The sequence below is a fragment of the Primulina tabacum genome, chromosome 16, assembly GCF_025594145.1.
Source record: "Primulina tabacum isolate GXHZ01 chromosome 16, ASM2559414v2, whole genome shotgun sequence".
Classification (NCBI taxonomy): domain Eukaryota; kingdom Viridiplantae; phylum Streptophyta; class Magnoliopsida; order Lamiales; family Gesneriaceae; genus Primulina; species Primulina tabacum.
Genome location: NC_134565.1, coordinates 33,088,506 through 33,216,207, shown reverse-complemented (window position 1 = coordinate 33,216,207; position 127,702 = coordinate 33,088,506). Strand labels below are relative to the sequence as shown.

At 33.7% G+C, this 127,702-nt stretch overlaps 14 protein-coding genes, 2 long non-coding RNA genes and 1 pseudogene across 29 annotated transcripts; 10 read left to right on the top strand and 7 right to left on the bottom strand.

Moving 5' to 3' along the window:
• The first annotated feature begins 1,404 nt into the window (after positions 1–1,404).
• LOC142529682 (putative glycosyltransferase At5g03795) lies at positions 1,405–4,727 on the top strand. Its single transcript, XM_075635290.1, has 4 exons — positions 1,405–2,122; positions 2,770–3,023; positions 3,418–3,766; positions 3,954–4,727. The coding sequence occupies exons 1-4, from the start codon at positions 1,775–1,777 to the stop codon at positions 4,674–4,676; spliced, it is 1,674 nt and encodes a 557-aa protein (XP_075491405.1). The 5' UTR covers positions 1,405–1,774; the 3' UTR covers positions 4,677–4,727.
• A 631-nt stretch (positions 4,728–5,358) lies between these two features.
• LOC142529683 (uncharacterized) lies at positions 5,359–6,714 on the top strand (annotated as a pseudogene).
• A 5,851-nt stretch (positions 6,715–12,565) lies between these two features.
• On the top strand, positions 12,566–16,142 carry LOC142529647 (sulfite exporter TauE/SafE family protein 4-like). Of its 5 annotated transcripts, none has more exons than XM_075635231.1 (13): positions 12,566–12,701; positions 12,744–12,930; positions 13,088–13,247; positions 13,422–13,622; positions 13,798–13,859; positions 13,956–14,001; positions 14,097–14,149; positions 14,239–14,325; positions 14,434–14,484; positions 14,572–14,811; positions 15,166–15,259; positions 15,368–15,508; positions 15,695–16,142. In XM_075635231.1, exons 2-13 carry the CDS (start codon positions 12,754–12,756, stop codon positions 15,775–15,777), a joined length of 1,395 nt encoding a protein of 464 aa, XP_075491346.1. In that variant the 5' UTR covers positions 12,566–12,701; positions 12,744–12,753; the 3' UTR covers positions 15,778–16,142. The 5 variants fall into 5 exon arrangements, with proteins under 5 accessions (XP_075491346.1, XP_075491345.1, XP_075491350.1 ...); XM_075635230.1 differs by having other exon boundaries at positions 12,618–12,695; positions 12,732–12,930; XM_075635235.1 differs by having other exon boundaries at positions 12,631–12,707; positions 12,751–12,930.
• A 2,854-nt stretch (positions 16,143–18,996) lies between these two features.
• On the bottom strand, positions 18,997–22,269 carry LOC142528905 (F-box protein PP2-A15-like). Its single transcript, XM_075634176.1, has 3 exons — positions 21,749–22,269; positions 21,062–21,180; positions 18,997–19,676 (listed from the first exon to the last, which is right to left on the bottom strand). The coding sequence occupies exons 1-3, from the start codon at positions 22,058–22,060 to the stop codon at positions 19,214–19,216; spliced, it is 894 nt and encodes a 297-aa protein (XP_075490291.1). The 5' UTR covers positions 22,061–22,269; the 3' UTR covers positions 18,997–19,213.
• A 5,841-nt stretch (positions 22,270–28,110) lies between these two features.
• LOC142529278 (uncharacterized) lies at positions 28,111–31,320 on the bottom strand. 6 transcript variants are annotated; one of them, XM_075634771.1, is made up of 3 exons: positions 31,101–31,320; positions 28,996–30,796; positions 28,111–28,884 (listed from the first exon to the last, which is right to left on the bottom strand). In XM_075634771.1, the coding sequence occupies exons 2-3, from the start codon at positions 29,657–29,659 to the stop codon at positions 28,373–28,375; spliced, it is 1,176 nt and encodes a 391-aa protein (XP_075490886.1). In that variant the 5' UTR covers positions 29,660–30,796; positions 31,101–31,320; the 3' UTR covers positions 28,111–28,372. The 6 variants fall into 6 exon arrangements, with proteins under 6 accessions (XP_075490886.1, XP_075490883.1, XP_075490882.1 ...); XM_075634768.1 differs by having other exon boundaries at positions 28,114–30,131; positions 30,220–30,796; positions 31,101–31,317; XM_075634767.1 differs by having other exon boundaries at positions 28,114–30,131; positions 30,320–30,796; positions 31,101–31,317.
• A 4,919-nt stretch (positions 31,321–36,239) lies between these two features.
• LOC142528882 (enolase-like) lies at positions 36,240–40,952 on the top strand. The gene is made up of 17 exons (XM_075634145.1): positions 36,240–36,397; positions 36,636–36,699; positions 37,307–37,371; positions 37,470–37,517; positions 37,611–37,697; positions 37,788–37,868; positions 37,977–38,078; positions 38,154–38,234; positions 38,843–38,917; positions 39,001–39,063; positions 39,146–39,223; positions 39,360–39,554; positions 39,681–39,731; positions 40,157–40,245; positions 40,331–40,382; positions 40,503–40,559; positions 40,685–40,952. Exons 1-17 carry the CDS (start codon positions 36,332–36,334, stop codon positions 40,763–40,765), a joined length of 1,335 nt encoding a protein of 444 aa, XP_075490260.1. The 5' UTR covers positions 36,240–36,331; the 3' UTR covers positions 40,766–40,952.
• Positions 40,953–42,180: 1,228 nt separating this feature from the next.
• On the bottom strand, positions 42,181–45,289 carry LOC142529586 (histone deacetylase HDT1-like). The gene is made up of 10 exons (XM_075635155.1): positions 45,156–45,289; positions 44,656–44,726; positions 44,355–44,575; positions 44,209–44,231; positions 44,047–44,094; positions 43,756–43,958; positions 42,993–43,046; positions 42,821–42,902; positions 42,523–42,658; positions 42,181–42,449 (listed from the first exon to the last, which is right to left on the bottom strand). The coding sequence occupies exons 1-10, from the start codon at positions 45,166–45,168 to the stop codon at positions 42,392–42,394; spliced, it is 909 nt and encodes a 302-aa protein (XP_075491270.1). The 5' UTR covers positions 45,169–45,289; the 3' UTR covers positions 42,181–42,391.
• An 8,176-nt stretch (positions 45,290–53,465) lies between these two features.
• On the bottom strand, positions 53,466–54,520 carry LOC142529097 (serine/threonine-protein phosphatase 7 long form homolog). Its single transcript, XM_075634490.1, has 3 exons — positions 54,433–54,520; positions 53,884–54,327; positions 53,466–53,793 (listed from the first exon to the last, which is right to left on the bottom strand). Exons 2-3 carry the CDS (start codon positions 54,304–54,306, stop codon positions 53,632–53,634), a joined length of 585 nt encoding a protein of 194 aa, XP_075490605.1. The 5' UTR covers positions 54,307–54,327; positions 54,433–54,520; the 3' UTR covers positions 53,466–53,631.
• Positions 54,521–65,182: 10,662 nt separating this feature from the next.
• LOC142528873 (DNA glycosylase/AP lyase ROS1-like) lies at positions 65,183–75,174 on the top strand. Of its 3 annotated transcripts, none has more exons than XM_075634133.1 (19): positions 65,183–65,942; positions 66,267–68,084; positions 68,166–68,558; positions 69,425–69,515; positions 69,614–70,715; positions 70,839–70,918; positions 70,995–71,079; positions 71,156–71,247; positions 71,321–71,389; positions 71,494–71,530; positions 71,628–71,710; positions 72,442–72,906; positions 73,051–73,087; positions 73,180–73,237; positions 73,401–73,540; positions 73,643–73,708; positions 73,794–73,908; positions 73,986–74,027; positions 74,800–75,174. In XM_075634133.1, the coding sequence occupies exons 1-19, from the start codon at positions 65,183–65,185 to the stop codon at positions 74,916–74,918; spliced, it is 5,652 nt and encodes a 1,883-aa protein (XP_075490248.1). In that variant the 3' UTR covers positions 74,919–75,174. The 3 variants fall into 3 exon arrangements, with proteins under 3 accessions (XP_075490248.1, XP_075490247.1, XP_075490246.1); XM_075634132.1 differs by having other exon boundaries at positions 66,264–68,084; positions 73,989–74,027; XM_075634131.1 differs by having other exon boundaries at positions 66,264–68,084.
• LOC142528875 (uncharacterized) lies at positions 74,034–76,274 on the bottom strand. 2 transcript variants are annotated; one of them, XR_012815780.1, is made up of 3 exons: positions 76,231–76,274; positions 75,861–75,942; positions 74,034–74,519 (listed from the first exon to the last, which is right to left on the bottom strand). It is a non-coding gene; the product is annotated as an uncharacterized LOC142528875 (long non-coding RNA). The 2 variants fall into 2 exon arrangements; XR_012815781.1 differs by having other exon boundaries at positions 76,219–76,273.
• A 767-nt stretch (positions 76,275–77,041) lies between these two features.
• On the top strand, positions 77,042–78,603 carry LOC142529704 (uncharacterized). Its single transcript, XM_075635314.1, has 3 exons — positions 77,042–77,620; positions 77,700–77,870; positions 77,951–78,603. The coding sequence occupies exons 1-3, from the start codon at positions 77,102–77,104 to the stop codon at positions 78,077–78,079; spliced, it is 819 nt and encodes a 272-aa protein (XP_075491429.1). The 5' UTR covers positions 77,042–77,101; the 3' UTR covers positions 78,080–78,603.
• A 3,042-nt stretch (positions 78,604–81,645) lies between these two features.
• LOC142528518 (uncharacterized) lies at positions 81,646–82,941 on the bottom strand. Its single transcript, XM_075633569.1, has one exon. The coding sequence runs from the start codon at positions 82,939–82,941 to the stop codon at positions 81,646–81,648; it is 1,296 nt and encodes a 431-aa protein (XP_075489684.1).
• Positions 82,942–86,433: 3,492 nt separating this feature from the next.
• LOC142530080 (polyadenylation and cleavage factor homolog 4-like) lies at positions 86,434–94,831 on the top strand. 2 transcript variants are annotated; one of them, XM_075635844.1, is made up of 7 exons: positions 86,434–87,180; positions 89,233–89,334; positions 89,601–89,858; positions 90,535–90,654; positions 91,965–93,689; positions 93,903–93,950; positions 94,250–94,831. In XM_075635844.1, exons 1-6 carry the CDS (start codon positions 86,791–86,793, stop codon positions 93,915–93,917), a joined length of 2,610 nt encoding a protein of 869 aa, XP_075491959.1. In that variant the 5' UTR covers positions 86,434–86,790; the 3' UTR covers positions 93,918–93,950; positions 94,250–94,831. The 2 variants fall into 2 exon arrangements, with proteins under 2 accessions (XP_075491959.1, XP_075491960.1); XM_075635845.1 differs by lacking the exon at positions 90,535–90,654.
• A 1,926-nt stretch (positions 94,832–96,757) lies between these two features.
• Positions 96,758–97,505, bottom strand: LOC142529139 (uncharacterized). Its single transcript, XR_012815841.1, has 3 exons — positions 97,324–97,505; positions 97,161–97,219; positions 96,758–97,059 (listed from the first exon to the last, which is right to left on the bottom strand). It is a non-coding gene; the product is annotated as an uncharacterized LOC142529139 (long non-coding RNA).
• A 13,072-nt stretch (positions 97,506–110,577) lies between these two features.
• LOC142529703 (PAN domain-containing protein At5g03700-like) lies at positions 110,578–112,406 on the top strand. The gene has a single exon (XM_075635313.1). The coding sequence runs from the start codon at positions 110,803–110,805 to the stop codon at positions 112,270–112,272; it is 1,470 nt and encodes a 489-aa protein (XP_075491428.1). The 5' UTR covers positions 110,578–110,802; the 3' UTR covers positions 112,273–112,406.
• A 3,968-nt stretch (positions 112,407–116,374) lies between these two features.
• Positions 116,375–117,025, top strand: LOC142528517 (uncharacterized). Its single transcript, XM_075633567.1, has one exon. The coding sequence runs from the start codon at positions 116,375–116,377 to the stop codon at positions 117,023–117,025; it is 651 nt and encodes a 216-aa protein (XP_075489682.1).
• Positions 117,026–124,123: 7,098 nt separating this feature from the next.
• On the top strand, positions 124,124–126,618 carry LOC142528811 (fructose-bisphosphate aldolase 6, cytosolic). The gene is made up of 3 exons (XM_075633997.1): positions 124,124–124,326; positions 125,240–125,467; positions 125,568–126,618. The coding sequence occupies exons 1-3, from the start codon at positions 124,299–124,301 to the stop codon at positions 126,386–126,388; spliced, it is 1,077 nt and encodes a 358-aa protein (XP_075490112.1). The 5' UTR covers positions 124,124–124,298; the 3' UTR covers positions 126,389–126,618.
• The last annotated feature ends 1,084 nt before the right edge of the window (positions 126,619–127,702 follow it).

Sequence of the window (127,702 nt, the reverse complement as noted above, 5' to 3'; positions counted from 1 at the left end):
TGTATTTAATTTAAAATCATAACAACTTCTATCTTTTGCTAATTAATAAACTGAATTTTTTGTACAGTTGTTTATGTCTTTTTCTAATTTATTTATCATGTGACGTAAAAAAATGAGGCTCTGTTATATCTGGCTTTTCCAATTGGTTTGATAATGTAGATTATTAAAACTGCAAAGTCACTAGATTAAATGACCAAAAATGTAAAAAAGAAAATTTAGAAAAATGCTTTCTAATAAGTTATTTTAAAATTGTATTAATGTCTAGAATTGATTTTTTATATGAAGTGCTACAAGATCTCGTGCATTGGAACCCATGGTTATGGATCTGAATTCGTTAGTATGGAACATTCTCTTTTCCAAGTTTAATCTCCTAGTATATGAAAGAGTGAAAAAGTGTTTTCGTTGTTGTGAAAAAAGAAACATTTGTATCTTAATGCACGTATTTATAAAAAGGTTATAGGTTAGTTAAGAAAAAATCGATTCATCCTAATTTATTGGTAAGATATTATTTGAATAATTTTTAAAAGCAAATCGAATATTTTTATTTATTATATAATTTTTATTTTTTGTGTGGATATTTAGATTAAATTACATCAGTTTATGTATAATTTTATCCCGTGTTAGATTTTTTTTAAATATGGTGATCAAAATATGATTCAAATTTTATCTAGGTTGATTAGTTAAAATGACGATGAAATCACCGTATTACCATTCGATATGTACAGAATTAACACAGTATTCATCAAACTATGCTAGTCAAGTAAAAATCTCGATGAACAAATTTCATGAAACAACTCATTAAAAAATGTTGATAAATAAATTAAACTCTCAATCATTAATCAAATATTCACTTACGTTGCCAACTTGTAGCAACCTCGATTCTGATTTTGATAATATAGCAGGCTGAAAAGATCACGGATTTTGAAATGGGCCATCAAAATTTTTCTGAAGTTGGGTAAAAAAAATAAACTTTGTCAAACAAATAGATAGTGTAGACAGATCAGCACATCATAATTAATTCATACTACTTATTGCGTGTGTGTGTGTGTGTATATATGTATGTATGTATGTATGTATTATTAAATAATTATCGCAAAAAAAGGTAAATTCCAAATTCAAGATGCTAATCACCATATTTATAGAATTCAATACCGATTCCATATAACCCGATCTCCGTACCACCCCACGCTCCTTCTCTAGTATACTCGCGACATGTGCTTGCCACGTGGCGAAACATTATCCTAGGATCCGCGATTGGAGTCAACTTCTCCTTCCGCGATTGGTGTCCAATTTAAGGAGAAAATCTTTATATAATTAAGTTTGGTCTACGGAGATTAATGAGGGGCAGAACGGGGAACAGAAAATTTAAAAAGTGCGTAATTTTGCATGAAGAACTCGAATACTGAGACAGAGACCATCCGACGCTTGGCGAATTAGCGTGTTCGGTGCTCTAACCATTTCTCGCCAATTGTGTTCATCACTTTTCCGAGAGAGAAAAAAAATAACGCCTAAAATTGCACGATAACACGCATGTACGTACAAATCGGGTTTTGTACGTATATGTAGCTCAAACGTCACAGGGGGAGGAAGAATTAAAGAGAGGATCATCATTGAAGAGGCTGAGGATTGTATAATTAGACAGAGAGAATTAATGTGCTGGATGCATGAAAAGTGATTCGGGAAATCAAGAAAATTGAATCGTGTGGGTTTATGAATTATGGAGATTTGATTTGGTTTCTAAGGAGGGTTCTTGGTGGGTTTTTGTTGATTCATAATGGAAGGAGCGTGTAAGAGGAGTGTGTGTTCATGGTGGAAAACATCGTCGTTTTCGACGAGGCTTCTGTGCTTTTTGCTTCCGTTAATGGTGGTTTTCGGGGTGGTGGGTTTGATGGGTTCGCAGTCTTCCATCTACAATCATCCTTGGGTGCGGAGTTCTCTTTTACCTCTTTATAGTGATCATGGAGCGGGGAGTGTTAAGCAGAGTACTCCCGGCGGCGCAGCTTTTGAGTTGTGGAGGACGGTGTCGGGTGGGGGAGAAAAAGAGAAGGCACTTTCGGCGGACTACAATCTCAACCGCTCCGCGGCACCGCCGCTTGCCGTTGTAGCTACAAGGATGCCACATGTGAGATCTTCTTTTATTATTATTTTCAAGAGAATTTGAATATAATATAATTTTTACTTGCATAACTATCTTAAAAATTAAATCCTTGATTCAAAAAATAATAGAGTGCGTAATTTAAATTTAATAATCATTTTTTTCTCAGGATCAGGATGAGTTTTGGTCCAAATCTGTGGAATTTTAGTATAAAGACATTTATGAAAAATAAATATATTATATATATACTTTATTTAATATTGATTTGATTAATATTTAATTTTGCGAATTAAAATTTTGAAAAAGAAGCCTATTTCCCTGTACTCTTATTTTTATTTTTTCAGAAAGTTTCTCCATACTCTATTTATCTGGCAAATAACATGATTCTGGAAAAACTCCATGTGATGATGTTAAACACATGGTAGCTTACCTCAACCATTTCAGACGCTGTTATTTTCTGGTCCCTAAATATAGTATTAATTGCTTTCTTTGAATTGTTGGTAATTATTTTCTACAACTTTATTCCGTTTGTTCAATTATTACATTTCTTGCACTTTTAAGAAAAGAATCTATTCATATTTGTTAAGAAATTTTGAAAAAAATTTAAATTTGACTTCAAATATTGATATTAATAAGTGATTTTTGGTCTTATATATATATTCTTGTGTGAACAGGTAGAGGAGGTGGTAGAGAGTTCAATAATCTCTAAAAATAGATCTAATTATGGTATTCCTTCATCAAATGAGACTCTATATATCCTTTCATCGAATCCCAGAATAGAAAGAAAGTTCAGCAGTTTAGAAACTCTTGAAGCTCGACTCCAACGAGCTCGAGCCTCAATTCGAAAGGCGAATAATGGGAATGGAACATATGACACAGACTATATCCCAAACGGTCCAATCTATTGGAATTCCTTGGCTTTTCACCGGTATGTTGCGATTGTTAGTTATGTTACATGGTGTTACCAAACCCCGTTCGCAATCGAATTGAAATTAAGGCATAGCAAATCATTAGATGTAACTTTGTAAATATATGCATGAAAGAATTAATACTTTATTCAATGGGTTCAACAATATGACTAATGATCTCAGAATCGACCTTAAATACTACCGTCACATGTGCTGTCGAGGAATTTATGAAACTTTGTTACTTTGAGTAACAAGGTTCAGTGTTTTCGAGTTCCTCTCGAGCATGGCATTCTGTGTGATATTTTGATCTTGTTTTACTTATTCCTTGTGCATATAGCGAGGTTCGACTAATCATGTTAATCGGTGGCCCGAAAAAATTCTTCATCCACGTGTAACCTTCATTTGGCACATTAGGAGCTATTTGGAGATGGAAAAGCAGTTCAAAGTGTATGTCTATGGAGAAGGAGAGCAACCTATTTTCCACAATGGTCCTTGTGGTAGCATTTATTCCATGGAGGGAAACTTCATATATAAGATGGAAACTACAAAATTTCGGACAAGGGAACCAGAAAAAGCGCATGTTTTCTTCCTCCCGTTCAGCGTGGCATCAATAGTCCACTTCATATATAATAAATCTCCAAAAGATCATTGGTTGCCAATGAAACAGACCGTGAAAGACTATGTCTATCTTGTCTCTAAGAAATATCCATATTGGAATCGAAGCCTTGGAGCCGATCATTTCATGCTGGCTTGCCACGATTGGGTAAATACATCTTCATTCTTATCTATTGTCCAGTTTTCTGCGTTTTCGCTTTCTTGCAATATCCATTTCCCTTGCTGTATCAAGTTCTTGATATTGTGATTTTTGTTGAAAGTATCAAACTATTGTTTAGGTTTCTGCATATGGGTTCGAGCAGGTTTTTTTGTTTATTGGTATGTTTTCATCGTAGGGGCTCGAGCTTTCTAAATCGGTTCCCTGGCTGTTTAACAACTCAATTAGAGCATTATGCAATGCAAACATGTCAGAAGGGTTTCAACCCTCGAAAGACGTCTCCATACCAGAGATAAATCTACCTGGTCGTCATACCAATGGCTTGATCGGTGGTCCATCCCCCTCGAAACGACCGATCCTTGTTTTCTTTGCCGGTGGACTTCATGGTCCCATTAGGCCGATTCTTCTCCAACATTGGGAAAACAAAGATCAAGACGTGCAAGTTCACAAGTACCTCCCGAAGGATGTCTCTTACTTAGCCATGATGAAGAAAAGCAGGTACTGCATTTGCCCGAGCGGGTATGAAGTCGCGAGCCCAAGAATGGTCGAAGCCCTTTACACCGGTTGCGTACCCGTGCTCATCAAGGATAACTACGTTCCCCCTTTTAGCGATGTCTTGAACTGGAAGTCGTTTTCTGTTCAAATTTCGGTTACAGAGATCCCTAATCTTAAACAAATTTTGACTGGGATCTCTACGAGGCAATACATCAGACTGCAGAGACGGGGTGTGCTGGCAAGACGACATTTTGAGGTGAATTTGCATCCGAAGAGGTACGATGTGTTCCATATGACACTTCATTCGATTTGGCTAAGAAGGCTTAATATTAGGCTCCATGGGATCCAGGAGTTTTATTTACCAATCCAAGAATCACAGCAGGCAGTGTCAAAAAAGTATGTTTGACTGAAAATATTTGTATGAATTTTTGATGGATTGATGCATCAAAATATGTGTAATATTGCTTAAATAATTTTTTTTAAAAATTAATATTATATTATTAGTAAAAATAATAATAATTTTTTAATTGTTTTTTAAAATGTTTAATCGATTTTACGATGAATTATTTTGAGTGTTTAATGTTTGGTTTGAAAACAAAATTTATTTAATTTTTTAGTATTCAGTATTTCAAAAATGGGATTCTGTTTGCCCCTCAATCGATAATAATCAATTATGTTCCAATCACCAATATAAGCAATTATTTCTGAGCGATAATTATATTATTCAAATTGTTTTATCAGTATAATTTATAAACTACAACTTCTCGTATGAGCTTCTTTTATTTTGAAAAAAAAATTGTGAAACTTATCATCTTTTGTTATGCTATAAGATCTTTCAAATTAAGAATTTATTAATATGAATTTCTTATTTCTATTCGATTTTAAAATGAGATAAATAAGCAAAATACTACTCATTTATATTAATTTTATGATTTAACAATCAAAATCTTTCAAAAAGATATTTATATCAGAATTAATAATTTCCCTAATTTTTAAAATAGGTATATATACGATATTTTTTAAAAATTATTTCCATTTTTTGTATGTTTGAATAAACGTGGATTAACTCGGCACTAGAGGTGGCAGTGTCAGAGGATAAAGTCCGCCAACGTATTACCGGTGCTCGAAACTTCTACATTTTATCCCGATCATCCTAGTCTCGCGACATAGTCACGCCACATGGCAGGGCGATGGAGTCCAACTATGCATGCAGTATTTCTACCTGTCAGTCTCTAAAAAATCTTAATTTTTCAGGAATTTTTATAGAAATTGGTTGGCCAGCATATATTCCTCCCGCTTTTTCGTTAAAACCCATTGACATTACGGAAGACTTCTAAGAGTACATCAATTTTCGATCGTTGCATCTGTTTCAAGTGTTTATTTATTTGACGGCTGATAGAATGGCATCGAGGCAAGAAGCCAGGGACGAGAGGGCCGAAGAAGCTGCGAAAACAGCGGCGGAGGAGTTGAGTGAAGCGAACAGGGAAGGAGAGAAACAGAAGCTAAAATTGTAGAAGAGCCGGGGCACATTGATCAAACAGGTGGGAAGCGAGAAGAGAGGTCCCCCGGGATTATCGGGAGCATGATCGGTACAGTACAGGAAACAATAGGATACGCGAAGGAAGCAGTGCTGGGTAAATCTCAAGAAGATGTCGAAAGTACCCGTGAAAGTGCGGCGGTGGCGGAAGAGAGGGGCAAGCAGACAAAAGATTCCGCCGCCCAGAAGGCGGAGGAGTATAAGAATCATACGGCGGAGAAAGCTAAAGATATTAAGGATTCCGCATCCCAAAAACCTGATGAGGCGGCGGAGAAGGCTAAAGAAACCAGGGATTCTGCTGCAGAGAAGGCCGAACAAACGAAAGATAGTGTGGCTAGGAAAATCGGCGAGTGCAAAGATTACACGGTTGAGAAAACGGAGGTTGCGGTTGATAGGGCCAGAGAGACCAGGGACTCGTCAGCTAAAAAAGCCAAGGGGACTAGGGACTCGACTATGCAACAGGCGGGGGAGTACAAATATTATGTTATTGAAAAAGCACAACAAGCGAAGGACACGACGATGCAGAAAGTCGGTGAAGCCAAGGATGCAACTATAGACAAGGCCGGCGAGTACAAGGACTACACTACTGGAAAGGCCAAAGAAGGGAAGGATACAACTGTGGGAAAGATCACCGAATTGAAGGACTCAGCTGCGAATGCTGCTTGGCGAGCTAGGGAGTACTTGATAGGGAAGAAAGAGGAGACGAAGCGAGCGCCGGAAGAAACTGAAGAAGCTGCTAAACAGAATGGGGTGGACAATACCGAAGCAACCAAGGTTAGCAGATTATGAGTCCAGTCTTGCAGAATACTGCTGGTTGTAATTCTTTGTACTATTTGTTCTATTTTTCTTCAATAATGAAAAGGAGCATCTGTAATGTTCTTAATACAAATTAAGATGAAAAAAGATTTGGTTTCCATCTCCATCCCAGAATTTTATCTCCACTTTCATGTCCGTCTCGATTTCTGCTTTTGGTTTTTTCGGGTTGGAGATACTCAAACTCGAAACTTCGAGGATGAACTTCTTTTCTTTGTCTTCGTCTTCGTTTCGAAAATATTAATATTACAAGATGATCACGGATTCGAATTTTTATCAAACCAAATTTTTTAATTGTATATTTTATTATTGATTGATAATATTTTAAAAATAATAATTTATTATTATATTATTGATGCTAATAATATTATTATTGATGATATTTTTGAGGTAGGTTCGGTGGTGGATATAATAATTTTATATCCGTTTCGAATTACACCAGGATTTAAAATAATCTTCGAACTCGAATCTGAAAAATTCAGTGGGATCCAAACCCACAAGGAAAGTGATGTAAACTTTCGTATGTTGTGCATATATAACACGAAGATGAAAAGCTGAATCTTAATGTTATATTGTGACACTGGACTTTTAAATCTTGTGCTCTTTTCTTTCTAATATTGTTTAATAATTCCATTACTTTCATGTTACGAATGGTAGGACACAAACATATATTAATAGTTATTTTATCAGACATTCTACTTTCTCTTGCCTCCTGTTCCATTGCTTGATTTCTCTCTTCCCTTCCACCAAAAATTTCAAACCTCTTTCGCTCCTTTTGACAGCCTCGTTCGTTGTTGTTGATTGTCGAAAAATTAAAATAAATATATGGTTGGAAATCTCGTTCGACGTAAGATTTCTATTGGTGTATCAATATTGCACCAAAAATCGCTACTTTTTCTAGTCACCATCTACCCCTGTTTCGCGTTGGAGCTCCAACGTTATTCCACCCTTGTTACCGTGGGATTTTCTCGTCGGAAACATTAAGTTGATGTCTTGAAGTTGGGCAGAAACTTTGAGCCATTTTTTTTGAATTTTTGTACAACTCTTGTCTTCTGTTGCCGTCCACCGCCTGTCAGTACCGAGATTGTACCCAGATTGTCTTGGCTTCGAGTTTCGTAAGTGCAAAAACTCGATTTACAGTCCTTATTGTCCAAGCAGCGGGCTACCTCGGTGAAGAGTTTCACTCATTCGAGTTTGATTAAATTTTAGCTCAAATGTTGCACCAATATTGATTAATTGTTGGGTTAATTTTGTAAGTTCTGATCGATTTGACGGTTTAGCCCGATGAGCTTATAATTTATCGTTGAATAATAATGTAATAATTTGATGATTTAATTATATATCGAGGATTATGAAATTTTTATTACAAATAATCTTGTGTACGATATATTTTGTTATTTGCTGATAGTACGATATTATATGTTGATTTATATTTTATCAGTGGTAATTCATGTGTAAAATAAAATAAAATATTTTTTTATCTGTAAACATTTTTATTTTACTTAGATACATCAATATCATTTAATATATCAGATTGAAGATGTCTGTTATTGAGATTCAGTTATATTTTGTTTGAGATCCATTATATATGATATGATATTGTGTCATGAAGATGTTAGACTATCTTGATTCGGTCCGGCTTAGATAGTTGCTCGCTACGATGTTGGGTCATATCCGACATCGTCCGGTGAGCTGTGGACCAGCTTGAGAATATTATAGATTGTTGATATCAATTATTCTACTCTTGATATCATGATATCTTGCACCTATTCATGCATTGCATTCATGCATGACTTCATTGTATTTCTATGTCATACATCGTGGCTTCTTGATGTCTTGTACTTGGGTTTTTGACCCTCCGAGAGGGGATTGTCATATCTTTTGTGTGTGGACATGACATATGGTACATGTGGTTCGATCTCAGGTGCTTGAGAGGAAGCATCAGGAAACACCATATCTCATTAAGAGTATGCTCATTTGTATTATTGAGTAGTGTTGTCATCTCCCAAATATAATATGTATATATTTGGAGAATTGTATTATATCATTATCGAACATTGTCTGCTATATAATATTTTTTATTTGTATATGTCATTATCGTGTCTAGCCGGAACTTGTTTATATTAGTTGTGTTTTGATGACATGTGTTGTTTATTTGGAGTGCTTGATTTTCTAATATGTCTTGTTTAAAGGAACGTCATATTAAAAAAATTTATAGGATAAGGCATATATTATTAATTCACTTTTTTACTGTTTATTGATTAATACGGACTGAATGCTAATTGATCATTATCAAGATAACGGCCCTCACAAAAAGTTTCGATTAGTCCAGTTTTTTCACATTATAAGTTGCTGTATAATTTTATCTTTGGGTGCATGCGCCTGCATGTAATGAAATAATTTCAGAAGTCTCGTGGATTTGGAGGAACAACCAAGGGACTTGAAAACAAATAATAATTAACAAAATATGTCAAAAAAAAATTTACATTGATCGAATTTCAAATCGATAAAATGAGAAGAGAGTACTGTAGTACCAATATGGAATATTTAGATTTTAAAAAAAAATCTCCATACAATTATTATTTAAAAAAAATCCATTCATTAAGGTTGCTCTTGGATTGAAGGTTTGATGCTTTGGGTTTTAAATATAAATTTGATTGCTTAGATGAATTTTAAATACGCCTTTTTATTAACTTATGTAGATGCAAATATAATTATTATGTTGAATTTAAAATGCATTCAAGACGTGTATCATTTTAAATATGAATAGGTCTTTCGTGAGGCAGTCTCACGAATCTTTATTTGTGAGACGGGTCAACCCTACCGATATTAACAATAAAAAGTAATACTCTTAGCATAAAAAATAATTTTTTTCATGGATGACCCAAATAAGATATCTGTCTCACAAAATATGACCTGTGAGACCGTCTCACACAAGTTTTTGTCTTTAAATTTATCTCAAATCAAATCATTCCATCCAATCATGATATAAGGTTGCATCTAGGTCGTTAGATTTCAAATCTATAAATTTCAAATATATTTTGTTATCGTAGATAAATACATTTTAATTTTGTGTAATTGACGTGTGAATAATTAAGTATATTTCTAAAATTTGATCTATTGTTTTATTATTAATACTAAAATTATAACTGAAATCCAAATCTATATCTCAAATCCATCTTGGATAGAAAAGATTCAAGTGAATTCGATTTCCTATATCTCAAATCCTTTTTTATCAATTTGACAAAGAATTGATGATCTTCAATCGTTTGTGATATTCAAGTATATTTTTGTTTTTTTCTTCAATTTCAAATCTACCCACCAATTTAATCGTTTGAAATTTATCCATATCATCTCATTATAAATTCATTCTTCCATCTAATAATTTAATTTTTTTAAAAAAAATTATTAGATAAATGAAAGAGGGGGCCATGTTGAGAAAGATACAACGGTCCTATCATTTTGCCACTCTTCATTATTATTATTGATTTATAAGAAATGAAGATAAATTCGATAATTTCACTCTCGTAGATTTGGTTCACAACTTGATAATATTATAAATTTTCTATATTATAAAAATTTAAATTCGTTACATAATTTATGCGGATTTAATTATTTTAATTAGAAATTCCAATTTTTTTTAAAAAAAAATCCACAGCCCGTTTGACTCAAATTATAAATTACTATTTTTGTGCGTATTTGATTGACTAAGATATTTGAAACATATGTAGGTTTCTTATAGTGCAATCATTATCGTCCTGCACGGGTAGATTGAAACAAACCGTTTGCTTCTCTCTCGCGCTCGTGATTTGTCCCTGTACGGCTGCACCTTTTAACTCTTTCCAAACCCCCACCCGACACACCAATTTTTATTTGATTATATTAAAAATATTATTATTTTATTATAATTATTAATTAAACTAATATGTCTAATAAATACAGACTTGTGATAATATCAGATTTACCTTTTTAAATTTGAAATAATGATTTTAGCCAAATTTTTATTTGAGTGTATTCAAATATAGAGTAGGTCTCTTGTGAGACGGTCTCACGAATATTTATCTGTGAGACGGGTCAATCCTACCGATATTCATAATAAAAAGTAATACTCTTAGCATAAAAAGCAATAATTTTTCATAGATAACTCAAATAAGATATTTGTCTCACAAAATACAACCCGTGAGGTCGTCTCACACAAGTTTTTGTCTCAAATACATGTGTGACGAATGATCTTGGTCAAACTTCATTTGGAGAAATTGAGTTAATAACTCTAGTCATACCTCATTTTTTAACGACATTTTAAAGAGAGTTTTTTTTCAAAATAACATATGAATTATTAAATTTTTTACATTAATTCGCTAATTTTTACTTGAAATAAATGTCATTTAATATAGTGGTCTTTAGTAACCGACGTTTAATATTAATTTAAAAATTTAGGATTACGCTTACTCAAGAAATGTTTATTATGTCGGTGACTGATAACTCGTTTGACACCAATTTTTTTGAGTTTGTGAAAAGTTTTTGAGTTCGATAACTAAATATAATTTACATTTTACCTTGACTAAAAAAAGACATTTTTATTATTAATTACCCATGACGATATTTTTTTATTATTAAATAGTTATTATTATTTTTTAAAATTTATAATTTTAATAAATTTTTTTCTTTTAACTTTAATACTGATATTAATATCGATTTATTATTGTTGTTGATAATCAATTATGTTTGTTATTGATTAATAAGTAGTGACATTATTTTTGATTTTAATTAATGTTATATATTTCTCGAATAGGTCTGTTGTGAGACGGTCTCACGAATCTTTATCGATGAGTCGGGTCAACCCTGTCGATATTCACAATAAAAAGTAATACTTTTAGCATAAAAAATAATATTTTTTCATAGATGACCCAAATAAGATATATGTCTCACAAAATACGACCTGTGAGACCGTCTCACATAATTTTTTGTCATATTTCTTTAAGGAGTTGTTATTTACATTTTTTTATTATTATTATTTGCACTCTACATGTCAATAAATGTTATACATTAAGTGAAGTATACATAACATAAAATGGAGTAAAAATATCATTACACATTTTTTATTATAATTAATATTATTGATCTTATTTTTTTTACTAAAGTATTACTAATATTAGTAAAAAAAAATGATAGAGATTTGTTTTTAAAAGATTTAATTAAAATAAAAATGGAGGAGTAGGTATAAATTGATAATGCAATCAAAATCAAATTTGGTTCGACGTCTTTTTGAGTAAAGTCAAAACACAAATGTATTAGAATTCAGTATTAAAGTCTATAATATTATATTTTGTGGAATAATAAAAATAAAAATTTCCGGATAATGAAAATGAGTAATCCAAATGGGAATGAAAAATAAATATTTTAAAAATGAATGTCATGTTTTTAATGTTTGTCTATTTATCAACAAGGCTTGTTTAGTTGTACGTCTAAGATTTGTGGGGATTGTATAAATAAATAATATCATGATTATTAAAATAATCGAGTGTAGCGAAAAATAATATTGAACAAATAATAATATATTTGATTTAATATGAAATAAAATAATGAATAATATTTTTATCATTTTTAATAATTAATAAAAACAAATAAATAAATATATAAAAGATAATATGATAATTACGTATTCATGATTTAATTGATTTGTGATAAATAATTCAAACATTAAATTATAATCAAAACATTTTATGGATTTGATTACATTCATGATCCAACCAACCAAACGCAATCCAAAAATACATATTGTAATTAGGTCATAGTTACCGCTGCGGGCACTGTCTGCAGGGGTCGATCCAACGGTTTGGATTTTTTCGAGCCAATTTTTTTTTTTTTTACAAGGAGGTAGGCCCGAATCACTCATGTGAAGTGATCCTCTGCACGGGTAGGTTGAAACAAACCGAACTTAAACATCTACACGACAGGTGCCGTTACCCACGTCACATGTCTCGGGGGATTCTTTTCTTTTTGATAATATTTATCGTTTGAATCGCAGTGTTCAAGCATAGTGTAAATTGCTACGCTGTTTTGTTTGATTTCCGGGTGAGGGTGAGGGTGAAGGTGAAGGTGAGGGTGAAGGTGAGGGTGAAGGTGAAAGGGCATGGCCGCGAAAGGGTTGGCTGTGTACTTGTTGACAGGCTTTTCTTTGGCTGTTATCTCTGTATATTTCGTCGGCAATTACTCCAATGGCGGAGATAATGAAGACCCATTTCTTCTTCCTGCTTATAATCCCTATGTTTTGTCCAGAAAAGATGAATCTGTAGATAAAGTTTGGCCGGTGAGTATATGGATTCTCATTTTGTATTTTGCATGCGCGCGCGTGGGGATGAGTTTGTGTTGATTTGTTTTTTTTTTTTTTGTTGAAAACGAGATTTTATTGTTCAATGGCTAAAGATGGGATTTTTTCGGGAACTGGATTTGTTGGTTTGCGGCAGGAATTGAAGTTTAGTTGGGAAATTGTGCTGGCTACGGTGATAGGCTTCTTCGGCTCTGCGTGTGGAACAGTGGGCGGTGTTGGAGGCGGTGGCATTTTTGTCCCTATGCTAACTTTGATTGTTGGCTTTGATACCAAGTCTGCTGCTGCTATCTCCAAGTGTAAGAACGTTATTAAACAGCTGTTCTTGAACATTTCTACTTGTTGATTCAAGATTTTGAATGGAGAAATGTTATTACATTATAAGATTTGTGTTTTTTTTTCCTTTTTTCGAAAGTGTATGGCCAAGAATTTGTACCTAAAGATAGTCGGTTTTGAACTGATCTGTGGTGCAGGCATGATAATGGGGGCGTCAGCATCTTCAGTGTGGTACAATTTAAGGGTCCCTCATCCGTGCAGGGAAGTGCCAATAATTGACTATGATTTGGCCCTCTTATTCCAGCCCATGCTTATGCTTGGAATCACAATCGGGGTATCTCTGAGTGTTTTTTTCCCCTATTGGCTCATCACTGTGTTGATCATAATCTTGTTCTTGGGTATGTAGTGGCAAGCATTCCTTTGCATCATTCTTTTAGATTTCATCCTATATAGTGATCAAGAATGCAGATTAGTGATTGATTTATTTGTTTTGAGTGGGAGATTCATTACTGTCTGTACTAATTCTAAGCAATAAATCTTAGATTCGTTATATTTTTGATGTGTTATTTACAGGGACTTCTTCTAAGTCCTTTCTCAGAGCAATTGAGATGTGGAAGGATGAAACCACTTTTAAGGTTGGTTGCTCTAATGCTCTTACGAATGGTGGCTGTAGACCTATTTTGTAATCAATTTGATTGATTTTAATATGTTCCAAAACATTCTAATTGCAGAAAGCCATGACAGATAAACAAACTTTTGTGAATTCTCGTGGCGAGTGTAAGTAGCTAATCATATGTAAGAATTATGTTTTCTGTTATAAATTTCCAGAATAGAGCTGATCTTTTCATTCCCTGTTTCGCCTCTTTGATCAGTGCTAATTGACACTCATGAACCATTGATTCCTAGAGAGGAAAAAACGGCTGTGGTAAGTAAACTTCATTTCAATATCTCTCGTCTATTTCAGCAGTAGCTATCCAAGACATTGAGGTTGATTTGTTACTTGCTATGTTTCAGCAAACTATGACGGATAACCTTAATTTCAAAAGAATTTTCGTGCTACTTCTTGTTTGGATTTGCTTCTTGTTTCTTCAAGTGATCAAGGCAAGCAAACATATATATATATACACATGCTATCTAGAATCTTCCTTTCTGTATGTGTAGCAACTTAGTTTTTAGTGATATATGTTGATATGATTTATTGGCTAGCAGAACAATACGAAAGCTTGCAGTACATTGTATTGGGTGCTCAACTTGTTACAGGTACATCGAGATTTCTTGGGGTAAATTTAATCCATTTACGTGTTTGAGTCATCTGTCTCAAGAGTTAGTTCTCTATTTTGTCTTCAGTTTCCTGTTTCTCTTGCTGTATTCGGATATGAATGTTCTAAACTGTACAAGGAGAGCAAGAAAAGGAGAATAGCTGGAAATTTGGAACTTATATGTGAGGCCGCGATAGACTGGACAGCTACAAATCTTGCATTTTGTGCACTTTGTGGCATATTAGGTGGTACCGTTGGCGGCTTATTAGGATCTGGTGGCGGTTTCATTCTTGGTCCTCTTCTGCTAGAGATTGGAGTAATCCCACAGGTATGGCTGTTTTCAGGGCTATCGAGCAAGTTTATTTGGGAAGTAATAATTATCTCTCACTATCCTATGTCACTGCCACATTTCACAATGATCGTCATTTGGGCTGCTATGGTGGAAAATATTTGAGTAGTGTCTCTTCTATCAGATATAGTTTTTGAATATGTGATCCCAACTCTTATGCTGTGACTACCTTGCTTGAATCCAAGCTTTCGATTCTAGCCAATGGCTTTCTTGGACCCCTCGTCGTATAAATTCTTTGGCATTGTCATAACTTGTAAGAGTGAATCGTCTTTAGTTCAGATGTTCAAATGTCCATCGGAACTGGTAAAAGATCATAATTTTTTGTCATTTCAGGTGGCTAGTGCGACAGCAACATTTGTGATGACATTTTCATCATCTTTATCTGTTGTGGAGTTCTATCTCCTCAGAAGGTTTCCCATTCCATATGGTATGAATATGATTTTTAATTTTGGATTATCACAATTATTCTGTATTTATCAGAAAACTCGAAGAATCATATATTTGATTTTAAAACCAAGAATGTTTTGTTGTGCAGGTTTATACCTAATGTCCGTGTCGATCTTGGCTGGCTTCTGGGGTCAATTTTTCATAAGAAAGATGACTACAATTTTAGGGAGAGCTTCAATCATTGTATTCATTCTTGCCAGTGTCATTTTTGCCAGTGCTCTCACAATGGGTAACCACAAGATTCGTTGTCATCTCGTTATCTTAATGAAATAACAAAATTCATCAACATACAGAAATGTATATTGAAGGATAAGACATCCTCCATGTCAAAATCTCATCCTGCCGTCATTTAATCTCAAAGAAATTTTCTTGACAAAAATGTTTGTTTTTCTCTATCTTTTCTCGTTTCTTGCAGGTATCGTTGGTATAGATAAAAGCATCAAGATGATACACAACCATGAATTCATGGGGTTCTTGGATTTCTGCAGCAGCCAGTGATTTCATCTGGGAAAAGTACAGTATTCGAAGATGCCAATGATATTAAGATCAAGAAAGCTTGTGTTTGTGAAGTAAACATATTACTAGGGGTGTTGGCCAATGCCTAATTGACCAAATCCCTCTGTATACTCCCTTGTGTGCCTAAAATGGTTTGGATATGGTGAGTGTTATCTAGCGCTAACACCGCGCGATATAACCATTTTTGGTTCAATAAAAAGATTACGTGAGTTGTCGCATTGAATCCATTTGTTGGTGAATATCTTAGAAAAGAGTCTGTAATTGTTATTTGGTGTAAACCAGCGCTGACACCAAGTATCTCAATTACAGTAGGTTGTTCTCAAGCTTTATTTTATTATTCTTGCTTTTATATCAATTTAGCAATGATTTAGGAAGTTACAAATTTTTACACGAGAAGTCGAAGTAATTTTTACAATGATTTAGGAAGTTACAAATTTTTATACGAGAAGTCGAAGTAATTTTTATTAACGATTTAAATAGCTGAATATAGTCGGCAATTTACACCCTCTTGAAATCTAAGTATCATTTATCAAACATGAGGTTGGGGCAAATTCGTTCGTATAAGACCTTGGTATTAAAAGTTACTGTTTTCGAGTGTGGGGAATGCAATCAAAATTTCGTATTGAAAGATCAAGAGAAAAATTGGGGTTAATATGAGTCAAATTCATGAAAGTTTAAGTTCAAACATACAATATCATACTATCATTGGAGATATATGATTTTCATGAGACAACAAATGGTATCAGAGCCGTGTGAATGAAATCATCATATGCTTAAACGAATGGGGTGAGGACTCCCCCCAGTAATCCGTTCTGGAGGTGAGTGATGCTCCCGGTATTATATGCAAGGTGTGTGCTCCATCGCAATGAAGAAGAGTGAGAGTGACCTCGATTGAAGGACGGAGAGATTTCAGAGGAGGTTTTGGACCATAAAAATAATTGTGGAACTTCGTTTGAGAAGAATGCATTCTCACATTGGAAGGTCTAGATAAAAATCATGTGTTAATATAAGTTGGAAGATATATTTATTGTATGAGACCTTTTGGTTAAGACCAAAAGCAAATCCATGAGATTTTAGCTCAAAATGGACAAAATCATATCATCGTAGAGATATATAACTTCAGTGAAACAACAATAAGTAAAAAGAAAACTTAACTTTCTCAATAGCTCATAAGCCATTATTCGAAGCAAAAACTATTGCTTCTCAATAGCCTGCTTCTAATAATACCTCCAACCACCTTTGAATTCAGTTGAGTGAGAAGATTAAAATCCATATGACCAATTTGACAGTCATGAAATCAGATTTGTATCATCCACAAGGCAAAAACTCGTGTGGACGATTTCACGGATCGTATTTTGTGAGACAGATATCTTATTTGGGTCATCCATGAAAAGGTATTACTTTTTATTGTGAATATAAGTAGGATTGACTCGTCTCACAGATAAAGATTCGTGAGACCGTCTCAAAAGAGACATAATCCCTCCACAATGCTACGAGATCCCCTTGATCAAACGATATTCTTGTGCACAACCACGGCATTGTGCACATAACCAGATCCAAATCGCATGAAATACTATTATTACAGAACATGACAATCCAATGTTTTGATGTCATTATCTTAAACGTCAATTGTATGCTAACATCATTAATTGAACTTTAGTAAAAAGTATATTTCCTGAATTAAAGTTCAAATTTTCAACTATTAGGGCATCCGCATCCGTCCACATTAATCTATGTTATTAACTTTTCATCTCCTCAAAAATTATGGGGTCCACGAGCCACATATTCATTACATTAACACTTTCCCATTATTAACACACACTCACATTCATTTAATATCAACTTTCATTATTTATGGGTCTCACTGTCCACTTACTCATTTTTTTTAATTTTAATTAATTCAATATCTTTCTAATTTTGTTAAAATTTTATAACAAATATTATTAAAAATAAATAGTATTATTATTTTAAAAATAACTTAATTTCAATATTCATTAAAATACTATTAAAAATGAAAAAAATGTTGGACTCTTTTATTTAAACGGCTAGTTTGACATTATATTCTACATATAGCCGTTTGAAAAGAGCCGTTGGGGAGAATTTCTTCAGAACATGCCTTAATTAGCAACGGTTTGTGAGAAAGCGTCGCACATAGCGACGGGTTTTGAGAAACCGTCGCAAGTAGCGACGTTTTTCAATTTGTGACGGTTTATGAAAAACCGTCGCTATTTGCGAAATAATGCCGTTCATTCTGATGAATTTCTTGGCTGACATGGCAGCCAAGATTAATAATTCATGCACCCACATTGGTGCAATTAATGCACCAATGTGGGTGCCCTTAGTAATAGTACTTTTATATTTTAATTTTTTATTGACTAAAATACAGACGGCTTTAGTAATAACATGATTTTATTTTTTAAAATATCCAGTGTTTCATGTTTGTTATATATTTAATTGAGTTACACGTGATATAAATGCATCACGACTAGTTACTATGCCACTTGTGTATTTTTGTCACGCATAACAAAACCTGGGAAGGTAGTTGTCATGGGTTTTGCGTATTCAACTTTTGTTTTAAATTTTTGTGCAATCATCCTCTCAATTATCAATATTTTACAATTATTAGATAACAAAGTGCTGAGTGTTTTTGTATGGTTGCATATAGAGGTGTGAACGAATCGAATCAATTTGTGAGTTTTTTGAGTCGATTTGAAAAATAATCGATTCGTATTCGAGTCTAACTTTAATATGTTCGAATTTTTTTTCTAGCCGATCTCGTGCTCAAATTTCTTCCATCGAATTTCCAAGATTTACATCGAATTCACGCTGCTTTAGGAGAATTGCCCAAATTAGGATCAAGTCCACTGGATGAATTATTTGAAACAAATGTAGTTGGGCTGAAGTGTTAGAGGGCGCCCAAAATTAGATAGGTAGACATGGATGCAATGGGCCGAAGGATCAAATCGAGGCTTATTCCTTAATGATACGTTATTTATCAAGAACATTTTAGGGCCAGAACATTAAAAATAAAATACAGTTTGTGGCCCAAATTTAAGGTTATCTTTTACTTTAGCATCTGTTGCATTAATCATATCATCTACCCCCAAAACAAAAAAAAAAAAAATTGACCAATTTAGACACTTTGACAATTTAATGCTAATTTTCGGGAAAAAGAAAAAGAAGTAAATTTCGATTATAAGGTTAAAAAACGAAGTTTAGGACCTAATCTTAGGTACAAACAAAAGTGAACAAAACTGCATCAATTACAAAGCACAAAAATTACAACAGAGGACACATACCTAGCAAAAAGATTTAGATAACATCCTCCAAGTTTGAATGATTTTCAGAAGCTAAACCTATGACAAATCCGAAAAAAACCCACCACATAACTACAGAATACATACATGTGTCGTAGCCTTTACTTCAAAAGGCCTGTTTTCCTACGCCCTTTCAACTCACTGGGAATTATCAATACGGAATCAACACAAAGTCCCCCTTTGGAATGGGTGCAATCAATCTGTTTCATTGAGAATTTAACTTCCGTCGGGGGATCTGATTCGCCGACTATAAATTCACCAACCTTATATTCTATCCAAGAACCGCGTTTATGATTTCCAGAAGGGTCATCATTCCCTGTATCGTCTAAAAAGGATTCGCTCGATCCTTGCTGCCCATCTGAAGTAGTCAATTCGAAATGCACAGGTTTGATATCCCAACCATGAGTTTGATCGAAATAGGAAACACGGCGTCCAAGCCTTTTGGAGAACCTTCCAAGGTGAATTCTAAATGACAAAGTGTATATATCTGGTGGAAAGGGGAATTTTACCATCCCATCTACTTCAAACCACCATATTTGCTGCAAATAGGCCATGACATTAAATCTGCGAGAAAGGAGGAGCACACAAGAAAGAGTAGGTATTAAATTTAAAATCAGTTACATTCTAGTATAAGAGTAAGGTGGTTACAATAAGGTAGTACAGTTAGTTTGGGACAAAAATGTTTATCACGAAGCACATCTGTTGCAATTCGGAATGAGAAAACAAATTTTCAAAATGGGATATTACAAGTTTTGGTAAAGGTATGCAACATTGGGGTGTAATACCAAATTGTAACGAGAAAAATTTAATAGAATATAACCTTTACAAAAGCATAGCAGAAAGAAATTTGCACGGATATGTTTAAGTTATAAAGGTTTTTTCCGGACCAATTACTTTAACTAGATAATGTATTAAACTCTCTGTTCTGGGAATTTTGTTTATGTGTTGTCAAGCAAAGAGAGCGAATTTTGCTTTCAACAATTGATTTACTTGTGTTTCTACGATCATTGGTAAGTAAAAAGTTACAGCAAAGAGCACTTGAGTACACCAAGTCTTAGAGCCAATTGGTTTGGCTCCAACAATATGATAGAGCAACTCTGAATCACAATGATTTAAATTTGAACACTAAAAGCATCACTCAAGCTTAAGCACGGGACATTTTTCATGCACCATGCTTCTGACAAATATAATGAACATCTAAAGCAGACTAAACAAGAATGATGATGACAGTGAAGACAGAATTCCCTGTAGCAACATGTAATCATTGATAGAGAATGAGCAACATTTTTTTTAATTAAACAACATTCACAAATCCCACTAAATTAACTTGTGAACAATTTTTACCAAAAGGGTCGAGTTCATAGGAAATGGCTCAAGAATGCATTTATACTTAAACACACTCCGTCGTGTACAAGCCAGCAATCTTGTAATCTGCGACGATAATTATTACTATATAAGACATATACGGGAACGCTGGTCTCGGTCGGACACCAAAAAACAAAGATCACCCAAGACAAGCTTAATGAAATCTATAGGGTTTTGAGTACCAAAGGTTTTAACCTGTGAATCTTGACCGTCCTAAAATTTTGAACTACAGAGAGATGACCCAACAATAGTATTTATACTTTTCACAACTTGGATCAGCAACAAGATTGTGCTCTTCTGGTTTTACCTCCCTATTGAAAAACTTGATTTCTAGATTCAACGTCTGAGACTCGTGTATATATCAAAGTAAACTCAAGTTCTTGAAAATTTGTTTCCTAGAAAATTTTGTGGCAAACACTGACATAAATTTGAGTTCAAATGCATCAATATTGAACAAGAGTTCATGGAAACAATAATATTCGAATATTTGAAACAAGTACCAAATTCATGTAATCGAATAGCAACATCACATCCAGAAGTAGAGAGTATTTGATAGCATGCAACAAAAATCATCAGATACTAACCTAGATTCTTCAGTTGGAACCCAACTCCAATATCTCCGGTCCTCAATACCTGTAATTGCCATAGCCTTGGCCGATATAGACAAACTAACTCTCCCAGTAACTCTGTCCACCCATGCTACCTGTAGTTCCCCGCGTGAATATAAGTATACTACAAATACTAGAGTGAAAACCCAAATTAAAAAAACATAATAAAGTAGTTATTAGTCATAACTCGATAAAAACTAATACTGTCGGATGAAGTAGATGTGGAACCCATATACTATTTCTGTTTCAAACAAACTTATACTGAAGTGTTGGAACTGAAATACCCATATGATCACCAATATCAGAAAATCATAAAATAAACACGTAGAAAACATCAAACATAGCTCAATCCTCATCCATCAACTACAAATTTCTCCACAGTATCAAACAAAATAGCTAGACATCCTTGATCCCAATTGAAAAAATAAGCCAATATCTTTAAATGGTAACTCCCCAGCAAGAAAATTTGTCAAACCAACGGAATTATTGATAAACCAATGAAAAATGGCAGTCCAAACCAGTTTTACAAATCAAGTAGCTGCAAGTAAACTAATTTTTGATTCCAGCGTAATAAAACTGAAACCAAATCACCACGACATCGTTTTCCCGAGATCACAGACGTCAGTCAAAATCACAGAATACTGAGGAAATCAAGTGGCGTGCCTTGTGCCCGCCGTCGAAGGGCAGGGGACGGAAAAGGAGGGCAAAAATGTCCTTTTTGGAGAGCTTTTGATAGACTTGTGGATTGGATAAGAGGTGAAGAAGGTCGTGGTAATTGGAAGGTAACTTGGACTCCCAAACGGCGTCGGATGATGCAGCACCGCGGAAGGCGCGGTTTAGCCGAGCCAAGTTGCATATCTCCGGCGGCGTAAGATAGAGGAACACGCACGCCACGCAGCTCTCCGGTATGTCCCCAAGACCCGGCACCCCATTACCCGACCCGTTTTCGGTTAAATTGGATAACGCTGAACCCATAAATACGTAATCAGTCGGGGATTAAATTGATGAATCGGGGCGGATCACCTCCGTAGAGGGGCGACGGAGGATGGTAGGAACAATGGGTGTCGAACTTTGCCTATGCCCACACCTACACAATTTGAGTCGTCGGCAGTTGTATTCGTGGATGCGTGCGGGGCTCTGTCTCTCTCTTTCCCTTGTCTTGTTTTTATTTTTCATTTTTTTGGGAGATCTTATTTGGATATTTTATATAATATCTAATCTAATAGTATTATAAATATATGTAATTGAATTGTGAGCTTATTATTTTATTCTTTAATTTGTTTTACAATTTATTATGTTCATGAAATTCTTTAAGTCATTTTCTATGTTAGTTTAATATGATCATTAATAGTGTATTTAATTCAATCATAATTATTAATTTGATTTTACTTTTAAATTTAATTTAATTACATATTACATATTTAAAAAAATGCTAATATACTAACATTTATTTTATTTTACTATTATAAATGAGTAGGCCTCTTGTGAGACGGTCTCACGAATCTTTATATGTGAGACATGTCAACCCTACCGATATTCACAATAAAAGTAATACTCTTAGCATAAAAAGTAATATCTTTTCATGGATGACCCAAATAAGATATATGTATCACAAAATACGACCCGTGAGACCGTCTCACCCAAATAAAAGTAATACTTTTTATATGATTTTCATTTGTAAACTTACTATTTTACCATTTTGTTTGTTTTATAATTTGTCATGTTCATGATGCTTTTTTAAAAATTCAATCAAGATAATTATTAATTTGATTTTACTTTTAAATTTATTTTAATTACATGTTACATATTTAAAAAAAATTACTAATATTACTAACATCTATTTTACTATTATAAATATATGATTTTCATTTGTAAACTTACTATTTTACCATTTTGTTTGTTTTATAATTTGTCATGTTCATGATATTCTTTAAAAATTCAATCAAGATAATTATTAATTTGATTTTACTTTTAAATTTATTTTAATTACATGTTACATATTTAAAAAAAATTATTAATATTACTAACATCTATTTTACTATTATAAATATATAATTTTCATTTGTAAACTTATTATTTTACCATTTTGTTTATTTTATAATTTTTCATGTTAATGAGGCTTTTTAAATTATTTTATACGTTAGTTTAATAAGATTATTAATAGAGTACTTAGTTAAGATATTTATTATTTTAATTTTACTTTAAAATTTAAATTTAATTAACAATAACATCAAATTCATAGAAAATTACTATGATAATGTTATAAATTAAAAATTGTTAATATTCTGAATATTAAGGTAATATTGGAAAGATGAATGAAGACGAGTGAGGTTGAATAAAATTAAATTATTAATAAATATTAAGATCATATAAAATATCTTTTTCTCATTTAAAATAGAGATATTTTTAGACTACTTATGTATCAACATAGATATATGAGAGAAAATATTTGTATGTAATTTATTTTCAATGCAAATATTTAAGCATTTAGTCAATTTCGATATATGATGCTAGAAAAATATCCATAATTAATATATTATCTATTAATATCTATTAAATAAATGGATGAGTGAGGTTGAATAAAATTAAATTGTTAATAAATATTAATATCATATAAAACATCTTTTTCTCATTTAAAATAAAGATATTTTAGACTATTTATGTATCAACATAGATATATGATTGAGAGAAAATGTTTGTATGTAAGTGATTTCAATGCAAATATTTAAGCATTTAGTCAATTTCGATATATGATGCTAAAAAAATATCCCTAAATAATATATTATCTATTAATAATATCTATTAATTATATATGACTTTCGTTTGTGAGCTTACTATTTTACCTTTTTTTTACAATTCGTCATATTCATGATGTTATTTAAGTCATTTTTTATGTTAGTTTAAAATGATCATTAATAGTGTACTTAACTCAATCAAACTACTTATTAAATTTAATTTTAATTACTTAAATTTATTACATTGCAGTCAAATTCATGAAAATATCTACCATATTAATGATAGATAATAATGGGAAGGCGAAGGGAGATGAGACGGATGAAATAAAAATAAATTATTAATAAATATTAAGTTCATATAAAAATTCTTTCCTCCATTTAGAATATAGATATTTTCAAACTCTTTATGTGTCAATTGAGATACGTGATTAAGATAAATGTTTGTATGTAACTGATTTCAAACACTGTTTTTAAGTCATTTGGTCAATTTTTTATATATGTTGTTAAATAAATATTACTAAATAATATGTTTCATTTGATCATTTAGTATTCTTGCAATGAGACGAGTTTTTTACCCAAGCGTTAACATGTTTTATATGTCATTTGTGTTGATTTTGTAGTATGGATGTCACATAAAATGTCTATATTTCTCAAAGAATAAAATCGTTTTTCAAAAAGAAAAAATTCTTCATCCAGAAAAAAATACATGAAAAACAAAGTGTACACAATTCTCATTCTATTTATAATGGTATGAGAACAATTCTAAAGTTTTGTGGACACAATAGATCAAGTTTGTGAATTTTTAGTAAATTGAGACATTGAACCAGTTGCACTTTATTTCATCTAATATCATCTCGATATATTCCGAGGAGGCTAAGAGGTTTTTTCTTTTCTCTTTTTTTAGTCAAAGTGGCTAATCAGCTAATTCATAAGATATAAGATGGTAGCATTGAAAACTCCTCGTCAAATACATTCACTTAGCCAAATAGTGAAATACAAATATAATTCTACAATATTTCATCAAATTAATTTTGACTATCATAAAATGCTCATGAAATTTAAACAGTTGTATTATTAGATACGATATTGAATAAAACAAATACTTTTATATATATTTGAATGATATCTATTATCTCATTTGCATATATTAATTACGTTATCCATGTATCTTCTCAAAATTTTTAAAATACAATAATTAATTTTGTATGTCGTTCCACAAGATATAAAATATTATGAACAAAATGTAAACTCGATAGAAGAAAATTTGTTTTGTTTCAATGAATAATATAATATTATGTTCTAGACACAACAAATGATATTGAAACTATATTATCCTCATGATATGAAGAACGCAATCATTGTTCCAAAGCTTATAAAAAAATAACTAACGAGATGACTTTCCTGAATTGCGTCAAATTAAATGAGGAAACAGTTCTAATATATAGTAATTTGAATAGATTTTCAAGTATTATTTCTTACGGTGATTGATAAATAATTGTTAAAAATTTATTAACCTTATAGATATATGTTAATAATATTGATATTAAATATATAAAACTTGGTATTACAAATATCACGATATTTGAAGAAATCACAACATCATTCATTGGTTATGTTGTTGAAGGATATATATGTTATACATACTTTTACTCATAAGTGAAAACATATCACCACTAAAATAATTTTTTCTTAAGAGTTACAGTTGATGATTGTCATAAACTGAAAAATCATTCAACAAAAAAAAAAACAAATAGTCGAAATATAAGATTATCGGATAAAAATAATGTAGAAAACCGAAAAAATGTATTGATAGAGAAGCGAACTACAAGCATGTCAGATCCCCGATGAGGATTCTAGCTAAATAACATAATAAGTGTTAAAGATGATCATATACTTGTTGAGTATACCAAAATGGTTATACGCATATTATAAAACTACGACAAAGAGTTGTTGAGTTGTCAAAATCAACCAATAAACATATTGAAAAATGTGTCATGTGGATAAGATAACTTTTCTGATTCATATACCGTCTATGATCATGATTTTTATTTTTTGTGGTTTGATTTGTTTTAATTGATAAATGCTACTATCCATATTTTAATTCATTTAAATATTATCAAAATTTCATTCATATATTTTCAGCAGTTAATAGCTCACGTGTATGTTAAGATGATTCTCGTTTATCTTATATATAATAGTTTATCTTATTAGTGAGCACAAAAATGAATATAACTAAAGAGCAGTTGTATGTTAAGATGATTCTCGTTTTTAGGGCACTATTCCATTGGTTCAATAAGTATTGGACATACCAATGGATCTAATTTTGAGCAAAGTATTTCTAAAATGACGAGACAAATTTTTTATTTCGGTTATCCATGAAAAATATTATTTTTTATGCTAAAAGTATTACATTTTATTGTGAATATCGGTAGTGTTGACTCATCTCACATATAAAGATTCATGAGACAATTTCACAATATACCTAATTTTTTTAAATTACCTTTGTAAAGAAGATTGAAGCCTTTTAAAGATTCTGGCGACAAGTTCAAGTTTGAAAGGCCTTTTTGCTATAAGTGGAGAAGAAATTGCAATTATTATTTCTTTGGCTTGATTGGTGGCTTGGATTGCCATTACCAAAAAAGGTTACTTTCAGATTATGAGCGTCAATTTATAAATTTTTAAAAATTATAAGATGTGTGTTAACTAACGATACAAAATAGTCGTTCAAAATTACAAGTTTTATAATTCATTTTAAATTTTTTGAAATTTTAAATTTATAAATTGATGATCATAATCTGAAAGTAATTTTGAACGACTATTTTGTACTAACATAAAAGTAGTTAATTATACTTGAAGTTAAACCCTCCATTTGGATAAGTATTTTAAAAACAAATAGTATTTTATAAGTAATAAAATTTAAAGTATGTGTTTGGATAAAAATATTATAAAACGTTTTTGAAAAATATTTTTTTTAAAAAAATGTTCTCCTAATATAGTTTTTAAAAACAATTGAGTGATATTTTTTATTATTTTTACAATGATAAATATCAAAACATATTACTTTTAAAGTGTAAAACGTTTTTATAGAATATTTGTTCAAACACATTTTTGACTTAAAACAACTTTTAAAACCTTTTATAATTTTTTTGAATTTTTTTTAAAAAAAAACATTTTATAACTATTTATCCAAACAGAGCCAAAGTTGTAATACACAAAATGAATTATTTCATTTTAAAAACTTATTTGACACATTTGATATCATCTAAAAAGATATTATAATTTCTTTTCTTAATTTCCATAATATTACCATCTGTTATATGTGGGATACTATTTTTTTTCTTGATATCCTAACCTATGAGGTGGGAGGACTCGAACTCGAGTTGTACACGAAAAACAGGGTGAGATCATGGGAGCTAATGCTCGGTCTCACATGTGGGAAAGTATTACAGCTAAATGTGTGTGATAAATGTGTGTGTGATTCGAGTATTTGCATGTGACTCTGTTTGTGTTTGGATTTTTATTTTCCAAATCTATATTGGATCCAAAATGATTTAAATAGATTTTAAATTGAACTCATTAATTGGTAATTTTTTTAGATATAAAATTTTTTTTAAACGAAACTGAACTCCTCACTACTTCTTTGAAAAGTCTGTTATATCTCAAGTGGAGACTGAAATATTTCTTCCATGAAAAGGGTTCTTTGCACGTGATTTGGTTGACTGAGTGGAAGTCATTTATTTGCGCTAGTACCACAATCAAAGGACCACGTTGCCAAGTTTTAAATTGACTTTTCAGGACATGAGTGATATTGAGATTGACAGAACATAATAATCTTTAGTTTTATCGCACGTTATAAAAGTTTTATTCATAACTCCGTAGAAATCAAATAAAATCATAATAACAATACAAATTCTCTCATTACTGGCATGGACCATAACTCGATTTGAAATGTTTTTTTTTAAGAACCAGAAGTTGCATTTAATGGAGTAGAATCACTTCAATTTTAAATCCATCGTACCATTTAATTCATTTCTCATTCTTGCACATATACAGGAACATGATTGTGCTTATGTCTACAGGCAAGAAAAGTACTGCAAAATTGTGTAGAAAAACGTGCAAGATGCTAAATAATAGTATGGATATGGGAAATTCTGTAGCTGGCTGTAACTGTATTTTCAAGTATTACTATCTTTTTAATTTCCAAAGGTTCTACTTCTACCAAACCTAAATTGGTTTATGGATTGGACTATTCTATTAGACTTAAATCCTATATTGCTGTACCAATTCAGAAGCATCGGAATCGGATTAGTTTCACGTGAAAGATTGAATTAGAATGTCTCAACTAAATACTATTACAATATAACATTTTCCAGAATAGATCACATTGGTGTAAATTAAATTAAAATGTGCCAACTAAAGTCTAAATACTATTAAATTCTTCCTTTCAAGAAAATAGCAGCTAAAACTTCGATTTTTCATAGTATAAACAATCACCGAAGAATACCTCTGATTCCTTGATGGTTGATTTTGTAGAATAAGCTCTTCAATGATGCTAACTTCCATTGTCCACTTTTGTAAACTCCAACGATGACTGATCAACCACATTGTAATAAATTGCATCTCTTGGATATAAACAGTTGCCATATGCCATGCTGCCATATCTGGAGAGGTAATTAAGACCAATCAAAAGTTCTACAATTGCTGCCTCTATCTGCACTCGATTCGCGAAGTAAAGGGTCTGAACAAGAAGCACACTCGACCCAAAAAATGGTCTCTGTCCTTCAAAATTCCTCTCAGAATGCCATTTTATCATGTTGTGAGCGAGCGGAGAAAGCCATTCAAGTATAGTTTCAAGTGTTAATGTCCACTGAGCTGCATCGTTGGCGTCATATTTAGACAAAGTAAAAGTTTTAGAAAAAGTTTTCAATCTTGCCTTCAGACAGCTTCGAATATTCACTGGTAACATTTTGTAGAGTTCATCTCTAGCATCAAGGCTGATCAAATGGGGAGACGATGCTAGTTTCTCGATCAATATGATGACCTTCGCGTAGTGCAGAGCCAACGCTGAGTGACCAAGTGTAGATGGAGGAGCATTCAACAAGCGACGCTTGGAGTTAAAGAAAGGGACTTTTTTGGGATTCAAGATATCGTACAAAGTTGGAAGAGCACTCGTACCTTTCTTTTCATCTGTATCTTTCTGAGACGAGTCGAATGACCTAAATGAGCTACCACGAGATGGTAAGTAGTTCTCTACTATAGGAGATTCACGTCCACCACCCATGCATCCAGAGAAACCAACAGGAGCAAACCGTTTAGTTTTCATTTCATGTTGTTTTCCACAAAGAATTGATGAGTGAAAGCCACCAAGAAATGTCTTGTTCTTTAGGCCCAAATTCAAAAATGACCTCCCCATGTGAATTTGAAATCTAGATAGGCTGTTTTTTGATGGGTTAACTGATGGTTGAATCAAAGCAGAATTGTCGTGAATAAGATAATTTCCGTGAATCTGTTCATCGTCTTTAATTCCTTCAACAAAGCCAATCTGGTTAATCCCATACACATACTTGATCCTCTCAACAACAGTAAATAAAGATCTGAGAAGAAGTCGGACTGTGTAGTCATACGTTCTGACCCAAGGAGACATCTCACGAAGATCCTGCACTTCCTGTTGTTGCCGCAGTACCTTATGTTGAAACTCAAGCACTTTGACCTCGCCTAAATCCGCACTAGCTCGCATTCGTTTTAGATTCTGCTCAAGCTCGGCCAATACTTCGAGTTCTTGGCACATTTGTTCTGTTGCCCCCACAAAGCTCTCCATTCTTTTAACTTTCTTCTCCATTTTCTTGATCCTATAACTCCACCTGCACCATTGGGATCAATCTCCCCGGAGTCATAAAACACTTGATCAAGATTGTGATAAGTAGGGTCCGCACATTTCTTTCCAAGTATGGCCACCGATTTTGATGCTCTTTCAAGATTCTCAAGCATCTCTGCAAGAGCAAGATCCATAAGAAGGTCCTCTTTTTCAGACACGAGCTTTTGAATGCCTACTGAATTTGCCATCTCTTCTCTCAATCTAAAAATTTGCTCATCCGATAGATACTGCCATATATTAACAATATTTAGCATGAACCTCGATACTTCAAACGATAAAATTCCTATAACTGGTTTGTCAGGCTCCTGCAATATAATCTTACGTGAACTCTTCCATATATTATTAAACCACGAGTCTGTAACAGTTTCGCCCACCATCTCTCAAAGTTATGAAAACTCACCCACCTATACAAGTACCTCAATCAACTTCACAACCTCTATATCAAAGTTCAATCACATAATATAAATTAGCTAAGGTACCCGACAATTTCAAACCAAATTGAATAAACTGAACAACTTTCTTACCCTAATCTTGTTTTCAGTATACACAACAAAAATTAGAATCAAAACATATCAGAACATTGCATCCTGCATCAAATTGTGCAAGAGGAGAAAACTAGTATACCAGGCCGCATATAAGACTCCTCAATCAACTTGGCCTAACAATTTCGGTAATGAAGATAGACACAAATTATCTGCAGTTGTGCTTTTTTGGGTCCGTCGGCTGGGCCATGACGAAATGGAATTAAAGTCAACAGCGAAAGAAGGATCCAAACGCTTTACGGAACAAAGTGCTATGTGCCTGAAAGCCTCTCTTGAACTCGAAGGAGCCATCCTAGGAGTCCGTCTATTCGTGGATTGATCTGTTATTTTCCCCACGGGTATGTCAGTATTCTAAAAGATAGGAGGTTGTGATACCATTCCTCGCATCAAATTGTGGGAGAGATAGGAAGGAGCTTATAAGTCATGTAAGATTCTTCGAACAACTTGAATCCACCATTTTTGTCAACGGCTGCTAATCACAATCATATTGTGCAGCCATGCTAGCAGATCTACTATTTATGCCGTCGCAAAGCTACGGAAAATTTTGCATTCAATCTTCCTGTGAACAAACATTTAATTTATTCAGAGATTTACATTAACAAAACATGTTTTTTTTTAAAAAAATAGCATGATGCATAATTTTCTTGCTCTGATCCACATACTGATATTATATATCACCGCACGACGGATAAATTAGTACGTCAAAAAAAAAAAGATGATCTTGCATTAATAGTAGAGCTAAGATTTCAAGTACATCTTAGAAACAAAGCATACAACAAAAGAATTACAGCATATAATCGAATCGTAATGCATCAATTGAACAAGAATGACGATTTGCTGCATCGAAAAGAACTCAAACGAACCTATTTTCAAGAACAGTGGAAATTTATCGATTCCGAAGTGACATTATACACAGTTTGTTAACATTCGCACCGCCGGCGTCATGTAGATAGGATTGTTTTTACTATAGCGCAACGAGTCAACTACAAAAGCTAATATGCGCTGAAACTCGGTGGACACCAGGTGATATTATTCGGTTGCGCGATGGATCGGATGCCACTTTCAATTTGGAGCTGCTTACGACGTCGTATCTGAGCACGTGAATTATCCAGAGCGCCCCCAAAACTAAATTTTTAATCAAAATTGCCCAAATTTTAGTAATAAGTAACATATTTTTTCAATTTTTTTTTGGGCAAAACTAACGATTTTCTATTAGCATTTTAAAATTGAAAAATCGAGGGTCAAACTAATATTCCGAGTCGTTATCGTTATTTCGAACAACCCGTGACGTAATTCTGTGAAGTTACTTCCGATCCCGTCCATGGAGATGTTTATCAGCAACGAATGACAAACCAATGTTTATAATTAAGGATTCTCCGATGAGTTGGATGAGATCAGTAGGGCATTTTTGTCTCATAAAGATATAACACTCTACGTGTCTCAACACATAACATATGTACTGAGTTGATAAAATCATTGTCAATCATTCAATTATGATATATGAATGAATGACCATAATTCATAACTCTAATATGTCATTAAATATCAGGTATTATCAATAAATACGTCAACACTATTGCTCCGTTTGGTATGTGTGATGTGATAAATAAATGATTAGTAATTAGATGAATTATAAAATGAAATATATGGATAAATAATATGGTGAGATAAAATATATGATGTTTGATGTAATATTAACATTATAGATTGATTTTGTGTATTAACATGAAACGACTAAAATATCCTCACTATATACATTATAATTACCTAACTAAATATAATAAATAAATAATAATAGTAATAAGAAATAAATAAGTAGGTAATTTTTAAAAATATTAAAAATTCAATTTTTACTAATTTGTACACTTTATTTTTTATTATATATTTATTATTCTTATTAATTATGATGATATTATTAATTTAATCAATAATTTAATTCCTATAATTTCTTTCTATTTTATAATTGGTATAATTGTATATATTATTATTAATTTAACTCTTACTAACCATTATTTTTATTAATCAATAATTTAATTCCTATAATTTCTTTCTATTTTATAATTAAGAAATAAGAGGAGAAAAATGTAATTTGTTGAGTTTTGATAGACTATCACACTTGATTTGTTAGATTAATAATCAAATAGTTATCCACAAAATTGGGTCTTAAATCGGGTCAAAATGATTATTAAAATATCTTAAAATTTTAACCAAACATTGAATTAGTGTTTGACTATTCATATATCCTTGTTTAATCCACTCAACCAAACACACCTTGTATAAACAAATATTACTTCCAATTTACGACAAATTTCATAATAAGTCATAACATCAAATAGACAATAAATATTCAAAGGAAGCACAAATCTACATATATATTACATAGAAAAATCATTGTACTGATATGCAAATAATCAGCATGTATAAGATTTCTTAGCATTTTGTCTGGATATTCACATATCCTACATCAAATTATAAATTTTTTTATATGATAAACCATCTCCAAATATCGTCACGGTAACAAAAAAAAAAAAAAAAAAAAAACTATTTTAACAAATCTATGATTTAAAAAAAAAAATTAGCAAAACTATTTTTTAATTAAGAAAAGGATTTAAGCAAAGTGCTTTTGTTGGAATGGCTTGTCTATTTAAATCCACTTTTATATGTAGAACTGGCTTCTTCGAAATTTTTTTTTGGTAAAATGAAGTTTGTTGTGTCTGGAAGCCTGTGCTATGGAGTGCCCAAAATTTGAGATATTGATTTTCAAAGGACATCATAGGGTTTATTTCTAATATCTCGCCTGTTTGCTTACAGTGCTATTTTTGAAAGGTATTGTTCAACGGCTTTATTTCACGAAATATGCAAGTGATTCTTCTGAATTGGTTGGTTACTACTGAAATTTTGAGCATCATGTTGTTAGTTTAGAATTCAAAGTGTAGGATACAGCTGCATTAGTTGATTCCTGAACTTGAAGCCAGTTTGCTATAGTTAATAAGCACTTCTTAATGGATGTGGAATGCTCGGTTTTGGGTGGTTCCGGTCTCATGACTGCCACAGGTAGATATCATGGGAATTTCTTAGCATGACTTGAGATAAGTATTGAATCTATAGTCAGACTTACGTGATCTGCAGCAGAACTAAAGTGGCCTTGAAAGGAGATTATCGGAGATTGTTAATATGTTTCGAAGTTGGCTTTTTTCCTTATTTTATTTAGACTCCGGGTAATTTGTGGGTCTGATTGACTAGCATTTTGTAGTATGCATGGAACATGTGAAATGGTGTTATGATATTGAATATATGCATAACCTATTCCACGCGCTGACTGTGTTTTCGTCGATGCAATGTCCGAGTCAAACAGTGTGTTGTTACTGTTTATTCATTTAGTACATTAAAGTTCTTACGAGAAAATGTCATTTTACTTGTATGATACTAAACATATCTACTGTTAGTTGTCACTGTTGATTGCCCCGTGTTTATGTGGTAATGTAAATGTTCATTTAATCAAATATTTTTAACTCAATGGGTCGTTTTTCTAAAAATATTATAAATATATTTATTTAGTATATAATTAGGTTATATTATATTAATAATTAATAACCTATTAAAATTCACAATCAACTAAAAAACAATTAGGGTCTAAATTTGTTAAAAAAGTTTCACAAAATTCTTGTGAGACAAATTCACATGTCATGAGACGGACTCATGGATCAATTTTGTGAGATGAATTTCTTATTTAAGTCGCTAAATTATTTTTTTATCGGAAGTGTGAATGGTTGGCGGATACATTTATGGTGGAAGATGATGGTTGATAGACATGATGAATCGTAATAATTATCGCAACGAAAATTACTGATCTTGTTATCTGAATGAAAATTCAGTAAAATGATGATGCAATATTCGACTATGTAAAATCATCCATTCATCGAGTTATTTTTATCATCTTATAAGCATACTTCATAGAGTATTTAATTCTATAATAGTTGTGATGTATTGTTCTTGTAGTATGTTCACTCTGTTGTCTTTGGAAACACGATGAAAAGTTGTAACCTACAAAATTATATAATGAAATTACTTTCATTTTATACGTGGTTTTTACTTTGATAATTTTAGAAGTTTTTTACGTAAATCTCGATGTCCAGTTTTATCTTTATTTTCATATTGTTATCTCAAGATGTCGCACATGAGACCAACAAAAAGTATTACGTTTTATTATAAATGTAGATAAAATTGACTTGTCGTCTCACATAATTTATCCGTGAGACTATCTCATATTGTCTGCACATTCAAAAAAATTTGTATAAGTTTAGGTTGAATTTGATCGAATATTTTTCAAACTGACTTCGAAGACTATCGAGTCGAACCCATAGGTTTGTTCCTCTTAACCTTTGATTTGGGTTTTGAAATTGTCAATTTCCTTGTTTATGTATTTGTTATTATTCAACTTTGTATCTATAAGTTGAATATGAAAACATGGTTAATCACATCACATATGACCTAAGCTTCCATGCCAGAGTACCCAATTATTGCAACCACAATAGTCTCCTCGTTATTATTATTTGTGTGTATATATATATATATATATATATATATATATATAATTGGGAGAGAGTGATATTTTATTTGAATTTTTTTTAATATTGTTTGAAGAATTTGGTTTATTCTCGTAATCAAATATTTAAAAAATAGATTTATATATAATACTAACCTTGCGTCCACTCCGGCCCTTTTAACGACTGCTCAACCACTCTGGCATGTGAAATGAAGCGACACACTCATGGTTCATGATGTTTCCTTCATTTGACAGTACGTTTGATATTCAATCTTTTTTTAAATTTATATTTATTATTTTCTTTATTAGTTTTATTATTATTTTAAATATAATTGAAAATTTTTCGTTTTACTCAATTTTAGTTATTCTAGAAACCTACTAGCGGAATATTCTCGAGATATTTCCACTCTTGGACTTGTTTGGTGGCTGCTGTGAGTTGGAATTTTGGAACGTTAATTTGTGAAATATTCAAACTAATTAAATTTTATATTTTATATTATATAACAAAATACATAATAGTTAACTTTTAATTTTAAAAATAAAATAAACATTCAGTTCAATTTATATACATTAAGAGGTTTAAAGGTTATAAACTAAATTGTCCTTTCACCCTCCAAAACTTTGAAACTTAAGATAAATATTCTTCTATTTTCTCATTTCTAAGAACGACCATCGAATCCAGTTACAATTTTGTTTGGAAGATGATTTAAATTTCAGTTTTGAAAGGGGATTTCGATTCGAATTCATGGTTTGATAAGAATCGTGATCGTATCTGTAAACTTTGATACAAAATTTTATTTTCCCCCATATCCATTACAAATAACTAGTCATATGGATTCTTTGTTTGTTATCATTTTTTTAATATAACATGAAACTCGTTGTCACTATCATTCAATGTATATTGAATAAATCTTTTGCATATCATAATATCATCAGAAATATGTTAGTCGTGTCAACCAGACTGGGCAAACTATACTATATGCTACAAGCTCGTTCGAAAAAGTTTTGCCTACAATCAGTGGTCAAATACGTACCTACTCTAATTCTTATGCTTGTCGTGGCGTTTGTTAGCATGCTTAAGAGTAGGAAATGATAATATAAATGTTATTTTTCAGAAAGGAGGGTCTCCTATGGTTTTTTTTTATAAAAAATTTCCCATAAAATAATTGAAATAAAATAATAATAATAATAAAAAGACGACAGTGGCCAGGTTGGAATTGGGACAGGGGTCCGAGGCGGAATCACCAGTTTCAGGTTAAACAGCAAAAGCACAAGGACGCTAATCAGGGTTAATGAGATCCTTATACGAGGAGTCGTACCCAAATCATGTCAGATCTGGCAGATCACGAGATATTAGATCTACGGCTAATATCTAGGTCGAACTCTACCATTAATCAAAGATCAAATAGACGGTTGTGATTAAGCCTAATCTCTTCTATAACTGTAGGAGTCGTACCCACCTAATCAATCATATTCAATCTTCACTCCCAAAAAAAGAAGAAGCATACAAGCCCTTCTGTACTTCTACCTAGATCCAATCTCTCTCTAATGGCGACCATCAAGTTTGTTAAGGCCCGTCAGATCTTCGACAGCCGTGGCAATCCTACGGTCGAGGTTCGTTCTTCACCCCACCACCCAAGTTTTCTAGTCTAGCCTAACTTTATTGATATCATCGTTCCGAGCTGTTGTCCAGTGTTTCATGAGATTTTTTTATTTTATGGCATAGATTCAAGTCTTTCTTGATTATCAGCAGTTTATGTGGTCGGATCAGTGTGAAGAAATTGTTGATTTATGTTAGAATTGCAGATTTTGGTGTAATAATATGATGTTTAGCAAGTTCTTGCGACTGCAGGTTGATATTCATCTATCGAATGGAAAGTATTCTAGAGCTGCTGTCCCCAGTGGTGCATCGACTGGTAAGATCTATTGGCATGCACTTGATGTTTTTCATTTCTATTATATTAGCAATTCGTTGTACGTGGATTGTATTCGTTTGCATGATGCGTTGGTAGTCGTGGGCATTCGGGTTTCGGGAATCCGATCTTCGTATTCCTTGATTTGTTGTAGTGGCTTAAAGTTACAAATGTAGGGACCATTAGTCTGAGGTGAAACAGACTTGCAAATTTTGTTTAAGTGGAATTGTGTTCTCAAATATTTACATTCTATATTGTCACATCTCGCTTTAATGATGTGAATGTTTCGCCCGTGGACCTTCCGCATTAGGTCAGCTATCTCTGTGCACCCCGCTGCACCTCGAGCTTTTTGTAACGATGGGTGAAGTGTATTTTTGTTGCAAACATCTTTAAGGGTCTCACATTTAAAATTCTAATGCGGATATGGTGTGTATTTTTTTGGTTGTTGACAGTAAAAAAATATACTCCGGAGCATCAACCCCAGTGATCACTGGATTTTCTTGATATATTTGTTATAATTGAGATCAAAGATGTGTCCTTATTTTATTAGTACAATGATTTTTTTATTTACCTTTTGATTTTTTAATTGACCTTTTGTAAAATTCTTCAGGAATTTACGAGGCTCTTGAACTGAGAGATGGAGGTTCTGATTACCTTGGAAAGGGTGTCTCCAAGGTCAGAATTTGATGTCAACTATTTATCACCGGCCTTTTAAATTTTGCCCGCAAATTGCTATTGTTTTGTCTTTTGATGCGTTGGATATGGTTATGCAGGCTGTTAACAATGTCAATTCAATAATTGGTCCAGCCCTAGTTGGCAAGGTTTGTTTTGTCAGTGTTTTGCTTGACTTGTGTTAATTACCATCCGTAATTCTTGTAACTTCTGCTACTGAGCCAACTATGCATTCTTTACAGGATCCAACTGATCAGACTGGCATTGATAATTTCATGGTTCAACAACTCGATGGAACTCAAAACGAATGGGGCTGGTGCAAGCAAAAGGTATTTTTAAGGTATTTATAACAGTCCATGCGAGGTTCTTATTTTCGGTAATAATATATTAATAAACATTTGTCCTTTCCAATTTTTAAGCTTGGAGCAAATGCCATACTGGCTGTGTCTCTTGCTGTGTGCAAAGCTGGTGCTGATGTCCTCAATATCCCCCTGTATAAGGTAGATTGAAGTTTATTTATTTTCAGAATAGTTTGTGATCAATTTCTAGTTTGGTATTACAAATATATTTTAGTATTTTATCGATTTTTGGTTGTGTTGTGGAATCAGCACATTGCCAACTTGGCTGGCAACAAGAAGCTGGTGTTGCCTGTTCCTGCATTCAATGTCATCAACGGTGGATCACATGCTGGAAACAAACTTGCTATGCAGGCATGTTTTTCTTACATATGAGCATTTGTGATGTGTATCAAGATTAAATCTAGACTGTGTGAACTTTTTGTACAGGAATTCATGATTCTTCCTGTTGGCGCTGCATCATTCAAGGAGGCCATGAAGATGGGAGTAGAAGTATATCATCACTTAAAAGTAAGTGAAATCATTTAGACATAATTGAAGTCCGTGATGGTTAACTTCTGGATACATTTCACGGTTTCAATTAAATATTTGTGTTTGCTTGGTTTTATTGGAAATTATGGTTCTCCTGCAATTGTCCAATTTAAGAATGTAAAGAAACAAAATTTTTTAGCCCTATTCATAGTGACCTTGATGTTCTTTCTGTTCTCTCATCTTTTTTCGATATCATGTTATGCTTTCCTTCCACACGCCAAATGCGGGGTACTTGTATTCTCAGATCTGTGCTGTGTTCCTGACCTGAAGCACATGGGTGAAATTTGATTATTTTATCAGTCAATATGAAGATACCATGTGGCTGTGTATCATCTTGTAGCAATATCTTGCATATGGAAGTAGCTCAATGTGTATTCCATGGTCGATCGACTACTTTCATTTTCATCAATCATTGATCTTAGAAAATTTTCTGGGACACCTTGTGGAAATTCTCTCTTTTCAGTGTATCCTTAGTGATTTTATCAGTTTAAATCGTGTGCATAATTCAATTTCTAAAATTTTGTATTTCGATTTTAATCTCCAATGTCCTGATTATGCTTTCATTTCAATTTTAAAATTTATTTCAGTCCGTTATTAAGAAGAAATACGGCCAAGATGCCACCAATGTTGGTGATGAGGGTGGCTTTGCTCCGAACATTCAGGTAACTCTCTTTAATGGTTAAATTAGACTTCCGTTATGCTTACATGGTATGGTATTTAACGAGTTTCATGATTACTACTTCAGGAAAACGAGGAAGGTCTCGAACTTTTAAAGACAGCTATCGCTAAAGCTGGTTACACAGATAAAGTGAGCCCTTTTTCTGTGGTCTTTTCTCTTGTATAGTATTCCTTTGTTTGAGTAGCTTATTAAATGTTTATCGAATGTGTAGGTTGTTATTGGGATGGATGTTGCGGCATCTGAATTTTATGGATCAGATAAGACTTATGATCTGAACTTCAAAGAAGAGGCAAGTTCCAGATCTGAATTCTTGAATGATATGTGGAATTTGTCATGAGAGTGGACGAGCATTTTGCTCATGCAAATTAAACAATGAAAAATTGCTCAAGTTGTAATATTTACATATTTGTTATTTTTCTTGCCAGGGCAATGATGGTTCACAGAAGATCTCGGGTGACCAACTCAAAGACGTATACAAGTCATTTGTAGCCAAATACCCAATTGTATCGATTGAGGATCCATTCGACCAGGATGACTGGGGGACCTATGCAAAACTCACCGGAGAAATTGGTGCTCAAGTACAGATTGTGGGAGATGATCTCCTCGTCACCAATCCTAAGGTGAGATTTTTTTTACATGTGGCTCATACTTCTACATTTGTGGAATATATTCATTACTCATTCATCGTAGTTGGTAAGGATTTGTGCTAGTGTTATTTAACCTTTTGATTTTATCAATGGCTGCAGAGAGTGGAGAAGGCTATCAAGGAGAAGACATGCAATGCGCTTCTTCTCAAGGTATCATTGTAGCTATATGATATTTAATTTTCCTAAAAGTGATCTGCGTATCATGTTCGATATTTAGCAAACGATAGTGAGTGAAAAAAAATAAGAGGTAGGTTATGAGCTCTTGGAAAAGGTGATTTTGGGTTTTTTTTAATCATATGTATTGTATTGTTAGCTGTCATTTTATCATATCTTATATTGAAATTATAATAACATTATTGTTACAAAATTTGCTTAATTATGTGCATGATATTTTCTTATTATCACACACTTGTGTTACGTAATTTTAAACCTTAAAAAATAACCATGTCTCATATCCGCGTCCCTATTTCTATATCCATGTCACATAGTTTTAGCACTTTCTCCATGACACTAAGTCCGTTACCCACCTCTCAGAACCTGAAATTTCACTCTATCTTCACTTGTCTGACTACCAGGTTAATCAAATCGGATCGGTGACTGAAAGTATTGAAGCTGTAAAAATGTCCAAGCACGCTGGTTGGGGTGTGATGGCCAGTCATCGCAGGTACCAGACTTTGAATTCTGTATTATGGCAGATTTATAATATGAGAAGATTGAGATGATGATACGTCTGATATTTGTGGATGCAGTGGAGAAACAGAGGACACTTTCATCGCTGATCTCTCTGTTGGTTTGGCTACGGTAAACTCCTTTCCTACCTCTTAATACCGTTTATTTCATCCAATGAATACTCTGTTGTAGTCGGCGAACTCCCCTGGCTATGTGGAAGCTGTAATATTGACATATCCCCTTCTTGGACAGGGCCAAATCAAGACTGGAGCCCCGTGCAGATCAGAACGGCTTGCGAAGTACAACCAGGTAAAACTTCACACTCCCTCTTCATATTTTACACGGTTTCATCCCGAAAAGAGTGAAACTTGGTTGTGTCGTATCTTTTAAATTTCGTTGATGTAGAATAATCTTTCCTAATATAATACATGCAGCTGTTGAGAATCGAAGAGGAACTTGGCTCAGAAGCAGTATATGCCGGAGCTAGTTTCCGTGCACCCGTCAAGCCGTACTGAACATGGTGGTGTTGAGTAGTGAGATGGAGTCGAATAAATCGTCTGTGAATGAATCATCCTCACAGATAACCGAGACTGTTTTTTAATATCGAAAAAATTTTGTTACTCCTTCCGTCGAGATTTGGACAGATATAATCCGAAAACTTTGTATGCATATATCTGAATTTCAACGTTTATTTCCTTTTTCTTCCCATTTATGATGTGTGCTATTTGCTTTGTGAACTTGACCTTTCAGGGGGTAAGTCATCATTAATGGATGCTGATTGACGCCAAATATCAAATATCTTACATTCATGAGAAGATATCCACACCTTATTTATTGCTACTTTCCAAAAAGTTTCATTGTCAAAGAATAAAAATGAACAGATTGCGGGATCATATGATTATAATAAATCTTGAGGATTTGAATTACTTAGGATAGCCTACATGCCGTGTTGCCGTTCCTGGTCTTCGGTCCAGAGTTTTCAATCGAATCTTATTTAAAGCAAGAACGAAAAAGAGTTTTGACTTCAGTAAAATTAAAGAAATGGATAATGTCCAAATTGTTTGAATTATTTGATATTCATTCGAACGAGTTTAATAGATTTCATTTCCTTTCTCGATTCTATTAAATATATAATAGAATAGTATTTTTTTCTTGTTTTTTTACTAATATCAATTAAATATGGACAATCATATATTCATTTTTCTTGCCATTTTACTATTATTCTTCGTACAATTAATTTTTGAATAAATTTTAAAACAATGTTTGTTTACAAACTTTGCTTGCATTTCCAATGGTTGTTTAATGTTTGTGTGTAAAAAACGAATGAATACTATTTTCATCTTAATTATATAAGTTACGTTTTTTATTTGTTACAAATATATAAGTTGTATTGAATTTAGTAATTTTTTTTTACTAATATACTCCTACTAATTACGTTTTCACGTTTTCAAAAATGTGCAACTATTTTTTTAATAAATTAAATATAGATAAAACCAAAAGTTTATATATAATTTGTTTTCCAATAATTTGTCTTAATCTCTGTGAAAAAATAAGGCTATATAATCGAAACAGGGAGATTATCTTACCATATTATAAAACTTCAACATCCGACATTACACCAATATCAACTTGCATTTGTAACCTTGAAATCAACACAATTCTGTCTTTCATATTATGTACAATAAAGATTTTATTTTATATACTAATTAGTATATTTCTAAGACATCTCAAATATTTTTTCAACATCTCTCTCAACAAATTTCTAAAGATTTAGTAAATAATATTTGTACATATTTAACCATCATTTGACAATAAAAAAGTATTTTTACAACAATTATTTGAAAATAAAAATATATTTAAACAAATAATATTTTATATATTGCATAAAGCGTGTGCGTCGAAGCTAAGTTACCTGTGCCAACAAACTAAATTCATAATTCCCATCTTTTTACTCACGGGCTCAAACATTTTTAATAGAATCATAATAAGATAAGGTTGTAATACAAAATCCACCAAACAAAACCAAAAAATAATTCTAGATTGAACCCCAAAATGATAAAGCTGATTTCGAGATTCAAATGACATCAAGCATAATGGGCAAAATCTCAAAATGGATACATCCTGGGTTATTTAATTTATTTCTAGGCACCGTGCTTGGCTTTCGAGTGTGATTCCAAAGCTTTATCGGAACCAAATGTCCTGCATGTGAAAAATAACGTTTCAGTCCATTTGCTCTGTTCATGATATGTTTTACAATTGAGAGAAAATGTACCTGTTGCAGGTCTTGCAGGAATGTGAACTACTACTTCCAGCACCTTTAGGTGTCGACTGATTTGGCTTGTTAGCAGGAGTCTTACTAGCCTGCTTTGGGTAAGGAGTAGCTACATGAACACCACCTTTCTTGTCATCTGTCGAACAAGTACAGAATTTAACAAGTCAGTTTATAAACTGGGGATTGAAATTTCGACATTCAAAAATTATTTCACGGGTAAAAAATAATCTACTAAATTAGTTTCATACAACAGTGGGTGCAAATAAATTTGGTTAGCAGTGAATGATAAGAAAATCACCAGTTTTCTGTGGAGTCACTTTTGCCTTTTTATCAGAAACAGGGGTTTTGGATTCTGCAGCACGTTTCTTGCTTGGTTCAACCTGAAACATGCATTATGTATTGTCAGTGGCCAAACATCACACATCACCACCCAAGGATAATTCAGACAAATAGTGGACGTTGCTCTATACCTTCTTTGGTGTTTCTTCATCACTCTCATCAGACTCATCTCCGTCGTCCTCGTCCTGAAATTATACAATAATTAACCGCTATTACTCTGATATTCCAGTAGAATGTACATCCATAATTCGATTTTTATGTATCATAAAACTACAGTTTGAGTAAATCCAAACTAATTATAAATTATCAACATTCATGCTACACTGAGCCACATCCACCACAATTACTCATCAAAATCTATACAGATACTAGTAAATACTATTTTACCATAGAATCTCGAAGAAAACTGAGCAATATTTTAGCCACTGCAACGGCACTGTGACTGATCATAAAACCAGATTTTCAAATACTCTGGATGCTGTTACCACAGTTGAAAATTTAGGCAGCAGAAAAAAATTAAATTTAACCAAGTTCAATGGAAAAATCTGAACATTTAGGAACAAGTAGCAGCATCAGTTTCTTTACTAGCCTTGTTACAATTTCTACCAATGAAGAATCAACTTACAGGTTTAACAAAATGAAAATTGTATGGTGAAAACCAGATGAAAAATTATTCGCTAGCAAATGCCTAAACTTCTGACAAAAGCACAGTAATGACAGTTCGTGTGAAGGGGAAACTAAAAAAAGAGTGAATATTTACAGTGGTAAGGCAATCATTCAACTAACAATAATTTTATCCACCAGTTCTCAAACTGAAAATAGCCTCCAATCAGAAGAGTAAACAATTATACGAAGTATCAGTAGACAGCACACTCAAAATCGGATAAGAACTACCTCAGAACCAGCTTCATCATCCTCAGACATCTCATCATCATCACTGTCGTCGTCGTCCTCATCATCATCTTGGGGTTTGACACCTTTGGGTGGCTCAACAATCTGCACCTTCTGCTTACCCGAGTTTGAATCCTTACCTTTGGTAGTAACAGCTTTACCAGTTTCTGCTGGTTTCTCTGGCTTAACTTTTGACACAGATTTCCCTGCAGATTTGCAAGTCACATCCGAAACTCAGATGGTATAACAGAGACATTTTAAATTAGAAACAGAAGCACCCAAAAAAATCAGTACCATTAGATGCAAGAATGTTTGGGATATCTTCCTCAGATTCTGATTCATCTGATACAGTTAAAAATTTCACTCCGTTAAAAATAGCATGGGATACAGAGATATATGAAGGGATCTACACAGGGAAAATTGCAAAAGAACGAGCATGAAAGGAAAAACACACACCTGACTCTCCCCCTGGCAACTCAGTGGCAACCAAAGAAATCCGAAAGAGTCAAGGAATAAAATTCTATAAGAAAATAGTAAAACTACATAGCCTTCAAGTGAAAAATAAATAAATAACTTCCACTAGTAATTAATACAAAGGATATTCCTCATCAAAAGGGTTACTGGCCTTGTAACCAAAGAAATAGACACTTCCACTTTTCCAGTTGTGTGATAGCTCGAAATTGTTGTCAAATACCAAGTCGAACTGTTGTTGAGGTAACTTGTCACTGAAAAGTGTTCCAAGAACGAGTTTCTTCCCCTCGACATTCACAAACAAGCAAACTGATTCATTTCCTTTCTCCTTTTTCATCTCACCAAGAGAAGCCTGCCAAGGAACAGTGCTTTACCAAAAGAGAGAAACAATACAGAAGAAAAAGAGGTTCCCAAAACAAACAATTATCATACCTGAGAAAGATGCAAAACAAAGCCATCACCAGGCACAACCTTGAAAGTCTCTCCACTTTTCACCTCAGCACCTAAACAACGGTGTACAATGATAAAATGATCTCCAAAACCCAAAACATCAAGCAGTGTTGACAAGCAAACTTTAAAACAACCAAATAAAAACACAGATAAGGTAGAATAACACAAGCGCTGTCCTTCACTCGGAATCAGTGAAACTCGAAGCATGAAGTTGCTTCCAACACTGTTTCCGATACCAATAAAATTCTAAACTCCGCATAAACGGAAATATCTACAACAAAAGAATCGCAACAAGAGAAATGCAGCTATAAGAGAGATAAAAATCATAAAAATGATAAATAATCAAAAAAATGAAACAGATACGAAATCAAAAGAAAAGAATAGCAAACAAACCCAGTAAAGCACCTATAAAACCAATAATAAGACCAATCAACCATCGCAACGACAAAAAATTAAGGAGAAATGAGAAAGAAATTTATTACTCCAGAACTCCATGGCCGAATGTTTGAATGACAAGGGCGGGATAAAGAGAAATTAGGGTTTAGGAGAGGAGACTCCAAAATGATAACTGCCACTAGGGTTGAGTGAAGTGTTAATTCCAATATATACTGTCCTGTGGTCTGGAGTTTTGGTACTGTGTAGCGCGGACTAGGGTAATTCGTGAATCAATATCTTGTTGGGCTTGGGCCGTTTATGGGACACCTATTAATTTTCGTTAAAGCCCAGCCCTAAAACAGTTGTTTGGTTAGATAAAAGTTATTTCTGTGAGGTGATGATATATCGTATGCGAATGAATTATTGGTTTAAAATCATTATTCGGTCGAATGAAATTAAATTAAATATGATATGTGATTTATTAAAATTATTTTATGGTTATAAAATATGAAAATTCAAGAACATTCAAACACATTTATTGCATTAAACAAAGATACAAATCGATCGATAACAATTCAATAATAAACTATAAAATGTATTATACAAATTATAACATGATAAATGTTATGAGAAGTGATTTTTTTTCCTTTTTAAGGTGAAGTTTAAGAACTAATTGCATTATGTGTTATATAAACTAAAAAAGGTTTATTTATTTATTTATTAGTAGAATTCGTTAAAAATTAAAGTTATTTGCGCATCTTTACAAAGTCGAATTAATAAGCACAAATCACATTAATTCCATGATATTATGTTAAGGCAAAAACTTGTGTGAGACGGTGTCATGGGTCGTATTTTATGAGACGAATATCTTATTTGGATCATCTATGAAAAAATATTATTTTTTATGCTAAGAGTATTACTTTTATTGTGAATATCGGTAGGGTTGACCCGTCTCACATATAAAGATTCGTGAGACCGTCTCACAAGAGACCTACTCATATTAGCAAAAACTTGTGTGAGACGGTCTCAAGGGTCATATTTTGTGATACAGATATTTTATTTGGGTCATCCATTTAAAAGCATTACTTTTTTATTGTGAACATTGGTAGGGTTGACATGTCTCACAAATAAAGATTAGTAAGACCGTCTCACAAGAGACGTACTCTGCTATATTTCGTGAGACAAGAGACATACTCTACTATATAAAATGGGCATGCGAGGAAATTAAAGCACTCACCCGTAAATGCCACTCAACTAATGAATTTAGAAACGCGTGCATTACATTGGCTTCTAGTGCAGGACCACCAAACGGAGTATGGGCACCGTCTATTCTTCAAATCGAGGAAGTAAAGACAAAAGTGTTCACCTTGAAAATGTACATGTATTTACTCTATGGGTCATGTTTAAACTCAGATCCATGTTTGAGTGGTAATTTGGAATGAAATAAAGTAACAAATTCAGGGGTTAGAAAAAATATTGAAATATCCGGTATACTGAAAAATATTGAATTTATCGAAATTTTGATACTGAAATACTGAAACTAGATATATAATTTAAAAACATATAATATTTTAAATAATAAATTTAAAAATAAAAATATTTATGAATTTTTTCGGTATAAAACGATATTTGCCGATACCTAATCGAAATTTCGGTATAATCCATATACTAGTTATACGAACCGAAAATTTCGATATATCGAAAAATTCGGTACAGTATTGATAGTTATTGTGGGGCCCTTAGCTCCTAATCATTATTACAATGCACTTTGATTAGGGTTAACTAATTACAGCGGAAAACGAGTTTAAAATTTCTTTACAATGAGCCCAAAACATGTCAACTGTAATTATAATACTAAAAATAGTATATAATATAGTCTCGTCTCAACACGTCACAATATAAACCAAGCCCACACATAATTCAGATCAAATACATACAAACAAACTCATATCATCGGGACATACTCCGGTATATAGATACATATACATATATACTGGGAAAGACCACGAAACCTCAAATCAACCATGACTCCCTCCAGAAGTACTCTCTTCGGCCTCCTGATATCCTGGAGTACCTGCCATTGTCCACACACAAAGACAACAACAGCTCCCCCCTTGGGGGTGAGCAAAGCTCCGTATGGAACAACCATCATATATACCACAAGTATCTAAACAATGATATATGGTATGCAATGCATGTATGTCGTGGAGGTATCAGGTCAAATGCTCATCCACTGAGCACATGTCAGAATCAAACGAATCGCTATCAAATCAATGCTCGAGCTAGCACACCGGCCTCAATAAGGGATACTCGTATGATAGCGTCGACGAAATGCCATCAAATCCCAAATCTCATATCAATCGTCGGGGCCACAAATGTCTATGTTTTAAGGGTCATATAATACCAAACATAACATTGTGTTCACAAACCCCAGAATCCAATCAAATCATATTAGGGTATCCAAGGATCATAGCTCAACGTGCATGTCATGTATCGATGTATGCATCAAATGATGTGTGTTAACAAAACATTTATTTTATATATCGATATTTCAATCACAATGTCATGTATGCCACATAAATTCAACAAATAAGGCATATAGACATGTATTCTCATTCCAATCCATCAAACCAATCCAACATATATCATATAACACAGATACCTGTCGTATGTTACCCGGTCGCAACATACCTCAATTCTTCGTTTCCAGTTGATATAGCCTGAAGATATCGGTATAATACTTTATCTACATCAATAACATACTCATTCCAATCAATAACATAATCCAAAATCATTAATATGAGTTTCAAATATCTTTTGAAACTTGAAAAATTCATATCAAATCATAATCATATCATAATTCAATTCCGACTTCGAATATGAGTTTATTGTCGGTTATTCTACTACATATAGGAATTTCAACTTCAAATACATGCTATTCCAGCACTTTGATATTTAGAGCTGCTGGAACCAGAAGAAATTTACCTCAGTCAGAAGCCCTCGACGCGACGGTTCCGAATATATAATTGGTTTCGCGTTTAGACAGCGTTTCGAAGTCGATTCGAATAAAAGAAATCACTTTCTCTCGTATTCTCTCGAAGTTGCTAAATAGGAAATGAAGAAAACGAACAAAAGAACTTATTCTTATCCTCCACCGCTTCGGCGCTCGGGCGGTAGAATTCTCGCGCCCGAGCGCGAGACATTCTGTCCCCGAGTTTCAAATGCACCGCGCTCGGACGGTCAAAAACTACCGCTCGGGCGCGGCATGTTCTGTCCGAGTACTCTCATATGCTATACTGGCGCTCGGGCGGTAATCTTCTACCGCTCGGGCGCCACATGTTCTGTCCAATTTCCCCACTTTTGGTACACTGGCGCTCGGGCGGTCATTTTCTACCGCTCGGGCGCCAGATGTTCTGTACAAAATATTAGTTTTGTACTTATTGGCATCCGGCTTCTCCACTCGAGCTCTTACAACGTCAATTCATATCCAATACTTATTTTTTCATTTTCATTGTCATGATATACATCAAATACATAATCACATGACAATTTCATAAATTATCGATAATCGCATAATATTTACGATAATACGATACACGGTCCTTGCAGTTATTACTATTGTTTTGTTATTAATATTAATTCTGTTACTATTTTTTAATATCTAATTATTATTAAAGGTAAAAACTTGTGTGAGACGGTATCACATGTCGTATTTTGTGAGACAAATATTTTATTTGGGTCATCCATGAAAAAATATTAATTTTTATACTAAAAATATTATTTTTTATTGTGAATATCAGTAGGGTTGACCTATCTCACAGATAAATATTTGCGAGACCGTCTCACAAGAGACCTACTCATAAAATAAAAATGTTGAAATAATGAGAATGCATAAACTCAACCGACGTTGGAAAATTCATAGTCTCAAGATATGAGGTTTTTTTAAAAAATATTATAAATAAAAAAACTAATTATAAAAATGTTGCAAAATCAAAAGGTTTACAAAACTAATGCAATCCACATGCCATTGCACCGGATTCACGGTTAAAAATCAAAAAAATTAAAGAAAGGGGCCACGGATTATTGAATCCGTGACCCTGCCACGGATTCTAAATCCGTGGCAGAAAGTCACGGATTCAATACCCGTGACCTCCCACCCATGAGCCTGCCACCCGTGAACTTCTCCATGTTCTCTCCGTATTCTTGCCGCTTATTTAAATGTGGTGCGTCCTTTTCATTTTCTCACCGAAGTCGAGCAAAAGCCTTAGGAGCAAATTTCTTTCTTTCGATCACCGAGCATCGAACACTCTTTCCAGCATAGCGTAAGTCTTCAACATTTTTCAGAATATTAAGAGGTAAAGATAATTTTTTTATTTATTATATTTATTATTGTTCGTTCATTATACCGGTTTTAAGTAGTAACAATAGTTATAATATTAATTGTATTATTGAAATTATAATACTGTAATTTAGATTTTTTGGAATAATAATAAATATTCTTAATTTAATTAAAATAATTATATTTACGTAATATAATATTATGTCTACAATAATTACAATAATTATATTTAATTTACGTGATATACTATATCTACAATAATTACAATATTTAATAACTACACTTAATTTAATTAAAATAATTATATTTACTTGATATAATATTATATCTACAATAATTATATTTAATTTACGTGATATACTATTATATCTACAATAATTACAATTTTTAATAATTATAATTAATTTAATTACAATAATTATATTTACTTGATATAATCTTATATCTACAATAATTACAATAATTATATGTACGTGATATTTAATTACAATAATTATATTTACGTGATATAATATTACAATATTTACAATAAGTATATTTACAATAATTATATGTACGTGATATAATAATAATAACTATACTTAATTTAATCCTAGTAGTTTTAAGTAATAATAATAACTATACTTAATTTAATTACAATAATTATAATATTAATTGTATTTTTGGAATTAGAATCTGTATATAAATTACGGATTTTATATTTACGTGAAATTCTATATATAGTATATGTATAATTATAATATTAATTGTATTATAAATTAGGGAGATTAAAATTATGTGAAATTTTAAAACTTATTCTCAATTTGTTTTTTATATACTTTTTGATTTATGTTAATGAGTGATATATTTTAAGAAAAAATAATCTAATGGCAAAATAATTATTAATGGCAGGAATTAGCTAATAACCAAAATAAAATTAATAGTAAAATTAAAAAAATGACACGTATATATTATTTAATAATATGAATTAAAATAAGGATACTACTAAACATTTTAATTAAATTAAATATGATAAATGTATGGAACCTTAACGGCTTTTTTTAAAAATATTATAAATTAATAAAATATAACAAGTGTGAGAATTTTGCAAAAAAATTAACGGCTTGTTATATTTTATATTTTTAATATTATTATATTATAAATTACTAAGTCGAATACTAAAATTGTTGATGTTTGAAAAAAATCTCAAAGTTCATATTTTAAATGTAATTATATTATATTATTTAAATATGAGAATGAGTTAATATTAGCGCATATAATTACAACTGTTTAAAAAATTAATTTTTTTATATAAGTCATATTAATTTTTATTATTATTATTAAAAAAAACACTGGTATTATTAATTAGCGCATATAATTACAACTGTTTAAAAAATTAATTTTTTTATATAAGTCATACTAATTTTTATTATTATTATTAAAAAAACATTGGTATTATTAAATATATATTTTAACTAAATTGAATTGACAATATAAATTTTAATAATAATGAAAAAAATTTGTAAGTGATTTTTGAACTTTTATTATGATTGTATACATTATGTCATGATTTTAATATATGTGTAAGAAATTCATAATTAAATTTTGTTATGATTGTATACATTATGTCATAGTTTTTGGTGAAGACATGAATACTGTGAGGGCCTTACTTTACGTAGGTGGCTACGTCATTATTGAAGATGGTAGGGTTGGATATAGTATCCCCGCGATCAAGCCCATTAAAATCCCTCGGTCTACTACATTTTCCCAACTGATGAATTATGTGCATCGGAAGCAGGAGATTGACAAATCAAAATTCTGCATCAAATTGTCAACGAAATATTGTTATAGCTCGTTCTCTAGTTACATTGAAGAACATGTCTATATCACATATGGTGATAGTCTACAATTTATGTTTGAGTTGCCGACACTGGATTGCATGTACTTGTATGTTGATTCATCGCCAGTGTTACAGAACGTAAGTGATTACGATTTTGATGCAGTCATGCCGGTAATAACGGAATGTTTGGGAACAGTAGGTTTAAATAAAGCCGGACCTTCTATGTATCACGTCGATGAACAGTCAGCTCAGACATACTCTGTGATCGACACTGGTCCTTGGGATCACCATATCACGGGTCACACTGAAGAAGACTATGCATAGGGGATGAACAGAACACGAGAATGGGATTTTACTTCAGCGGGTTGGGATCATCATATCACGATTCCATCAGGAGTTGATGTCGCATGGGGTTCTAGTAGAACATGCCAAGATGATTTAAATTCATGTGCTGATGAAGAAAATACCACAAATGTCAGACATTTTGATAGTTCTGCTGAGACTGCAAATATTCCCGCCCCAATCACGGAACACATGCCTGAGCAAGATGATTTATTTGGAGACAGTTCGCATCATGTCATGAATAGCGATGATGATTTGTATGCTACATCAAGTGACGGAGAAGATGAGCATGACGTTGACAATGCACATGAAGGGACATCGGCGCGTGTGTTAATGTCTGGAGCAACAATGACAGAGAACATTCCTATTGCACCGGAGCAACATTTACGTGAAATTCCCCAATTTTTCAATGAAGTCTACGACGAACAAATTCCAGATTCATTTGGTATTCCTTCTGAATCACGGAAAAAATTTTACAATCCTGAAAGGCCAGACTTCAAGCCGCCTCGTGGTGTTCATCGTTTCTGTTTGAGGCATGTTTTCTCTAATTTCAACAGCAGGTTCAAAAATATTCATTTAAAAGACTTATGTTGGGAAGCAGGGATACAACACCAAGTAGCAAAATTTAATGCGACAATGGAGGCAATTAAAACAAATAATGCAGCAGCTTTCACGTATTTGTCAAACATTCCAAAAGAAAAATGGTCATTGGCTCATGATGGTGGATGGCGACGAGGGATAATGACGATGAACATATCTGAGTGTATTAATGGTGTGTTGAAAGGGGCGCGACGTCTTCCAATAACTGTAATAGTGGAGATGAGCTTACAGCGTTGTGTGCACTATTTCATTCAACGGCGAGCTCGAAATGATAAGATGCTGGAAAAAAATCAACCATGGACCGACTATGCATACTCTAAATTTGATATGTGGTCAAAAAAGTCAATTGAACATCGAGTAGTAAGATTTGACCAAAGGGATAAAACAGCATCCGTCGCGACAGGAGGAAGACCGGGTCGTCAACATCACGTATAAGCTGTGAACATTTCTACGCGTGAATGCACATGTGGTAAATTCACAATATTTGGAATTCCTTGTTCACATGTTATAAGTGCAGCGAAATGGTTTGGTTTGAATCTCGCACAGCTTGTACAACCATGGTTTACATTGAGCGAATACGTGAACACATACGATGGAAGATTCTACCCTATTCATGATGAACAATATCGGGATGAACCTACATTCCAATTACGACACAATGGTATTCGTCGACAAAGGAGGCAGGCTGGTAGAGATCGCACGACAAGCATAAGAAACGAGATGGATCAGCCATCAACGAGGGAGAGACAACATGGGAGGTAAAAGATCTACAATAACATATTGTACCTTATTTTTAAACTATAACATGTGAAGTTATTAATGTAATTACAAAATTGTGTATTAAAATTTTGTATTTATTAATAATTCTTGTTCATTGCAGGTAGGTGCAGGTGAGAAGATCGAGTTATGGTGCCAAATAATTATGTTTGTGACGTAGATTTTACAATTTGTTTTATTGTTATGAAGATTTTTTAATATGTAGTTTGTTGACTTTTTTGACTTGATTTAGCAATTATACTTATGTTTTTTCATTATTATAAATTTATCCGTAAATTTATTCGTAAAAGAATAATAAATCACAATCAATACATTCCACAATTTTAAAAAGTCGATAATACAAAAATTGTGTATGAATGTTGAAAAAATATGTTGCAGCAACAACTTGTAATTAAAATAAAAAAATTGCAAAACATACAACAATACGATGTAAGTAATTGTGCATATCTAAATAAATAAATAGTTAATGTCGATGGTAACGATGCCCCCCAGTGCCACACGGTGGTCTTCTGATTACTCTACGTCCATGACCTAACATCTGTTCATCTCCTTGCGTACTTTTTTGTGCTGCAGATGTATTGGTATCGGCAATGTTTCCACCAACCTCATACACTTCTGTATCAGAATATTGTTCAAATGGTATGGGCGACGTGTTAAATGTAGGCCGACTCTCATTCATACTCGGTCGAAAGTCACTTTGTAAAAATTATGTAAAACTACCAGCAAATGGAGTGTAGTAACCAGCGTCATACAATGGAAGGCTTGAAACCAGTGGCGGAGTAGTGTATGCCATATTTGAAGATGATGGTCCGGGTTCAAACTCATTTCCTGTCCACATCGGTGGATATTGCACATGAGCTGGGCGTGTCTGTGACATAGATGCATATGTTATGTAACATATATTTAATACAATAAATTATATTTACGTACATATGTAGATAAATTGAACATGTCTTACGATAAAATGCCGGTAGTTTGCATCAACATGATGGTGGCCCATGATGTTTGAAGGTACCACTGGCGGCGAGAGCACTATTTGTGAAATGCGATGATACCAACCAACATAGTCCACTGTGATGGCGGGTGTACCAGGTATGACATAATCCCCACCAATCACAAAATTATATCTGTCATCCCACATTTCTACAAAATCTTTGTGATATGTCGCCCAATCAAAGTTGTTCCGGCCTTGTCGCGTCAGTTTATGAAAATTGTCGAAGTTAGTAGCAGGTGGCGGAATACCCTGACGCATTCCAAACTGTCGGAGATACCGCTCTGGTCTATGCATCTCAACTATATGAAAATTGATCAATGCGCATGCCGACCGACATAGATGAATTCTATTTCCATCAAAAATTCCACCAACCTCCGGGGACTCCATATCATAAACTGTCTATAGAAACTGAAGCAAATAAAATGAAAAAAAAGATTATCAAGTCGATCATATATAATTCAGACTGAATTTGTAAAAAATTTCAAACTCTAAACAACTAATTTATATATCTACCTGCCCTTCTACCATCCTGTCAAGCATATATCTCATTATACGGACAGAATGATGGGCCGTGTGTGTCCAAGAGAATCAGCGTCTCCACTTGCAATTTATAAAAGTACACAATAGTTTTATTAAAACTAAATAACAAATTAATAATAATAAATTTTAATTATTTCTTATTAGTACCGTGCGCCGTATGGTGGGAATGGTAGACCCTGAAGCACATCCGCAGCCTGCTCTTGTGAAATAGATACCTGTTGCGCTCTATCAGAGCAAAGAAGAGTAATTCTATACCACACCCAAATCTGCAATAACATACAACAGAAATAGTCAAATCATAAGAAAAATTAAGACAACAAATATAATGACAGTAGAAGTGTAAAAATACCTGCAATATCTGAACAGGGCCACACAAATCGACTTTTAATCTCATTGATGTGTCGCACAACTCTCTATAAAGATATGCCAACACAGCAGAACCCCAGCTAAACGTATTCACTAATTCTATGTCCTCAAGAAACTGCAAATACATAAGTTTCACAGCAGCACCTTCCGAGTCCGGAAACATACATCCACCAATGATCATTAATGCAAGACAACAGGAATATTGTGCCACGTCCTCTTCAGTACTTTCATCATTAATCATATTATTTAGGTTATGGTCTAGCAAAGCGGTCAGATAAAGATGTGCACCTTTAATCTGAGAAGATGTAGGCGTAAAACCCAACCAAGTAGCGCAGCGCTGTTGTAAGGTGTGTTTGTTGTACGCGGTATCTAAACCAGTGATTGGAATGTCATCAATATTCAACCCCCAAATAACGGCAACGTCCTGCAGGGTGATTGTTGCCTCGCCCACGGTAAGGTGAAATGTGTGTGTCTCACGACGCCATCTCTCAACAATGGCTGTAAGCAAATGATTATCATAATATTTAATAGGACCACACTGAATGACACCATAGAAGCCCATGCGTGCAAGACATAGGCGGACACGGAGGTGAATCCCAGCATTAAGCAATCTCCAAAGACATTTGTCAGACCGACGTGGCGGAATTATTGCATCCATGTTTTCAACGTTGATATTAGTTGATATATGTCTATCCCCCAAATACAACACATTCTCCGTATTTTCAGCTATCTTGTAAACAAAAAATCATTAGTTAACAAATATTATATTTTATATCAACAAAATTTAACTACATATTTTATAGTAAACCAATTTTATTTGCAATTTTCGGCTCGAAAAAAAAACGTATATGTTGATGACAAATTGGTAATAAAATTAATTAATGTAAATTAAAAAATTTCTTTTAAAAATCAATAATACTTCATAAAACGTAACAAGTAATTATAAAAAATATATTAGTAATAGTTATTATTAAGTATAGTAATAGTTATAAAACGTATACATTAGTAATATTAATTTATTATAACATGTAATTATAATAGTTATTTATTATAACATGTAATTATTAAGTATAGTAATAGTTATAAAATGTTTACAATAGTAAAAGTTATTTATTAGTAACAGTTATTTGTTATAAAATGTATACATTAGTAATAGTTATTTATTATAAAAAGTATAACATGTAATTACAATAAATACATTAGTAATAGTTATTATAATATATATTAGTACGTATACATTTATTGTAATTAAATTAAGTATAAGTTATTATTATACAATTAATATTATAATTATTCCAATAATACAATTATTATTATAAATATTACGTGATTATAATAAATATATTAGTAATAATTATTATTAAGTATAGTAATAGTTATAAAACGAATACATTAGTAATAGTTATTTATTATAACATGTAATTATTAAGTATGGTAATAGTTATAAAATGTTTACAATAGTAAAAGTTATTTATTAATAATAGTTATTTGTTATAAAATTTATACATTAATAATAGTTATTTATTATAAAAAGTATAACATGTAATTAAAATAAATACATTAGTAATTGTTATTATAACACATATATTAGTACGTATACATTTATTGTAATTAAATTAAGTATAGTTATTATCATACAATTAATATTATAATTATTCCAATAATACAATTATTATTATAAATATTAAGTTATGTGTTCATTATTATACAATTATACAATTAATATTATAATCACTCCAATAATACAATTATAATTATAGATATTACGTGATGCGTTCATTATTATACAATTATAATATTAATATTAATTATTCCAATATTATAATTATATAGTTCTTATTCTACAATTAATATTATAATTATTCCTATAATACAATTTATATTACAACTAATTCCAATAATACAGTTAATATTATAATGTTTGTAATTAAATTAAGTATACTTATTATTATTATTACTTAAAACTACTATGATGCATTCGTGGTCGGTAATTCAACAATTCTAAATTATAGTATTATAATTCCAATAATACAATTAATATTATAACTATTGGTATTACTTAAAACTACCATAAATAACGAACAATAATAAATATAATAAACAAAAATAATATTGTTACCTATTAATATTATGAAAATATGTCGAAAACTTACGCTAATGAATAAATGAAACTTCTGAAGATCGGTGCTAGAAAAATACGTGCTCGGTGCTCCGGTGATCGAAAGAGGTGCTCGGTGATGGACAAAAAATAAAGGAAAAGGAAGAAAGATGAAGGAGCTCATGGTGAATGCCGAGAAGGAGGTGCACACCTCATTTAAAGAGGGTTACTGCTCACGGATTCATTGAATCCGTGACATAGTCACAGACTCTAAGAATCTGTGAGCGGTAATTTTTTTTTAAAAAAATTATTGAATCCGGAAATCAGGTTTCCGAATTATTTTCGGATTGTAATATTTTTACAACTCCACAAATTTTGTTATATTTTAATAAATATGTTTTTAAAATATATTATTTAAAAAAAAAAACCCCAAGATATGAGAATGACATTCTCATTCCGAAAGTTGAACCAAACAAAATAATGGAATAATGGAAAATGTTTATTATATTCACACATTATTTCATCATATCAAACATGTCTTTAGACCGATGAGTCGAAATTTAGTGTGTTTAACCAAAAAAGAATTATTTGATTTTATTTTTGCTAAAACTACTGTTGGGTTTAGCGTGCACGAGTGACAATAGTACATAAATCAGTGACCTCCTAGAAGTTCCCGTACATCGAAATGCTGACGTTGTGTCGCTTGATCTGGTTGGCTAAGTAGGCCGTAAAAGAGTGATGACAGATTTTAACGGGTAATACTGTCTCTGCTGGGAACATGACTAGCAGTAGGGAAAATGATAAGATTTATATATAAAGAAGATGAGACAGCACCAGCAAATGACACGCACCTCATCGGACTCATGGGTCTAACAGTCCAACCAATTAGTATGCACTCTGCGTTGACATATATAAAAGAAAATAAAGTTGCGATTTGCCTAACAACTATAATATTTGGCTTAGTGATAAACACTTGTTTATAACAATAGGTATCAGAGCGAGGTCGTGAGTCCAAGTCTCCAAAGAAGCATATTTATATACTACTTGGGGAGATGTTGGCTTAAACGTACACGTGTTAGAGTAATAGTGAGATGGGTGACTTCCTGGGAAGTTCTCGTGCATCAACTGATGATGTTGCGCCTCTTAATCTAGTTGGCTAGGTATGTCGTAAAAGAATAACGTCAAATATTAACGAGTAATATTATCTCTGCTGAGGATGTATCAAATGTAGAGAAATGATAAGGCTGATCTCTGAGAGAGATGAGATATCACAAGCAAATAGACGTACACCTCCACGAACTCATAAGCCTAACAGCCCGACCCATCAGCACCTAATTAAGTGGATTCTACGATGCCGCAAATATAAGAAAATAAAGTTGTGTCTTAACTAACAATTATAATTTTTGGCGTTACGATAATCACTTGATCCTAACAACTAGGTCGTGAAAAGTTAAAAAAAAGATTATTCAAGAATTTTTTGCTGAGTAAAATTTTTTAATACCTCTTCCTTATTAAACATTTAATTATCTTGTGCTGCTTTTGTTACTAGATCAAGAATCGATGGTATAAATAATACAAAGTTTTACTACACATAAAAAAGCAATTAGCCTAGGTTGAGAATTACTAAAAACTAACAAATAATTTCAATCACGGAAATATTTTTTCAATATGTAGCTTTTTATTCGCGAGCGCAAATGAGCATTTGGATGGAGAGTTTTCATGACTAATAATTAAACTTGTTTGTTTTTATTCACACAAATCAACAAAATAGTTAGAAAATAAACAAACTTCGAAAAATTTAAAAAAACTATATAAATTTAATATAATTTGGTTCTAACAATATTTTAACCTAACAATATAAATTTAATATCATTTGGTTCAAACATACTCTCAAAATATAAACGGTAATTTGGAGAATAATACCTCTGTCAATGATTTAATTAAGATTCAGTACCCAACAGTTCTTTTTTGTAATTTAATACATGACAAAAGACCAACCTAATTTTTACTACATGTTTTATGCATTTTTACATTTTTACTCTTTTTAATTAATAAAAAATTATATAAATCTCTAATTTTTGTTAGTAATCTTCTCTTTCCACTCATAATTCCCGATGCATTTTGATGACATGTACATTGAATTAAAATATTTTTTATTTAAAAAAATACAAATTCATAACTATGCATTGAACTTTTTGAAATACTTAGTTTTACTTGCGAAATACCTAATTTCAGTTTTAAAATACTTAAATTGGTAAATGAGATACTCAGAATGAGTATTAAAATACTAAATATTTGAATATGCAACGTAAGTTCATGAAGTGCTCGTATTTCCATCTAATATCCATTTGGATGACATGTTCATTTCATTTAATTATTTTTTTTATTTTTTAAAAAAACAAATTTGCAACTAAATATTGAACTTTTTCAAGTACTTAGTTTTACTTGCGAAATATCTAATTTCAGTTTTAAAATAATTGATTTGGTAAATGAGATACTCAGAATGAGTATTAAAATACTGGATATTCTAATATGCAACGCAAGTTCACCAAGTGCTCTTGGATGACTTGTTCATTTCATTTAATTTTTTTATTTAAAAAAAAAACAAATTCACAACTAAGTATTGAACTTTTTCAAGTACTTAGTTTTACTTGTGAAATACCTAATTTCAGTTTTAAAATACTTGATTTGGTAAATGAGATACTCAGAATGAGTATTAAAATACTGGATATTCGAATATGCAACGCAAGTTCACCAAGTGCTCGTATTTCCATCCAAGATCCATTTGGATGACTTGTTAATTTCATTTAATTATTTTTTTATTTTAAAAAAAACAAATTCGCAACTAAGCATTGAACTTTTTCAATTACTTAGTTTACTTGCGAAATACCTACTTTCAGTTTTAAAATACTTGATTTGATAATTGAGATACTCATAAAAGTTAATAAAATACTGGATATTCTAGTAATGTAAGTTCACTAAGTGCTCCCATTTTCATTCAAGATGCATTTGGATGACATGTACATTTCATTTAAATATTTTTTTTATTTTTAAAAGAAAAACAAATTCACAACTAAACATTGAACTTTTTGAAGTACTTAGTTTTACTTGCGAAATACCTAATTTCAATTTTAAAATACTTGATTTGGTAAATAAAATACTCAGAATGAGTATTAAAATACTGGATATTAGAATATACAACGTAAGTTCACCAAATGCTCGTATTTCCATCCAAGATGCATTTGGATGATATGTTTATTTCATTTAATTATTTTTTTTATTGTTTAAAAAAACAAATTCGTAACTAAACATTGAACATTTTCAAGTACTTAGTTTTACTTGCGAAACACCTAATTTAAAATACTTGATTTGGTAAATGAGATACTCAGAATGGGTATTAAAATACTGGATATTCGAATATGCAACGTAAGTTCACCAAGTGTTGGTCTTTCCTTGGAAGATGCATTTGGACGACATATTCTTCTCATGTGATATCTATTTTGTAAAAAAAAAATTCAAATTCTCAACTAAGCATGAAACTTTTAAAGTACTTAGTTTATTTGATAAGTACCTAATTTCAGTTTCAAAATACTTGATTTCATAAATGAGATACTCAGAATAGGTAATAAAATACTGAATATTTCTAATATGCATTATGATGCAATTTCAATGCAATTGAAATTTTAACAAATACATTGTTCATCACTCTCTATGAAATAAAAATAACAATTTATTTCGGTATACAAAGAAATAATTTACTTTTACTCCGGGACAAGTATGCTACTATATTTTTGTTAAAAGTAAGTGCTTATTTTGATCTACAAACAACTTACTCTTACTTTACGATCAGTAATGAACTGTGTTCATTTCTATAAATGACATGAATAAGTATTCTAATGAATCTTAGTTGGAAAAACCAACCATGATATTATGAGTATCTCATTTACCAAATCAAGTATTTTAAATTAAAATTATGTATTTCGCAATTAAAAGTAAGTACTTCAAAATGTTTCATGCTTAGTGATCGAGCAAAACTTTCATTGTAAAATTCTTAGTAAAAATTAATAATATTCAAGCTCGAAATAATCGTAAGTGCACGATGTCAAGTAATAATATAGTGTACAAGAGTACGAGTATCGTTCCTCTAAGGACTGTATTTCTCAATTATTATTCTCAGTTATTCAATTTTTAGCAGTGATACTTCAGATGATTGTTTACTACTACGATTATTAAATAAAACTCAATGAAATGGTTCAAGGATTAAATGATGAAATAAATAAAGCTAGAATGATTGATTAAAGTTCAAAGAGAAATGAATTTGTTGAGAATCTCGGTTCACCTACCCCTCGCTAATCTTCTTAATTCGTTCGACAATGATCTATGCTTTCGACGAGATTTCCTATCAAGGGTGAATTGCATGTTGTTTTATTAAATCCCCTAGCTTTCGACCTACTGGACTATGACTATCGACATGTATACGACTTCATATTTATATGTAAATTGTAAATCCATGAATTATGCTACTCGTTCCTATCACGGGCTATTATCTCGAAGAACATTGTCCGAAAATCTTCAAATCTTCGCTCCAAGCCTTTTTTCTCTTTCAAAGCCTTGTGGCTGTTAAAAAGTCATTGAACATGTTATCCAAATGCATCTTCGATGGAAATGCAAGCAGTTGGTGAACTTACGTTGCATATTCGAATATCCAGTATTTTAATACTCATTACGAGTATCTCATTTACCAAATAAAGTATTTTAAAACTGAAATTAGGTATTTTGCAAGTAAAACTAAGAACTTGATAAAGTTCAATGCTCAGTTGCGAATTTGTTTTTTTAACAATAAAAAAGTAATTAAGTGAAATGAACATGTCATCAAAATGTATCTTGGATAGAAATGCGAGCACTTGATGAACTTACGTTGCATATTCGAATATCCAATATTTTAATACACATTCTGAGTATCTCATTTACCAAATCAAGTATTTTAAAATTGAAATTAGGTATTTCGCAAATAAAAGTAAGTACTTCAAAATGTTCTATGCTTGGTTGCGAATTTGTTTTTTTTTAAATAAAGAAAATAATTAAATGAAATGAACATGTCATCCAAATGCATCTCGGATGAAAATGAGAGCACTTGGTGAACTTACGTTGCATATTCGAATATTCAGTATTTTAATACTCATTCTGAGTATTTCATTTACCAAATCAATTATTTTAAAATTGAAATTAGATATTTCGCAAATAGAACTAAGTACTTGAAAAAGTTCAATACTTAGTTATGAATTTGTTTTTTTTTTAAATAAAAAAATAATTAAATGAAATGAACAAGTCACCCAAATGGATCTTTGATAGAAATACGAGCACTTGGTGAACTTACATTGCATATTCGAATATCCAATATTTTAGTACCCATTCTGAGTATCTCATTTACCAAATCAAGTATTTTAAAATTGAAATTAGTTATTTCGCAAATAAAAGTAAGTACTTCAAAATGTTCTATGCTTAGTTGCGAATTTGTTTTTTTTTTTAAATAAAAAATAATTAAATGAAATGAACAAGTCATCCAAATGCATTTTGGATTGACATGCAAGCACTTGGTGAACTTACGTTGCATATTCGAATATCCAGTATTTTAATACCCATTCTGAGTATTTCATTTACCAAGTCAAGTATTTTAAAATTGAAATTAGGTACTTCGCAAATAAAACTAATTACTTGAAAAACGTTCAATGCTTAGTTACGAATTTGTTTTTTTAACAATAAAAAAATAATTAAATGAAATGAACATGTCATCCAAATGCATTTTGGATGGAATGCGAGCATTTGGTGAACTTACGTTGCCTATTCTTTTTTTTTTAAAGTACGTTGCATATTCTAATATCCTGTATTTTAATATTTATTCTGAATATCTCATTTACCAAATCAAGTATTTCAAAACTGAAATTAGGTATTTCGCAAGTAAAACTAAGTACTTGAAAAAGTTCAATGTTTAGTTGCAAATTTGTTTTTTTAAAAATAAAAAAAATTAAATGAAATGAACAAGTCTTCCAAATGGATCTTGGATGGAAATACGAGCACTTGGTGAATTTGCGTTGCATATTCGAATATCCAGTATTTTAATTTTCATTCTGAGTATCTCATTTACCAAATCAAGTATTTTAAAATTGAAATTAGGTATTTCGCAAGTAAAACTAATTACTTGAAAAAGTTCAATTCTTAGTTGCGAATTTGTTTTTTTAAAAACAAAAAAATAATTAAATGAAATGAACATTCCATCTAAATGGATCTTGGATGAAATACGAACACTTGGTGAACTTTCGTTACATATTCGAATATCCAGTGTTTTAATACATATTTTGAGTATGTTATTTACTGAATCAAGTATTTTAAAATTGAAATTAAGTATTTCACAAGTAAAACTAAGTATTTCAAAGAGTTCAATGCTTAGTTGTGAATTTTTTTTTAAATAAAAAATATTTAATTCAATGTACATGTCATCCAAACGCATCGGGAATTATGAGTGGAAAGAGAATAGACCAACAAAAATAGAGATTTATATACTTTTTTATTAATTAAAAAGGGTAAAAAAGTAAAAATGCTTGAAACATGTAGTAAAAACTAAGTTGGTCACTTGTCAAGTATTAAAATACAAAAAAAAAATTGATAGATACTGAATCTTAAAAAAATGATTGACAGATGTATTTTTCTACAAATTACCCAAATATAAAACCAAACAGAATATTTTTAAAACCAACACTTGTGTTTTCAAAGCCTATTTATTATTAATTTATTACTTATCATGACATCACCTATTTGACGGAACCCTTGTCGTTAAACAATCTTTTCACTGAACCCAAACCTCAACCATCACGCATTTCTCGCAAACCTAACAGTCTTAACAGAAAAATACAAGTGAGTGCAGTCCATTTAAACCTCTTCTTTTGCATTGAGACTGCCATCTCAACTTATTCTCCAATCCAATGGTCCACTGTAAATGCTCATTCAGCAGCTTTATTCAGTACATCATAACCGTGTGACAATTCTTCTTTGCCCTCTCATGCCATACAAAATCTCCCTTACTGTGAACAAAATTGCCTAAATCACATTATTCACTTTAAGATATACTAATAAATTATTAAATGTCCAAATAAGATGTCTGAATTGATGAATAAGTAATCTCTTGACAATAGTCAAAAGTTTCATTTATCTTCTCGAGACCTTCTCGGATAAGCATTGTCGTACATGACTTACTAAGTACAGTTTATCTAGCTAGTGTAATTTGTAAGTTATCGCGTTAACCCGAAAGTTTATCCAATACGCTCCAAAAAGTAGTGACCACGAGTTCTTACGTAATAAAAAAATATTATTAAGTATATGACAAGTTGAAACCTTATATTTGGCTAAACCAAATGTAAACTACTATCGTTTTGTATGTAATAGTGATTTTAATTTAATGAATCAAATGCAAGTTCCCTCTATATATATATATGAAAAAATAGGTATTATAAAGAACAAAATTAACTTATAATCCTTGAAAATAAAATTAGCACTGAAGCTTATTATTGGATGATGATGCGTGAGTTTTACCGGGAAAGAGTTACCAGCACAAAGATTCTCCCTCTAAATGAATAAAAACAGTGGTCTTTCCATCTGTTTACTTTCCTGCTTTCTCTCACCACTGCTTCAGGAAAAAAAAACAGCCCAACGCTTTGATTTAGCTTCCACCGCTTCATGAGATCTTGACCTGAAATCCTACAACTAGGGTGAGTTCAATTCACTAAATGGTTCCCAAATCGCTCTAAATTTCTCATTTTTTTCATCTACACTGGTCCGCTTTGTTTGGGAGATTGAAATTTTTTTATTTATTTTCCACTTAAATTTGTGAAATGACCTTGTAGCTTGGGTGAAAAGGCTTTGCTGTAGGCTGAGGAAATTAAGGAACTATGTTAATTTAACAGCGCCTGTTACTGCCTCTACCGTGGAGGAAAACTGAAGATTCCTATGTTCACTTGTTTGAGAAAGGTCAGTCACCAATTGTGATTAGTTGGTATGAATTTGAAAAGCTAGTACTTTCATAAAAATGGCAGTTTTCTTCGATTAATTCTCTCCTTTTCCAGTTCCTTGTTCTGATGTAGATTTAATTTTGTCAATTTTTTCTCATAATATGCCATGAAATGCAGTTGACGCAGAATAAATTACTCAAAAAAATTTATCAGGAAAAAATAGAAGTTTTGCCTGGGTCAGTGCCACACCGGAGGGATGGCTGAAAGAAAAGAGGAAACAACTCCGCATTTAACCGATATCAATGTTGGTTCTTGGATTCCGTCAACCCCAGCAAAGCTGCATTTGACAGGGCAGCAGTTGATCTGTGACAATTGGCAAGAAAATCACTTAGTTCAGACGAATAGGCCGATGACAGAAAGATCGAGTCCGGATAACCACGTTAACCGACCAAATTGTTCCGAACCAGGAAGGTTATTGGGGGATTATTTGCAAGAAATACAATGTCATTTAGTACCTGCATGCTCTGAATCTTGTGGGATGAATTTCAAGGTCGGAGGTGGTTTCGAGGCTTGGCAAGTGGATGAAGCCGCACCTGATTCCTGTCTTCATCGGGACAATTCATGCAGTTTCACCACCTGGCAAGCAAGTGAAGCCACCATTGCCCGTCCTCGTGTGGATGACGTCTGTGGCTTCAACTTTTGCCAACCGCACAATGCAGTGAATTCCCATTTTTATGAAGAGGATTTATGCAAATACAGTGGAATTTCGGTTAAAGACGCCGGCAAATGGACCACACCTTTTGGCAATCTCTTGGCTCCAGCAAAGATTGTGGCAGACAATGCAGTCTCACAGAATTATTTTATGGCGACAAGCCTTTCGGCTCCCTATTTTGACCCTCAGATTGAAGGTAAATACTTCAAAATGAGCGCAGGAAATACTTCGGTTGGAGATTTAGACAATCAGCATGAAGCCAAAGTTGTAGCTGAATCCAATAGCATGCCGGATACTCTCAAGGGTACGTCACATATCCTGTTTTTTTCCGGGAATTCATGTACAGCTTTGAGTGTTGATAGCAACTGTTGCGAAAATGCAGTTTTGAATAACAAATGTTGGTGATAAAAGTTGAGAATGTAGAGGTCGGAACCTGATGCCGCTTGTTTCTCCTTATGTCCTTGAGGACCTTGACCATTAAGCAAGAAATAAAGAAGATGAATTGGAATGAGAAACTGATAATATATAGGAAACTAAGAATATGAAAAAGGTCTGCCAGGGATGCATGCGTGAGGTATTTTTGTATTTTCCTTGAACTAATATTTTAATATGTTCTTATTACCAGCAGATGGAACTTCCAGCCCTTCTCGGATCCTTTTCGACCTAAATTCATCACCAATAATGATTAAAGATACATCATTTATCAACAGGAAGTCAGGCCAGTTTGAACCTATAACACCAGAGAAGACCAATAAAGCGGAGTACATGCAGAAATATGTTGTGTTGGATTCAAACATAGATGAACTACCAGTGGAAAAGGATTCACAAGAGAACAAAATTTCTAATGATGAAGTAAGGCAACTTCGCAAGAAAGTAAAGAACTCTAAGTTGGATGTTGACAGGTTGTGCGCCACCACGTCCACCCAATTGCAAGAGAATCACAAGCCTGACAAGGGAGGCAACAAGGAAGCTAACTTGACCAAAACACCACAGCAAAGGCCAAGGAGGAGAAAGCACCGGCCCAAAGTCGTAAGAGAAGCCCAACCTAAACGTACTCCTAAACCAAATAAAGAAAGACCTATTATTCCCAAAAGAGTCGAGAAGTGTAATCAAAGAAAAAGAGCAAGCATTACTCATGACTTTCCATCAGAAGGGGAAAGCAGTGGCACAGATTCAAGTGACGAGGTTCCTAATTCTAAGAATACCCCAGGCAGAAGGAGGGAGTATGGGAGAACAAAAGGAATTGACAAACCTGAACCTAAAATGAAGAGTAGTACGCCAAAAATAAGAAGCCTAAAATCCATCGATCAAACCAGAAGTTCATGCAGAAGATCTCTGAATTTTGACTTGGAAAACCTAGTAAGAGAAGAAAGCTCCCCATGTTGTTCATCTGCAAACAGTGATATGGAATTGCAAGAAGAGATGGAATTAGCGATAAAGAAAAATCACATGGATGCTTATGAACTTACAAGTTCTTCTGATCATTTACTGGAAGAATATCTTTCAAGACCCAATAGAGAAATCCCAAACCTATCACCTCATACGAAGATGGATTCTTTGGATGACCACAACCTTACAAACTGGAATATATGTACCAGAGGGAAGTGCCAAATAGTATTCTCAGATGCGACACCTGACAAAGAGGAGATTACTGCAGAGGTAACTCTGAAACCCAGTGACTGCTGGACACCTAAGAGTCCAAGTGATTCCAACTGTAGAAGCACATGCATGAAAGGGGAAAGACAAGCTGGAGGCGTAAAAAGACAATACACGAGTATGGCTCCTGAAACAGAACTCAGCAACAGTGCATTTTACAATTCCCTGCTGTCGCACTTTTCTATGTCATCACAAAATGCAGATAACAATGACAGCACTACCACAATGCATTTCCCAGCAATTTACAAGAAAAAGAGAACCGACAATAGTCAAAATAGGCCAAAGCCCGGCTTGCACTGTACAATGACCACCTCAAACACTTATGTGAAACTGGGAAATCAACCTCTTGACGATTCTTGGAGAACGCTATACACATCAAAATCTTGTCAGGGATCTTTCGTTTCTCAAAGTAGAGCCGTTTATCCAAAAAAACATTACCCTGCAAATGATAAAACTCTGAGTAAAGAGCAGATATCTAAATGCAGGTTAGCTTTGGGACCTACGGAGTGGATTAAGAAAAAGAGATCTAAAGGCCCTGCTCGAGTACAGAAGTTAGCTTCCTTGATAAAAGTTTGCAAAGAACTACCAGCTTCTTCATGTAACGCTGCATCAATATCAAGAATAAATCGGAAAATAGGAAACTTGATGGAGAAACAGTCATGCATGGAAGCCTTGACAGCTGACATCTGCCCAACGATGACAAAAAAGAAGAGGTCGAAGCGAAGCATGCTTATCAATTCAACAATAAAAAATATTTCTAATCAACAAAAATTCACCTGCAACCCCAACGGTAAAACCTACTTTAAATACTTTCTACAAGACAACTTTGGAATGTGGATATATTTTGACTTGTTTGCATCATTGGACCCAGGACCACTCTTTACTATAACGTGGAAACGCACGTCTCTGATTGATTCGGTCATTGAGAAACTTAAACAGTTTGATCTAACATCAGCTCAAAAAGAGAAGGCACTTGTCATTCACAATCTTCAACATGAAGAGAACTATGCCCTTGTTCCATATCAAAGTGGTGGAGCAGTTGTCCCATTTGTTAGTTTACTTGATCAAGTTAAAAGAAGACATCATCGGCCTAAAGTGGCCCTTGATGATGAGACAACGAGAGTGTGGAAACTATTGTTAGATAATATAAACAGTGAAGGCATTGATGGAACGGATGAAGAAAATACAAAATGGTGGGAAGAAGAAAGAAGAGTATTTAATGGAAGAGCAGACTCATTTATAGCCCGGATGCATCTTATACAAGGTATATGAACATTTATCAAGTTTCCCTTATAGATGTGATAAAATTGGCATGTCACTGGTTCTTCAGTGGTGGAGCCCACAGATAAATCTGAATGATATCTCGCATAGAATTTAGTAGAAATGATGCCATACTGATAATCTGAATTAGCCAGTCCGAAAAAGTAACCCAGTATTCTATTTTTTTTAGCTACTTGGTTTGGCATGTCTGCACGCATATACATAGACTAATAAATAAACACTTCTTCTGGCATAAAATCACGTGTCTAATCATGAGAGGGCTTGCTGGGCCAAAATGTACACTAGACAAACATATGATTGGCTCTATACGTGAAGGAAAATGCATTTCCAAAGTAGTCTGGATAAAATTAAGATAAACAGTTATACCTAAAACATTGCTCAGTGCTATCTATTTCTGTTACCAAAATCCTTCTCTTACCACGCTCCAGTTAAAACTAGGTTAGGCGAGATATTTTAACACGCAAAAAACCTTTCCCTCAACCAGTACAACAAGAAATTAATAGAAGCTGTTAGCTAAAAAATGGCTGACTATCAGTGTGAAACTTACAAATAGCGAGTCAGCACAAGCTGAACCTGCATCTGGATGTAACAAGAACTAGATGAAACAAAAGCATGCATATGAGTAAATGATGTCTTAAAAATAGTGCTGCTTCCTTTCTATTACAAATATTCTGACCCTTAATGAAAGAGATGCATATAAACTTATATCCATACATTTTGTAAATCTGCTTCCTGTAGCCTGAGAACTCTAATCCTCTGCTGCATTTATAAAGTATCTAACATAATGTCAGCGGGTCAATTCTTTCACAATTTTAAAACAATATAAAATTGTGAAAAGTTTCATAACAGGAGACAGACGCTTTTCACCATGGAAGGGGTCTGTTGTTGACTCTGTAATTGGTGTTTTTCTCACTCAAAATGTTTCAGATCATCTATCCAGGTAGATTGATTTTTTTATTTGAAATTCAGTCAAATGTTTCCATACATCTAAGCTCCTCAATTTTCAAGCGATAATTTGAATGTAATTGAGTTTTTCAGTTCTGCCTTCATGTCTCTTGCTGCACATTTCCCCTTCAAGTCAAAGACCAACCTTTCAGAATTATATGACGAGAAAATGACTATAAAGGTTGAAGAACCTAAGGCATGTGTACTGGATCCTGGGGAAATATTTATATCAAACACACCATTGTTAAATAAGCCAATTAGTGGAGGGGATCCTGAGATACTTCAGGATTTTGACTATGATGATATCAAGACAGTGAACACTGTTGATCCCCCTGAGAAGATTTTTGTCGACATTATCCCACATGAAGACTCCAGAGGCCTATTTTCAGAAATCTCCACAAATGGTTCAGTTGTGTCTGATGAATCTATCACAATCAAGTCAATGAGCTTGAGAGGGGTCCAAAGAGAATCGGATGATGCACTTTCTTCTCAGACTTCAGTCATTTCTTCTCAGAACTCCATTGATTCCCCCATTGTACCAACCAGCCAAATAACTGAATCTTACTTATTGAGCACCTCGGAAGAAGAGCCTGCTGCTGAAGTTAAACTAAATAAGTTCTCCAGCGCTACTTCTTTTGTCAAGCTGTTACAGATGGCCGGAACAATGCTCCACGGTATGTCTGAAAAAGGCAGTCATGGGAAAATGTTGGATGCAAGTGGAGAAGTACAGTCAGAAAGGTTGACCCAAAACTTGCAAAATGAGAATCATTTTACATCCCCTGCAAAACCTATTATGTCATATAACTATACTTCACGTGTAAAGGGAGACCAAGAACCAGTAACAATCAGTCCACAAAATTTGATGGATGTTGCAGGTGGTAGTAGCAAAATCGATCAATCCAAAATGTCTGACCATAAGAAAGTTAACTCAAATCCATACGACCCTGATTATCATCCTAGCAAGTTATTTAATGGACAAAAAGTAAAAAAAGGAAGAATAGGAAAAGAGAAACGGAACCCAGTTGACTGGGATGGGTTGAGAAAACAAGCACAGGTAGGAAGCAAAATAAGGGAGAAACTGGACGACAGATTGGACTCTGTGGATTGGGATGCTGTTAGATGTGCAGATGTTAATGAGATTGCCAAAATTATCAAAGACAGAGGAATGAACAACATGCTAGCACAAAGAATCAAGGTCTGCGGTTGAGTTTTCTACAGAACTTCAGATCTTTTAATTTAATATGATTACGTATTTATTCCTCAGGCATCCAGAAATCCCTTGCCACCAAATAATGATCATTTTGCAATGACTGTGTAGGGATTCCTCAATCGCATTGTTAAGGATCATGGAAGCACTGATCTGGAATGGCTGAGGGACATTCCACCAGACAAAGCAAAGTAAGCCACAAGAGCTCCCAACTGGCATTTATAAGTATCAAGTCTTAGGTATAACACATTTTTTAACTTTCTACAGAGAGTATCTGCTGAGCATTCAGGGATTAGGTTTGAAGAGTGTAGAGTGTGTGCGGCTTCTGACACTTCATCAACTTGCCTTTCCTGTAAGATTAAACTTGCTTATAGTTCTTTTCCTTGATATGGATTTACTGACACGGTGCCTCTCCTGCCCTCACAAAGGTTGACACCAATGTCGGGCGTATATCGGTACGACTAGGGTGGGTTCCTCTTCAGCCATTGCCTGAGTCACTTCAGCTGCACCTGCTAGAACTGTAAGCACGTCTGTTTTACCTTCCGATAGCGATGACTAGCTTTACGGAATTGATATGTTGTTTCTTTGTGTAGGTACCCGGTGCTGGAGTCCATACAAAAATATTTGTGGCCTAGGCTATGCAAACTTGATCAAAGAACACTGTAAATAAAATTTCTGTACATGAATGCACCAAAAGAAATTTTTATTCACCAAATATTCCAAGTCGTCATCATTTCTATGATCTAATTTAGCCTTTTCATTACAGATATGAGCTGCATTACCAAATGATTACTTTTGGAAAGGTATGGCATTATTGTTCAGATATGTGTCTTAGGTACTACATTTGACCAGAAAGCTGATGTGGCATGCAAATCTGAAGCTAAAAACATGTTTTGTCAGGTATTCTGCACAAAGAATAAGCCAAATTGCAATGCATGTCCAATGAGGGGAGAATGCAGACATTTTGCTAGTGCATTTGCAAGGTTATCCATCATTTAATACTTATTTCAGCTGAACCACTATATTTATTTGAGTGTGATAATTGCTCCTCTTGAAGTTATGTATTTGGGACAAGGATCACATGCATAGCATCAAAATAAATTTAAACCTATTTTTAATAATTAAAAACGGGTGACAAAATAAATGTAGATAAGCAATCGAAACTGCCTTGAACTTTCATCAAACATAAATGTTAGACCCCTTCGAAAGTGAAAGTGCAACCTAAGATGATCCGGTGTTACAAGCTTAAGTCGATTGTTCAGCTCTAGACGAATCACGAGAATTCAAACGGTCACAACTTAGATTCACAAGGCTTTAGTGATTCATTTTACTCTTTTTAATAATATACTAATATAAAGGTTCATATTTATTAGTAAAACAAACGCTTATAAGCATGTTTTATATTTTTATGATATGATAACATAGAATAAAGAGTAACAATTATCAGTAAAACAAACTCATAACCATGTTATATAGCATTCAACATAAAATGTAAAATCAATGTACATTTATTTTGTCAAGGCAATGCATTCTTAAACAAAGAAAATAGAAAGATTATACATGAGTTTGTACCAACCAACTAGAACTCTTGTCAGAAAACTTTACAAGCTCGGCCCCAACTCAACTTGTTTGCATCTATACTTGTAAGTAGGTAATAACATGATGATGTTTTTGACATATAATGCCAATTGGTGGAATCTGATGAATGATGCAGTGCGAGACTTGGTTTACCAGCACCAGAAGAGAAAAACATTGTGAGTGCAGCAAAAAACGAAGGAGCAGATCAAAAGTCAACTGGAGGAATGAATACCTTGCAATTGCCTTCACTTCAAGTTAATCAGAATGATGCTGAATTGAAAGTTAGCAACACTCAACCCATTATCGAAGAACCAACTACACCAGAGCCTATTATTGAAGTGCCAGTAACTCCAGAACCAGAGCATGTGCAAGTTCCAGAATTTGACATCGAGAACCCTTTCCACGAAGATCTTGGTGAAATCCCTACTATCCAACTCAATATGGAAGAGTTCAATCATAATTTGCAGAAAATAATGCAGCAAAATGCAGAACTTCAGGAGAAATATATGTCAAAAGCCTTGGTAGCTTTAAATTTGCAAGATGCTTCCATCCCCTTTCCCAAACTTAAAAATGTGAGCCAACTAAGAACAGAACATCAAGTGTAAGTAAGACTCTCATTATTATAAATTGATTAACATGTTTGCAGCACATTAGACCACCATAAAATTCACGAATCAGTCATGTGGGATTTTTGAAACAATTCTTGTATGCTTTGAGTTGACTGACCCATTAAGTCTTTTTACAGCTATGAGCTTCCAGATTCACACCCTCTCCTTGAAGGGGTTAGTGATATTCTATGAGCTTGTTTCAACTCAAAAGATGTGTAATCAGTACACCTTCCTTCCTTGACTAATTATAATTTCTGAATATACAGATGGACAAACGAGAACAAGATGATCCTTCCCCTTACTTACTTGCAATATGGACACCAGGTATGAAAACACAATAAACCGATTAAAAACTTCCAGCCTGCAATGTAAGAAATGTGATCACATATCTTGTCTAATGAGCAATTTCCGAGAAAAGGTAAATTGATTTTGAAGTCATCGAGAGTTGCATTATAAACTGAATAGGTCTACCAATATTTCATATCAGGCGAAACTCTAGACTCTATTGAACCACCAAAGAGGCGGTGTAGCTTCCGAGACTCCAAGAAACTATGCACTGAAGAAACTTGTTCATCATGCAATAGTATACGTGAAGCAGACTCTCAAACTGTCAGGGGAACTCTTCTGGTATGAACAATACTATTATAAAACAATATCTGTGGCATAATAAAATTGAAAAATAAAATTCCCTAGCCAATTAAGCAAATCTAACATTAGAAAGCATAACAGGTACCATGCAGGACCGCCATGAGAGGAAGTTTTCCTCTAAATGGCACATACTTCCAAGTGAACGAGGTAATGAAGAATCAAGTTTTTCGTTCGTTAGTGATCCATGAAGTCATGTTCAAACCGATATAAACTTCAAATTTGTTGTCTGCAGGTATTTTCTGACCATGAAAGTAGCCTCAATCCAATGGATGTTCCAAGAGAGTGGTTATGGAACATGCCGAGGAGAACTGTGTACTTTGGGACATCAATACCAACAATTTTTAAAGGTAGAGTGCAAAACACTGAGTACTGGACATAGTACAACTTTTCAAAAGATTTCATCATGATATCTCTTACTGTTTAGTAGGCCTGTCGACAGAAGGCATCCAACATTGCTTTTGGAGAGGTATGTTCAGATATTTGACTATCCTTATTTTAGCTGTTCCCGTAACACCTTATATTTTAAGATGCAAACATGGGATACAGTATAAGTAGTCAGCTTCACGTCTGAATAGGATTATTATTGGAGCCATACTAAACTTTTCGGCCATCTTATATGATGATTATTAATGAAGAAAAACATAATATAATAAATGAATAAAAATAAAAGCAGACTTTTTTTATACCCAAAGTTAAGATATAAACCACATCTTTTATGAAAATAGAAAGGGTAGAAGCTTGGGGATATCACTATCTCTCAGCTGCAATGAGTGTCAGCTTCTATCGAATACCTTCATATGCCACTGTAAATTTAGGATATAACATGATAAAACTCTATACTCATTCAAAAAACACTTTACTCCAAGACAACTGGATTACCTCATTATTCGTCATCTCTATCTTTTTTATTGCTTATTTTTCTAGCCCCATCATCTCCAGTGCCAGTCTTTTCCGAACTCTGCCATAAAATTTTTAGCCAGAGGTGTCTGTTAAGCAATTCTCATACAAAGAAGTTCATAACCAACACGATTTGACAAGTCAAAACAATAATAGACATGATACAAAACAGGTATTTAGCCGATTCAAATGTGAAAAGCCACAGGATGACATAACTTTGTCTCAAAATAATACCCTTTCACGAAAGCAAAGTTTGTATTCTTTTATATTTATTGTACATCATAATACCTCACACAACTTGTTTACCTACTTTACATCGTCCTCGTCCGTCATTTTTTCAGGGTTTGTCTGTGTTAGGGGATTTGACAGGAGAACAAGAGCTCCCCGCCCACTTATCGCCAGATTGCATTTTCCAGCGAGCAAGTTGGTCAGAAGGAAAGGAAAGATAGACGAGAACTAAACAGAGACTTGACTACTATAACATGCATAGAATTGCGTTTACAGCAGGGGCAATAACAACAAAATGGCTCACAACTGGTTTAGCGAAGCAGCTGCAGAATGATTTAACCCAATATAGCAACTTGGACTTGAATAGAGACAGATTTAGTAAAATGATGGCATTCATCACAAAAAGATAAAATCCATGTGCAAGAGGTTCGAAACATGTCTCTCTTTTAATTTCTTACCTAATGATGAGATTAGCTCATTTTCCTGAAGGCTGAATGCTTGTAGTTATGGGTCGAGAATAAGAACAAGGGGACAATGGTAACGTCTGATTCATGATCAAAGTAACTCTTAACATGCCTAAAATGTACTCCACTTTATTCTTGATGAATTATAAGGGATGAAGGACAATTATTCATGGGAAGAGATTCACGATAGATATAATCCAGTGAAGCACAGAGTTCTTGTGAATGGGAAACCCTACGAAGTATTTACTGTGTTAGTTCAGGCCAGGATAATCTTATTATTATAAAACATCAACAAGTTAGTCTCTGCGTGAATGCATTAATGCAACAAAATTCAGATTATACTTATCTTAAATAAAAATTTGAATCATGTCCTAACATATTGCATCGTAATAAAGTTGGTGTGATAATAGAAATAGAACAAATGATATGACGCAACTATAACTTGGAGCTGATGCTCAATGCAGACGAGAAAAACAAAGACAGTGAGAAGAATTCAACATTGGAATTATAACAAAAAAGTTTTAAATATTTCTGTATTTTTCCTAAATTTGAGTTTGTATCCATACATTTATCAAACCACCCTTCTTTTCTGGCCTCACCCCCATCCCAACTGAAATCCTGGATTCAGTCAGACCCGATCCATAAGGTCCATACATCGTATGCATGTTCCCAAATCCTGAAAAACCTCCTAATCCAACAAAGTTTGTTACCTGGTCCGGGGGCACAATATAAACCACTACTTTTTTATCTACAGGTTTTGTTTCGATGCATATAGCTTTGAGCCCAGGTAATCTGCAAAAAGAAGAAGGGAAAAAATAAAAAAACAATATAAAGGAAACACAAGGTTTTCAATCAAATGTGCTACCATGCACACGGTAAATATACCACATAATCCGAGCATATGCGAATAAAAGTTCCCCCATTCCATCAAATATATGAAATCCAACGAGATTAAAACAGAAATTCAACAATAAAAAAAACTCTGACCCAATATCATGAAACACATTTATAAGCGTGAAACTGTGAGTGAAAAAGTATGCGCGAGTGTGTAGTACAAGCCGTGTATACATGTTCTACTACCGTTCGGCTGCAATGCGACGGAAGATCGGTGAAGCGTTTTGGGACTGTTGTGGTTTTTTCAAAAAAAGGATCCGTAATGAAAATTACTTTTATGCCCTTGTGTTTTAAGTTTAAAATCTGTGAAACACACGATTAAACGCACTCTTTTGCCAAAAACCAGCAAGACCCTATTCCGAACTCTAAACACTCCGTTCCTGGAAAAACGTCTCCATCGACTCTTCAAAATCTCAACCGAAAGAATGGCAGACGAAAATGTGGTAATTTTCGCGTTTATTTCGATATGTTTATTCTGAATTTTAGTCGTATTTTTTAGTTATGTTTGATGCGTGTGTGTGCGTAATCGACCATGGTTTTCCACCATGGTCGACCATACAAAGTAGACGTTGTTTGTTTTCGACCATAAAAAGTAATGATTTTATGGTCGACCATGTTTTATTTGGTCGACTACGTTTTATGGTCGACCATAAGACGAAGTCGACCATAAGACGAAGTCGACCTAAAGATTTTATGGTCGACCATGTTTTATTTGGTCGACTTCGTCTTATGGTCAGACGAAGTCGACCATAAAACATGGTCGACCTTATTTGTTTGTATGGTCGACCAAATGTGGTTTTATGGTCAACCACAAAATTTTTCCTAACCTTACTAATAATTTTTTTTTTGTCACAGGTCTATTTGCCGAGAAAACTAGGCAGGGATGCCATTTTCCGATGTAAGTTGACAATTCAATCGAGATATAACGAAATTTCTTAGAAGATTCATTTTTATTTGAACAACGAGGAGAGAACCCATTTTCGAGCATTCGCCTTTTGGTAATTTAGTTAGGTATTATAGAGATTTTAAAATTTCCAGCCAAATTCTATGGTATTTAATGAGTAACCAGATACTTGATAGTAGTAGTGATGATTTGTGGATGGTGGTGCGCAAAAGGCCTGTTAGATTTTCTTTGTTAGAGTATTGTTTAATAACGGGTCTCGATTGGGCTATAGAGCCCGAAGATTTACCAGATAGAGGTGTATTTGGCACCACACATTTTCTCGGTAAGGCTGATATTGTTTTGGGTGATTTGGAGGGAAAGATTATTGTCCAAGAGCATAACGAGACTGGTCTAGACATGGAGAAGATAAAGATGGCTAGTCTATACTTTTGTTGTGCCATATTCGGTGAGGCGACGAGGAAAAAGACGACGAAGATCGACCCTAAATACTTGAGGCTCGTAGATGATTTGGATATGTTCAACCATTATCCCTGGGGTAGAGTAGCCTATCGGGATGCGGTCCGATGTCTGAAGAAGGATCTTTTAGGACGATATAATTACCTCGCCGAGGCACAGGGCCGGAAAGAAGTTGAGGGCAGCTTCCTTGTCGGTGGTTTTGTTCTTCCTCTGCAGGTATATTATTTTTTGAATGTTATAGTGGATTTGTTATCTCTATTTGTACCAGTAACACTGTTTGAAATTTATGTTACAGATCTTCGCTTATGAATGTTATCCGAGCGTGGCACATAAGTTAGCAAGGAGAAGAGATGTGGACGGTTTGATGTTGCCCAGGATGTTTCAGTGGGTGACTAAGACGTGGGCGTCAAACCGTGCCCCAACTGGTGTTGAAATCGCTGCAGCCTTCGGTGATTGTCCTATAGATGTAAGTAATATGAATTGATTTGGTAAAATAACCGTGGACATTAATTTTAATTAATTTGATCTTTTATTAATTATATGCAGGATTGTCTGGGATTTTTGACTCCTACTCCTGAGGAGCTAGTTGCACCGTATTATACGACCGGGCATTTTGTTGATTCTGCGCCTGATGCGGTGATCACTCGGGTACTCGAGCTCTGGAGGCAGGGTTAGACAGTCATATGTAGCGAGCACCCTGTGGAGTCTCCCTCAGTCCAGCCCACGCATTCTGCACATTCACCTCCCTCTGACCAGCCCATGCATTTTGGACATTCACCTCCCTCTGTCCAGCACACGCCTCCTGCACATGCATCTCCTGACGTTTCTGGCATCCGTCCTGGTGAGCTCGATAGATCCAGCTCTAGGACCAGTTCTCCTATGCGTACGGGTCCTAGAGTCCACTTTGGACTCAATCCCTCCCGCCGCCCATCACCCTTGGAGCATCGTTTCGAGCGGCGATTGACTGCGTTGGAGGATTCCGTTATGTCCATGCATGTGAAGATTGCAGCAGAATTTATTGAGACCAGAGCGTTTATGAGGAGTATAAATCAAGCTCTAGTTGACTTGAAATCGAGTTTGGCTGAACAGATTAGAGCTGGTTTTGCTGAGATGAGGTCTAACATGCCAGTGCAGGAGGACAGAGATTATAGCATAGTCTATAGCAGAGGGCGGAAGAGGAAAGCATCTGAGGCAGATTTTGGTGAGTTAATTTTATTTATTATATTTATGTTTATGTAGTATAATGATTTAGTACAATTCCCATAATTATTTTAATTTGTTTGATGTGCGCTTTTAGGTGTGGATGATAATCTGGCTAGGAAAATTGCGAGTACTTGCCAAACACTAAATATATTTGAGCCTAACCTTCCGATGATTATAGAGGAGTCCTCAGAAGGTGAGTAATGCAATTTTTTGATTTGATATTTATGTATAGTATATTAAACAACAAAGTCTTTATTTTTAGATATTCAAGTGACTCCGGTTCCGCGTAAGTCAGGTGGTGAGGCGACCACGTCTAGAGGTTATTACAGTAAACCTTGTCTATTCATATTTGCATTAAAGTTGTTATTATTTTAATTTGTTGAATGTACGCTGTTAGGTGTGGCTGATATTTTGGGTAGGGAAATTGGCAGTGGTAGCCAATCCCAACAGATATTTGAGCCTAACCTTCAAGCCATTCCAGATGAGTCCGCAGGAGGTGAGGTAATGCACATTTTTTATATTTATATTTATTTATAGTATATTAAACAATATATTTTATGTTTTTAGATATTCAAGTGACTCCACATGCGCGTATGTCAGGAGGCGGGGCGACCACGTCGAGAGGTTATTAACCTATACCTTGTTTATTGTTCATATTTGCATTAAAGTTGTTACAATTGATCATTTTATAGATGTCGGTATGAGGCCACTTGCGGAGACCGTGACACTGAAGGTAAACAACTCGCTTGCGCGAGTTAGGGCCTCGATGCTCGACCGTTCGCCCAGTAGGATTCGAGGTTTTTATGCCGAATATGAGAAGTCATTATATGGGCCCATGGCTATCGCAAACTCGCGTGTCACTTTCCTTGTAAGCTTTTAAATAAATCTTTTATAAAGTTTAAATTTGTAGAGAACTTCTTTTAAAACTTTGAAAACCTTTTGTTATGTTGAATTCAGCACATCGGCGAAGCTCTCCGTGGATTGCTTGAGATGCAGATCCGACATCCTGAAGTGATGTCGACAGATGATTCGTTGATGGACAGAGATTTCTACTCTGCGATATCAGTTTTGGCCGAAGCTAAAGATATCGATTTCAACATAAATCTGGCACCGATTGTGAGCAAAGTCAAAGGTAGTGATCCAGAATGGCCGTGTCTCTCGTGGGAAAAGGCGCGAAGAATTCTCATCCCTGTCTACACAGATGGGAGCTGGTTTTTGCTAAAACTCGTGACAGGAGTGAATAAGTGCATTATATATGACTTGCAGCGAAGGCACGATCCCAAATTCAAAGATCTGAATGAAGACATAGAGCCTATACTTATAAACGCTGCTCGTCTGCTATCCATTGTTGGGAACAACCCACACCCCGAGAGGCCATGGAATATAAAACTACATGATGAATTCCGTGCCAAGATTATACAGTACGTTGTCAACTTTCTATTTAAAATATAATAACTTCATTATTATTTTTTTTAATGTTAACAATAAATATTAACTTCTCATTTTTTTTCACAGCGAAGATTCAGGAGCGTTTGTGTTAGCTGTTGCCGGATACTCTTTGTCCAGGAGTGTGCAAGTAGTACTAACTTTAGATGATAGATTAGTATCTGAGTTTAGATACTTTTTAGCTTGTAATATGTTCCTTAATGATTGGTGATTATTGTGATGTATCGGACAATTTTATGTCATTATTGGAACATGGTTTTCTTATGTAATTTTTGGTGTTATTTTGTTGGTCGACCACTCTCGTTTTTGGTTGACAAAAATTGTCTGGTCGACCACAAAATTCTGTTAGTCGACCATAAACGAGTTTGGTCGACCAACGAGTAATGATCGACCTTTACCTTTTATGGTCGACCATTATATTGTGTTGGTCGACCACCACTGTTCTTTTGGTCGACCATTTTTAGTTAGTTTTAGGGTTTAGGGTTTTTCATCCCAATCTCAGTATTTTGCCATGATCTAAAAAACAGGATTATGTTATATGTTTCAAGTTAAATTTGAATCATGGAATCGAACAAATTTATTTATATTTTTTAAAAAATATAAATCGTAATTTCAAGATTATGTTATATATTTTAATTTACATATGAATCAATTCATCACAATCTCAGTATTTGGCACGATCTAAAACACAGGATTATGTTATATGTTTCAAGTTAAATTTGAATCATGGAATTGAACTATTTTTTTATATTTTTAAAAAAATATAAATCGTAATTTCAAGATTATGTTATATATTTTAATTTACATATGAATCAATTCATCACAATCTCAGTATTTGGCACGATCTAAAAAACAGGATTATGTTATATGTTTCAAGTTAAATTTGAATCATGAAATTGAACTATTTTTTTATATTTTAAAAAAAATATAAATCGTAATTTCAAGATTATGTTATATATTTTAATTTACATATGAATCAATTCATCACAATCTCAGTATTTGGCACGATCTAAAAAACATGATTATGTTATATGTTTCAAGTTAAATTTGAATCATGGAATCGAATTTTTTTTATATTTTTTAAAAAATATAAATCGTAATTTCAAGATTATGTTATATATTTTAATTTACATATGAATCAATTCATCATAATCTCAGTATTTGGCACGATCTAAAAAACATGATTATGTTATATGTTTCAAGTTAAATTTGAATCATGGAATCGAACTATTTTTTTATATTTTTTAAAAATATAAATCATAATTTCAAGATTATGTTATATATTTTAATTTACATATGAATCAATTCATCACAATCTCAGTAATTTGCCACGATCACAATTATGTTACATATTTTGGACAATTATTAATATATATTTAAAAAAAAACAAAACTCACCAACAAGCTAATGGTCGACCATGAGATTGATGGTCGACCAAAGAAAACTAATGGTCGACCATCAAGCTAATGGTCGACCATGAGATTGATGGTCGACCTAACAAAGCTAAGGATCGACCATCACCCTACCGATAGCTTGATGGTCGACCAAAGAAAAATAATGGTCGACCATCAAGCTAATGGTCGACCCTCAAGCTATCTCTTGCTGAATTCACCAATCGAAGGAAATCTGTTTTGTTTTCTTCTGTCAACTCTCTTCTCTAGCAAAGGAGGCAACACCAATGGAAAATAAATGTTTCGTGGCCATTCATTTTCTTCTGGAACGGGATAAACAGTCTCTGAGTAAGCCATGCACCATGACATTGTAGAATAGTACTGTGAACACATATCATATAAATCAATATTCGCTAACCAACTAGCTGCGATGGCATGAGCACATGGGATTCTATCAATATCAAAAACTCGACATGTGCATCTTTTTGATTTGAGGTCCACTATGGCCGAATGTCCACGACTCCTAACATCAAACTCCATACGTCCTAATTCAAAAACTTGCATTCCTTGGGCATCTGTGAACCTGCTACGAAGAATCCCCTCGATCGTAGGGGTCAAGTTAGTGTTACTTGCAATTGATGCGTGGCGATATCGGGCAAACCAAGATGAGACCAGTTTCTGTAAAGAATCTAAGAGTGCAATGATTGGCAGTTTCCTTTCTTCAAGTAGTCTAGCATTGATCGACTCAACCCCGTTTGTCGTCATAATATTGTAACGGGTCTTTGGACAATACGCTCGAGTCCATCTATCAAGTGAGTCTCTCTCATCCAAATATTGCGCTGCCTCAGGATATCTATTCCTAAAATCATTGTATGCAATATCAAACTCGAAAGTTTTATAAATTTTTGCAATGTGCAAAAACATTTCGGTTGCACCCTTCTTTTTGCATCTAGTCTTCATGTTTTGGGATAAATGCCACGTACAATGACCATGATGCGCATTTCTATAGACAGTAGAAATCGCATTAATGATCCTATGATGCCTGTCAGAAATTATCACCAATTCATCCTCATCTGGTACTACTTCTAACAACTTCGTTAAAAACCAACTCCACGAAGAAGTACACTCGACATCTACGATTCCCCACGCCAAAGGATATTGGTGATAATTTCCATCTTGTGCCGATGCCACTAGTAAAACACCATTATATTTGCCCTTCAACCATGTACCATCAATTGATACAACTTTTCGCATACTTCGATATCCTCTAACGCATGCACCAAAAGCAAGAAACATATACTTGAATCGATTTTCCTCGTCGACAAATATGTCTGTTATGCTTCCTCGATTCATCTGCTCAAGCATGTGCAAATAACAACTCAATTTATTAAAACTCTGCGTAGGATCACCTTTCATCATATTGTCTGCTAGTTCTTTCCCTTTCCAAGCCTTGTAGTATGATATATCAGCATTCATACTATTGCGCATCATCGCCATCACTGCTTTTGGTACAATTGGCACTGGATGACCTTGGAAATTATTAATTAACATATCACGAACAACAACAGAACTTGCTCCACGGATTCTCTTTCGTCTCCCAGTCAAACCACATGTATGTGTATTACAATATGTTCGAATGGAGAATGCACGTGAATCATTCTTAATCAAAGAGGTCCAGATTCTCCACTTTCAATCAGACACTACACATTTTACGGCGTACACCTTTTGGCTACTTTTAACCGTCTCAAATTCAAAGCAAGCTTCCAAACTTATTCTAATTAGCTCTTTTTTCACCGCTTCTCGGTTTGGAAACTCTTGATCAACAAACAAATTTGAACCATCCGTGAATGAAAATGAGTCACTGTCAATATCCACATCCGCATCCAAATTTGCGTCATTGCTTTGAACCAAATTTGCCTCGACCTCAATTGCATCATTACATGCTTCATCATATAACTCGTCTGTGTTACTACGATCCACATGCATGACATCCACGTTATGCGCTTCGTCGAAAAAATCACTGCTATTATTACGATCCACAGAAACAATATTCAAGTGAAAATAATCATCAAAATGCCGCTGTTCGTTAATATTGCAATTGTTTTCATCAATACCATACCCGTGCACATTATCAAAAGAATCAACAGAAGCAACACATTCAATTTCTACTTGAAGCATCGGCCTACTTCTCGGACAACCAAGATACAAATATGCTTTCAAATCATGGTCATTCTCTATATAAATTGGTTTAATGTTGCACGACAAATCTAGAAGATAACTCAACCTCAAGTTGGCAGTGTCTTCTACTTTTCCAGCTCTATATAGTTCACTTTTTAAATTTTCAAAATAACAAATATCATCATCCACTGGAATAACAACAAACTTTGCATTGGCCCCTGGATTCCATTTATAAACCAGCCCCTCCGTCACTTCCCATTTCCCATCAAAATGAACAACAATAACTGTTGACATATCTACAAAGTGCACAAACAAATATGATAATTAGAATGAGCAAAATTATTTAATAACAAAATAAAAACAAAACCGCACATGGTCGACCAGAAATATGTTGGTCGACCAAGAAATTAAGTCGGTCGACCATTAAGAGTGTGGTCGACCATGAAAAAATTTTCATTGGTCGACCAGGAAGAACTTAATTTCTCGGTCGATCATTAAGAGTGTGGTCGACCATGAAAAATTTTTCATTGGTCGACCAGGAAGAATTTTTCTTGATCGACCAACTTAATTTTGGTTGAAAAAAATTCTTCATTTTAATTTTGTTCGACGAAAAAAACAATGAACGACACAAATTATTGATCTTCAATTTGGTCGATAGCTGCATGAAATGAAGAAAACAATGAACTGGTTTTCAGGAGCAAACTTACTTTATTTTTCTTCGTCTTCAAATACAGAAGAATGAGACCAACATATGTGGGAGTAGATTTAGATCTGAATCTGAGGAATGAGCGCAACAACACCTGAGCAACAATAGTGTCAATTTCGATTTAATGTGACGCGGAAGTGGTAGATGAGGAAGATGAGTTCTTTAAATTTGGGAAGCTTACAATTGGGGAATTTTGTGGGGATTTTGTGCGTCGGATGAGAAGAAAGAGAAGAGATTAATTAATTTAGAAAGTTATAAATTTAATTAAGGTTTAACATACTAATCAAGAGTCAACTCCTTCTTTTTTTTAAAAAAAAAGTCACACTCCTTGTTTTTTAAATCGTTCGTGAGGGGATCCCATTTTTTTAATTGGCCCCCCAAAGTAAGGGGGGAAAAAAGAGCCGGTATGCTAAAAATAATAAAAATAAAAGTAGGCAAACAAGAGCCGGTTTTTTTAATTATCTGTGAGACGAGTCAACTCTATCGATATTCACAATAAAAAATAATACTATTAACATAAAAAATAATTTTTTTTATGAATAATTCAAATAAGATATATGTCTCAAAAAATACGATCCGAGAGACCATTTAACATAAATTTTTGTTTAAAAATAAATAAAAGAACCAAAATAGACGGGAGGGAACAAGTAAGCTTTGAAGGCGTCAAAATTTGCCCTTTCCCTTACTTTGGGTGACCCTCGAGTAATTAAAATCGTAGTTTTATATACTTTTTCCTAAGTATACTTGAATAATATAATTATATTTTCACTAAAAAATAATAATAAAATTATTAAATTCATAGTTTCGAGATTTATCTGAATTTTTCTTATTTTATTTAATTTTTGTTTGTATATATGATTATTTCAAATCCGACTTATCTATATCTATTTTTTATCAGAATTATTATTTTATCATATCCGTCAATAAACTAGAGGGGGTATTTGAAAAAAATAGACTTAGTCAACCATTTTTTTTTAAAAAAAAACTTCTTCAAGTGTATTTATTAAATGAGTAGATTTCTTGTGAGACGGTCTCAAGAATCTTTATCTGTGAGACTGATCAACACTAACGATATTCACAATAAAAAATAATACTCTTAGCATAAAAAATAATAATTTTTCATGTATGACCCAAATAAGATATCTGTATCACAAAATACGACCCATAAAACCGTCTCACACAAGTTTTTGTCTTATTAAATACACCGCAGAATATCATTTATTAAAATTTATAATTGATCAGTGTTGATAATAAAAAACCTCTAAACTAGAGCCATAAATTGATATCATTGTAAAGAGATATTTAGTTTGGTCCAGACCAAAATGGTATTTTTTTCCGTAAAACTTGTAATATTGTTAGAGATTAGAAATATCCATGATTACAATATTTAACTATTCACTATCCATTCACATTTTTCCAATGACAAATTACTTTTTTGTAACAATCTTTCAATACACAAATAATTAGTCAGAGATTTTAAATCGATAATAATAAATAAAATAATTTGTTTGGACAAATCCTAAACCAGCTAACTTTGGTGTGATGTTACATTTTTTTATTTAACCGAATATATCTTTAATTCATTTAATATTCAATATTAGATATCCAAAACAATTAAACAACACTATTTTTGTAAATTTGGTAACACAAAAAACTATCTCAATTTTATCTAAGTTTAAATAACCTCATCAATCATCATCCAAAAATAATTATAAAATAACATAAATTGTAACAAAAATATTAAATAATAAAATGTTTAAATAAAATATCTAATTTCTTAATATAAAAATTTATTATACATGCATGCACTACGTAAATCCCTTATACAGACTAACATTTGTATCATGATAAGTTTTTTAATTTAATAAAAAAGAGACATTTATTTTGTATGATATTAGATATTTTTTTACAAATTTCAAAACACATAGCAGAATGTAATATATACTAGTAAAATATGCACACATATTGTATGTGTTATTATTATTTTTAATTTGAACAAATAATATTAAACAATTAACACGAAATTATTTTCAATTTAGAAAAATAGTTTGATTTAAAATGTAAATTTTTTTTTATGTTTTTACGTAAAATATGGAGTGATGGCTCCTTCCTACCCATACAAGACAACAGGGGCGGGCGCTTCAGCCTCGTCCATTCCAATAATTCAGCTATAAAAACCCTATTGGTTTCTCTCCAAAACTCTAATCCGCAAGCTTTACGTAATTTGCTCATGTTGCTGGAACCCCCTTTTCGTGTAATATGATAACTTCAATTTGTATGATTTTGAATCAGGGTTTCGTGTTTTTAGATATATCTGTAACATTCGCTTCACTTGTAATCGAGTTTGTTTGTTATAGATGAGTTTTTTCTTTTGTTTAGTTTGTTACTTTGCAAGTTTGCCATGGAGTGTTGCAATTTTTCACCAGCGAACGAATTTAGGGTTTTGTGATTTGTAAAGAGTAATGGAGAATTTGCGTAGACTATCTGATAGATCTATTTCAAAAGAGCCGGGGCTGAAGAAACCAAGGCTCACCGAGGTTCCTACGGCATCAGATCGCAGCTCCAATGGTCGCAGAGGATTCATTCAACGGCCGGTGGTTTCAAACTCCAGCGCTGGCGGCTTGAATTTTCTGGGAGACCAGCATTCCGAGAGCAGCGACTCAGGGCGTGGACCCTTCCCTCAACAGCTAGGTCAGCAGCTGCATCATGAGCTGGTGACTCAGTACAAGACTGCTTTAGCTGAGTTGACTTTCAACTCGAAGCCGATTATAACTAACCTAACTATTATTGCCGGCGAGAATTCACATGCGGCCAAAGCCATTGCAGCAACTATATGCGCTAATATTCTTGAGGTGATTCTGGTTATTTCATTTTGCTGGTTACATTTGCCTATATGATGCCACTCTCTGTAGAAATAGTTGGACAGGCAAAAGTGTAAGTGGGCATCATTGTTACTTAGTTGTGTTAGTAAAAAAGTTGATGTATGCCAATATCAGGAAGTGTAAGTTAACTACAGAATTTTATGACTTCACTGTAAAATTCATCCAATCTAGCTCACCAGCGTGTATCGTGGATGTGGGGTGTAAAGCGCTGAAATATCAGTTCGATTAACATTAGACCAATCACTTCTGTTGTCAATAATATCGAGAAAGACCAGATTGAACTGGAATCCATGTACATGTCAAGCATTTCCATTGCCTCCGTGCTGAAATCCGACATCTAGTTCCCTTATATTGTCTTAAATCGTCCATATTACATTTCAGGCATTTGGGAATTGTAATTGAGATTGATTCCTCAGCCGAAAAATTGCTGCAACTGACGATGTGACCACCTTCGATATTCGGTGCCTCTTGTATCCCACAATTGTAGCTTTTTTGGTCATATTTAGTTGAACGATTTGCTGAAATTCTACTGCATTATGTCTAGTACAGGTGGTCAGCAATACCTTTTTGGTTGAGTGATGTAAATATTTGCAATGCCTTTTCTTTTGTTGTGGGTTTTATTGCCCTTGTTTCAAGGGGATCTACATTCCTCTTTGTTAGCAGTTGGTCGAATGAACGTACAAACCCATTGCACTCCGTAAAATTGTTTGCCTTGTTTGGCAATTTAACTTTCAGGATTTGCATCTCATGTTTTCTGTTTATGATAATCTCATTTCTCTAAAAATATTTGACTGACGATCTCTGTAGTGTTACAAAAGATCGTCTTCTTTTTATATTGTGTTTGGGAACTTCCACTGAGGTCTGAGATGATGGTGAAATACAAAAATATGTGGTTCCTTCGTGGTGTAAATGAAGAAACGTGATTTGATTTTGCACTGTGCTATTTTCAATTTCTGTACAGATTTGCAAGGTGCTGATACTGAGAAGTAATGATAGTTGATTTTGACATTTGATATGTTCTGCATAGTTATTAAAAGCTCAAGTTGTACCAAGGCTCACTTGTATCTTGAGGCCTGGTGATACTTCTTATTAAAGCAAAATTCAGTGAGACAAACTCCATGGTTGTCAAAAGTGCAAAAGCGCGTGCTTAAGCGCAAAGCGTACAACCTGCGCTTTAGTGCACTCATGGAAGCCGTGCGCTTTTGTGCGCCTTTCCCCACGTCGCCTCTGCCTCAGATCGCCTTCGACTTTTGTCCTCGCATTTTAATATTTGATACTTGTAAAATGTAAATGATAACTTAATATTTGATATCTCATGTCTCATAAGAATATTTTATGTATTTCATTTACTTCCATAAAGTGTGCGCTTCGCTTTGTGCTGTAAGCCTTAGAACACTTGAGCTCTTTAATGTGCCTCGCGATTTTGGCAACTATGACATACTCTAAATTTGGATCTATGAAGAAAACTATGTTACGCAGCATGGACATGTTCTTTTACAAACTATATGATGATAACATAACAAATTATCATCAGTGTCTTAAGTAAATGTGAATGACTGTTTAGTTGTATTTCATACTAGATATATCTAAGGCGTGTATTGGCAAGCCTTGGAAGCCTCAAATCTTTAAGGTGCTCCAAACACGTGCTTCACAGTCTGGGTGCATGGTTCGCTTAGTGACTGTTCCTTACCTTGATGCTAGTTGCATGCTTATGAGCTTTTAGCAACTATTATCTTATATTTCTGACAATCAAAGAACATGCATTGAAACCTTTTCTGTGTGGAACATCACTCAGCTCTGCTCTTGTGAATCATTAATCAAATCTTCTGGAGTCTACTCCATCTCTTCGATTTGTGAGACAGATATGGGGAACTTCAAAAACTAGAACTTGGTTCATGTTACATTGTAAACTCCATTTTTTGCTCCCCAGGTGCTATAATACGGCTCATTGTAGATATGTCATTTTTATCATGTCTCTGACATCCACCTGTGCATATGATGCCTGACAACTGGAATTTACAGGTTCCGAGTGAACAGAAGCTGCCATCTCTGTATTTGTTGGACAGTATCGTGAAGAATATTGGGAAGGATTATATAAAGTCCTTTGCTACCAGATTACCCGAGGTAAAATTTGTGAATATTGTCGTTTCAGATCGTTGCTTGAGGAATTACTTTATAATTCGATTTTAGATGCATGTATTTCGTGCAAAGTACTGCTATGGTATACACTCGCTTTGCAGTTGTGGCTCATGGAGACAAATTGGGCTCCCCGCTCCCTTCATTTTCTGATAATTATTCTGTGTCTGAGGGAAAAACTATCAGTCGAATGCCTTGTTGCCTTGATTTCCATAATTTCTTCCTTAATTATTCCTTTCGTGCGCTTTTTCCAGGTGTTCTGCAAGGCCTATAGGCAGGTTGATCCTTCAATACGTCAAAGCATGCGCCACCTTTTTGGCACCTGGAAAGGAGTCTTCTCTCCGCAGTCACTCCATATGATCGAGAAGGAGCTTGGATTAACTAGTACTGTCAATGTTTCATCTCAAGGAACAATAGCGTCTAGGCCGGACTCACAATCCCAACACCCTACGCCCAGCATTCATGTAAACCCCAAATATTTGGAGGCTAGGCAGCAAATTGAGATCACCAGGGTGAGGACCCCATAAGCCAGTTGGATTATGCCATTATCAGCTTTAATATCTGTCTGTTGCCTGCTATCTGGTGAATACAATTTAAATTGTCTTTTCTACTTTTTAGTTATATCATGCAAAGACCAGAGTTGGCAGCCACTTTGTGGCGACACCTTTCTTTTATAATTTGCCCAATTTTCTTAGGAAGTGCTGGGATCGTGTGGTTATGCTTGTTCTCTGATATTATAAATTGAAACTAGAAAATAATTCTTTTTGAGCTTGAAACTTGGAATCCTATGTTTACGTTTTTGGATTCAGAGCCTCATAAATTCTCATAGCTGTTTATGCTATATTTAATGCAAAAGAGAATGATGGTGGCTATCCTATCCTTGTTATGAATTAGTAGTCATATAATCTTAACTGCTTCTCTTTATTTGAATGTTGACACATGTAGAAAGCTGTTTGGTTTATTTTTTGGAATCAATTTCTCTTTTCGTAGATGTGCATAGCTTTTGCACTTTGTTACAGAACATTTAAAGTTGCAAACCAAATTTGTATAATTTATTTTCAATCATATAACTTTAATTTCTTTTAGAATGTTGAAAAATCTAATATCTGAAACTTTCTGCTGCTGCATCTCTTTTATTTAACCATTCATGTGCATCATATGACCTTCGTGTGTGCTTCCACAATCAAGGCTAGAGGAACTAGCATTGACAATAATGGAGCCAGTATGAAATCAACTGATGATGTTAGAGCACCGGAGAGAACTTCCAGTATTAATAATGGGAAAACATGGACCGGACCTTATGCTAAGGTACAGGTGTAAAATATGACTGGATTGTTTTGAGTTTAATTTTTGGAAATCCATGTTCTAAATTATTCTACTCTAACAGTCCATACAGCATCAGCATAGAGTTCTAGTAAATGAGTCAGTGCATGATAGAAATTCCAGCACAACACAAGTACATTCGGATTATGGTCCCAATATATTAGGGCTTACAAGCTTGGGAACTGGAAGTGTGAGTGGAATATCAAAAGAGAAAGGATTTGACAGGCTCCGTTAAGATTTTGGTTCCGATGTAACAGGGAAAATATCCCGGCAAAACAATTGTTTTGACACGAATCATGGATTTGAACCTTCAAACTCTGGCTCACATCCACAGCACAATAAAAACTTTGTAAGTAAGAAAATTGATGAAATTAATAAGAGCTGGAAGAACTTGGAGGAAGAGGAGTATACGTGGGATGAGTTAAATTCTAGACATACTGATTGCGATGCAGCTGGGACTTTTGCGAAATATCCTTGGGCGCCTGAAAATTTTGGAAGAGTGGTAAGTGTATGAAGGTTTAGCGGATTGCTAAATGCAGTTGGTTTTTGGTGTCGACAAAGATTGTATCTGTCTAAAGATTTTCTGTGAGACCCTTTGTGAGCCACTTTGCATCATGATGTCATGTTTTAGTAAGAAATGAGCTTGTGCCTTCAGGTCTTGGGGCACTGTAGTTATGGGCTAAAGCCGCCGTGCTGAAGCACAGCAAAGTAGTTGTAGATGAGTTGTAGTTAGTGCACTTAAACATAGCAAAGAAGTTCAAACATAAACTCATGCATAAGTTCAACTGTGCTGGTGGGAGAATGCTCAGAAATATTACTTGTTGACCGTGATCGGTCCCACTAATTTATGGTGAGAGGCAGGCATTTTTAAACTGTTGAGTTCAATAATATCTGGTTCTAGATATTGAACATATTAATGGCACCTTTGTTACGGGGATAATGCCACATACTTACAGTATTTAGAGTAAATAATGGCAGAATGGCGATTCCAATGCAAAACTAGTTCATCAATTAGCCCATTGAAAAATGCTATTTGCTCAACTGTTATTGAGAGACTATTTATAGAGGCTAAAAGGTGTTTGCTGTGTTCACCTGCATGCCACCTGACATTGTAAAAATCTTAACTTCTTTCCAACGGATTCATAAAGATTTTAAAAATCTTATTTTTATGGTTCAGATGTGCACTATGTCCATCCTGTGCTTCTCTTTTGATGCTTTTGGCCAGTGTTAAAGAGGTAGGGTTCTGTTCAGTCTCTTTTGATTTGATCGGTATTGTAATGGCATTTCTTATGCAGGACACTGCTAGCCGTCTCCGAAGGTCTCAAGGTGTACATGCTATTGAGCCAAGGGTTGATGATCAAGCTTCAGCTGAAGGGAGGATTCTTTCTGGGCCTGATAAAAACCCCTCTCATGTCGAAACTCTGGGTTATGGACCCAAAATTTCTAGTACACCACAAGGACAGACTCTTGGAGCTGCATCATCCTTGAAACCAAACTTCATGCACCAACATCCACCTTCGCCATCTTTCTCAGCCAGTGAATACAAGCAAACCTCCGTTGGACCTCCTACAGACCCAAGAAAGCTTGCAGGACTGAGAAACATGGAATCTAACGACCAAAATTCTCTGGATTCTCAACATTTGCCATATCGAGATGTTAATCAGGCTAATAAGCAGAGATTGCATCCCCAAACCACATCTGCTGTGAATCTTCCTCTTCAGCAGAGAAAACATTTTCCCTCTACTCGACCGAAAAATACTAAAGTCTCTGGTTTTGAACCTTCCAGCCGTGAAAATCTTTTTCTGTCACAGGTTTCAGCATCCGAAAATCTCCCTACAATGGTGACTTCATCGTCGGACAGATCTGATCCCCATACTGTTGACTCCCCTGGTCCTGGACAATCAATCGCCAGCAGTTTGTTAGCTGCTGTAGTTCAAAGTGGTATACTTAATAGTAGTACTGTCACAGGTCGCTCGACTAAGACGATTCAAGAATCTGGGCTTGAATCGTCTCTAGGAGATGCACGACCAGCTATTTCAAGTGACCCTTGTGCCAATTTCCCTTCACGGCCTTTGCCTGGAAATACTGCACTCCCTGCGAAGGTGATCCATCCACCATCACCATCTGTTCCTCCTCCCTCCTCTTTAGCAGGTATTCACCCAGAAAAGCCTCCAACTGCAGTTAAAGCTGTATCTGATCCAGTTTCTAGCCTTTTAAGCTCATTGGTTGCAAAAGGCTTAATATCCTCTTCAAATTCTGATTCATTATCCTTTACCTCACCAATAATATCCGATCAAGCTTTGGACAGAGGTCCCGGGGTTCCCAGCACTAGTTCTACTCCAGTTTCTTTCATTCCAGGCATAATTGAGAAACCTTTTTCATCATCCATCATAGATAAGCCATCTCCATTAAAGTCTGCTGCTGAGGTCTCTGACGATATGCCTCAGTCAACAACAAAGATAAAAAATCTTATAGGCTTTGAATTCAGACCCGATGTAGTTCGCAAATTTAATCCAGCTGTTGTCAGTGAACTTTCTGGTCTCCCGCATCAGTGCGATATATGTGGACTTGGGCTCAAGTGTCAAGAACAACTTGATAGACACATGGATTGGCATGTTGTAAGGGATTCTGAGCAGAACTCTTCCAACATAACTTCAAGGAGGTGGTATACTGACTCGAATGACTGGGTGGCTGGAATTGGCAGCTTTCATGACAGCGATAGTGCCACGGACCTCCTGGGAGGTCAGGGCGAAACAACAGAAAGCGGTGACCACATGGTTCCTGCAGATGAAAATCAGTGTGCATGTATTTTATGTGGTGAGCTGTTTGATGATTTCTACAGTCAAGGAAGGGATGAGTGGATGTTCAAAGGAGCTGTTTACTTAAGAAAGCCATCCTCGGAGTCACATGAAAAGACTGGAACTGCTAATGATAATACTTGTCTGGGTCCTATAGTCCATGCTAACTGCATATCGGATCAGGCAGTTCGTGACCTGGGGCTGGCTTGTCATATCGAACTGGTAAAATGTAGTTTCGTTTGTTTTCAGCGGTGGGCATTCATTAGTGAACAAAAACTCTTAAATATGTCATAAAACTTGGCAGAAATTTTAAAAATGATATTTCATTTAAATTGTAGATTATATTCTTTACTTAGTGTTCAGGCATTGTAATTTGGTATTATTCTTCACCTCAAAAAGCTATTATCCTACTTGACTCTCTTATTACTTTTGTAGGAAAATGATGCATAATATCTCAATGTGGGAAATAGTTCAAGGTCTCAGGTATATCTTAGCAGAGCCTTCAGAATTTTGACGCCATCTCTAAGCCTTGCACTGCACATGCAAGGAAGCGAAGAGAATTTTTGTGCATCAACTACCAAAAGCTTACATTTTACTTTTTGTCTATGAACCTCAAAAGCTGCTAGCTGTAGTTTATTTTACAAACCTTTCAAGGAATAATGTTTTTATATTTCATTGTAAAAGAAATACATAAATTGCCAATGGCTCATGCATGCCCTTCTCTAATTTTGTTGAAAGACATGCCTGTTCTTAATATGAGTCTTGAGTTTCATTGATTCCAGGAAGTTCAGAAGTATCGAAAGCAAGACAGAAGGACAATAATTATCTGAATAGTTACTCTTGCATTTCATGTGCTCCTTCCCCTCTCAAGGCTTCGGAATTGCATCCCAAAGCATTTAAGAGATCTACAAATGGTTATGCAATTCCTACATCTCCAGCATGTCGAGGCTCATTTTAAGTCAATGTCAACGTTCCATTTCTTTTTTATGTCTTGCAAGTTGGGGTAGGATTTTAATTTTTGGCCTCATGGTCTTCCGATTCTTCTCTGAAGTATGGGATATACACTACTGTGTTTCTGAAGATCCAACATGAGCACGTCACTTCCAATTGCCTGAGGGGTAACGAGCTGCCATTAGCATCATTGGATTTGAGGAATCTTGGCTGTTCCAGCATGAATATAATAATTGCTCAACTTGATGTCTTGAAAGGTGATATTTTTTTGCTATTTCTCACTTGTAGATTTTCACGACTTCTTGATGTTTGGGAGTGGATTCGAGAATTTTTGACGGGGGATTGACTTGTGTTTATCATGGACATTCAAACGTCACGTATCAGAAAACTTGCATGATTATTGTTCCTTTTCATATGAATGAGTATTGATTTTTGCATCTCTTGTGACGATCTGTTGTTTAATTTGTGGCGGTGGAAGTTGGTAATTTTGGGGTACTTATTACGTGTTTGTGTGAATGCTCTCTTTTGCTGTCCTGTGAACTCGCCATAAAGGTTGAATGACCCTGGAAATTCTCGTGAGGAGTTCAACTGATCAGGACCTGGAAATCCCTTTATATATTGAATTATTTGTGTTTTTTTTTGGATGACATTATAATTTAAATATTCATTCTTGTTTAAGAAAACGAGACGGCCCCGAGTATGGGATGCAAGTGAATCGAGGAGTTTGTAAAACCATAATGGCTCCAACTTAAGTCCTAGAGAAGAAATCGATTTCAGTTGTAAAATTAGCTATAGATAATAGACCAGATAACAAAAAATTTAAAAATGGGTCTCGTAAGAAAAAAAAGCTACTACGTGGGGCGACGTATTTTCCGTGAAATCAAGTCTATTTTTGGATATTTTGTTTTACGTACATAGCTATTTATGCAAATCATCTGGAAATTAAGTCATAAGTGCCCAAAATAGAGAAGTTGGAGCTTGTGAACTCGAGCTCGTTGGATTTACAGGTTTTGTCACATTTTTACTCTTGTGATTATCATTTGTATATTTTTAGCTATCTATTTATTATCCTATATTTTGGCCTTCCCAAATAAATTGGCTAGTTTGTCCAAAGTTGCAGTTCCCTGATACAACGTTGTCCTTTCAGGAGATGATGGAACAACTTGATATTTTCTTCTACTATTTTATCATATGATTTATATATTCATCGTTTTGATGTCTCAATGATGGCTTAATTTTCTAGTTATTATTATTCTACAATTCCTTTTTTGTGATTTTTCTTAATGATGTTACATGTATATCAATATTTTTAAATTCGTATAACCTGATTTTGAATTTTTTATAATTTTTTTTAAATAAAATTAAATAAAATTCAAAAAAAAGTAATATTAATATTTTAATTTTAACACATAATAATAAAATCTCCCATATATATGGTTTAAATTTGAAAATCTAATTGTAGAAAAATAAAGTATATTTATTAAATCAAATAAACAATTATTTTAAAAATAAAAAATGTTTGAAATAAATAATAAATCATGTAAATTTATGATATAAATATACAATAAATATTTTTTCAGACATACAATATATAAAATATAGGTAATATTTAATTATATTTTTTAAAAAAAATAAAAAATTTCGGGTCAATCGGAACCCAACCACATCCCATCATTTTTTTAGGGTCAACTATCGGGTTCAACTCGATCTGACCTGACCTAATTTTATTCAAGTTGAACCGTATCGAATTGATTGATAACGTTTATACACCCGCTCATTCATGGATATGAAAAATAGTTTAATAATAGTTGGACAGATTATTAAACAAAGTATTTATGAACTGTCAGATTGTCGGTATTGTTTATTGTAAAAAAACAAGAAATTATAGTTACGAGATATGTGAAGTCAACGAATAGTCCATCGATTCCCCACAAATAGTTTGAACTTTGAAATTGACCCTTTTTTGTGCTGTCGCCTTTTGTTTCTTTGGTCAGACAGCAGGACTCAAGAAAGCAACCCCCTTTTGTGTTGCCACCCCATTTGCATTATTGCTCCGAATCATCTTTCCAATTTCAATCCAAGTTTTTTTAAAATCACTAATTGTTTTTCCTTTTTATTTATTTTTTTTACAATGAGATTTAGATTTCTGTCTAAATAACTCAAACAAGTGAGATTTGAACCTAATATCTTTCGGATCTTGGCGGGGTTTCACTCTACTATCCTGGGAAAATTTGTAAAATAACATCGGTCAACTATTTAATTAAAAAAATGATCTCTTTATGTGTATTTCAAATATACACGAGGAGTTCATTTTTTTAATTAAATAGTTGATCGAGATTAAAAAACAAAATTTCTCTTCACTTCCTTAAAAGTCACCTCAAAAGTTCATTGACGATTGACACAAAATGATTATTTAATATGTAATAATTAATATATATATATATTCTTAATACAAACATTTCCAACAAATTAAACAAGATAACTAGAATTGAGATGTAGCATAGTATATATTAATTAAACAGGATTAATCCTATGGGTTTTTATGGCGCTGTGTGTAAATGTAGTCCAGATTAGCTTCAGCAGTCATTCTTCTCTTTAAGCACTCGTCATCTTTTTCACCACATTCCTCTATTCCCATTGACTGTTAAAAATAATTATGGCACAGAATTCTTCAAGATACACACAAATATAAATACCCTTTTGTTAAAAATATCCCAAAATAAATCCAAGTAATGGCCTTACACTGGCAAAATCCTCTTCCACGCTGCTTTTCTCATCAAGCTTAATCTCTGTATTATCATCTGTTTGCATAAAGTATACATGTTGGATTATAATCCAAAATATATACATAGAAATTAAATCATTAAGGAGCAAAGAAAGAAAAGGTAGTTGGTGTTAAATTCACCTTGATGTGTGAGGAGAAGGCGAGCGGATGTGTGGGAGATGATTAAAAGAATAAAGAGTGAAATAACTGTGACTTTTGAAATTTCTTTCATTGTGTTTGTGGGGGAGAGGAACTGAAGATTGTATTAAAATGGGTTCAGAGATGAGAGGGGATTGTGGTGAAATTTATAGGAGAAGCGTAAATAAATTGGAGAAGGAAGATTAAATTAATGTGGGAAATAGGTAAATCACCTTTTGAGTTTTGATCATTGTTGGTGTGGAAAGAAACATTTGGCATGATTCACAGATGAGACTTTGTTCACACTTCACGTGGAGTAAATATGACAAAAAAAATTAGATTAAGTTGTGCATATACATATATATATATATATATATATATATATATATATATATATATATGTGTGTGTGTGTGTGTGTGTGTTAATTTCTGTATAATATTTATTTTTTTTGGTTGAATTTTGTGGGAAACAATATTTTTATAAAAACTAAGAGATTATATTAAAATTGAAAATTTTAAAGATGTAGTTTAGTAATTAAGTAGATAATATTATTATTTAAATGTTGATATTTTTTTTAGATTCTTAGATTATGTATAATATGGTTACAAAAATCATGGCCATATTATGACACAATCAGTAGTTTTTTTTTTACAACTTTCGTGTATTTCTAAGGGGAACTTTTTTTAAAAAAAATTATTTATATGTTATTCTTCAAAATTAGAAATGTAATTTGTGTTTCTTAATCTATATATATATATAATTTATGTCTAAAATCTAGAGTTTATTTTTCTATAAAAAATTAATGAACAACTCCGAAATCTCATATTATTTAAAAAATTAAATAAATAAAGGTCATCCACACAAATATATATACATGTATATACAAAATAGTATGTATAAATTTAATATAATTATTTATTTTCCTTGCCAGGTAAAATTAGCACTGTTACATTCCCGAGTCCTCTGTTGTTTCTGTCATATTTCCAATAATGCTATGCTAATTTAGCAGATTTGGATTATGCTATAAAATGTCGTTTTCAAGGTGGTCTCAAACTCCAGAAATAATTAAACAATATAAAAATGAAAAAAAGTAAATATAGGATATATTGTAAAAAATAGTCAACCAATGAAGCTTTGTACTTTTATTTTTTGAAGTTTGAATTCGTGCGGACATCAACATAGTAAATGTAGTGGAAATCGAACGGAAAAAATATATAGCTAAGTTGGTTTGTATAACACGGCCTCACATATTTATATACATATACAAGTCGATTCAATTAATATTTGCAGTGAAAATAATATTTTCTCATGGGTCGAGTCGAGTCAGAGAATCGTCTCATAAAATGACATATGAGAGGGTCTCGTAGATATTGACTATGAAATTTCAAATATTTTCTCTTATTTTTTAAGCCAAATGTTTGATATGTGAATTTAAAATAAAGAGATTAAATTTATAGATCATGTAAAAGTGAAGAAAAATCAGAAATGAATAATTGTTGAAAATGAAAGAGAATCTGAAAATGGGAAGTGTAGTGTTTGATAAATAAGTTATTTTAATATTTACTTTTTACACGAGTCATTTTTGTAGAAGTGAAATCAACATCCCATCAGGTATATTAGATTTCAATTAATTTGAAGAAATGCTGATGCAGATTCTAAGTTTAAAAAGTGCATAAAATTGATTTTTTAATCAAAAGTAAAAAATTAATTTTTCTAATGATTATAAACGCTCTCTAAAATCTATACTACGAATTCCGAATCTAGGAGAGTCAAATAATTTTTTTTAAAAAAATCATACAAACAATAATTATTAGAGTCGAATAAATCTGAATTCAATATTTTATTCACGTATATAAAACTTCTCGATATTTTTTTAAAAAAATCCTCTTTAATTATATTTTTCCATATCTAGAATATTATTAAACTATTTTATTATATTTTATTTGCTTTTTTAACTTTAAATTTAAAGGGATAAACCCATACTTAATACTGAGTGATGGTGTAAAAAAGTGAAGATAATCACAATATTAGCTTTTCAAAAACAATCTCTTATCTTGGTTTCAATAAAATCCAATAAACTTTAGTCTACGATTTGAAGATAATGTTAATTTATTTCTGGTATTATAATGTTTTTTATTTAAAACTGAATTTTGAGTGTTCAGTTATTGAATTCAACATATTGTTTTCTGCAGCACCCTTAGCTGCTCCTCCCCATATATCCTCAGTCACTGACTTGAGCGTCGGAGGGGCTACGTCAGGACACCCTCCTGGCCCCCTTTAACGGTCTTTTTCGTGATTTCAGGCTCAGGATAATTTCAAAACCCTGCGTCTGTACTAGTGACACTTGCTGGGAGCGGACCCTAAATTTCCCGTGAGTATCACATATCATACATTTTGTTGGTGCAATAACCGTCTATATTGGAAGAGTGATCGAAACACATATCGTTTGAGATATTGTACGTTTATCATAAACTATTGTTTTTTATAAGCATTTGGTCCTACATAATTTTTTTTTCCCCGTAATTGTACGTACATAAATTGATGTTTTTTGCTTTTTTTTTTTTTTAAAAAAAATGTAATAGTCAAAAAGGGTAAATCTATAGAATCTCCATGCAAAACATATGGGATTGATTCACTAACAAATCTCTTTATACTTTTTTTTTTAAAAAAAAAATCTATTTATACTTTTTATGCATGCGTAACTCTATCATTTAAGCAATTTTTCCCCCAAAATTGAAAATAATGTTAATATATTATAATGATTCAGGCGCTAGAATGAAATTTGTGTTATATAATTAATTATCATATGCCACTTTATTTTTAAAATAATATTATAATGTGAAAATAATTAGGTATTTATTGAATATGGTTGCTCCCCCTACTTTTGTAATTAATTTGACAAATTAGGCATAGATATATATCCAACTTTTCTTCCTCTTACACTCGATCCCACCTTGTCAAAAAAATTATGCATGCCTTGACCTATTCGGTTAATTGGCCAAAGAATTCACTAACTAGTTGGAATTAAGACCAACTTTTCTTGTCCAAAAAGTACAATAGGGAATGAAATCAAAAGTTTATAAGAGATGGATTTGTTCGTAATCAAAGTAAATGGCTTTGCCAATGCACCCCTAACATTTGGATAGTGGCCTAACTTTGATAATATCGGCATGCATGTGAGAAAGTATAATATCTTCGATGCAATATGACGCGGAAGATCTACCCACTAGGAAATATAGTAAAAGCAATAAATGGGAGAAAACAAAACTTTGACTAAAAACAATAACTAACCGTAATCGTAAAAGGCAAAAACTTGTGTCACGAGTCGTATTTTGTGAGACGAATCTCTTATTTGGGTCATCCATGAAAAATATTATTTTTATGATAAGAATATTACTTTTTATCGTGAATATCGGTAGAGTTGACTAGTCTCACAGATAAAGATTCGTGAGACCATCTCACAAGAGACCTACTCATCGTAAAAATCAAATATTTTTTTAAGTAGGTCTCTCATGATACCGTCTCACATGTCTATATCCGTGAGACGAGTCGATACGACCTATTTTTAATGATGAAAGTAATACTTTTATTTTAGAATAAAAATTAATAATTTTTCAAGAGTTAGGTCTGGTTGAAGATACTGTCTCACAAAATTAATCCGTGAAACAGTTTCACAAGAGTTTTGTAATATTTTATATTGTATAGCATTTCAAACATCGTGTTTCAATCATATTCAAGGGCGGATTTAGGATTTCGGATTTCGGGTTTGGGGGGCCGCTTAAAAAAAAACAGACAAAAAATTGAAACGAGGAGAAAACACAAAAAATTTACATATTAAAGATTTCAATAAATAAATAATTTAGATATTTGATGTATTTCAGTTTAATAATAAAAAAGAGCAAATGCTGAAATGATTAAATTCAACATTGGCCAGAATGAGATGCATTGCATTTGCTGCTACGACGTACCAAGTATAGAGCTTAAGAAACCAAGCACTCTTTGAGAATGAGATATCAGATTTGAGACAGACGTTTAGGAAGATCATGGTACACATATTTCATTGTTTTTCGGGCGCTAGTGATGCACTTTATTGTACGGATTTATGAAATTAGTTAATACATTATGCTTGTTGTTGAATTCCTGAAGATGTCCAATGTAGTTGTAACGTAAACATTTTTTTACATGGAATTCATTTTCATTTATATATATAAAAAAAAAGTAAATATTAATAGAAAGGAAGGGAGGAAAATCGAGGTTGTCAGAATTGCAAAATTTTTTACTTCCCACTCATTTTCATTTAGGTATATATTAACTTTCTAAAAAATTAATATATAGTAAAAAAAAGTTTCAAAATTTTTTGGGGGAGCCGTAGCCCCGTTCGCCCTACAATAAATCGGCCTCTGATCATCGAGAAAGATTACTCTTTTTAGGCCAAGAAGTTTCGTTTTACTTTATCGCGCAAAGATCCAGTTCCAGAGAATAAGTACGCTTGTTTGTAAGGCCAAGAATGATAGAAATAGTGCCAAATGCGCGTAGGAGGGTCGGGGGAAAGTAATAACAACATTGATTATTTAAATATAGTTAATAAAGATTTTAAAAGTAAAATTTAGTTTGGGCGTGACAATTTCCGAGGACCAAAATGACGAGCCCAAAATGCTTACAAATGTTTTAACTTTGGAGTTTGGGCTAGAAAAGTAGGCCCAGAATCAGAGAAAGGGACTTGATTTATTATTTATCCACCCAAGTTCGATTTCCCTTCCCTACGTGTGTAATAAAAAAACCAAAAAAACAAAACAACTTTATCTAGGTGATTATTGATCGTCAAACCCTACCAAAACATAATTTTATAGATTATTACAGAAATTAATCACAATTATTACATTATTAATCAAGGTGGGTATTTTCCTTTCACGTGCTCAATTATTCTATTTTTTGTTGACCAACATTCATAGGGGATCAAAATTAGAAATTTCAGAGATTCTTATGATTATACAAATAATTAACATACAAAGCAGTGATTAATATTATTTGAATCTCTCTCCTTTTGAAAGTCAAAATTCTCATTTTGAAATTTAAAATATATACTTACTCGTCTCATATATTTAAGCTTGTATTTTCACACAGAGTAGGTTATTGGAAAAGTAAATTTTACAAATAAATTTTCCATTTTCCCTTTATTTAATGAATATTTTAGTAAATTACATATATATGTATATGTATAAGTATATGTGTACATATATATATATATATATATATATATATATATATATTGGATAAATGAAAATAAAAGAAGAGGAAAAGTGAGGAGTTGAAAAGGGAAGTGGGATGTCTCAATGTTGCTTCGATTTGCTGCTTCTGTTCGTGATTCAAGATGTTCAACATATCCAGGGTAATATCCACATAACAAACGCAAGACGAAATTTTTAATTATCATTGTTATTCTGGATATGTCTACTACATCATTCACTACCGTTGCTGCCCCTGCCGCCCCTGCTCATGGAGAAAAGCCTCCAAAATTTTCTGGTGCCGACTTCAAACGGTGGCAACAGAAGATGCTTTTCTACCTCACAACACTGAGCCTATCTTGATTCCTTAAAGAGGATTCACCTATCATTGCTGTTGACGATAATGACTCCCAACGAAGATCTACTGTGGACGCATGGAACCACAGTGATTTTCTATGCCGCAACTACATTCTAAACGGACTAGATGACACGCTTTACAGTGTCTACTGCTCTGTCAAGACTGCCAAGGAACTATGGGACTCCTTGGAAAAGAAGTACAAGACTAGAAGACGCAGGAATCAAGAAGTTCGTTGTGGTCAAATTTCTGGACTTCAAAATAGTGGACGCCAAATCTGTAATAAGCCAGGTACAAGAAATTCGAATTATTATTCATGACTTATTGGCAGAGGGGATGGATATCGATGAACCATTCCAAGTGGCGGCTATCATTGAGAAATTGCCACCGATGTGGAAAGATTTCAAGAACTACCTTAAGCACAAGCGCAAGGAGTTGAAACTTGAAGATCTGATTGTGAGGCTTCGTATTGAGGAAGATAGCCGAACTTCTGAAGCCAGAACTCACAAGAGAACAATGGAGGCCGAGGCCAAGGCCAATCTGACAGAATCTAGCACCAGTCACAAAAGAAAGCGCCCTCAAAATGAGAAACGAGGGCAGGCCAAGAAGTTCAAAGGAACTTGCTACAACTGTGGGAAACCAGATCATATGGCCAAGGACTGTCGTTTTCCAAGGAAAGACAACAGAAATCAGAAACTAAAGCAAGCCAACGTCATCGAGGAAAGGAATGTACCCATAGACCTATCACAACTTGATCTATCCGCAGTTGTGTTTGAAACCAACTTGGTGGATAATCCAAGGGAATGGTGGGTAGATAGCCGGATCCACTAGCCATATTTGTGCTGAAAAGGAGATGTTCTCATCCTACACTACTGTAAGTGATAGGAAATTGTTTATGGGAAACTCTACTACGTCTGAGGTCGTAGGAATTGGCAAGGTGGTATTGAAGATGACTTCCGGCAAAGAGATAACATTGTTGAATGTGCTGCATGTGCCAGACATTCGAAAGAACTTAGTTTCTGGATCTTTGTTGAGTAAGGCGGGTTTTAAACTTGTGTTTGAATCGGACAAGTTTGTCCTAACTAAGGCTGGTGTATTTGTAAGGCAAAGGGTACCAAGATAGTGGTCTTTTTAAGTTGAATGTAATGAATGTTATCCGCCAAGAGGCGAAGAATAAAGTGAATGATTCTGTTTACTTGTTTGAAAGTTCTAATTTATGGCATGAAAGATTAGGACATGTTAACTTCAACACATTACAAAGACTTGCGAATTTAAATGTAATACCTGCATTTAAAAGAAATCCACAAGATAAATGTGAGATTTGTGTTGAAGCAAAGATGGTCAAAGCTCCATTCCATTCTGTGACAAGAAGTACTAATCCACTTGAATTAATTCACACTGACGTATGTGATTTAAAATTTGTGCAAACTCGAGGTGGGAATAAGTACTTCATAACATTCATTGATGATTGCACAAGGTTCTGTTACGTCTATCTATTGAAAAGTAAAGATGAAGCAATAAAGCTTTCAAAAATTATAAGAATGAGGTTGAGAATCAATTGAGTACAAAAATCAAAATGATTCGAAGTGATAGAGGTGGAGAGTATGTCGCTCCATTTGAAGAAGTTTGCACAAACTCTGGCATAATTCATCAAACCACAGCACCATACTCACCTCAATCGAGTTGCAGAACGTAAAAATCGTACTCTTAAGGAGATGATGAACGCGTTGTTGATAAATCTGGCTTACCTCAAAACTTGTGGGGTGAAGCAATACTATCTGCAAACCACATTCTTAATAAAATACCACACAAAGGGAAAGATGAAACTCCATATGAGTTATGGAAGGGTCGCAAACCATCTTATAAATACCTAAAAGTGTGGGGGTGTTTGGCTAAAGTAGAGATACCAAAGCCAAAACAAGTTAAAATTGGACCCAAAACTGTTGACTGCATTTTTATTGGATATGCATATAACAGTAGTGCATATAGGTTCTTGGTGCATAAGTCAACAATTCCTGATATTAATGAAGGAACGATTATGGAATCAAGGAATGCTATATTCTTTGAAAATGATTTTCCTTGTAAGGAAAGGAAAGAAGGTTCCATTAAACGATCTTATGAATCTACTATTGATTCTAAAGAAATAAATGAAGAACCAAGACGTGGAAAAAGAGCAATAGTTGAAAAGTCATTTGGTCCTGACTTTATGACTTACATGTTAGATGATGAACCAAGAACTATTCAAGAAGTTCTATCCAATCCCGAAGCTCCTTTCTGGAAAGAAGCTATAAATTCTGAAATAGAATCTATCATGCATAGTCATACGTGGGAGTTGACTGATCTCCCTCCGGGTTGTAAGCCTTTAGGATGCAAGTGGATCCTTAAAAGAAAATACAAAGAAGATGGATCTATAGATAAATACAAAGCCCGATTGGTGGCTAAAGGGTTCAAACAAAAGGAATGGATATGACTTCTTTGACACATACTCTCCAGTTACAAGGATTACATCCATTCGTGTTCTCATAGCTATTGCTGCGTTGCATAACCTTGAGATTCACCAAATGGATGTAAAGACAGCTTTCTTGAATGGATAACTGGAAGAGGAAATATACATGGAACAACCAGAGGGGTTTGTCGTTCCCAGACAAGAAAAGAAGGTGTGTAAACTTGTCAAGTTGCTATACGGACTCAAACAAGTACCTAAACAATGGCATGAAAAATTTGACACAACAATGAAGTCAAATGGTTTTAAAATCAACGAATGTGATAAATGCGTTTATGTTAAAGGCAGTGCAAATGCTTATGTCATTGTATGCCTTTATGTAGACGACATGTTGATTATGGGAAGTAATCATGAGTTGATTATAAATACCAAAAATATGTTGAAAATGTCTTTTGATATGAAAGACTTGGGGTTGTGTGATATAATATTAGGGATTAAAATCTCTAGAATATCTGAAGGAATAGTTTTATCACAAACTCGCTATATTGAAAATGTGCTTGAAAGATTCAGTACCTTAAACTGTCGTCCTGCTAGAACACCTATAGATTTAGGTGTTCATTTAGCAAAGAATAGAGGAGAACCCGTCTCACAACTGGAATATGCAAGGATAATAGGTAGTCTAATGTACTTGACTAACTGTACTCGTCCAGATCTTGCATATTCAGTAAATAAGTTAAGTAGGTTCACAAGTAATCCAAGTAAGGATCATTGGAAAGCCTTAATGAGAGTGCTTGGATATTTGAGATATACATTGAACTATGGTTTAGTATATTCAAAATATCCAGCAGTATTAGAAGGATACTGTGATGCCAATTGGATATCTGACTACAAAAGACTCCAAGTCCACTAGTGGATATGTATTCACAATAGGTGGAGGAGCGGTGTCATGGAAATCGTCTAAGCAAACATGTATAGCTCGGTCTACTATGGAATCCGAGTTCATAGCATTAGACAAAGTTGGGGAAGAAGCCGAATGGCTAAGAAACTTCCTAGAAGATATTCCATGCTGGAATAAGCATGTGCCTTCAATTAACATTCATTGCTGATAGTCAATCGGCAATAGGAAGAGCACAAAGCAGTATGTACAATGGTAAGTCTCGTCATATTCGTCGGAGACATAATACCATAAGACAATTGATCTCAAATGGGGTTATTTCTGTTGAATATATGAAATCAAAGGAAAACCTAGCGGATCCGTTTACTAAATGTATAAATAGAGATCAAATGTACAAACTGTTAAGAGGAATGGGCTTAAAACCCACAAAATAAAATATTTATAACGGTAACCCAACCTTGTGAAGTGGAGATCCCATGACCTTGGTTCAATGGGACAACTAAGTTATAAGTATTAGTTTGAGTACTTGGAATAAATAAAGGCTCATTCCTACAAAATCCAAGTAGAAAAGACCTGCAACATGTGGTGAGGTTAAGTTTCTTTTAATGATTCCTAAACCTAAAAGGTAGAGTATGGAAGGATACTCTAGTTAGGAGATCTCATATGTAAGTGAGAAGTAATGGCCGCTTCAATGGATGAATCTAAGATATGGTCCATGGCCGAAATGGACACAACATGAGAACAAGAATATGTTAGAGTTATTGTTGTGTAAATGTTATTGACTTGATTTACATAAACAGTTGACTAGTTCAAGATATCGTGTCACTACTCAACTAGTAAATCCTATAGTATGTTACTAAGGAAGGTTCAAAGTCAAAAGTTACCTTTCCTAATGCAATAATAATTCACAAAAGCTTTCAAGTAAATCTGCATACATGCATTATGTTCATTTATGTGGGGGATTGTTGGATAAATGAAAATAAAAGAAGAGGAAAAGTGAGGAGTTGAAAAGGGAAGTGGGATGTCTCAATGTGGCTTGTCGCACATTGAGAAAATCACCAAATGAAGTTTCCCTAATAAGCTCCAAGTTAAGATAGGGGTTTGGGCCCCAAGAGGTACCAGAAGCTTTTAGAAGGGGGAAGACGCTCATAGGTTGTGTCTCGGTGAAACACACGCGCGCGCACGCTTGTCTCGTCTCGTCTCGGGTCGGTCGGTGCGGTGCGGTCTTTGACGAGCATTATTCTTTTTGGAACAAGTTTGTTTGAAGAATAAATTTTGTTAGTTGAATGATGCATTCGGAACAGAGACAGACGCGCGGGTGCGCGCATGTTACTGTATTTGGGGGCTACTGGCCAGAACAGGGTGCACAGATTCTCGCGCGGGCGCGCGAGCCCTACTGTGCGCCACAGCTGAATAAGGCGCGCGGCCGCGCAGCTTCTCGCGTGGGCGCGCGCACAGTAGCGCACAAGTGCAGTGTCTTGCGCGCGGCCGCGCGTGTTGTCGCGCAGCTGCGCGCGCTGCGCTGTTTCAGAGAATCATGCGCGTCCCTTGATTTCAAAGCACCTGTTCATGGCTTCTTTTGAACCAAACAATGTGTTCTTTGGCTAGAATTGTGTCTCCTCAAAGCACCCAATCTGGAAAGACATGTCCTTTCAACACATCCAATGATCACCTATAAATGATCACTCCATCCATCATTCAAAAGGGTTCGAAAAATTTGGTCATCTTGCTGCATTCTTTGTTTCTTTGAATACTTGAGAGCTCTGGCATATTTTGTGTTCGCTGATTTCGAGATTTGAAGTGCTGCAGAATCTCGACGTGAAGTCGTTGTATCTTGGGGACGATTGCCTGCGACGTATAGCACTATATACGGGCAATTTCGTCTTGCGGAGAAAGGATCCTCCTTGCCTCGACTTGATCTTATTGTTGCTGCGGTTGCTTCGATTTGCTGCTTCTGTTCGTGATTCAAGACTGTCCAACATATCCTTGAATTGTAAAATTAAAAGAGGAAGATTTCAAAGTCAAAACCATTTAATTGTGGGTTGACAAAATCCTTTTTTTAATATATATATATATATATATATATATATATATATATATATCATGTGTCCATCAATGTCTACATACAATAAAGATAAAATATATATTTAATGCATTAAAAAAAGTATTAAACTATGATTTAAGTGATTGTAAAATCTACAGGATCAAGGCTAATATCAATATTTTAATTTCGAGTAATTTTTTTTAGACGATATCACGAACTTATATTTACGAGAGGTTTACTCGTTCAAATTTAAAATAAAAATAATATTTTTGACATAAAAAAAAATATTTTTTCTTGACAGGAATCAAACAAGATATTCATGTTACAGATTCGACACATAAAGTCATCTCATGTGCTTACCTATTATCAATTTATCATCAGTTATTTTAAATAATTAGAAAAATTAAGAAAAATAGTTGACTTCTCAGCTACCATTTATTGTGGGGTTGTACCAGTCTTATATCCCACTTTGCCGAAAGCCTACACACTGAGGTTTTTTTTTAAATGTAATAATTTTTTAAAAATAAAAATAAAAAAACAAAAGAAAAAGAGGAGCAGCTATATTTGACTTTTATAAATTATAAAAGGTCACAAGTCGCCAGCTAACCAGCCCCTTTAAAATAAATAAATAATAATATTATTATTTTTAACAATTTAATTTAATAGTTATAAGATAAGGGTTCATTGCAAAAAATTATACTAAAAATCATCGTTAAGGGATTTTATTTTAGTTTTATCACGAGTCGATTGGACTTATTACTACCTCTATCGTTTGCCTATGCGGTAGAATCAGTCCCGTAATAGCGGCGAGCGAAATGGGAAGTGCTCCTGGATCAGAATCTCAACTAATGAATCAGATTATATGAAGTCATCTCCTTACTTTATTTTTCTATTATTGTTAAGAAAAAAAAAGACCAATACTTGTTTTGAGAAAACAAGGATTTGGCTAAGGGGAAAGCCGAGTGTAGATGATTGATGATTTTAAGTAAATATTCATGAATAAGTTTCTTTTGAGATGGTCTCACGAATTTTTATCTGTGAGACGAGTCAATCCTACCGATATTCACAATAAAAATGAATACTCTTAAATAAAAAAATAATATTTTTTCATTGATGATCCAAATAAAAGATTCGACTCACAAAATTGATCCGTGAGAATATTTGTAAATATTAATATCAATGTTATTTGATAAAATAAAATTTTAAACTTTTTATTAATTTTAAAATGATGATATTTTGTATAAAAAGTCAAAATATCCCTGACCTCATTGATTGTAAGTTTATTCTCAAACTCGACGGGAGTTCGATTTCGAGTGGATGGATGGGAAACAACTCTCACCTCATGATAATGTAATTAAAAAAACATATTATATTTAAATATCATTTTATATATTATTTGTTTAAAATAATAAAATTATATTAAAAATTGAATATTGATTCGGCACCCTCAAATTTTACTAAAGAAACATAAATTTATAATAATTAATGCTCGAACCCGACGATTCATTAACGTGACGAGCTTTCTAAGATCTGGATTAATATTTAAAAACCAAAATTTAACGAGTCCAACTTTATTTGAAAAAAAACTATCTATATGTACTTACTGTATATTAAAGGTGTGCGAAAATTTATCTTTTTTGGTATGTAATTTAATTTTTTTTTAATTTTGGTCATTTTGTATTTTTATTTATGTAACTTGCACTTTTTTTCTATTTTTTGGTCCAGTTACGAAGTCGCAAAACTTGTATGTTTTTTTATAAAAATTTTGGTTTTTTTTACCCGAGTCGATCATATTTCCGATAAAAAAAGCACAATAATGAAAAACAAATACAAATTAAAAGATCAAAATGAAAAAAATATATATATAAAAGTCACCAAATAAAAAATGAAAACTCAATGTAATAGGACAAAAAATAGAAAAAACATGAAATTTACATGATTGAAAATAAAAATTCATCTAATAACACTAAAAATAAAAAAATTGAAATTATATAAACAAAAATGTAATTTTCCCTAAGATTGTGTGTGAAGTCACCAAATATGTGGATCTTTAGCTGATAATGGTTAACCTAGTAAAATAGTTTTTCATTAACTCAAAAATAAAATAATATTTAATTAAACTTATATTAAAACTTTATGTGTGTGTGTGTGTGTGTGTGTGTGTGTATATATTAAATACATACAGCATAGTGTGCAAGAGATGTTAGTATACAAAAAAGAATTTGCTGCATCCCCACCATCCATGCATTAATATATATTTTTTAAAAAAGAAGATATTCTTGAAGTTGCAAATAATTTAAAGCTTCCCCATCGGAATATTTTATCCCATGCATCCGAACAATAGTATAAAGAAGTCTTTGTGGTCTGCCCACTGAAGAAACCTGCAAAAAGCATTCGTAAACAGGATACCACCCACTATTTCTCTCCTTCCTTCCCAGTTTCGACATTAGCAGAATCATCAAAATTCTGCATCAGATACACCAAGAATCATCTCTCTGTGTGTGTATGCAACGGTTAAAATGGATAGATTCAGATCATTGAATCATCTCCTACTCCTCGTAATTCTTTCAGCTCTATACAGAATCAGGAGCAGCTCGCATGCCGGAGAATCCCTAACGCCTCAAGAGCTTCGAATCGGATTTAAAGCAGCTCCAGATCCGTCTGTTTCATCTTTCCAACCCATACTCAGGGATTCAACTGGTAACTACTCATTCGGTTTCCTCAGAGCTAACAAAAACCAGCTCACTCTATCTGTAATCCACGCGCCGTCATCCGTGCCGGTTTGGTCCGCAAACACGAACCCTTTGTCCAGGTGGGCCGACCCGACCGAACTTTTATTTAATGGAAGCTTAGTGTTATCCGACACCCGCACGGGAGTGTTCTGGTCAACCGACACTATCGGGGACCGTGTTTGGCTCTCCAGTGACTCGAATATCCAAATCCAGAAGCTTGATGGCGCCACTGCGTTGTGGCAAAGTTTTGATTTTCCCTCAGATACCCTTGTGGAAAACCAGAATTTCACCAGTTCCATGAGTTTGGTTTCATCGAATGGCCTTTATTCGATGCGGTTGGGTCAGGATTATTTCGGGTTATTCGCGAATTTCATGGGTTCAAACTCGGGCCTGGGCCAAATGTATCTAAAGCATGGAGCATTAGAGGCCAAAGCGGACATAGTTGATGGCCACCCTATATACCTGGTCCTCATGCCCGATGGATATCTGGGCATGTTCCAAAACGGGTCGATCCCTGTGGATGTCGAATCTTTCAACAGTTTCCAACAAAATACGTCGGCTAATCTACGGGTCAAGATCGAACCCGACGGGAACCTCAAAGGGTACTACTGGACCGGGTCGAATTGGGTATTGGATTACCAAGCAATATCCGACCCATGCGAGTTACCCAGTTCTTGCGGGTCGTACGGGCTTTGCACCCCGGGAAAGGAATGCTCCTGCTTAGACAACCGGACGGTGGACGAATCCGGAAAGTGCACCTCGCCGGACAATCGCGTTTCCGGTGACTTTTGTGGAGCATACGACAATAGATACAAAGTACTACGTAGAAGTGGGGTCGAATTGCCATTTAAAGAATCAATGGGGTACAAAAAAATGGACTCTTTGAACCAATGCGAGTCGGCATGTGAACAAAATTGCACGTGCTGGGGCGCGGTGTACAGTAACTACTCGGGGTTCTGCTACATGCTAGCATTTCCCATACAGACACTACTGGCTGTCGGGGATGACACAAAAATGGGATATTTTAAGGTGAAGGAGGGTGCAGGAAAGAAGGGGGTGAATGCATGGTTGGGGCTAGGCCTGGGATTACTATTTGGGGCAATTATGATATTTGCAGGAGTTTTGGGGCTGGGTTGGTATAGGATGAGGAGAAGAGGGGTCAAAGGGCATTCGGAAGATGTTGGTGGCGTTGGCATTGGGCCATACAAGGATTTGGGGGCTGCAAGTTTCAGGTCAATTGAATTATGCGAGAAGTGACGTAAGGGATGACGTTTGCTTTTTGGGAGTTTTGCCACTTATCCTGTGACTTTGTAATTTTTTAGTGGATGGTGGGGACAGGTGAATCCACTTGTTTTTTGTTCTATGGATACTAGGGCTGTTCATCGGTCGGTTCGATTTTCGGTTTTTTATTTCGGTTTTTTCGGTTTTGGAAATATATAATCCGATATCCGAACCATTTTTCTTCGATTCGGTTCGATTTTCTACCAAAACGGGTCGGTTATTTCGGTCGGTTAATTCGATTTTGGTATAATTATTTAAATTAATAATATAAATATATTATAAAATATAATATGTTAACTTTTCCTTAGTAAAATATTTAAACATAAGGTCTAAATTAGTTAAACAAACAACAATCAACTAAAAATTGTTTAAAATGGTTTTTCATTCACTAAATATCATAACAAAATATATAATATAAATAAAAATATAAATTTAATGAAATTTCGGTTTTTTCGGTTTTTTCGGTTTTAACATATATAATCCGAAACCGAACCAAATAAACTTCGGTTTTAACATTTATATCCGAATTACAAAATTCGGATTTCGGTTCGGTTTGGTGTTCGGATTTTTCGGTTTGGATTTTCGGTTTTATCCGAAGTTTGAACACCCCTAATGGATACTGGTAAAAATTTGAAGATTATTAATTTTTTATTATATTTTCCTTGACCTCCTATGCCACACATTCTATTCAATTTATATACTAATAATATCATAAATATGTGAACAAGTTAGGATTTGTATCTGAAGTTGTTCATCTGAATATAGACTTCAAATTAATTCAATACATATATTTGGTGCTGAATGTAGATTTCATGTTAACATTCTTAAATGGTGTATCCAAGGTATATATTTAATAATATATGTGAAATCTATTCAAAAATCGACGAATAATATATGTGAAATCTATTCAAAAATCGATGAACATTACCTATATTGATAAATTTTCGAGTTTCTTGTTGTAATGCCATGAGGATAATATCTCATTACCATGTTTTACATTAATCCTAAAATGACGGATACATACTAACTCCACCCAAAAGTTAGCTCAAGAAAGAAAGATTCTTCAAGTCTATATATAAATCCCAAAAACTTAATTCAGCTGATGTGAGACATTTAACACGCTCCTCTTGTTTAAAAATCAACATGTGGATCTTGAAGTTTACAATATATTTAACAAGTTGTCCATAGTGGCAGTCTAACACTTAGCAATGAGCCGGAGCTCTAATACAATGTTAAGATCATGAACTTGGGCTTAACTCCATTCAAAAGCTCGCTCAAATGAAGAAAATTGTCCAAGTCCATACATACAATTCAGAAAATCTATTCCAGTCGATGTAAGACATTTAACATCGTGTTTTGATGAATATCCAACTCCATGTGTTTACTACGAGAAGAGATGTCAGAGGTGACATCGTTGGGGTGCAACATGTATCATAGCAAGAAAATCGATCGACACTTGGTGGAATTAGGTCTTTGTAAAAATTTAAAAGATTTAAGTTGCATATTTATCATTGACTGTAACTTTTAATAAAATACCAATCGTTTAATCCTATAAAAACTTTTCTCTAATTATTAGCTAGTAAACAATATAGTTGGCAATTATTGAAATGTAATAAAAAAGAGTGGCAATGCAGGGATAAATATTCTTTAGGGCTATAGTGGGCTTCTATTTAAGAGATTCAAAATAATTAAAAGTGCTGTAAATTTTTGCTCTTGCATACGCGTTGTTTTGATGAAATTTATTTGTACAAATCAGTCTCACGTTATCGACCTCTCAAGTACAAATACCCATTTCGGATTTTTTTTTTTAATATTTACAATCGTTGTGTGTTGTAAAAAGTGAGCTTTTTTCATGTTTGAAAGAATAAAAATAGCAATTCTTGAAAGTAATTTATTAACTTTAATCAATTATTTGCCGTTGGATCAGACTAAATTGGGTTGGGAAAAAAATAAATATTTTAAGTCGTATTTATTGTCGTATTACTAAAAATTCATGAAATTCTCTAATGAGTTTTTAAAATATTTTGTATAGAAAACAATTTAAATTGCTTGCTTGGTTATTACTTGAATATTTGTTGATGAGCCATTGATTCTTGAACCTTGATAATTAATTGTTGAGTTATTGATTGACTTGCTTGTTTATTTGTTTGATTGTCATTTTAATATAATTTTAGAGATATATATATATATATATGTATGTATATATATAATTTAATACATTTTTGGTAACCATAAATAATTTATTACATTAAATTTAAGGCAATTAACTCTAATTTTTGGATCCGTCCTTTTTTAGTGTGTATGAAAAATATAATTTTATTATTGAGAATACATGCATGCCCTCGAATCATGTTCACGTTGGTCCTCTGTGGTTTCTTGTTCCTTAAAATTGCTCACAATGCATGAAATCCTCAATTCCAAGAACATGGATGGGAATGATTTCGTATCCACTTGGTATTTTATCAATATTTGTCCCTCCCATAATTATAATAATAATGTAGCGAAATATGCATGCTATGGTCCATGTACGATGTATCCCAATTCGTGGGATCATTTAAATCCATAGATCTGAAATTCATAACTTCAAATCTCTGCTCCAATTAACATCATGAAATTTAAATGAGCAAAATCAGATTGAATAATTAATTCTGAATGCACTTTTCCATATATATATATATATATATATATATATATATATATATATATAACTACACATGGATTAGCCAAAAAAATGCCAGACCCTCATCCAAATCACAATTTTTCTACATATTAGACGTCAAGAAATTGATATGATGCTTCAAATAAAATCAAACCAGATGCATGTTAGTGAGATATCATTAATGATGCCGATGATTTATAGCCCGTTCGACATTAAAATACAAGTCTAAAATGAGATTTCAAGTTTGAGACTCAACTATAAAAAAAACGATTTTTTTCCTCATAAAAAAACATTAATGGCAAAAAAAAAAATTTCTTTATCTCAGAAAATCATAGATAAATTTGGCCAAAAAACTTTGATCATTACACTTGACTTTGGCCCAACTCTTAACTGTCAAAAATAATTTACTATCATTACCACGATCTGTTGCCTCGCGATGATTATGAATGGCATGCGGAGTAGAAATAGTTAACCTTGATGTTAAAGTCTCAAGATTTCATGTGACGAAAACGATGTTGGAAATGTGATGTTTTTATTAGGTTGATTGGACAATGATTCATCAAGCTTCCTTGTCTATTCAGAAATATCTTAAAAGTCATTAACATTAATATTCTGACGTGTGATGTTTTACCAGAAAACTATAGCTTGTTGTAACGGTGCAACTTAAATATTTACTTCACAATAATATCTTTTCCTCTTCCAATTTGCAATCCTGAGTGTTATGTTTTGTTGATTATAAATGCGAGAAAAAACAATCAAAATGTGAATTCAGGAGTCCTATTTTTTTGAAAATTTTCCCATCATGATTTGAATAAGATAGTTCCGGATTTGTAAAATTTAGTATTTAATGACATGATTATGGATTAAATCATGGAGTCTAGCTATATAGATCAAGATGATATAATTTGTTGCTAAATATTAATTAATTAGCATATGTTACCTGGATTTCTTCTTAATTTCTTCAAACTAATCGTTTTCTGAGTTGAAAAAAGTAGGCCACACAAATCTGACAAAACGGACTGTTGAAAAATAAGTTAAGGATTCAGTGTTATTATATAAGGCTTCAAAGATTGATTCATTTCCTGCAAACTCAATTCAAACCTCTATACACATCAGATTTTAGTAGCTTAAAAAGTTTCCGATACAATGAAAAACATTTCAATTTGTCACGGCAAAAGTGCAGCAAAAGTGTCAAATTCTTCCTCTCCCTGTATCCCTTCTAACAAGGAATCACATCATAAATCCCCCCACTTGATCCCTTCGATCCAAAATGAAGTCACATGTATTTACAAAGTCAAACTCTCTACTCAGAAGCAATTCTTGATTAGTCTCAAATGGTGCAATCATCTGTTTAAACATGGGTTTTGTATCAGCATCGATGAGCACCCACTATCCTCTTCAAAATCCTGCAAAAACTCCATGATCATCCGCAAAATCCGAGGCACGGAAGCCTTTGAAGCATGCAGTTCGAAAGTTGAAATGTTTTGGGATCTTTGTCGTGCTGAATATGGTTCCGGACCTGAACCAATCAACGGGTTTTACGTGTTATTATTGATCAGCTCGGAGCTAAGCTTAATTCTAGGAAACATAGATCATGAAGAGATGGAATTCAAGAAACAAGAAGTATCCGAGTTTTCATTAATTTCGCGGAGAGAACGCTTTTCGGGGAACTGTCTATATTCAACCAGGGCTAAATTCTGCGAAACTGGCATGTGCCACGACATCTTGATCAAGTGCGTTGGAGAAGGCGAAAATACGAGGTCCGGGGATCCTGTTTTATTGGTTTACATTGACAAGAAGAAGGTGATCGAGGTGAAGAGGTTGTGCTGGAATTTTAGAGGTAATGGAACTATTTTCTTGGATGGAATAATGGTGGATATGATGTGGGATGTTCATGACTGGTTCTTCAGCTCACCAAATGGTACTAATAACTATGGGGTTTTCATGTTTAGGAGGAGGAGTGAATTGAATAATTGGCTGTGGCTGGAAGGAAAGGATTTTGATCGGAATGACAAGGAAGACAAATTTGAGTTTTGTTTGCTGATTTATGCTTGTAAAAGTCTAAATTAACTATATCTTTTTTTAAAAAAAAAAATTTTTAATTAAACTTTAGACTTATAAGTATCGGGAAAAAAGTTATTTATTTATATATATTTTTGGTTTTTCAATTTAGTTTTACAGGTATGCATGTTTTTCTTTACTACTTTCTTTGTTCTTTGGATTGAAGTCTTATTTTTCTTGGGGAATTGCAGCAAGTGAGAATTTTGATGTTACACATACTAATTATCACTTGAAGATGATGTATTAAATTTACTAATTTCTGATATTAAAAAAAGTTTTTTAAGACATGAATGTTGCAAGTTTTATTTTATGATAATAGAATTTGTAAAATCACACATTTTATTTGCACGATTTTTCGGTTAAATCCATTTCGGAAGGCAATTAAAGTAGTCCAACGGTCTGGGTTGGGCCGTCGGCTCACCTAAAGTTTCTCCTAAATAAATAAAAATAGAATTCGGTCTAAACTCTTATTATAAATAAAAATAAAAATGGTTAAACTAAATATTCATACATTAGAAGATCCAGTGCGTACTTTCGGCAAGTCTATCCCACACAACACAAAATTTGCTGTGTTAGAATTTTTCTCAAAAATCATGTTTCTGCGTATATATATGAACATGATAAAATAATATGTGAAGTAGATCGAGTATTACCTCCGACCATTGAAATTTTTTAATTTCTCTGCGTTTCCTCTGATTGATGTCTTCTAAGCACTCTAATTCTCTCCTTAGATGGTGTATTTTTCTTATGAGATGTGTGGTTAGGGATTTCAATAACCGGTATTTATAGGACTCTCGTACCATCAATGAGTGATTGCGGGAGCCTTGTTGTCAAAATAAGAGGCGCATCCGCGTCTCAATTTTCTAAAATTGAGGCAGCGTACGCATGTTTTGTCAGAAGATGTAGACAATGGCAGCCACCATTTTCTACACGTTTATTCTTCTTCTAATATGTGTCACTTTTTCTTACGAAATGAGCTTTACCTGACTAACATACTTCATCAGCTCAAAGATTTATCCGGTGCTTACAATAAGTCACTACTGCCAAAAACGCTATACGACAACGGATTTTATCCGTTGTCGCATATGTTTTAAAACTTTTGTAACTGAGGGTATTGTTGAAAGTGCGTTCAACGACAACGAAAAATCCGTTGTCGTAGCTATTATTTGCGACGATTTATCAAAACCGTCGCTAATTATGATATACCGTCGTTAAAATCAGCGACGAATATCATAAAAAATCGTCGCTAATTAGCGACGGTATAATTTTAGCGACGGTCTTCCATAAAGTCTGTCGCTAATTTTAGCGATTGTTTTTCTTGATATCCGTCATTAAGTTTTTCAGTAAAATGAAAAAAATTACTTTTAATAATTTAATAAATCTAAAAAAAGTTTACAATCTGACTATGCTAACAATATTCATGATCTTAACTAACATTTAAAAATCTAAAATTTACCCTAAATCGAAACTAAAAAAATATAAGAGAGAAAAATTTTAAGTGTTGTGAAATGATGTGGAGAAAAATAGATCGAAAACGTTGATATTTATAGACAATTTGTGACGGTTTTTTGTGAATAGTGACGGTAATTTGATAGCGACGGTTGTTTATTAATCCCTCGCAATTAGCGACGGTTAAACAAAAACTGTCGCGATTAGCGACGGTTGTTTATTAAATCGTCGCTAATTTAAAAATTGCGACGGTTTTCCTTAAACTGTCACTAAATTTACCGACGGTTTCACGCTAATTTAAAAATTGCGCCCAAAGACTGGTTTGACCCCCAAAAAAACGCTATAAGACAACATTTTGTCATCAAACCGTTGTTAAAAAATATACGACAACGGTTTTAGTGAAAAATCGTTGTCGTATGTGCGTTGTTGAAGGGTTTTTTCTTGTAGTGAATACGACTACTTTAGCCTTTATGACCTTCAAAACTCACTCAATTTTTAATTTATCACCACCCATGCGTCAAATTTCATTGTTGTTTGACATCAACAATGTATGCGAAATTGCAGTCTAATTAAATTAAGACTAGCACAAAGTCAACTTAAAAAATTCAACAATTTCTTTTTATAATACGTGAGTTTGAGGTTGCCAGTATTTAGACATTTTATTCAAGAATTTTGTGTTGCCATGTCATAGGTCACGCGTGATTCTAAAGCTTATTCTTTTCCTGTACATTTTTTTTGGATGCGGGCCAATTTTTTTTTTTTTTTTTTTTGGTTGGTTAGCTTTGTAACAAACAATTTGATGATTCATTAATAAAGTTACAAATTTTACCTCTCAATTTTTTTTATTAAACGGTAATAATTTCTGAAATCTTCTTTAGATATAAATTTAATTTTAAGTATATCTGGTAAATTAACTGAAAACGAAAGGGTAAATAAAATAATGATAGTTTGGAAAAAAAATAGAGGAAAAAAAATCTAATTGTATGATTCTGTATGAAATGGTCGATTAAAAAATGTGAAATAACGAAACTTTAGAAGGAAAAAATTTGAGCAAAGTTTTTAAAATTTATTCATAATAATAATAAATTATAAAAATTTGAGTATAATAAATTAAATGAGTAGGTCTCTTGTGAGACGGTTTCACGAATCTTTATCTGTGAGACGGGTCAACCCTACCGATATTCACAATAAAAAGTAATACTCTTAGCATAAAAGTAATATTTTTTCATGGATAACCCAAATAAGATATTCGTCTCACAAAATACGACCCATGAGACTGTTTTACACAAATTTTTGCCTAAATTAAAATGCACCAACTGGATTGAATTTCCTTTGAAGGTTCGAAACCATTGAACTACTTGGGTAATGCCCCTTGGTGGTTGCAAAAAGTTGCTCCAGCCCACAGCATTTTTTGTCCAAATTTAGGTCTCAATTTTAATAATCCTAACAAACTAAATTCCGAGATCGGCATCAATCCTTTGGTTTTCCAATTTTGCCCCACCCACCTAACAAATATCACCTCCTAATTTCTATTTTTTATTTTAAAAAATATTGGAGTGGAGTTATAGATGAAATGGGTGAGAGCGGAGTGTAATGGTCATACATTTCATTTATTTTATCAATATATTTTTCGATCGAGTATGTCGTATATGACTTGTCTTATGTGGTTTTCTATATTGATGTTAAGTCCTGATGGTATAATACACACATGAAAAATAATGACTATAAGATCTCCAGTCATAAAACAAATAAGATTAATAAAAAATATGTATTATTTTTCTTAAAAAATTTGTTATGTAAGTAAATAACTTATTTATGTGAAAGATTGCTTGATCAAAATAAAGTATATAAAGTGTGATATGTAATACCATTTGACATATAAAAATAAAACATCAGTAAAATCACACGTCATTTCCCAACTTTTGAATAAAAATTGTGTTCGTTCTTTAGTTAAGAAGATCACAGAAAAAGCATCGGAATATAACTCATATTGTAAAGATGTAGAAGTGGCATCATATATACATTTGCACCAATATAATATATAGGAGACATTTTATATTGAAAAATAATTTTGAAAAATTACGATTTTTCTATCTAGTTCATCCCATCGTTAAATCAAAGTGCGGTAACAGTATATATACATTTAGAACTCATTTTAATTTAGTTTTTATCACATTAGTTCTTTTAAGTTGCAGCTCTGATAGAAATTTACGATTTTCATGTTATCATGTATATGTTTTGCCGCTATACAATGACCACTATGGCTATAACACAAACTTTTTTCATTGAATAATACAAGAACTATAATGAAGAAAAAACTTAAATTACACAAACAAAATCTATACATATTTTTAACTTTGGTAAAAAAAAATTGTGTGTACATATACATACATACATACATACACACACACTTATTAAAAAGGGAAATAGTAGGGGTAAAATTAGGCATGCTTAACGGACCGGTTCGGACTGGAACCGACCCGGAACCGGTCCGTTAAGCTCGGAACCGGATCCGGAATGAAAGAACCGGACCCGAAACCATATACAATTCATTGGTTTGTGGGTTGAACCGGTTCAACATATTCTGAACCGGTTCAACCGGTTCCGGGTTCGGTTTCAAACCGGTTCAGGACCGTATCCGGAACCGGACTCGGAACCGGTCCCAAACCCGAATTCAAAATTTTAAAAAAAAAAAATAAAAGAAAATAGCCTTTTGGGCCAACGGAAATGCAGCCGTTGGGCTGCATTTTTCAGCCCAACGGCTGCATTTGCAGCCGTTGGACACTGCAGATTTCAGTAGCCGTTTTTTTTTATCAATTTGGCCCCCAATTTTGGGGGACAAAGTGCAAATATACAATCTTTTTTATAACCCCAAAATTCATCTATAAATACAAGTCATTTTTTACATTTCACATATCAATTTTCTCTCAACTTTTCATTTCTCTACAATCAATATCTTTCTTTGCTATCATATCTCCAAATATATTCAATAATTGTGTTATAATTTTATCTATAATCCGTATTATTTTTATTGTTATATATTTACTATTTCGCAATTTATTCATTTAAACAATTCGAATTTCAATGGCATCATCTTCAAATCGTCGTGATGGTAGTGGCGAATACGCTCCCGACTTTGGTGAACATTTTGGCTACATCCCTGATTTTGATGAAGTTGAACCTGGCCACGAGGATGAAGAAGCCATGGAATTCCCCAACAAAGATGTAGGGACGCCATCGTCTAATCGAGCAAGCAACACAATCTCAACGAGCACGACGACAGCCCGTGCAAAGCGAAGCAAAGTTTGGGATCACTTTGATATTGAACAACAAGGTACGAATAACTCTTTTGCCGTTTGTAAAATTTGCAAAACGAGGTATTCTTACAAAACGGGTGGTGGTTTCGGTGGTACCGGAACTTTGAAAAAACATTTAGTTAAGGTACATAAACTTGACCCTGATACGCTACAACCATTCGGTAGGGAACCAATACAACAACAAATTAATCCTTTTAGTGGTAAAGCTTTTACAATTACAAAAGAAATTTCTCGGAAAGCCATCGTAAAGTTTGTTACCAAATGTTGTCAACCTTTTATAATAGCTGAACAAGAAGGTTTTGTTGAATTTACTAGTACTATTCAACCTGGTTTCACAATATTTCTAGGCACACACTTAAGAAATATTGTTTTGATATTTACAAAGAATATAAAGAAACACTAAAATCGCATCTTTCAAATATTTCTTGTAGAGTTAGTTTGACAACTGATATTTGGACTAATTTAATATCTTGTTGTTACATGTCATTGGATTGACGAAACTTGGACTATGCAAAAAAGAATTTTAGCGCTAGATCATTTAGAATCGTCTCACAACGCATACACTATCGCTAGATATGTTTTAAATGTTGTTAAGATTTATGGCATACAAAATAAAATAATGTCGATAACTTTAGATAATGCGAGTGCCAATACTCTTGCAATTAAATATCTTAAAGATTCACTAAAACCAATTTTAGAAGGTAATTTGCTTCATGTTAGATGTACGTGTCATATTATCAACTTATGTGTTAAATGTGCATGTGATGAACAAATGTCCACTGTAATAGAAAAATTCAAATTATGTGGGAAATTATTACGTGAAAGAAGATATGGACGTGACTGGAAAACACTAGTCGAATCAACCGGAATTAAATTTAAAAAATTTCTTCTTCCTATTGAAACTAGATGGAATTCTTTATATCACTTGCTTCATACTTTATTGCGTTTTCAAGATTTAGTTACTCCGTATTATAATAATATTACAACACAAGCTTTAATACTAACAGACGATGATTGGAATATTTTGAGTAAATGTGTTTCTTTGTTAGAAATTTTTAAAGAAGCAACCGAAAAATTTTCTGGCATTAACTACCCTACTTCAACCATGTTTCTACCTTTGCTTTTCAATATGTTTTATAAATTTATTGAATATCGCGATGATTCTGTTATGCGTGATTTTGTTTCAAATATGGAAAACAAATTTTTAAAATCTTGGGAAACTATCCCAATTGTGCATGGTTTAGCAACATTACTTGATCCTACTCAAAATCAAGGAGGATTAGACGTGTTTTTTGAATATTATGGTAAATTTCTTAAGAAGAATGTTGACGATCAAAAGAAGTCAATCATGCATTCTCTCCAAGAATTGTTTGATTTGTATGCTAGTGAACAATGTGATGAACCGAGTGCGCAGCCGGAGGAGATGCCGACATATAAGAGCAAAAGTGGAGCACTGAACTTCTTTCAAAGTTTGAAACGACAAAAGTTCAAAGGAAAATCGGTGACAACAACCAATTACAATGAGATCCAAATTTATCTAAGTCAATATATTGAGACTACGGATAATTTCGATGTTCTTGATTGGTGGAAAGTAAATTCTAAACTTTATCCAGTGTTATCTGCAATTGCAAGAGATGTCCTACCCATTCAAAGTTCAAGTGTTGCTTCCGAATCAGCATTTTCAGTATGTGGAAGGATCATTGGTGACCAAAGAACTAATTTAAAGCCAGAAACACTTTCCATGCTAACGTGCCTACAAGATTGGTTTGCAGCAGAAAAAAAGAATAGGACCTCTGGCGCGATCGACAAATTCCAAAGCTCAAGTTCCGACGAAGATCCAGAATATTCCAAATATATTTTAATAAATCGTGATGAATTTTAGATGTTCAATTATAAAAATAAATGTTTAAGTTATTCTGTTATATTTTTTTTATGTAATCACAATTATTTGCAATCAAAATACTAAATAAAAAATTGTCCATTAATATTACTAATTTTAATTATATAGTAAAATATAATAAATTAAAGTTCGGAACCGGTTTAAACCGAACCGGAACCGGTTTATTCGAATCCGAACCGATCTTGGTTTGGATTGGTTCCAAGTTTTTCAACTTGGAACCGGAACCGAAGCGGTCTTGGTTTGGATTGGTTCCAAGTTTTTCAACTTGGAACCGGAACCGGTTCCAAAACCGGTTCCTAATCGGTTCGGACCGGTTCCGAACTCACCGAATCAAGAACCGGTGGGAACCGGTCCAAAACCGGTCCGTTGGAACCGATAAGCATGCCTAGGTAAAATGGTGACACGAATAATTTACTAATTTATTTAAGACAGGTTTACTTTACTTGGAGGAGGGGTCGAGATTAGGAAGCGGAAGCGGTAATACCAACGACCCAAACTCACTCACGCTCTGTATAAGAACCCTAACCTATCCCTCCTTTCATCCCACCAAACTCTCACCTCTCTCACTCTCTCCTTTCACGCTATTCTTCTCGTCTCGTATACTACGCTATCGACGATGTCTTGCTACAGGGGAAAGTACGCTGGTAAATTTTCGATTTACCTTGTTCTTGTGCCGGATCGTGGTTTTTTTTGCTCTCGATTTGCCGTTTGTTTCTTTAATTTGGTAATTTGGAGATCTAGTTGATGATATATGTTGTTCTGATCTATTCTGGTGTGGTTTTTGGTGTATCAATTGATGTGGTTGTGTGTGTGACTCCAATATGCTACTGGATTTTTTTATTTGCGCGGTGTTGGTGCTGATTTGTTACCCTTAGATTAGATAGACCTTTGATTTTGGGCTGAGTATTGATTACCGCTGTTGATTTATTTGTCTTTCTTCCTTCAATTTAGCGTATGATGGGAGTTTCTGTGGCTGATGATATGCATTTGATCCCTTCTGGGTTCATCGATTGATCTAGATTTCCCTTCATTAGTTTAGATACCGGCCTGAATTTGTTACATGGATTTTATATCTTACTGTTTTATGACAGAGAATATTTCACAGATGATTGGGGGGACAGCTATGAATCGTGAGTATGGTCTGGAGTTTTGGATCTGGATTCTTTTGTTTGTGTTTGTAGTTAGTGAATTATTCAGATCTCTATCAAATGTTTAATTAGTAAGGATATATCTTTGAGGGTCAGTTTGTTACTTTCCATTGTGCATAACTACTCTACTTTTAATGCTTCTATATTGGTCAAGTTGTTTTTTCTTCGGTACTTGTAGTTCAGAAATTCAAATCGGTAATTATTTGGCATGTTAAATGGTTATCATCGACCATGATACTGGAGCGAGCATGCTATCGATTTTTAATTCTTGGAATTATGATGTTCCTTATTTTAATTTTGCATGTTTACAAATTATCTATAATATTTGTTAGATGTTTGCTTTTGCATCTTTTTCACCTATAATATTATTCCGCTTCCTTAAAGTTTAAAAAGTTTTTTATTTATGTAGATGAGCTCATTGCCAATGCTGCATACATTGGCACCCCCGGAAAGGGTATCCTTGCCGCTGATGAGTCTACTGGTACAATAGGAAAACGTCTATCCAGCATTAATGTGGAGAATGTTGAAACAAATAGAAGGGCTCTTCGTGAGCTTCTTTTCACGACCCCTGGTGCTCTTCAGTACCTCAGCGGAGTTATCCTCTTTGAGGAAACTCTATATCAGAAAACAGCTGCAGGTATATATATCACAGGGAGGGGTTTTTGTTGTGATTTCCTTTAAATGTAAATGCCCATTTTTGTCTTTTAATATGAACTGTTGGTATTCTGAACTTACAGGTAAGCCCTTCGTTGATGTCATGAAAGAGGGTGGCGTCCTCCCCGGTATCAAGGTAGACAAGGGTACTGTTGAGCTTGCTGGTACCGATGGTGAGACCACAACTCAAGGGCTCGATGGCCTTGCCCAACGTTGCCAACAGTATTATACTGCTGGTGCTAGGTTTGCCAAATGGAGAGCTGTGCTCAAAATCGGTCCCAATGAACCATCACAGCTCGCAATCAATGAAAACGCCAACGGTCTGGCTCGTTACGCCATCATCTGCCAAGAAAATGGCTTGGTACCCATTGTCGAGCCTGAGATCCTCGTTGACGGTTCTCATGACATCAAAAAGTGTGCCGATGTTACAGAACGTGTGCTAGCTGCTTGTTACAAGGCACTCAATGACCACCATGTTCTCCTTGAGGGAACTCTCTTGAAACCAAACATGGTGACTCCTGGCTCTGATTCTGCCAAGGTTGCTCCTGAGGTTATTGCTGAGTATACAGTTCGTGCCTTGCAACGCACTATGCCTGCTGCAGTCCCTGCCGTTGTGTTTTTATCTGGTGGGCAGAGCGAGGAAGAGGCAACAGTCAACCTCAATGCCATGAACAAACTTAAAACCAAGAAACCATGGAGTCTTTCTTTCTCGTTTGGACGTGCCCTACAGCAGAGTACCCTTAAGAGTTGGTCTGGAAAAGAAGAAAACATCCCAAAGGCACAAGCTGCATTCCTGGCACGATGCAAGGCAAACTCTGAAGCAACACTTGGGACTTATCAAGGTGGTGGCTCTTTGAGCGAGGGCGCATCCGAGAGCCTCCATGTTAAGGACTACAAATACTAGGCGAAATTTTGTTCTCCCTTGAAACTTTTCAGGCGTGCTGTAGGAGAAAACAGAGTCCTAATTTTAGGTAGTTCTTGTTTTTAGTTTTTTTTGTTTGAATAAGCCTGTGAAACATCAACCCTCCGAGATTGGATGGGTGCTATGTGTATTTTGCTTTTTGGTGTGTTGTCAAAAGACTTGCCATTGATGGCTGTTGAATTGGTGATTTTAATTTTGAATCCGTTCTGGAATTTTGGATCCGATAAATTGTTGATCACCTAAATATATGTTTATCATTCCAATATTTTCTTGTGGATGAAGTGATATATTATCGCTGATAAATTTATAACAAGAGATATATCTAATCTTGTTTATTTTGCAGTATTAGATATAATTGGAGTATTTAATTGGTGGAGAGATGTTATCTATATGGTTGGGAGTTTAGTCATAATATAAGAATGGTTGGTTCTTTTGAATTTTAGGGTTTCGGGCTTTCGGCACACCGTTTCATTGAATTGGTGTGATATAGCTAATGTATATAGTTTTTAGAATTATTAAAAATTTGTATGTATAGCTTTAGTATAAATTATGTATAGCTAGTGTATATAGTTTTTAGAATTATTAAAAATTTGTATGTATTTAGTTTTTAGAATTATTAAAAATCATATAGATATATATATTTATTGCGACAGGCATTTCAAACTATCCCGTTATCCAATAGCAGCTAACCGAACGATGCAAGAAGTAGCGTGGAACAATCAAGTTTTCGACAATATCGAAGAAATTTGGATCCAATTCTGTGTACACAAACATATATAGATTGGCATCTCTCACGATAGAACTGATTAATACATCAGGGTTTTTGTTGTGTCTGCTCTTTTAGTTTGACATTGAACGACGATGAAAGAGTACAAGGGATGGTTGCAAACAAAGTTCCCCCAGCGACTGCCATTGGAATGCTCCTCCCTAGACAGTACAATGTCATATAAGCCAAAATATACACAAATTCAGTATCACTTTTTAATTTTAATCAAAGGAAGAAAATGGGAATCGAAGATAAAGTCCCGGCATTGATATTCAAGAAATCCTTTCTCGAACAGCATGAATATTCATCAATAAATATTGTTGTGTACCGAAGTCATATATCTTCACAATTGTATGATATTTGTCCACTTTGAGTGTAAACCCTCGTGGATTTGCTTTTGATCTTTACTCAAAAAATCTTTACCCAAAAACGTTATAACAAATGGAGATATTTTTCCATTTTATTAACCAACGATCTTCTTTGTTTATTTTGAAACAAAGTTATAGATATTGAATTAAAAAGAGAACAGA

Coding starts and splice junctions, on each gene's coding strand:
- LOC142529586 (XM_075635155.1), bottom strand. Junction 43,047..43,755: donor ATGATGAAGCTGGTTCTGAG/GTAGTTCTTATC, acceptor GTATAATTTCAG/GACGAGGACGACGGAGATGA. Junction 42,450..42,522: donor TCCTGCAAGACCTGCAACAG/GTACATTTTCTC, acceptor TTTCACATGCAG/GACATTTGGTTCCGATAAAG.
- LOC142528873 (XM_075634131.1), top strand. CDS start 65,183: ATGGCTGAAAGAAAAGAGGAAACAACTCCGCATTTAACCGATATCAAT. Junction 71,080..71,155: donor TTCATCAACTTGCCTTTCCT/GTAAGATTAAAC, acceptor GCCCTCACAAAG/GTTGACACCAATGTCGGGCG. Junction 71,248..71,320: donor CAGCTGCACCTGCTAGAACT/GTAAGCACGTCT, acceptor TTCTTTGTGTAG/GTACCCGGTGCTGGAGTCCA.
- LOC142529097 (XM_075634490.1), bottom strand. CDS start 54,306: ATGGAGTCCCCGGAGGTTGGTGGAATTTTTGATGGAAATAGAATTCAT. Junction 53,794..53,883: donor CAAACTACCGGCATTTTATC/GTAAGACATGTT, acceptor TCTATGTCACAG/ACACGCCCAGCTCATGTGCA.
- LOC142529682 (XM_075635290.1), top strand. CDS start 1,775: ATGGAAGGAGCGTGTAAGAGGAGTGTGTGTTCATGGTGGAAAACATCG. Junction 3,024..3,417: donor AATTCCTTGGCTTTTCACCG/GTATGTTGCGAT, acceptor TTGGCACATTAG/GAGCTATTTGGAGATGGAAA. Junction 3,767..3,953: donor TGCTGGCTTGCCACGATTGG/GTAAATACATCT, acceptor TTTTCATCGTAG/GGGCTCGAGCTTTCTAAATC.
- LOC142528517 (XM_075633567.1), top strand. CDS start 116,375: ATGATCATCCGCAAAATCCGAGGCACGGAAGCCTTTGAAGCATGCAGT.
- LOC142529703 (XM_075635313.1), top strand. CDS start 110,803: ATGGATAGATTCAGATCATTGAATCATCTCCTACTCCTCGTAATTCTT.
- LOC142529278 (XM_075634765.1), bottom strand. CDS start 29,659: ATGGAGAAGAAAGTTAAAAGAATGGAGAGCTTTGTGGGGGCAACAGAA.
- LOC142528905 (XM_075634176.1), bottom strand. CDS start 22,060: ATGGGTTCAGCGTTATCCAATTTAACCGAAAACGGGTCGGGTAATGGG. Junction 21,181..21,748: donor CCTTCGACGGCGGGCACAAG/GCACGCCACTTG, acceptor GGGGAACTACAG/GTAGCATGGGTGGACAGAGT. Junction 19,677..21,061: donor GTTCCAACTGAAGAATCTAG/GTTAGTATCTGA, acceptor CCTTTCTCGCAG/ATTTAATGTCATGGCCTATT.
- LOC142528518 (XM_075633569.1), bottom strand. CDS start 82,941: ATGGCGATGATGCGCAATAGTATGAATGCTGATATATCATACTACAAG.
- LOC142528882 (XM_075634145.1), top strand. CDS start 36,332: ATGGCGACCATCAAGTTTGTTAAGGCCCGTCAGATCTTCGACAGCCGT. Junction 37,869..37,976: donor TCAATATCCCCCTGTATAAG/GTAGATTGAAGT, acceptor TTGTGGAATCAG/CACATTGCCAACTTGGCTGG. Junction 39,064..39,145: donor AAGCTGGTTACACAGATAAA/GTGAGCCCTTTT, acceptor TCGAATGTGTAG/GTTGTTATTGGGATGGATGT.
- LOC142528811 (XM_075633997.1), top strand. CDS start 124,299: ATGTCTTGCTACAGGGGAAAGTACGCTG. Junction 124,327..125,239: donor CTACAGGGGAAAGTACGCTG/GTAAATTTTCGA, acceptor TTATTTATGTAG/ATGAGCTCATTGCCAATGCT. Junction 125,468..125,567: donor ATATCAGAAAACAGCTGCAG/GTATATATATCA, acceptor CTGAACTTACAG/GTAAGCCCTTCGTTGATGTC.
- LOC142530080 (XM_075635844.1), top strand. CDS start 86,791: ATGGAGAATTTGCGTAGACTATCTGATAGATCTATTTCAAAAGAGCCG. Junction 89,335..89,600: donor TTGCTACCAGATTACCCGAG/GTAAAATTTGTG, acceptor CGCTTTTTCCAG/GTGTTCTGCAAGGCCTATAG. Junction 89,859..90,534: donor AGCAAATTGAGATCACCAGG/GTGAGGACCCCA, acceptor TCCACAATCAAG/GCTAGAGGAACTAGCATTGA.
- LOC142529647 (XM_075635231.1), top strand. CDS start 12,754: ATGGCCGCGAAAGGGTTGGCTGTGTACTTGTTGACAGGCTTTTCTTTG. Junction 12,931..13,087: donor CTGTAGATAAAGTTTGGCCG/GTGAGTATATGG, acceptor GGTTTGCGGCAG/GAATTGAAGTTTAGTTGGGA. Junction 15,509..15,694: donor TGCCAGTGCTCTCACAATGG/GTAACCACAAGA, acceptor CGTTTCTTGCAG/GTATCGTTGGTATAGATAAA.
- LOC142529704 (XM_075635314.1), top strand. CDS start 77,102: ATGAGTAACCAGATACTTGATAGTAGTAGTGATGATTTGTGGATGGTG. Junction 77,621..77,699: donor GTTTTGTTCTTCCTCTGCAG/GTATATTATTTT, acceptor TTTATGTTACAG/ATCTTCGCTTATGAATGTTA. Junction 77,871..77,950: donor TCGGTGATTGTCCTATAGAT/GTAAGTAATATG, acceptor AATTATATGCAG/GATTGTCTGGGATTTTTGAC.